The sequence below is a fragment of the Protopterus annectens genome, chromosome 11.part0, assembly GCF_019279795.1.
Source record: "Protopterus annectens isolate FY-2018-M chromosome 11.part0, PAN1.0, whole genome shotgun sequence".
NCBI lineage: Eukaryota > Metazoa > Chordata > Ceratodontiformes > Protopteridae > Protopterus > Protopterus annectens.
In genome coordinates this window covers 1413798794-1413942972 of record NC_056745.1, presented here as the reverse complement: position 1 = coordinate 1413942972, position 144179 = coordinate 1413798794, and positions in this window count along the sequence as shown.

Genomic DNA, 144179 nt, shown 5'->3' with positions numbered 1-144179 from the left:
GGCTCAAACTGTGTGCAACTAGGTGTACTTAGCTGAACATGTGTGTTACTAGCCAATTAAGGTTTAACCCAAGCACACCGTTTGTGCGGAGGTGTGCGTCGCTCCACAAGTTAACCGCCCGGTCTTTGTCGTTAGCTCAGCGCAACCGAGCAGAACCTGTTTTAAGAAGTGCTTTTGGCATGTTTGATTGACAGGTCCTCAACTCATTTCTAGACAGTCATGAAAATTAAAATCAGTGGTCAGATTCGAGACCCAGGATACCATGCACTAGAGTCAAGGTACTAAACCACTAAGCCATGACAGCAGTACTTAGAAATGCAGAAATAGCATATATATAGGATATAATCCAAAATGGAGCATGAGAAAGCAGTTTCTGTGAAGTAGATACAATTCCAAAACGGCCAATCAGAGCAATGTCTTGGGAAAATCAGCATATATAAGCTCCATAGGCGGAATACACAGCATAAGCGATTGTAGAATACACCTGCAGGCAGAATGAGTGGAGTAGGTGAGGGATGTTGCTTCGAGGCACAGCGGTGGGGCGTTGAGGAGTCCAGATACATGGTCTGGCTCCCAGTTCACCATCATGAGGCCCAACTCATGCAGGGCCAGGTCTCATGGGGAGCATACAGGGCGGAGGCATGGGACCAGTTGGCTCATGATCTCACTAGTGCTACTGGGATTCCACGTACTGGTGAGCAGGTCCGTCACTACCATGCGGACCTGGGCGGCGTAAAGAAGACCAGTTGACCCAATGGATCAGGAGGCCCGGGATATGCCCAACGCCCCACTACTGAGTAAGTTACATTTTACTTATGTATGTAAGGAATTCAACTAGCTGATACCATGGAGATGTGTAGTCCAATATTACTCGTTTTGTATTACAGCTGCAGGTGTCCGCTCTATGAATCGAATGGCATATGACCACAGGCTGCGGCGCTATACCATGCAGGTTAGTAACCCCACCTAGTACTTGTAAATAAATATTATAGTGTAGCATGTAGCAGAACACTCCAGTGTATTGATTAAAAGTAATATAATGTGCAAGCAACAAGTGAAAGTCTGCAGGTATGGCTGCAACAGGTTCATCAGTATGCAAGTGTAACTGGAAATATAATTGATAGAAATACATAGTGCTGTAATACAGATGTCCCGCCATTAATTAAATGTAGTATAACCTGCAGTAGTCTCAAGAGTACAGCTTCAGAATCTGAGGTAATCACATGTGAGATATATCCCCTGTTGAAATGCTGAATCATGACAGAAGTGAGGCTGCTGGAAAGTGTTGGAATCACCACAGGTCTAATATGTGAACAAAGCCTAGAAGTATCAACCTGAACTGTGAAATTGCAGGATGTGTGAGAGTGACAGAAAGGGTCATGTATCAATGAATAAAGTAGTAATAACTCCTGAATATATAGGCTTCAGTGTGGTTCTACAGAACTAAATGCATGTAGAATTAAAACTTAACATCCCAAACTGATTTCAGTGTGTCTGAATCTTGAATGTTCAGGCCAAAATCTGTATATGGTGATGACAGTCAACAATTTGCAGATAGAATGAATGATTGTCTGACATACTAAACATCCATAGTTGTCCCCTGCTCTGTCATCAAAGTATAGCAGGATGATGTATCTGATCAAATTCAAAATAACTAGGATAGTGATGTATCTGTAACAGGTCTAGCATGACAGTCAATTAAAAATCATTTTGAAACTATCACCCACAAGTTAATTGTGTTTCTATTACAAATGTATATCAATGCATAATTTGTGAATGTGTCATCATTTTCTTTCTCCACCCCACCCTATAATTGCAAATTAAAACACTCACTAAATATTGGTATGTGAACATTTCATTAACCATGGACATTTGTCCTGTTTCAAAAATATATGCATGTCTGTTGTTGCATGTGTCCTGTTCATACCTGCAAACCTCATGGCCTGTTGCCATTAATCAACCCTGCATGTTGTTTGATTGTATATTTCTGTTCAAATAATGCATGTGATATTGCTATGCCCACTGTTCAATGGTGTTAATATCTGGGTGTTTGTTTAATGGGAATACCAATGCATGCTGTTACAACTAATTTGAATGGAATAATATGCCACTAACCCAAACTAACATAACATACTCACAAACCTAGAAGGGGGGCCCTTTGGGGAAGGGCCCAGGCCCCCCCCCCAGGGGCGGAACCCCCCCAACCCTCCCCCCCCCAACCCCCGGGGGGGCCCTTGGCCCCCCGACGGGGCCCCCCTTTGGGCACCCTTTAAGGGTTGGGCCCAAAAGGGGGGCTTTGGACCCTTCCTTTTCCCCCGGTTTTGGGCCCCCTTTTGGCCCAACCTTTGGTTTGGAAAAAAAAAAGGGCCCGCCCTTTCCCCAAAGGGGAAAATGGGGCCCGGTTCCCCCCCTTTTGGGGGCCAAAGAAAAATTGGCCGGGGGGCTCGTTCCCCCCTCACCCCTCCCAAGGGTTTTTTTGTCCCCGGTTTTCCCCTTTTTTTTGGGGTTTGCGGGAAGGGGGAGAAATCCAAGGGAAATTTTTCCTTTGTTCTTGGGCCCCCCTTTAATGCCCAAACCCCCTTTTAAAAAAAGGCCTTTTGTGGCAAAAAAAAGGGCCCCCGGGGGCCAGGGCCCCGTTTTTTTCCCCCCCCTTTTTTGCAAAAAAAAAAGGGCCCCAAAAAAAAAAAAAAAAAAAAAAAAGGGGGCAAAAAAAAGGGTCCCTTGGGTTTGTAAAAAAGGGGAACATTTTTTGGGAAAAAAAACTTGGGCCCCCCTTTAAATGGGTTGGGGGAAAAAAATTCAGTTTTCCAAAAAAAAACTGTTGGGCCCAATTCGGGTTTGGGCCCCTCAATTTTTGGCCCTTGGGGAAAAAAATCCCCAAACCCCTCCCCCCGTCCCGTTCCAAAATTGGGGTGTAACCCCCCCCCAAATGGGGTAAATAACACCCACCCTTTTTGGTAAATTGGCCGGTCCTTGTTTTGGTTTTTTGGTCCGGGGGGGGGGTTAACCCCTACCCAAAAAACCTTTTTAAACCCCTTTTTTCCCCCAAAAAAAAGGTTTTTTAATACCCAAAAACCCAAAACCCCTTTAAAAACCTGACATAATTCCTCCCTTGGTTAAAAAAAGGGCACTTTAAAAAAAATTTATTCCCCCCATTTAAATAGCTGTAATGTTCCCAAATGTCCCGGGGGACTTTAAACTTTAATTTCCCAATTTTGAAACAACGGTTTTAATGTTGGGGGGCCCTCCTCAGGGTGGAAAGGTTTTCCAAAAATTGTAAACCAAATTGCTTTTAAAAGGGGGGCCCAAAACTTTTCTGAAAAGGCCAATTGGGCATTTGGGGTAATTAACACCCTTCCCTGCAAACCCAACCCTTGTTTCCCCATGTTTTCCCTTTTGGACCCCTTTTTTCCCCAATTTCCTTCTCCCCCCTTTTTTTTCTTTAAAGGAAAATGCACATTTTGGGGTTGTGGAGTTTTAAACCCCCAGTTTGGTGGTTTCCAGAAAACGGGGGCTCAACCTTTGGTTTTTAATCTTAAAAGTGCCTTTTGGGTTTTTGGGGATTGAACAGGCCTGATAATTGGAAAAATAAACCCACGTAGTTGAACCCCGGGATTTTTTCACTAGCCGGGCAAAAATTACCAAAACCTACCAACAAGAACATAGGGGCAAAATAAAATAACATGGTTATAGGTTCAATATAAAGGGGCAAAAATGGGAAAATGTGTTTTTTTACCCAAAACATTTATTTTTTAAATCCCCCAAATTACTGGTTCCCATACTGGGTTTGGGGGAAACAAAAACCCCCCCCTTTTGTTTTTGGGAAAATAATGAAGGGAATTCCTAATGGGTAGTTATTACAATAAACCTTTTAAATATTTAATTTATTTATTAGTTAATTAATCTTAAAATATGTGGTTAGGGAGTTTTTTTCCATCACATTATTTGGGGGAAACATGGGTAAATGCGGGAAACCAAAATTCCTGAACACAGTTGCCCGGGAGCCACTAAATTTTTCTTTAAAAGGGTCCCTTAAGCACTTTTGATTTGATCCCTTTTGTATATTTGGGGAAAAATTGCTTACTTTTAGGCCCACCCAAACCATTGTAAAAATTAAGGCCTGATGATAAGAAAGGGGCCATGACCCCCCTCTTACAGGAATTTTTTAGGGGGCTAAAAAATTTTTAAACCATTTAATGTGGTTGAAAATAAAGGCAATAAGGGTGTGCCCCACCCCAAACCTGTAAAAGGCAAACCCCTTTTACTTTCCCCAATTAAACTGGTTTCCCCCCTCCTTTTTTTTCCAAGTGTTAAAAAGAAAACGGGTTAATTGGGTTAGTTGCTTGTGTTTGGGAAAATTAAAAAGGTTTTGTTATGACACATTATAATTAATAATTTTATCTTACTTAAAATTAGTTTGGTTTTAGTAGCTTTACCCTTTCCTACCGGAAAAAGGTGGGGGAAATGAGCCCCTGTTTAAACACAGCATAACAGGGAAAACATCCTCCTTTCCTTTTTCCAAACCCCACGGGTTTTGCGAAATCCCAGCAGGCCCCCCAAAATTTGAAAGGGCAATGTATTACTCCCCTTTTTCCTTTCCAAAAATCACAGGGCAGGCAATAAATTTTTTAAAAGGGTGCATCAAAAAATGGGGGAAATTTGGGCCAGAGGCCTTTACAGGGACCAGAGAACCACAAAAGGGCTTTCCGGGTTTAAAACCTACACTTTGAAAGTTTTCATTGCAAAACCCGAAAAAAAAAGGAGCAGGGAAAAAAAAAGAAATTTGGCGGGGGAACAAAACCACCCCCAAAAACAGAAATTAGCCCCACTGACACAGCAAATTAAAAAACGGTTTTAATGCAAATGAAAATTAAATGTGTTTTTTTAAATTTCAAATGTTCTTGGGGTTCACTATCTTTTAGGGATGTCCATGGTGGTTTCCCCCCCAGGGGGTTTCCTAATTATAACAATGAATATTCCCCTTACATTTTTCCAATTTAAAATTTATATTTAAAACACAAGGCCATTAGCATATAAAATTCAGAAAAATTCCCCGGGGTTATTTTAAATTTCCTCCTCTTTGGTGGGGCCACTGTGAAATTAGGGCACGAAAAATTTTTACAAACCCCTGTTTTTGGGGGGTTTAATTTTACCCAATCTGTAATTGGTTATGTTTTTTGAACAATAAATCCGGGTACCTTTTTGAAACTATGTTTTTTTGAATGTTGGGGTTTGGTTACCTGGAATTGAATTATAGGGATTTAACAGTCATTGGGGTTAATAATTTCCACTTTTTTGTAGGAAATGGGGGAAAAAAACCTAAATTTCTCCTTTTGAAATAACTGTGATTTGGTAAATGTAAGATTTTCCCTGTGCCACAGGGGCCTTGTTTTCATTTTTAACCCCCTGGCTGATACCTCCGTATTGTTATACAATTTTTGTTTTATGTGGCCACTACAAAAAAGGGGGTGTCCCCTCCCCCTTCTGGGGGGGTAGTGTGTGAATTTTACATCCCCTTTTGTGGGAATTTTTTCTTTTGGTTAAGTTTTAAGGGGGGCCAGATGTTTTTTTGGTTATTTTTGGGTGGGTGCGGGTTCCCTTTCACGTCCTTCTGGTAAAAACGGGTGAGTACATACTTAAAAGCGGGTTTTAGTGTATGTGCTTGTTTTGTTTTTGGGTAGGTTTGGGCTATTTTTAATGTTTTTCCCCTTTTTTCCCCCGGGTTGGATGGAAACCCAAAACGGGTTGGGGGTTTAAACCCCAAAAAAGGTTTCAGGCTGTTGGGGCCTTTTAAAATAGGGGCCCATTACCTGCTTTCCCCACCCCAAGGGGAACTTGGCGAAACTTAGATTCCAAAAGGGGTTCATTTCCCAAAACTTTTATTTTCCCAAAAGGGCCTTTTTTAAACCTGAGTTTTTTGGCTTTTGGGGCCCCCCCAAAAAAAAAATTTATTTTGTTTAATGCCCTTTTTAACTTGTTTTTCTGTGTCTGTTAAAAAACCCCAAAAGTTTTTTTACCGGGACAATTAAATGATTTTCCATCCACTCTTGGGATTTATGGAAAGAGTAATGGGGGATCTGCCAAAAACCAAAAAAAAAAACTTGAGATTAAAAAGGGGAAAAGGGGCCCTTTCCTAAATTTAAAACTTTTAGGCCTTTTTATTTGGCTAAGGGGGGTCTCGGGTGTTGGTTTAAAATGGGAGTTTGGGAGAGGGGGACTGCCTTAAAACCGGGGTTTTTTAAGGGCCTGAATCGGGAAGGGGATTGCCTTGAACCCAGGAAAATGCCATGATAAAAAGCGGGCCTTTTCTTTCTGGGAACCAATTGGCATTTTTGGCCCTTTTAAATCCCCCCTTTAAAAAAAATACTTTGTTTTTCCAGTTCCTGAAAAAGGTTTCCTTGGAAAAGGAAACATCCTTTAAGGGGCATTGTCCTAATTATTGGCCCTTTGAGGGGTTTTGGTATAAAGACCCAAAAGGAACCTTTTTTGGAAAGTGAACCCCTTCTTTATTACTGGGGGATTTCATGCCCTTTCCCCCCATTTTGGGAATGGGTTTGAAAAATGCAGTTCTAACAATTGTTCCCCAGGGCCCCCAAATTTAAAATTTTCCTGACTTTAAATGGTTTAAACCAGTAAAAAATTTCCACCAAATTGGGGGTTAATTTAATTTAAATATTGAAACCCCCCCCCTTGGGGTTTGGGTTCCAAAAAAGGGGGGCCCCCAAAAGGAACCCCCAAAAACAATGGGGGCCAAACCTGAAACACTGCCCTCACAGTAGGTGCCCAAAAGTAAGAAAGGGGGTTTGAGGGTATCTTAAAGGCTAAAACCGGGTTTTAGAAAGATTTTTTGGGGGTTCCTAATCCTTTTGGGGGAAAAATCCGAATGGAGTGGGTTTCCCAGGACCTTGTAGTATTGTTTAAAAACCCCTGAACAACAGGGTTAACCATGAAGGCTTAACCTGCCTTTCCATTATTTTCCCCTTCCCCAGGATGTGAAAACAGGGAAGTAAAATTTTTGGGAAAAGGTTGTGGTTTCCATTTTCCCTTTCTTAGGGATACATGCGGAAAACCCCAAGAAAAGTGTAATGGGTTTCATATTGGACCCTTTGCCACCCCAAACCGGGGTTTTCCATGGGGGGAAATGCCCAAAACCAGAAAACCCAAAAATCCACCCTTGGGACATTAGGTTTCAAAACCTTTTTGGGTTAATATTCCTTACATGGTGAAAATTAAAAGGGGGGGGGTACCTTTTCTAAGGACGGCAGGGGTCCTGTTGCATGGGTTTGGTAAAAAAGGGTCTGCAAACATGTTTTTAAGGAAAAATGGCCCCCTCACATGGCCCCATTTGGCAAAACCACCCCCCAAAACCCCGGGGCTTGGGGCCCCACCCCCAAACACTAAAAACCTTCACAAACTTTCCTTTTGGAAAATTCAAACCCCCCAAATTTTTGGGGTTATACCCCAGGAGACAGAACACATTACAGGTGGTTTTTGCAAAAAGGGGAAAACCCTTTTCCCCCAATTGCCCAAGGGGTTTTCTACTCATTCTTGTTTTTAAAAAAGGGGGAAATGTGCCCCTTTTGGGTTGGGGGGTTCCCCCGTTGGAAAAGGCACTTTTCTCCAAAAGGGCTTAAAAGAAACAAAAAAAAACAACCTTTACATTCCCTTTTCAGGTTTCAAACCCCCTCCTAATTTATTTAAAAACCCCTGGAAAAGAAACATTGCAGAGGGCTTTTTAACATACTGGGGAACTTTAATTTAAAAGGGGTTATAAGTCCCCCAAACACCCCCCCCAGTTTTTTCCCAAAAGGGAACCCGGGACCTGAGTCCCCCTTTTTCCCATTGCTAATGGGTTTTTCCCCACACAAAGTGTTTAATTTTTCATTGGGGGACCCAGTACTAAATGGGGATTAGTAAATGGTTCCGGCCCCCAAAAATTTTTGAGGGAAATTCTTCCAAAATTAGAAATTTTTACCCAGTTTGTTTGTACAGATATTTTTTTTTGGGGAAAAATTTTACACCTTTTCCAAAACCCAAAAGATTTCTGAATATAACCCCGGGGTATTGTAAAATAAATTTCAAAAGATTTTTTGGGTTTTACGAACCCAGTAGAGGTTTTTTGCAGGGGTCAAACCTCCGTGTGCAGGGCTGTTGGGATTCCTGATTTTTAAAAAAAGAGGGTTTTTAAAAGTTTCGTGCTCCTTTCCATGTTGGCCGGGGATTTTCCTTGTTCCCCCAGTGGAAAGGGTGCCCATCCTTGTACTTGCTGGGGAAAACGGTTTTTGTGAAATGTGGAAACCCCCCTACACCACAGGGAAAAGGGCCCTTTAAATGTACCCTCCCCCTTGTTAGTTGGAAAGGTTCTCATTGTTTTCTGAAGGGTTTCCCATTATAAGGGTGTACCTTTTTTTGGCCTTTTTGGACGGGCCCCTTGTTTTTGGAACACGGGACCAATTTAAGGTCTGTTTCCCCCCGGGAAAAATATTTTCATTTTTGGGTGATTTTTGTCTGGCCATGTCATTTCTGTCCGTGGTCTGGTAAGTATCACCTTTGGTGACATAGGTAGTCATATGTCAGCTGGTGAGCATTTGCAGTGTTACCTAGTGATAGTGGTACAGCTTGTTTGTTGTACAATGGACTACATGCAGCCCTGCTTACAGTAGCTATGTTTGCATACATGTTTCCTTGCAGTTACCCTGGAATACTGATCGACCTGCCATGCAGAGTTACACAGCTTCTGTGGACTCCTAGTGACATCTGCATAGCTTACTATATGTATGTTCATGTCTCACTTGACAGAATGTCAGTGTTTCTCTTGTGCACATGTACATTGCCTGTGACACTTTGCATATGACTTACCTGGCATCTGTCCACATGAGCAGTCATTTATGCCACTGCAGGACTCTAAACCTGATGATGCACACACTCAAAACATTCCTCAGCATGGGGAACATCACTATCTGTGCAGTAACAGATGCAGTTCAGGGCTACCAACAGCACTCCAGCACTACCAAGTTATACCTCATACTATGCTTTTCAGGCCCAAAACTTGCACAAAACCACAAAAGGAGGGGGTGTATTGATATTCATCCAAGATACCCACACCTCCAGGTTGGTGGCAAAGCACCAAACATCAGAGACTATCCATATGCAGGTAACAATGGGTAAAACTGCCTTCCAGGTTATAGCCTGCTACAGACCACCCTCACAAACACAAGAACCGCACTTGGCCTTCCTGAAAACAGTTGGAAATATGTAGGTCTGTCCATACACCATTATATTGGGTGGGTTAAACTACCCAAACATAGACTGGGAGCATGACTGTAGCTCCAACACCCTAGCCCACAGATTACTGGAATTTATATACCAATATGCTATGGAACAACTTGTTACCACTCACACAAGAGGGGAAAACATACTGAACCTGATCATCACCAACATGGGGACTCTATGCTCCAGACCAGAAGTGTATCCCTCACTGGTAAGATCAGTCCATAAACTAATCTCACTGGATATTCACATCCCAAGGCCACCCCCTGCACAGAAGAATACAGTCAACAACTCATGCCAAGCATGTTCACACTCCTCATAAATGATGTGGAAACCTTAAAAGCCCCCAGGCCTGTTGAAAATATGGACCAGACTGCAGATACCTGTATAAAGGCATTCTAGGGACACATTCAGGAATGCATGGATCATGCAATCCTAAATGAAAGCAAGACCCAATCCTCCAAAGGCAGACGTCCTGTGTGCTGGACACCAGCCATAAACAAACTATACAATAGAAGGATGAAGCTACTACATGATACAACAAACTCCCAAAATGTGAAGGCATCACTGATGAGTATTAGAAGACAACTACAGGCACCCATAAGATTGTCTAAGGCCATCTTTGAGAGAAGATTCCACAAGACACTGAGGATAATCACAAGGCTTTCTGTAGTTATGTTAGGAACCTGGGTGGTAATACCCAGATATACTCAGAGGTAGTCCAAGATGTCACACGAAATACCAAACACACAGACATTGCCAACATCCTAGTGGACAGGTTCACTGCTACCTTCTCCCCCCCTCCACACCCAAAGGGCAAATATTTCTCCCAGCAGAGTGCTGCCCCCCCCCTGACATCTCAGATGCTCAGGTAAGATATGCATTCTCCAAAGCAATAAACACTGCAGCAATGGGACCAGACAGTGTCCCAGGCTGTGTCCTACATGAACCCCAAGAAGAGCTACACCCAGACGTAACACTACTGTTCAATCCCAGCCTTACTACACGATATGTGGCCAAAGAGTGGCGTACAGCAACAGTGGTCCCTCTACATTCAGGTGGTGCCTTAACGGATCCTGGACACTATTCGCCCCATACATCTGAATAGCTTGGTCTGCAAAGCTATGGCAAGGATCATCATGAACCTCATAAATATAGATATTGGGGACCTACAGACACGTCATCATACACAGTTTGGCTTTGTTAATGGCAGATCCTGCCTCTCAAACCTGTTTGATTTCTTTGAAACAGTCACCAAAGCCACTGTCAAGGGGAAGGTGGTCTACACAGCCTACCTGGACCTTGCATAAGCCTTTGATACAATACCCCACTTGTGCATTCTAGGGAGGATCACCAGTGTACATATTAACCCCTATGTCACTACAGATATTGCACAGTGGCTCAAGGGCAGAACACACATGGTTAGAATTGCTGGAGCCATGTCAGCCTCAAAACCAGTTACAAGTGGTGTCCCACAAAGCTCAGCCCTGGGATCTGTCTTGTTCAGTATATATTTATCAGAGGTACAGGCCAACATGGAAGTACTGTGGCTGAGCAAGTCGCATATGACTGCAAACTGGACGCCATAATCAACTCTCCAGCTAACACACGCATCCTCCAAAAGAGCCTCTTGGAAACACACGACTTGTGCCACAGCCATGGCCTCAAGCTGAATGCCAAAAAGTGTATAGTCATCCCCTTTGTCAAAAACAAAGTGACCACAAAGTACCACATATGTGTTAATCCATTAAGTGCAGACGAAGGAATTATGGACCTTGGGGTATACAAGTTGATAGCATTCTCTCATTTGACAACAACATGGCCAAAGTGGTTAGGAAAACATTCTATATAGGCCACATCATCATGAAGGGATTCACATGTAGATCAGAGGAGGACATTGTGCCTCTTTACTCATCCCTCATCATGCCCATAATTGACTACAATGCCCCTGTCAGCATGCACCTTACCAGACACCTGCAGCAACTGGAAAGACCACAAAAGTACCTCAACAAGAGGATCAAAGGGCTCAAACAGATGCCACATACTGACTGGTTAAAGAAACAGCAGCTCTACTCAGTGGCATACTGCCTCTTCATAGGCAATCTGTGCCTGACATATAAAGCCATGTCAGACCCTGACTTAATGGCCATGCTGCACCTCAGAATATCCAGATCCCATCAGGCTACGCTGGAAAGACTTGAACCTCAGGAGTGATATACATAGGACATGCTGGAGGGACACATTCATAACTCAGAGGCTCCCTTCACTCTGGCATAATATCCCAATAGAGGTTAGGCAGAGTCACTCAGTGACTATCTTCAAGAGGGATATTAATGACTGGATGTGACATTGTAGGTTTACCCTGGGCATCACTTATGTGTCACTGTTAGACAGAGGCACAGTATACTAACCTTGGAAAAGGGCATAGCAAGATAGATTTACAATGCATGGTGAAAGCCACACACATTCTGGCTAGGTGTATAAATGCCCTAGGGCATATAGCCTAGTATGAACCTATGGACCTATGTATCTTGTTCACCATTGGCCCTATGTGCTGTTAATCACCAATGCAATCTCAATACTATGGTAGCATGTGCAAAGGTCAGTTGTCAGTCACCTCTATGGTACAGTTGTGGAATATGTGAGTCATGTAGTAATGTCACAGCTGCCACATGTACACAGTCAACCCTATCCCCTACCCATGGATGCACAACACATGTATGGGATGGAAACACATGGCCAAACTGTGGACTAAGCACTCTGAACCTAGTACTGGCATAACCTGTCAGATGGCATGAAATACTACAGTGACTGCAATACCAGTCTGATGTGGACCTACACTGACAGCAATACAAGCACGGAAACACACCGAGCCATTCGTGGAGCCTAAGGATAGGATCCTGCCTGAGTGTCAGACCCCTCTGCAGCTGGCACACAGGCATACGTTAGGCCTGAACACAGCACGCATAACACATAGCACACAAATCCTGTGTGCCAAACAAGCACAGTCTGTACAGCTATACAACACTACTGCTGCAGCTGTGTTAGGTACTTTTATTGCCCAGTACAGTGAGGTCATGCTCACCAGGCTGGACAAGGTGAAGGTCACAGTGATATGCTCATGGGGCACTATGGTCCACCACATAACACAAGCATACAGGTCAGTCAGATGCATGGACACATATGACTCAGTCATTGTCCATGCCACTACAGCTGATGTGTGATGTCCCTCACTGGGATACATGATAGGGAACATGGAAGGGCTCACTGAGCAAGTGACACAGGCTGGTAGAACCCTGACCTTGGTTGGCATCAGACCCTCACCAGGAATGCTGACATATTACTGAATGGTAATCAATTACTGTAGCTACAACACCCTAGCTGAACGATTCTTAGCATGTGGTCACTGCATTGCTATGAACAACTTCTTACCACTCCCACAACAGGTGAAAACATGCAGCACCTGTTCATCAACAACATGTTGACTATATGCCCCAGACCAGGTGTGTATCCCTCACTACTAGGTTGATAGAATCTACATCTCACACTGTATATACACATCCCACATGCAGCACCTGCACAGAGGACCACAGTCATAATGTTACCCTGTGCAAATACCATGTATTCACATGTGGCAGGCATCATACATGGTAACTATTGAAGGTCACAGGTACATATGTGTATTTGGCACACACATACATCATGTGTGCATTGCCATAACTGGTTTAATCGATGTCATGCATTATTGTGAGAAACAACCCGCACACATGGGCATTCTGTGTGAGCAAAACACACATGACATGTCTGGAATCAAAAGCCATAACTAATTGCGATATCGTTTAGAAAGGGGTATGTGCATCCTGTAGTGTGTTTTCCCAGTTGCCAAAAGGGATGTTTCTTTCATACACACTTAACCCCCTTCACACACACTTGGCGGATTCAAACCCCTAGCTAACTATGTCATGACACTAGAGACGGACGCATTAGCAGAGTGCACTATTCGCATTGCTGGGGGATTTCTTTTCTCCTGATATACTTATAGGGTGCTGACATCATCAGTGTTTAGAAAGGGGAATGAGCATCCTGTGGTGTTTCCACAGTTGCCAAAAGGGATGTCTTTTTCATACACGCTTACACGATTCAAACCCCTCCCTAACTATGCTATGACACTAGAGGCAGATGCATTAGCAGAGCGCGTTATTCAGATTGCTGGGGGATTTTTTTTTTCTCCTGATATACTTATAGGGTGCTGACATCATCAGTGTTTAGAAAGGTGAATGAGCATCCTGTGGTGTGTTTCCACAGTTGCCAAAAGGGATGTCTTTTTTATATACACTTACACCCCTTTACACTTGCTGGATTCAAACCCCTACCTAACTATGTTATGACACTTGAGACAGATGCATTAGCAGAGTGCACTATTCAGACTGCTGGGGGATTTTTTTTCTCCTGATATACTTATAGGGTGCTGACATCATCAGTGTTTAGAAAGGGAAATGAACATCCTGTGGTGTGTTTCCACAGTTGCCAAAAAGGCTGCTCCTTTCATATACACTTAACTTCCTTCACACACACTTGCTGGATTCGAACCCCTACCTAACTATGTTATGACACTAGAGACAGACACATTAGCAGAGTGTGCTATTCAGATTAGTGAGATATTTTTTTCTCCTGATATACTTATAGGGTGCTGACATCATCAGTGTTTAGAAAGGGGAATGAGCATCCTGTGGTGTGTTTTCCCAGTTGCTAAGAGGAACATTTGGACTAAGTGTGTGAGCATGCCCAGTTCAGCCTTCCCATGGCATGTTGTGTGAAAGATGTCTCATTTATCAAAGTGTGTGAGCATGCCCAGTGTGAGCTTTCCATATATTGAACTCTGCAGCCCATCACATTTGTGGATGAGTGTGACCTTCAACAAATATCTCCAGTTTTTGGTTGTGTGTTCTGTGCCATGTTGTGTAGTTACTGTCCAACTGCTTTTTGTGTGAACACAACAGGGATTATACTGTGCCTGCAGGTTTTGCATGGAATACTTTGCATACAAATGTCAACATCTGTTCATACTGACCTAACACTGTAGTACTGTATAGTGTAGTGGTTCAGTACTTTCACTGTGGTGGACAGTATCCTGGGCTTTAGTCCTATCACTGCTTTACATTTCCATAGTGTGCACAACAGCCTGGTTAGGGTCCAGTTGTGCACATCTGCACAAAGGTGCCTCTATGGACCCTGGTAATTACCGCCCATAAGCTTAACAAGTCTAGTCTGCAAAGCCATGGAGAGGATCATAATGGAGCTCATAAACAAAGATATAGGGGACATGCAGACATTGGACCCGTCCCAGTTTGGCTTGGTCAAGGGCAGATCATGCCTTTTGAACTTGGTTCTTCTTCAAAACAGTCACTAAGGCCATTGATGAGGGAAAGGCAGTCCATACAGCCTACCTTGACCTTGCAAAGGCTTTCGACACAATACCCCACTGGTATTGTAGAAAAACCTACCAACTTAAATGTGAACCCATATGTCACAAGATGGGTTGCAAACTGGCTTAAGGACAGGACCCACAGGGTTAGAGTTGCTGGCGCTATGTCAGACTCCAAGCCGTCACAAGTGGTGTCCCACAGGGCTTGGTCCTTGGCCCCTATTGTTCGTCATCTACTTCTCAGAAGTACAGGCCAACATGGGAGGACTTTGGCTAACAAAGTTTGCAGATGACTGCAAACTGGGTGCCATAGTGGACAGTGCATCAGACACGGATATCCTTCAGAAGGGACTCACGACTGATAGCTGGTGCCGGAGCCATGGCCTGAGGTTAGATGCCAAAACATGTATAGTCATACCGGGAAGAGCAAGGAAACCCCAAGCTACCATATAGGTGGCAATCCTCTAAGCACAGAGGAGGTTATCATGGACCTGGGGACCCAGGTGTACAGTGGCCTTTCTTCTGACACTCACATTGCTAAAGTGGTTATAAAGACCTTCTACATTGCCCACCTGATCATGAAGGGATTCACATCCAGATCTAGTGAGGTCATTGTTCCCTGTACTCTTCACTTATCAGACCAATGATCGAGTACAATGCCCCATTGGGATGTATCTCACCCGACATCTGCAGCAATTGGAGAGACCCCAAAAGTCCCCACCAAAAGGATAAAGGGACTCCAACATCTGTCATATGCTGCCAGATTGAAGACACTCCAGCTCTATTCAGTCACATACCGTCTGCTCAGAGGTGACATGTGCCTGACATGCAAGGCCATGTCCAACCAGGAAGTAATGGACATGCTCCACCTCAAAATCTCCAAATCCACCAGAACCACTAGGGCAAGTGACTTAAACCTTAGCAGGGATATAGGTAGGACATGTTGGAGGGATAGATTTATCACTCAGAGACTCCCTATGCTGTGGAATACAATCCCGGTCCATGTGAGGCAGAGCACCTCGCTGGCTCTGTTCAAGAGGAATCTTGACCTGTGGATGGGAGATCATAGGTTTACCCCGGGGATCATCTCTGTGTCACTGCTGGACAGAGGCACAACAAACTAATGGGCACAGTATTGTTTGCATATAAGGGGTGGCGTAAGCCACAGAACTCTGGGCTAGGCTTATAACTGCCTTAGGGCAGATAGCCTAGTATAAACCTATGTACCTATGAACCTATCTGACCATGTTGCATTATGTTCAGATATGAACTACTTACAATAGCCTCATCCAACATCAGTAGAGTATTCCACAACATAGGTGTACATTGGCAAACACTACCAATGTGCCCTAGGCCATGTCTAATGCTAGTCAGAGAGTGTGTTTGTCCTTCGACACATTGTAAGTGTAGTTTGCCATGACATATGTCTTGTTTAGTATACTGTGCCTCTGTCTACCTGTGACATAACATTGATACCCAGGGTAAACCTACCATCTCCCATCCACTCATTAAGATTCCTGTTGAGGAGAATCAATGAGTGACTCTATGGATAACCTGTACTTGTAGCTTACTCATGTGTGGGGGTGGCTTCTGTGTTATGGATAATGCAGTACAGCTTGTCCTATGTATGTCAGTGCTGGGGTTCAGGTCCCTCATGTGCATAGCTCCCTGCCATTCAGATTGTACAAGGTGCAGCATGTTCAGTGATTCCAGCTTGGACATGGCTTTCTACATCAGGCACAGCTTGCGTCTGGGTGGCCAGCATGGCAGTGTGTGGAGTTGCACTCTGTTTAATCAGGCAACACATTACATGTGTTCAAGCTCTTGATACTCCTGGTGAGGTACTGTTGTGGACTTTACAGTTGATGGAGGTGTCTGCTGAGGTACACCCACAGGGGCTGTTGTGGTCATTTGTAACGCTGATGAAGGATAACTGCAGAACCACAATGACCTCCCTTATCTAGATGTCATAACCTTCATGATTAGGTTGGTATATGGATTGTTTCTGTTAACACTACAGCCACATGTTTGTCCAATGCAGGATATCTATCACCTTGTGTACCCAGGTCTGTCATTACATGTTAAGTATGTAATGGGTTAACACCTATGTGGTAATTGTTGATCACTTACTGTATATCCACAGAGGTTGACTATACAGTTTTCTCCATTTAACATGCTGACATGGCTATGGCACCAGTTGTCTGTTTCTATGTGGCCCTTTTGTGGGATGCTTGTGTCAGCTGGAGTGTCAGATATGTTAGGCGGTTTGTAGTCCTCTGCAACCATGTTCAGGCACAGTCCTTACATGTTGGCCTGTACCTATGGGGCATATATACCAGACGGGGAAGGTCCCAGGACCAAGCTTTGTGGGATACCTGTTATATGTGGTTTGTAGTCTGACATGGCTGCAGCATGTCTGACCATGTCAGTTCTGTCATTGGTCTGGTTTGCAACCCCTCTAGTGACATTGGGGTGTATACATAAGCTGGTGAGCATATCTATATTGAACACATAGGGTATTGTATGGAAGGCTTTGCAAGGTCCAGCTACACTGTGTGGACCACATTGCCCTCATCAGTGACCTCAATTACTGTTTCAACTGAGTCACACATGTTTAGGGGCGGGGTCTGCACTTCATAAACCCACACTGGGTAGGGTTGGGTGTCAATAGATCCCCAATATCGTTATGTCTGCGGTACATGCTGATCCTTTCCATAGCTGTGCAGACCAAGCTTCTCAGGATTCTGTGGTGCTTGTTTTTAGTATCCATTCAGGCGACACCTTTCTTGAGAACAACCACTGTTGTTGTACACTGCTCTTTGGGTATATATCCTGTGGTAAGGCTGACATAATGTCAGGGAGGCAGGAGTCTGCTGTTAAAGATATTTAGCATTATGGGGGGGGGGGGGTTTGCACTGCACCTGTCAGGATGTATGTTGGCAATACGTGTGTGTGTTTGGTATGTTGTTTGTAATATTTGTGTGATCCACAGCATATCCAGGAATTCACAACACGCTTACTACCATCAGTTGCAGCAGCCTTGGGGTTATCCTTAGTGTCCTGTACAATTTGTATCATAATAGGTTCATAGGTTCATACTAGGCTATCCACCCTAGGGCATTTGTAAGCCTAGCCATAGTGTGTGTGGCTTTTGCCACCCTTGCTATGTGAATATTATGGCCATTTATGATTTACTTAGCTGTGCCTCTGTCTGGACATGACACAGTAAAGACCCTCAGTGTACATCTACAATTATCCATCCATTTTGCTAACTTCCTGTTGAAGAGTATCAGTGAGGGGCTCTGCCTAACATGTAGTGGTATTCTGTTCCAGGGTGTGGAGAGACTCAGGGTTAGGTATCTGTCCCTCCAGCACATCCTATTTGATTATGTGTTAAGGGTGACATCTCTGACTCACACAGCTCTGATGGCTTTGAGTTTTCTGGGGTGGAGCATTTCCATTACTTCTGTGTTGGACATGGACTTGTACAACAGACATACAATGCCTCTGTGTAGGCAGTATGTGACTGCATTCAGCTGTGGTGTCTACAGCCAGGCAGCATATGAGATATATTTGAGACCCTTTCTGACTCTTGCTGAGGTACCTTTGAGGTATTTCTAACTGCTGCAGATGCCAGGTAATGTACATCCCAAATGAGGCATTGTATTACAATATGGTCTGATAGGGGAACAGTATAGGGGCACAATGACCTTTGTTGACGTAGATGTGAATCCTTTCATGATACAGTGTCCAATATAGACAGTCTTCCTAGACAAATTGGCGATGTGACTGTCACATAACAGGTGACTGTCCACTTGTGTCACTAGGTCCCTGATTACTCCTTCCACACATAATGGTTTACCACCTATGTGGTAATTTGTGTGTACCTTGTTTTGTATTTGGTGGTACATTCATACTGTCCACTGTCTTCAGGACAGTGGGGTGGGGTTCCTGTGTGAGAGTGTGGTCTGTAGCATGCCACAGACTGTACAGCAGTCTTGCCTACGGTTAGTTGCACATGGGTGGACTGCAATGACATAAGCATTGTCAGTTAACTGGACGTATGGGTGTCTGTGCTGAATATGGATACTCACCCTCCTTTTATGTTTTGTTACAGGTTTTGTGGCCATAACACATGATATGTGGTATTACCTGGTAGTGCTGGTGTGCTGTCATGAGGCTTGCAGCAGGTTTCTATCACTGGACAGACATCGATGTTCTCCATACTGGGGAGGGCCTCAGGAGCATGCATATTGAGGTTTACACATCTGGCATTGATCAGCATTACCCTTCTGTTTCTTTCCAGTTTTGTTTTCTATGGTGGTGGGTTGGTCTTTTCGGCCTTGCCTATGAAAGCATCTCTGTAGGTTGCAAAAGCCTTAGGCAATATCCAGACGCTCATGGGTAACAGGTGCAAGCCATTCCTGGAACAGCAGCATGTCTCACTATGGAGTCACCTATTACAACTGTATCAGGCATGTTATTTCTCCTTCTGTCCTGTGACTGTTTGGCACACCAGCTTTGTGTACTATGTGTTACATGTGTTATGTCTGGAGGTTGTTTTATTGGGTGTCTGCTTTGGAGGCTTGTGTTGGTGTTGTGTGTTTGTAATTAGGGCCTCTGGGAATGTTTTTGTGTTTATGTGTTTGGTTTACAGTCGTTGTAGGTCAATGTGGGACTGAGCTTGTGGTGTATGTGGTTACCTTGTCCTCCTGACTAGTTTTGACAGTACTGATTTGGGGGTGCTCAGGCTCCGGTTTGGCTACCTGGTTGCGTCTATCACATACATTTGTATTTATTGGGGTGAGTTGTTGTTGTGTGTATACTTGGGACAGGTGTCACATTGCCACTGGATTCACAGATTCTACTTGTTTTGCCTGGCCTTAGTGGATTGTATGTGTGGACACATTTTATTGCCATACTAGTGATCACTGATTACTTCACCTTTTATGTTTGATCTATCATGTGGTAGCTTCCTCATTCTCTTCAATGGTTTAGTAATTGCTGGAGTCCAGCATGCCAGATGCCTGGGTGTATGGCATTGTGTCTTGTTGTTTGTGATTGCAGACTCCAAGCACTCTTGGCTGTGTTCATGGTATGCCTGTATAACATGTTCTGCAGTGTGTCCCATATTCTGGACCTGCACAAGGCTTTTCATGGATTCCACATTGGTTTGTAGGGTGCAAGCTATGCTTTATACATGTGTTTCACTGTGGTAATTTGGCCAGGGACTGGGGTCGGATGTGTAACTACAGTGTGATTACTCTATGGTCTGGTCTTACCAGTGAGGGATACACTTCTCATCTTGACATCCACTACACATATTTCTGATTATCACATCCAGTATGCTTACCCTCTTGTGGAAGTGTTACATTTGCATGTCCATTTTGTTTGATGGATTCTGGGAAATTGTCTACACTTGTGTCAGTGCTAGTATAATACAAAGAGTATAGTGACAAACATCTCAAAAGCTGACTTCACACTTCTTCGGACTGAGATGGTATCCGTTAAGCCCACTGGGCCAGTGGAAACCACAACACACAATGGTGACTCCTTCACAGACGCTTTCACGGACATCTCCGAAAGCATGGACCATGCAATCACAAATAAAAACAAGACCCTCTCCACCAAGGGAAAGTGGCCTGTCTGGTGGACCCCAGCCATAAACAAACTGTATAACAGATGAAGGATACTAATGCAAGACAGAGCTACATCTCCTAAAGGGAAGGCAGCTGTGATCAGCACTAGTAAAAAGCTACATTCTCTCATAAAGACATCCAAGGTCAACTTGGAGACATAAATCACCAAAGACAATGAAGATAACCACACTGCCTTCTTCAGTTATGTCAGAAACCTGGGTGGGAACCCTCAGATATGCTCAGAGTTGGTACACAACAACATATATTTCAGTGACCGGACAGATATTGGCAACATTCTGGCAGACAGGTTCAGTGCAATTTCCCCCTCCCTCACCCCCAAAAGAAGATAGTTATCACAGCTGAATGTAACCTCACTGTCATCTCAGATGTCCATGTGAGAGCCGCACTCAGTAAAGACAAGTACACAGCATCAATGGGACCTGATGGTATCCCCAGTTGCATGCTATGTGAACTCCAGAAGGAGCTAAACCCGTATATACAAATGCTATTTAACCTTAGCCTTGCTACAGGATATGTACCTGAACACTGGCGTACAGCAACAGTGGTCCCACTCCACAAAGGAGATGCCTCCACAGACCCTGGCAACTACCACCACACAAGCTTAACCAGCCTTGTCTGCAAAGCTATGGGAAGAGTCATTATGGAGCTCTTAAACAGAGACATTGGTGACCTACAGACCCTTGATCCCACCCAGTTCAGCTTTGTACAGGGCAGATCCAGTTGACTATTTTGAAACTGTCAGTAGGGCCATTGATGAGGGCTACGCGGTCCACACAGCCTACCTGCGCTTGGCTAAGGCCTTTGACACAATACCCCACTCAGGCATCATAGACAAGCTCAACAGCTGAAATATAACACCATATGTCACAGGATAGGTTGCAAAATGGCTATGAAACAGGACCCATAAAGTCGACATTGCAGGTGCCTTGTCAGATTCAAAGCCAGTCACAAGTGGTGTCCCACAAGGATCTGTCCTGGGACCCCTCTTATTTGGCATTTACTTTTCAGATGTGAAAGCAAACATAGGAGGGTTGTGGCTGACAAAGTTTGCAGATGACTGCAACCTAGGCACCATAGTGAATACATCAGCCGGCACACACATCCTACAGAATGCCGTCACAAAGACAGATATCTGGTGCTGGAATCATGGCCTGAAACTGAATGCAACTGATGTGTAGTCATCCCGTTTGGGAGGAACGAAGTACCCACAAATCAATACATAGACAGCAACCCACTGAGCACAGAAAAAAAATCAGACACCTGGGGACACATGTAGATAGTGACGTCTCGTTTGACACCCATGTTGCCAAAGTGGTTAGAAAGACTTTCTATCTTGCCCACCTTATCATGAAGGGTTTTCCATCCAGATCAAAGGAGGTCATTGTACCACTATACTTCTCCCTTATCAGGCCCATGATTGAATACAAAGCCCCATTTGGTATGTACCTCACCCAGCACTTGCAACAGCTGGAGAGAAGCCAAAAGTACCTTACCAAGAAGATCAGGGGTCTACAACACATGTCATATTCTTCCAGACTAAAGGAAATCCAGCTTTATTCAGTAGCATACCGCATACTTACAGGTGACCTATGCCTGACATACAAGACCATGTCCAATCAGGATTTGGTGGACATGCTCCACTGCAAGCAATCCAAATCCACCAGAACCATGAGAGCTAAAGATTTGAACCTCAGCACATACATGTATAGGACATGCTGGAGGGACAGAGTCATAACTCAGAGGCTTCTCACACTCTAGCAGAGTATCCCAGTTCATGTTAGACAGAGTCCCTCACTGACTCTCTTCAAGAGAAATCTGGACAACTGGATGTGAGATTGTAGGTTTACCCCAGGGGTCCTCCCTGTGTCACTACTAGACAGAGGCACAGTCAAGTTATTCGATTATGTAAGGGAGTCATAATGTGTCACTACTAAATCAGAGGCACAATATTCGGAATCTATTCTGTACACTTATTACCACTATAAGGGATGGCAATAGCCACATCACTATGGCTAGGCTTATAAATGCACTAGGGCAGATAGCCTAGTAGTAAACTATGAAACTATGAAACTATGGTGTATGTGCAGGTATTGTCAGTCAAGCAATATAATGTGGTTTGGGGGGCTTGATATCTTCCTGTATTCCAACATTTCTTGTCTATTCCTTCTAGCATGTCAAGGGATCAGTTGCTAGTGTCCTCTCCTGCTCAGCTGGTGAACCTGGGAATATTGAAGCAATGTTACAATTGCCTCATGTACACAGACAACCCTCTCCTTCTCCCACAAAACACAAATACATGTGAGAGATGCAACTATATAACCAAACTGGAGGCTGAGCTCTCTCAACATAGGACTGGCAAGACCAGAGAGGAGGAGAAGGTAACCACACACACCACAAACCCAGTCTCACATAGCACTATCACAACTTCAAATCATACACATAATCACACAAAGACATACTCGGAGGCTATGATCAGAAATCTACCAAAACAGCAGAGGCCAACAAAGCAGACACCCAAACAGCTGCCTCCACAGGGCACAGCACATGCAACACATAGACCACAGAGTCAGTGTGCCAAACAGTCACAGCCCTTAAGGCCAAACACAATGCCAGACACACTCGTAATAGGTGACTCCATAGTCAGACACACTGACGTCCCGCTCACCAGATTGATTACGGGGAAGGTCACAGTAAGCTGCCTATCGGGCACTAGAATCCACCACATAATGCAAGCACTCAGGTCACTCAACTGCAAGTACAAGTATGACTCAGTCATTGTCCATGCTGGTGTGAACGACCTGAGACGTACCTCCCTGGACTACATGAAAAGAGACATAGAGGAGCTCTCTGATTATGTATCCCAGGCAGGTATGACCCTGACCTTGAGCAGTATCCTACCTTCACCAAGAATGATGCCACAATACAGAGACAAGATGATCAGCTGTAATAATTGGCTTAAACTATGGTTTCAGTCAAAGGGGATCCAATGTCTGTCTGCCTGGGATGACATGCTGGACAAGCCATGCTGATTCGCAAGGGACAGCTTGCACCTGTCACCCCTGGGCTTTCGGATTTTGGCTAAGGCTCTTGCCACCCCCATTGTGCCTTTTTAGGCAAGGCTCAGATTCTAAACCTACCACCCTAGAACACAAAAAGGAAAAACTAAGGGTAATGCTGCTCAATGCCAGAAGTCTCAACCTCAAGATGCACGCACTCGAAGCCCTTCTCAGTATGGAGAACATCGATGTCTGTGCTGTGACTGAAACCTGGTTCAAGGCTCCTGACAGCACACCGGCACTATCAGGTGTTACCTCATATCATGCGTTCCGGTCCCAAAATCCGGACAACACCAAGAAAGGAGGGTGGGTGTCCATATTCATCAAGGACACTCTCACCTCAAGGTTGGTGGCAATGCACGATGCATCGGAGACCATCCAGGTGCAATTAACCATAGGCAAGACTGCTCTGCAGTTTGTAGCATGTTACAGGCCATCCTCTCAAACTCAGGAACCTCACACAGCTTTCCTGAAAACACTGGAGGGGATAAATGTATCTCCGAATACCATCATACTGGGTGATTTCAACTATCCAAATATAGACTGGGATCACTACTCAAGCCCCAACACTCTAGCCCAAAGGTTCCTAGAGTTCATAAACTCAAATGCCATGGAACAACTAGTCACCATCCCCACAAGAGGAGACAACATACTAGATCTCATCATCACGAACATGGGGTCACAATGTTCAACACCAGAAGTATACCCATCATTGGTGAGATCAGATCATAAACTAACCTCACTGGAAGTCCACATCCCACCCCCACCCCAGATAAAACAGACCACAGTGAAGAACTTCTCAAAAGCCGACTTCACACTTCTAAAGACAGGTGTGGTCTCTTTCAAGGCCCCCAAGCCAGTGGAAACCATTACCCAAGCCGCTGAATCACTTACAAATGCCTTCTACCAGCACCTCCAGGACTGCATGGATCAGGCAATCCCAAACAAAACAAAGACTCTTTGTACCAAAGGCAAGCGTCCAGTCTGGTGGACCCCAGCCATAACCAATCTCTACAACAAAATGAAGGAGCTACTACAAGATAGAGCAAAATCCATAGAAGGGAAGACACCCCTGCTCATTATAAGTACAAAACTGAGATCTCTCATAAAATCATCCAAGGCAAATTTAGAGAGAGAAATCGCTAAGGACTCAAAAGACAATCATAAGGCCTTTTTTAGCTATGTTAGAAACCTGGGAGGAAACTCCCAGATATGCTCAGAATTAGTTCAAAATGATGTAAAAATCACTGAACCTACAGACATTGCCAACATACTGGCTGACAGGTTCAGTGCAGATTTCTCCCCCCCCCAAAAGGAGAGATATCTATACCAGAGAATTGTAGCCCCCCAAACATCTCAAATGCTCAGGTGAGAACTGCTCTATCCAAGGCGAAAAACACAGCATTCATGGGAACAGATGGTGTCCCCGGTTGTGTGCTCCACGAACTCAATGAGGAATTAAACCCGCAGTTAGAGCAGCTGTTTAATCTTAGCCTCACCTCAGGATATGTACCCAAGGAGTGGCGTATGGCAACGGTGGTCCCACTTCACAAAGGAGGTGCCTCCACTGACCCCAGAAACTACCGTCCCATCAGCTTGACAAGCCTGGTCTGCAAAGCTATGGAGAGGATCATAATGGAACTCATAAATGAGGACATAGGGGACTTGCAGACTTTGGATCCAACCCAGTTTGGCTTTGTCAAGGGCAGATCATGCCTTTTAAACTTGGTTGACTTTTTCAAAACAGTCACCAAGGCCATTGACGAGGGCAAGGCAGTCCACACAGCCTACCTTGACCTGGCAAAGGCTTTCGACACAATACCCCACTCGGGTATCATTGTAAAACTCACCAGCTTAAATGTAAACCCATATGTCACAAGATGGGTTGCAAACTGGCTAAGTGACAGAACCCACAGGGTCAGAGTTGCTGGCGCCATGTCACACTCCAAGCCTGTCACAAGTGGTGTCCCACAGGGCTCAGTCCTGGGCCCACTTTTGTTCGGCATCTACCTTTCAGAAGTACAAGCAGACACAGGAGGATTATGGCTGACAAAGTTTGCAGATGACTGCAAACTGGGAACCATAGTTGAAAACCCATCTGACACAGACATCCTTCAGAAGGGTCTCATAGAAATGGATAACTGGTGCCAGAGCCATGGCCTAAAGTTAAACGCTAAACAATGCATAGTCATACCCTTCGGAAAAACAAGGTTACCCCTAGTTACCATATAGGTGGCAATCCTCTAAGCACAGAAGAGGTTATCAGGGATCTGGGCACCCAGGTTGACAGTAACCTTTCGTTTGACACTCACATTGCCAAAGTAGTTAGGAAGACCTTCTACATTGCCCACCTGATCATGCAGGGATTCACATCTAGATCAAGGGGGGTCATTGTTCCCCTGTACTCATCACTCATCAGACCAATGATTGAGTACAATGCCCCATTCAGAATGTATCTGACCCGACACCTGCAGCAATTGGAAAGGCCCCAAAACTTCCTCACCAGAAGGATAAAGGGTCTCAAAAATATGTCTTATGCTGCCCGACTGATGGAACTCCAGCTCTATTCAGTCGCTTACCATCTGCTCAGAGGTGACCTGTGTCTGACATACAAGGCCATGTCCAACCCGGAATTAATGAACATGCTTCACCTCAAAACCTCTAAATCCATCAGAAGTACAGGGGCAAGAGACTTAAACCTCAACATGGCTATTAATAGGACGTGCTGGAGGGACAGATTCATCACCCAGAGACTCCCTATGCTGTGGAACAACATCCCGGTACATGTGGGGCAGAGCACCTTGCTAGCTTTGTTCAAGGGAAATCCTGACCAATGGATGGGAGATCGCAGGTATACCCCAGGGATAACCTCGGTGTCACTGCTTGACAGAGGCACAGCAAAATAATGGGCATATTATCCTTCAAACTAAAGGGGTGGTGGAAGCCACAAAACTCTGGGCTAGGCTTATAAATGCCCTAGGGCAGATAGCCTAGTATGAACCTATGAACCTATGAACATAGGCCTGGTGCGGTTCCTGCTATTAGGACAGTGGTCTGCAGCAAGCTATATAGTAGTAGACAGTTTTAGCCATTGGTATTTGACCATGGCTAATCCATGTTGCTTCTTGTTGTGGTACCAACATGGGGGTGTGGTTATCCATGACATTTATTGCTAGTCACCCTCATTTTGTAGCTTGTTCCATGTTTTTGCACATGTACATCACTGTATGAGGTATGACCTGGTAGTGTTAGGGTGCTGATGTGGGCTTTGACCCAGTTTTCTATTACAGCACTGATATCTACATTCTCTATACTGTGTGTGTTTACACTGCATGCATCTTGCTGTTTATACTTCTGGCATTGGGTAACATTACATCTAGGTTCCTATCCCTTGTGGTACCTATGAAGGTGGGTTTGTGTTTTGTGGTTTATGATTGGTGAGGGTGGATGTTAGTCAGGGTCCTCAGGTGTGCATATGGTACATGGTGTTACATTACTTAACACATGGCATTGATGCCTCAGGTGGTGCTGCAGGGCTGCATCTGTCGGATGCACATACTACACTCCCTGTACATGTTTGGAAGCAGGTTGTGTCATGTTAGGCATCCCTGTTACTATATGAGTGAGTCGGAGGGGGTATCAGTCCCAGTGTTCCTACTGAGCCAGTGTATGTGCTATGCGTTGCCTCTTTGCCAAGGCCAGGGCATACTGGGCATGCCTCCTTCTGCCTACTGGGGCAAGGTCAGGTTGTTCCTCCTCCGAGTCACCCTCTGCCTGTGGTGGCCTTGGCAATGGTGGGGGTATGTTTGGCCCAACGCTATGCTGGTCCTCCTGCAGCTGTTTCCGCAGGATCATATTATGTAGCATAGCACATATCATGATCATTTGGGTACATGTGGTTGGTGTGTACTGCAAGGCTCCACCAGATGTGTCCAGACACCAGAACCGTGACTTGAGCAGCCCAAACACACGCTCTATGACATTACGTGTTTGTGCGTGTGCCTCATTATGGCGTTCCTGTTCGGGTGTGTGTGCATTTCTGATGGGTGTCATCATCCATGGCTCAAGTGCATAACCTGCATCCCCCACTAGGTGTCCGTGTGGGAAGTCCCCACTGGCAAATGATTGGTACAGCTGTGCCAGATGCCAGATGTGGGAATCGTGGTAGCTCCCAGGGCAGCCAGCACACACATTCATTATTAAGCCCTGGGCATCACACACGACCTGGCAGTTGATGGAGGGGAATCCCTTGAGGTTAATATAGGCTCTACCCCGCTCACCGGCTGGTGCTTTGATGCGTATGTGCGTGCAGTCTATTGCACCAAGTACCTCAGGGTATCCCGCTATTTGCTGGAAGAGACGCATATTGCTGGCCAATACCTCACGGGCATTGGGGAAATATACATGATCACCTACATGTGCTGACATGGCATCCAGGAACTGGTGCAGTACCCTGGAGGCTGATGCCTGTGATATCCCCATCATGTCACCAGTTGGTCTCTGGAAGGTACCTGTTGCTAGTATTCTTAGGCCAACACATACCTTGGTTTCCACTGGGATGGGTTCCCCTCTGTTGATTCTGTGTGTGAGACGTGGCCTGCACAGCTCAACAATTTGCTGCAGAAGGTCTCTGTCCACTCTGTAGCACTCTACTATCTCCAGCTCATGTAACCCATGGTAGGTGACCCTGGGCCTGTATACTCTCCTCCTTCTCCTCACTCTGGGTTGTCTGTCAGCATCTGCATTGTCACCACCCTCAGCAATTCCCCTATGTCTGATTATGACAGCTATGGCTGCCCCTAGCATTTCTGCTCTGAGTTCAGCTTTTTTCAGTTTTCAATTCTGATAGCTTACTCCTTTCTTGCAGTATCTCTTGTGAAACACCCTGCACTGCTGTTTGCAGTGTTTTAAGTGCTGGGTTGGGCTTCTAGTCTGCCTGTGTAATTGCCTGCTTCCAATTGTTTCCACCAATTAACTCCAGCAGTATCCTCTGGCAGTTTCCCTGTAATCTGGTTGTTTCCTTTTTCCTCTCTGTTTCCTCAGGGGGAGCAATGTGCACACCAGCTTAAGCACGCTCACAGTTACTTAAACGCACGCACACATCCCTACACGGTGTTACATGTGCACACACATCCTTACACGGTGTGAACTTGGCTGATTCATGTTAAAACACGCGCACACAGCCTTACACATGTGCACGCCCACGCAAACCGTTGTAAACGGTTTGCAACATGCTCCCACATGTTGAACCTGCCTTACACGTGCGCACACGCGCGCATGCATGTATATCAAGAAAGTTTGAGTGTAGGGATAGTATGCACCCTCTCTTTCTTGACTTTCCTAGTGTTCTGTTGGGACACACCTCTCTCCCTGCTGTCTGTCTGTCATCTGTCACGTTACATTGCCATCCAATCTGATACATTTATTTCTATCATTCCCCCCCGTGATGTCACCTACCTCTTACTCTGTTCCTCCCCCTTCCATAACTCTTACACTACTCAGAAAGTGCTCATTACCTATGTGGCAGTGTGATTCAGTATTGTAACTCTCATTTACATAGGATTGCCTAGTAATGCTTAGTTACATTTCTTACACGGAGCTTCCCCCCCTTGGCAACCACTACACGGAGGCCATATTGTTTTTGGTCTGCTAGTCCCTGCATTGTCATTCCATGTAATACATTGAACCCACAATTGTGGGCTTATAAGCTTCGGTTTTCAGTTTTAGGCAGCGCACCCCGTTTGCACGGGTGTGCGCTGCAGTTACACATGGAAATCCCACGAAAAAAAAAAGTTATTTAAAATACTTTTGCAACACTTTTTAATGCCAATGGCCACATATTTGGCCATTGGCATGCTAAATGAAACATATGCACCCTTTATTTGGAGCTGACATAGCTCCGTTGTCAATTTTGCAGAAATGTACTCAGTTGTCAGCTGAGTACATTTCTGCAGCTAACACGTCCATTACACGGACTGGTTTAGGCTTCTTGGATCGCTCAAATACCTCATTTGCATATCTTTGAGCTGCAAATGAGGTATTGAGCATTTCCACACCCAGTCCATGTAAGAGACATGTTAGCTGTCTTTTACACGGAGGTTTGGGCTGTTCCTGGATCGGGAGGCTTACTCGGAGGCTTACACTACTCTTGAACTCCGTGTAAGCCTTCGTGAATCCTGCTGATGGATCGAGTTTGGGCCTTAGTAATGGAGGCATTGATTTAATATGCAAATCTGTAGGCCTGCATACACCCTCAGAAGCCGGTGCCTGCACAACGGCTCTGGACCCATCCAAGGTAGAGGCATCCACGGGTTCCATAGTTGAAGCATCTCTCGGCATACTGGACTCCGAATTATCTTTTTCTGATCACACTGAGAATGGCCAGTCCTAAAGAGCACCATTTATGCCCAGGTGTAACTACTGAATATTGGAAATACTCATTGCATGGCAAAAAGCAAGGCCACCACGTTTCATGCCTCCAGCTATTGTCTACAAGCACTGTCATGCACTATTTATATATAGACTTGCTCAGCATGGGCTGTTCATATGACATGAGCATAGTTGCACAGCAATCAGCACAAACAAAATAGGATATGACCTCCAGGCTTTGAACACTTCTCTTCGGTAATTATTACACAGCTAATTATGCACTTGCATATTGAGTATAAATGCTAAAGGTTGTGTCTCAAGGTGTCATTGCGGGATCTCTTAGTATTTCATTTTCCAAGTGTAGGACATGCAGCAACATGTTTCTCTGAAGGCTTTTAACTGTTTGCTGTAGTAGCTCGGTTTGTAAATGGAGTTGCTTGTCTAATACAAGTAATTAATGTTGTAGGTTTGAGTCCCCTTAGTGCTGTATGCTTGCTGTCACTTTCCTTCTACAGTGGTGGTTCCCATAAAGCTTTTTGTCTAACTGCTATTGTACCTCAACTATATAAATGAAATATATTGAGCAGTAAAATTAATGGCTTCATGTCTCATAGAAGTTTCATATAAGCCCGCAATTGTAAAAGCTGGATATTTGTTTCCTATCCTTTGCATGCAGTGTAGTATAGGCAAAGTAGTTATACTCTGATGACTTTGTCTCTGTATTTGTACTTTTGTCAACCCCTCACCCCCATATAAGCATTGATTTACATTTTTTTTCTCTTTAGTTATTTGACATTTAAATGTATGGTGTCCTGATAAGAACCACTGCCACCATCGAAGCCTGTTGCACCACCACAACTAGTGGCTATTAAAGAATGCCAGTAACATTATAGCCAGTGGTATCCATACTCATCACAGTTACCTCCACCCACCCACCCCCTTTTTCCATTGTCTTCCATATTCCTGATTATGTCACCTCCTTCCTTTACAGTCTTGTCAGTGTTATATGTATATGTGGTTCTACAACCTACTCTAACCAACCTACTCAAATCCTCTGAGCTTCATATTTTGTTGTCTTACTACCTTACACACACACACACACACACATATGTATATATATATATATATATATATATATATATATATATATATATATATATATATATATACATATGTATATATATATATATATATATATATATATGTATATACGGGTCCCCTTCAGAATGCTGAAATTCAAAACTTTGAAACCCATATGATCACAGACCATATGTTCGAAGTTTTGAAATACCAACATTCTGAACGGGAAATTGCATACAGCACGGACCACGAGATTTCCCTTGTTCTCGCTGTAGTGCAATCTTGGAGTTGGTATATTTAATTTGGGGGGGGTGTGGGGGGTGCAGGTGGCAGAAACGTTTTGTGGATATAAAATAAGACAGAATGCACAAGAGAGTGAATGCTCATTTAAGTGAATCACATATGGTTGAAATTAGTATTGCATAGTGTAGGTAAGCAAGAGTATGCAGGAAATTAATGCTTGAATGAAAAAGCAGTGGTTGTGAAGACAGGGAAGACTGTTATGGCAGCTGATGCAAATGTGTAGACTTAGCACCTTTTAGGGTTAGGGTTAAGATAGTGCAGGTGGGGGCAAACTATGATATAATCAGTGAGTTGGAGCCTAAAATGTACAAAGTCTAAGTTTACAGTAGCGACTGATAATCATTAGCTTTATTTTCTTCTTGTCAGTACGCATCATCGCTATCCTCATCATGATGTCATAAACAGCTTGTCTTGGTGAGGGTCCTGCTTCTAACAGATTGAGCAGAATAGACAAAAAATATCTATTAATAGGAATAATATGCTGTGTGCTCTGTGGGATTCCTGGCCTACCCAAATATATAAAATATATAAGCCTTCTAGAATGCCTCAAGGTTTCCTCCCAGTGGGTTGTGCCCAATACACATCTTGGGGAAAAAATAAAAGGCATCTTCCCAAAATACCGAAAATAACCTCAACTAACATCCAGTATGGACAAGCTATAGGTGTACTCTAAGGTCCTCCCAGACTGCTGACTTTCTTTACTTTGAGGTCCTCCCAGACTGCTGACTTTCTTTACTCTGAGGTCCTCCCAGACTGCTGACTTTCTTTACTCTGAGGTCTTCCCAGACTGCTGACTTTCTTTACTCTGAGGTCCTCCCAGACTGCTGACTTTCTTTACTCTGAGGTCCTCCCAGACTGCTGACTTTCTTTACTCTGAGGTCCTCCCAGACTGCTGACTTTCTTTACTCTGAGGTCCTCCCAGACTGCTGACTTTCTTTACTCTGAGGTCCTCCCAGACTGCTGACTTTCTTTACTCTGAGGTCCTCCCAGACTGCTGACTTTCTTTAATCTGAGGTCCTCCCAGACTGCTGACTTTCTTTACTCTGAGGTCTTCCCAGACTGCTGACGTTCTTACTTCATAACCAAACATGATACCAGTTATCCTGTGAAACAGCCACATTTCTGCCATTGTAAATACAATCCTATCCTTTCAGTTTGTATCCAAAGCTTGTAACCTGGTGAGGACAAAGACACAGAGTATACAATAACTCAGAAACTTTATCCCATACTTTAGCTGTCATTTTATCACCATAGTCATATACAATGCCTGTAGTATTGCCATCTTTGCACTATTCAGTTAATAAACGTCCAGACCTCTTTAGAGTAAAAGTTCTAGACACTTAAACTGCTTCTGCTAAGGTAGTTTACTTGCAAACAGCAATCCACTGTTTTTTTTTTTTTTTTTTTTGTGAAGCGAGCCATGGTATTTAAAGGTGCTGCTATTCATCCTACTTGTTTTCCAAACAGTGATTTACCACTTCTGTGTATTTTGAAACTTCAAGCCTCCCGAGCTTAGGAGGGTAACCCTATCTGCAAACAACAAAGAGAATGGCTACATTCAAAAGACATTTATGGTATAATATTGAAAGGAGTTAAGCAAAACTCTGATGTTTCCTCTCAAAATAAAAAAAAGCATAGTAATAAAGAAAAAAATGTCATCCTTGCATTATAGTGCATGTTTAAGTTGCTTATTATTCACTAATAAAACAAGCATGATACATTATGTGTAATCATGTTAATGTATTGTATAGTTCATAACAAAAAAAGGTTAACAGGATGTAGACAGTACTCAGAGATACTAAATGGCATTCATGCCCATCTATGATAAGATTTAAGCCTCTGATTATAATAAAATGTTGCATCTTGTAAACTATTGACCTGCATTATATAAATAACACATGTGATTTATAGATACTACATCCATGATTTCAGTACTGAAGAATAGTTACTCTTCTGAGAAAAGCTGTTGTGCTGTTAAATAAAAACTGTGCCACAGTTTTTCTGTTAACATGTTTATTTTATATTTGCATGCAGAGAAGATTATTGCCTTTTGCCATGTTTTCTTCTTTTCAAACTGTGAAGCAGAAAAAAACAACCTGCACGGCACACTTACTCTTTATTATATTGATGCAAAGACATAATAAAAGCAATTGTCAAAGTGCACAGAGTTGAACTTGCATAAAGCTGCACAGTGGAGGTCGTGCCTGGCAAAGGCATTCAGAGGATGAACAGTCTATCTGTTAGTGACAGTAACTGTTGGCCTCCAAGTGTGAGAAAGAATATCATTATGTCATTGTGAAGCTTTACCCAGCTAGACCTTTAAATCCCCATTCCTCTTGTTACAGCAGAACTTAAAAAAAAACATCAGAACAAAGATTAGAAATTTCAGAAAGGCTGCAGAAAAATGCCAAGAATGGGATTAATTGCCATGAAACAAAGCAAGTGGGCACAGTTGGGGTAAGTGTCAATGTTGGGTGAATCCCCACTAAGTAAGACAGTCTGAGCAATTAGCTCTCTGAACTTTAACCCCTTCTAGAATAATTAATGAATTACAGAAGGGATCAAGACAAAGACACAAAGTGATTTGGTGAGTGCCAGCCAGTAATGCATCAAAGAATGCTGGTAATTGGCCCTGTGGTTTTCATTCTTTGCCGTATTTCTTTCAATTCATTGACTCAAAATAATGGGTTCAGGTTCATTATCAACAGGTTTAACTGTCTATACTATGGCATATTAACAAAGCAGTTACTGTAGTACTGCTACACTATGACGGAAAAATATGCACTTTAGCCTGAAAATTTGGGAAGGTAACTGTTTAACAATAATCTGCAGTTGCTCTACAGGTTCAACACACAAATAAGAATTACAGTTTATCTTTCTTTTTGTGAACTTTACCACTCTAATTTATTGTTCTGGAAACAGAGAATTCTATTGTTAACACAAGCCTCGATATTACAATGCTGGAATACACTTGGTATGGACAGGTATGTACTATCTTGCAGCATTTTCTTAAAGTAAAGGTATTCTGTTTTGCTTATGCAGTATTACATGTTTATTCATTTGTTTGATTTCATTTAGATAATATACTGTAAAAGGAGAAGATTAACATTAACATAAACAGTCCAGAAATGATAAATATTTAAATGTCATAATGCATTAGCGAAAACAATGAAGTGAAACTATGAAGCTGCAATTTATCAATAACTGTTTTCTATGTATTCTAAAGTGTGTGATAAGCTACAGAATGAAACATATACATGCGTGTGCAAACACACTTTCTATTCTTTGACATCTGCCGCAACTCTGAAGCTTATGTTATGGCTGCAGTCTCATTTATGTTCAGAAAAATAGCTAGATGTTTTTAAAGCAAACATTACTGTAGAAAAAGATCTCATTTAAGGACTATTCACATGTATTGTTTATGACACATGATGCAGAAAATTATGTTTTGATCATTAGAGTGTTTATATCTTGTATCTTATATTACGAAAAGGTTAAAGTTTTTGTTATGCAAATCTGAACATAACTACAGGTAATTGATAAAACAACTTTCTACATACTCTCTCTGTCTGAGTATATCGGTTCAGTTTGAGTGTCAGTAGCTTAACAAATGCCTTGGATAATGGAAGAACAGAAAATTGTGAGTGCTAGTCCTGCATCAGGTGCTTGTATTAATTTTCCAGTACTGATACTGTAGTGAAACATAAGGGGATTTCTACATTTCTGTTGAAGGGATTTCTACATTTCTGAGTGTGCTGGCAGGTGTGATGTTAAACCAGGTTCCCATGTAGCTGAGTTGGTGGTTGCACAGGTTGATATAAAGGATCCCATGGCACTTAATAAAAAACGAGTATTAATTAGACTGGTAGTTAGGGCAGAGGATTAAGTCTACAAGCTGCTAACTACCTGCTTCCTGTAGTCTACGGTTTCAGTCCATTTGACTACAGTGTGACTTTAATCAAGTCACCTAACCAGACAGTTTTCTGATGCAATATGGGCATTGGACCATGCACCTCAGTGGTCCCCTAGACAACATATTTATTAACTACCTATGAACCAATCTGTGTGCTACATTCTTGTTTTCCCCTTTGTTCAGTATTGTGGATGACAGCTATGTTACAGTCTCCATCACAAGTAAAGCAAAAACAAAAAGGAATAGCAAACTCATAACAGAATCACAGTGGTCATATACTTCTCTCTGTTAAATAACACATATAAACCTGGGACACCAGATAATTCTTAATGAACATGTATGCACAGGCACACACACACACACACACACACACACACACACACACACACACACACACACACACACACACACACACACACACATGTATGCACATACAGATGTACACACACACAAGGACAGAGAGGCACACACACACACACACACATATGTACATACATGTGTACGCACACACACACACACACACACACACACACACACACACAGACACACACAGACACACACACACACACACACACACACACACACACACACACACACACACACACACACAGACACACATGCACATACACGTGTGCACACACACAAGGACACACACACACACACACACACACACACACACACACACACACACACACACACACACACACACACGTATGGGCATACACGTGTACACACACAAGGACAGACAGACACACACATGCACACACACACACACACACACACACACACACACACACACACACACACACACACACACACACACACGTATGGGCATACACGTGTACACACACAAGGACAGACAGACACGCATGCACACACACACACACACACACACACACACACACACACCCACACACACACGTGACTGTACATATAATACAATAGTCAAGATATTACTTTATTCACTAATCACAACAAATAGGCATTATGTGGGTACAATACAAAGATGCTAACACAGAAATCTGAAACTATATGGCTATAAATATCACATTTTACCAATTAATATTCCAGATTTCTCTGGACCTAACAAACAAAGTTTATTACATGCAGCCTCTGGGCTGAATAATAGCTTTAAAATATATTAATGGCCAAGTGAAAGTATCAGAAAGTTATAGACATAATAATTTAACCATATAGCTTTTTTGTCTAAACATAGCTGTTGCTCATATTTGTTAAATGTGACTCATCTTACCCAGTCATTATGATATGTCTGAGATGCACTGAATCTGTGTTACAGTATCGCCAAGACTTTTATACTTCCGTAGAACATAGCGGGTACAGGTCACTTGACACTTTTCATTTTTTTTATTGCAAAATAAAGCAGCTAGTACATCTTTGGGCATACTAAGTCTTCTTCTTCTTCTGGCTTTTCCCGGTTAGGGGTCGCTACAGTGGATCACCTGTCCGCTTATGATTGGCAGTGGAGGTTTATGGTGTCGAGTTGCCAGCTCGGTGCCCAACCTTCCACTGAAGGCACACACATGCACGCACTCATGCCTAGGGCCAATTTAGAGTGTCCAATTCACCTACAGCATGTCTTTGGGATGTGGGAGGAAACTAGAGCACCTGGAGGAAACCCACGTGACCACAGGGAGGACATGCAGACTCTGCACAGAAAGCACCCCAGCCGAGGATCGAACCAGAGAACCTCTTGCTGTGAGGCAGCATACTAAGTACTCGTATGAATTTAGAGCTTTTGATCTACTTCATAATTGCTGAATTTGTCTGTTTTGAAAGTAGCCCAAGGCTTATACTATTCTTGCTTTTCCTGCTAAGTTCAGAGTGTGTATCATTACAGAAAGGATGTGTTTTATGAACCATAAAATGCAAACTCATACATCTGCACCTGTTAAATCGGGTCTATATCAATTTGTCAAAGGTTCACTTCCACACACCTTTGTTTAACGATCTGAAACCATCGAACGTTCAGTTCCATGAACGTTCACACTGAAAAAATATTTCACCAGGGAAAGGAAGCACTTAGCTAACACTACACAAGACCATGCAGTGCAGTATGTCAAACCCATCCAAGTGGGTGATGCACCCCCACCCCCCTCTGTAGGGAGCTGCCCCCAACCCCCACAACTATATACACCAACTCTGAGATCGAACTACAGTGAGGAAAAGGGCAACTTTATACCATTGGCCAACCGCTTCCTTTCCCTACTTAAATCTTTTGCAGATGTGAATTTTGCCGAACTGAATGTTCTGTGGTTTCAGGTTGATGAAGAAAGGTTTGTGGAAGTGAATCTTCGACAAATTGATATAGAGCCCATTGAATTACCCACATGCATTATGTATATATGTTTTGAATTAATGTTTGTGAGTATAGTTAAATCAGTCTTGAGGAATTGATTTTGTTCTTGTCTTACTTATAAGGTAGTGTTACGAAAAAGTAGTAAAAACGATGCCTTTGCTTTTAAATTTGTTAGTAAAAGTTACAGAAATGATCATCAGAATTCATCAGTGAAATTCATTAAGCATTTTGTCTAGAACATTAATGAAACAGATACAAGTGAATATAATACATTTAAGTGTGCTTCTCGAGGTTTTATATATTAGAAAACATAATTTATGTGGCTACATGTGAAAACAACTCAGAATATTTAAGAAAAATTTAACATTATGCTTAAATGATTGCTAAAGCAAACCTGCAATTATAAAGTCTGTAAACTAAGCTGACAACACCGAGCTTATGCCACTATAAAACAGTAATGTAAAATTATGTTTGGAATTTCAAATACATGAAGCATATTTGTATATATTTTCTTTAAATTGTCTAGTGCTTTTTATTTCTAAGAATAATATATTTGTTTATTCTAGGCAGTGAAACACCAGCATGCTAATCTTGTTTTTACTAAAAAATTGCCAATTAAGTGATGTTTAGTTGTCTTAATTAACCAAGTGCAGGTGTTTTGACCCATTCCAGACATTTTGATACTGTAATTATTGATGGTAGCTGACGAGGTTAGCCAGTTTTCTTGTTTATAATTTTAATCATGTGAACTGTTAACTTTCCAGACATCTGCTAACAATTTGCCTAGAGCTTTTTTGTAAATATAGATATGTTGAGCTACTTTATAAGGAGTTAATATACTGCAGACAGGAATAAATGTAAAACTTCTCAGTTTGTATCATTAAGCATTTTTCACTACTGTCCTAAAGTTAATCCTGGTTGTAATTAAATGGTATTTCAACAAAAACATATTGCTATTTAGTGCTCCTTTCATGACTCAGTGTGGAATATGTCACTGAATGTTGTGAGAAACATCTGGTTACTGTTTTTTGCAGTGCAGATTAGTATACATGTTGATAATGTTTGTTTAAAAAATACAGTTGATGTAATCATCATGTTATCAACTTGCTGTGAACATCAGTTGTTTTGATAGGTCAGATGGAGTTTACCTCATTTTTATAATAAAACAAGAAAATATACTATTTCTTTTTAACCTTTTTAAGTGATGAGATATCTATCATTTTAACTATGTCATTCATTCAGATGATGTGTAATTAATTTGAGGGTGAAAGAGCAAAAGTTCATTTTCTTTTTATTTTTTTAATAAATGTATTAGTATCTGACTTGTTGTTTTCCTTTCGTTTTTATAATTTAAGTTTCTTGCCCCAAGTCAGTGGTTTCCATTTTTGATTAGATTTTCTTTTTTAAGAATATGTTGTACTAAAACATGTATCTTTATTGATAGCAAAATAGACTAGCATATTTCATCTTCTAATTTATGTATGCATGTGTGATGTCTATCTGGCAAAATAACAAATTTTACTGGCATCTGTCAATAGACTTTTGTGTTGCCTCAAGTTGTAGAATGTGTTAAGACAGGGTAAGCTGAATAACAGTACATTTTCACCAAAACAACAAGGCAATACAAAGAGAATTGTGCATCTTGTGCCAAACCTATGACAAACTAGGACTACAGACTTAGAATATTAGTGACTAAAATAGTGTCTTTTAATAGAAAAAATATGTACTATTCTTAACAAGCAAAACTAATGTAATGTTAAAGCACTTGTTGGAGTTTCACTTAATACAATGACTGTATCGAAGGCAGCTCGGTCAAATGCAAAGAAACTAAAATGTTTAGCCAAAAGCATTTTCAGTTATAGTGGAAAATTCCCTTTTCTCCACTGCTGTGAGATCTCAGAGTAGGTATATTTAAGCATGTGGGATGTCTCCCCCCCCCCACATGGGGGTAAGGGGGCTTGAACTCCCACCCCCAAAAATATTTTTTTTCTTAACTTTCTTGAAAGTGCTTTATACTAAATGTTTTTGGTGGATTTTCATTCATAGGAAGTGCCATCAATCTATCAACATGAATCCTAGTATTAATACATATTGTATCTATAAGCTATAGCAGAATTTCTCTTCTGACACTTTGGTGGATGATGTTAAATAGTCAAGTACTAGATCCTACCATATTTTGGCATATTAACTTACATACCTTCACTGCCACTTTTTCCATAAAGTTGCAAGCCAGCATGGCAGAAGGAGGTATATTATGACGTTAAAAATATCATGATTCCGACTTAGTGAATAGATTTCTTTTCTCAGACAGTGCTATGTTGAAGCAGAAAACAAACCTTTCTGTATATCTAGTGGAATCAACACTGGGTGGGACTAAAACAGTCTTACAGAAGAGGCACAAAGTAGGTTTGACAAGGTGGTGTAGTAGATGGAGTATTCCTTAATAATAAGGAACCAGGCCTTATTATAGAAGGAAAATAAGTGGGAGACTATATGGACCAATCAGTGATTAAACAGCAGAGTGTTAGATCACAGGACCACAAAGATCAATCCATATGATTTATAACACCTATGATATGATCATATGGAACCCCTCATTCAGTGCCTGAAATGTAATGCACTGCAGGAAAAATATAACTTCATCTAGAAATAGCATACTGATTCAATCAATTTGGTCGTATAAGGAAGACCTTACCCCATTCCATATTTTAGGGGGGGGTCCTTGCATTATCCTCTGTTATAACTAATTCAGAAGCTACTAAGCCACGCAATTGGTTATAGTTCACAATAAACTAATTTGCTTTATAATATCAGCCATTAGAAGAACTTGTCACCCTGTAACTTCACTGCACTTAGTTTCTCACCTTACGCATCTCGCAGTAGACATGTTTTCCAGTCAATATCCTCTCCTGTTGTTTGATACCATATATTCAAGTCTCTTATCACTGATACATGAGGACAGATGCCCCAGCTGACATGTAGGAGTAGGATGTGGACATCAAGATTTTCTTGGGTAACTAGTGGGCTTATCTTGTATCTCTTTCATGGTTTATACATACTATACAATCAAGCATGTTATCAATTAGTGGATTTTTGAATATACAGGCATAAGACTCTACCACAACACAGTAAGAATAAATTGTGGATTGCAAAGACACTGCCTGCTATTTTATGTCAGGTATCAGTTTGGCTTTATCTTACCCTATTCTCTACCTCTGGGGCACTAAGCTGATCATCATTTCCCCGTCTTCCAGTCCTTCAGCCTATGGGGTGGAATTTGGTAGTGTAGTCAGGAACACAATTCCAGTTCCAAGGGACTAACCAACCTTGTTTTTTATGTTTATACATCCATCAGAATGTTATTTTCTCATGCATAATAAACCCCAGATTTATTATGGAAATACTGAGCAATATAAAACTTCCTTTAAGTTGTCATATCTTTCTTTCAACCTGTCATATGCTTGTTATACATTCTTTAGACAATGTTGCATATAAAGTATTTGCTCCTTTGATTCCCAAACTACTGTCATTGTATTATAATTTGCAACTATGAAAATATATTCAGACTTATAGAAGCATTTTGGTTTGAGTGCCAAATTGCAGAAAGACGGCTTAAAGAAATACTGAAATTGGAAGAATATTTATTTACAGTGGTCATGATCGTCATATCCCTAAGACTTTTAGAATCAACTCCAGAATCACAGATTAATATGTGGTAAAGCAAAAAGATTGTTAAATGGTCTTCAGTAAGCCATAATGTGAAAGAACCATGAATGGTCTTTCAAAAAATAACCCCATTTCCAGCTCATAGAGACCTGTATTTTCCCTATAGCTTTTCTTTACATTGATGTGTTCTAAATATTAAGGAATTTACTCAGTTATGCAATAAGATATCTCACCCTCTAACCTGCTTACTTTGCTGTTGTTTAATTGTCCAGATGACTCTGAATTAGGTCCTAAGGAGGTTGTGTTACTGTTGACTTGCAGTGACATGACCAGATATTGTTAGTTATTTCTAGAAAATGACACTCCAGATATTACAATACATTTTAATTAACATTGATGCAGAGAACATTGTGCAATGCTACGAAACTATACATTCAGATATTACTTTATTCCAGGTAAATAATAATTCAGAATAGGAGACTTGAGAAAGAAAATGTATGAGAAATTTCAGTTCTGTCTCCCACAATGAATACTGAACTTGGCCTAACTCAAAGTCATAGATTACACATAGAATATTGGGAGTAACTAGGCAAAGGTTAAATTATAGTTCCATGCAACATATTTTAAAGCTGACATTTTTAAATTATGCTACTGATGCAATCCCTGAAAGTAATAATTTTCCTACACCCTACCCACACCTCTTCTATTGTCAAAAATGACTAATTTAAACTAACTATAATAACTCATTTTGACTAAAATCACTTCTAATGCCGAAGTGCTTTAAATAATTTAGAAGACCCAATTTACAAGATTGCTACATCTGCCAGTATGAACTGTGTGAGCGTGTGTGTGTGTGTGTGTGTGTGTGTGTGTGTGTATGTGAGTGTCTGCGTTTGAGTCTATGTGTTAGTGTATGTGAGTGCCTGTGTTTGAGTCTATGTGTTAGTGTATGTGAGTGTATAAGTGTAAGGGGTTATCTTATACAGATGAACAGATACTGGGAGTAAATGAAGGTTCAGATGTAGTAATGTAAAAGAATTTCACTGGAGAAACATGTATTGCTTTTTGAAAAGGCAGAAGTACTTTCCAGATTCCAGCTACCTTCAGGTTTACTGCAAAATAGCCCAGCAGCTTGGTACCGACTGTTACAAAGTGCTACAAGTGCCGTCATCTCATAAACATTATGTATTGCTTTGTCTTTCTGTAGTGGAATTAAAATGGGAGCAGGCAACTCCTTAGTGTAGTACTGAGCTAAACAGAAGATGGCTGCAGACATGAAATGGTATAGGGAACTGACTCCACAGTCCAGATTGTAATTGATAGGATGAGGACTTGTTACGGATGGAGGTGACTAAGAGATGATGCTGCAAGTCATTCCCCAGCTACAGGAACGGGTTCACAGGCAAGTGCGTGGCTTGTTGTAACAGCTGTTAGTCGCACATGTGGGGTGCATGACTAATGGTTATGGGAGGCACTTCAGATGGTTGATTTGGTTTATGGGGTCAGGAGGGTTTCTGACAGTACAGTTTCACTGTATGGATTTTCATGACTGTCTGGATTTTGCTTCATATTTTTGGCCCATTCTCATAAAATTGTGGTTAACTATTCAGATTTTGCTTTGTAGTTTTGTCCGTTATCTTAAAATAGCTGTTGACTGTCTAGATTGTGGTTGACTGTCCCGATTTTGCTTCACAGTTTTGGTCCGTTCTCATCAAATTGCATCTTCTGTTAGATATGTGCATCTGTATGTGCACAGGACCAGCTTATGCACACACATACTGAATTAGTGCGCTGCTAAGTCTGTGATTTGGTAATTGGAACAGTCAAGAAGGAATAAGATTAATTCTGTGGATTTATTTACGTTCAAGAACATGTATAATAGGGTGAATGCAGGAAGGAAATGGTGTGCAATGCACAGCATGCTCCCGTTATTTGTGGCTGGGTCCGGATTTTTTGTTGTAGGAGGCCGGGAGGTATGCAGCTGACTAAATTGGGCTTGTCCATAACTCATAGTTTTGGATTGTTGATTGCTGACTTGGGTAGTAAGTCAGAATTTTACTTTATATTATAGCTTGATGTTATAATTTTAGGGGGTTCCTTTGTCTTCCACTTATCTATGGCTTTCAGATTACAGTGCAGGGAGGTTGTGTGGTCTGCCTCCCTTTTCTCTATGCTATGCTAGCTGGAGGTATTAAAGTAATTCAGTGTGTGATGGGGTAGTGTTGGACAGAATACGCAGCATTGAATTGTGATGAACATGGCACAATATGGAGCAATAGTTGGCTTTAGAAGTTTTTTTTTCCTTTTCTCTCTCTACTTGGAGTCTTAATGTGTCTCTCTCTTGTTGCAGGTGATGAATTTGCAAAACATAAGGCAGATGTGGGAGTCCATCATGGCACAGCCAGCATAGCTGTTTCAGGAGGTGCCTAATAATGAGTCCAGAATGACAGATGATAAGGGTGAGCTCAGCTGGAAGAGATGTCTACCTCGGAATACCAGATTGGAAGGCCGTTGTAAGCAGGTACAGCAGTCGAGAGATCTTGTTGTTGTGGATTCACCAGCACTTGGAGTGTTTCAGGATGGAGGGTTAGGTAATGATATTCTGTTGGGAGTCCCATTAGGTAGGGTAGGTCTTGAATGTGTGGGGAATGATTGTAGGATAGCAGGGGATGAAGTTTATCAGGGGTCAGGAAAGCTGGGGGGTCTGTAGAGGATATGCAGCAAGGTTACAAGAGGGGACAGGGTGAAGCAGTCAATGGGAAGGGTAGCACAGGGGTGTTGGTGGAGAGCCTGGGATCATCCATATGTGGGGTAGGATCATATTCTAAATTTGGTCAGATTTTGGCATACTACAGGGTGATTGGTTAGCTATGCAGGCTTTGGGGCAAGGGGCAGGGACAGTTTTTCTGACCCCTCACATTCCATCCTTAGTTAAGGAAAAGATTTGGAAAGGAGTATGTTGATGTATTTGAATTAATTGATGCAGAAGACATGCAGTGATTAGTGGAATTAGAAGCAGCAAATGACAAGGACCTTTGAGCAGCTTTAGTAGCATTGGGGAGGAGGAGAGGAAGTAGGCTGCGACCCACGATGTGGGATAATTGGGTGGTACATTTCATCTACTATTCACAGTTTGACTGGAGAAGGATACTTTTTTGCTTTACTTATGATTCAGGAGGCTCAGTTTTTGTGGCCAGGAACTGCTTGGTTATGGTATGACCAGAGGTTTCGGAAGTGGAAAGCAGTTGACCACTCTCTCCTTTGGGAAGTTATGTATCCAGACATATGGCTAGCTACTATGATGGATACTTTTGGGGTAGGTAGCAGAGGGAGAAGGGCTGGAGGAGAAGGGAGGAGTGTGTTGGTCCTTAATGTAGAGTGTTGCTCATGGGTAGGGTGTAGGTTCTTGCATGCTCGTTCAAAATGTGCAGGGAGCCATCTGGTGATGCAGTGTGGTCATCAGGAGGAAAATTTGGTGATTCAGGGTTTGTTTTCAACTGATGTGAGTGTTTGCCCTTCTTTCCCGGGGTTTCAGAATCTATGAGCTAGGGCTAATTTTCTTGGGTTATGGGGAGGGGTGTTTTTTCGGGGTCAAGTTGACATCTGGGTGTTTCATTCTCCTGTTAAGGTGGAGGTATTGCAGTGTATGCTCCAGCAATTACCCGATTCTGCTCTTAAGGAAGAAATAATTGCGGGCTTTTCTAATAGGTTTTCTGTTATATCAAGGGTAGTTGGAGATGTGGTAGTTTGCAGGAATTTGCTTTCTGTACAAGAGAAGGAAGATGTCTTAGATGGTTTGGTAGTGAAGGAATGACAGGTGGGAAGGTTGTTGGGACCTTTTCATAACCCCCTTGAGCCTTTTTAGGTTTCACTGCTGGGTTTAGTTCTTAAGAAGGTGGCTAGTGAGTTTAGGCTTATTCACCATTTGTCGTACCTGGAAGGTATCTCTGTTAATGATTTCATATCAGTTGAGGATGCCAAGGTCAGTTATGCATCTCTGGATGGTGCTGTGAAGGTTATTCAAGAGTTTAAAGATCCGTGGTTAGTGAAGGTGGACACTGAATCTACCTTTCGGCTTTTAGTGGCACTTAAGGAGGACTGACAATTATTAGGCATGGTAGTAGGGAACAGGTTTTACTTTGATAAGACTATGAAAAAGAGATGCTTGGTTAGTAGGGACAGGTTTTATTTTGATAAGGCTATGACAATGGGATGCTTGGTAGCTTGCACTACTTTTGAGAAATTTAGCACAGTTCTACATTGGGTTTGGCAGCAGCGGGTTTATACATAGAGGGTGATGCATTATTTGGATGATGTCTTGGCAGTAGGTGAGGGGTTTGAAGGATAGTTTGAAGGTTCATGAGAGTTTTTAGGGATGTGTACATAGTTGGCATCTCTCTGGCTAGGCAGGAGTTGGAGGGTCCACCTAAGGCATTGGATTCCTTAGGACTGCTGGTGGATGTTGAACTGGGGCTGTTTTGCTTGACAGGTGATAAAATAGCCCAACTGAAGGAAAATATTGGATGGGTGGTGTTCAAGGATAAGGTGCAGATCCAGAAAGTTATGGAGCTTTTTTGGGGCTTCTGCATTTTGCATTTTGGCAAGTTCATCCAGGATGTAGCTTTTGTAGATCAGTGGCCTTTTTGTTAAAAGGAGGGAAGACCAAAAACATCATTGGGTCAGGATTAACAAGTTGGTATGGGCTGATTTGGCACTTTGATCTTCCTTTATGGAGCAGTTTAATGGCATATTTTTTGGCAGATGGATTAGGTTGGGTAAGAGGAGCTGAAATTGTTTATGGATGCAGCTGGGAGTATTGGAATGGGTGCATTTTTTGAAGGGGAATGGTTTGCAGCTTGAGGGTCAGTGGAGTGGGAGGATGAGTGGAAAAGAGATGTTGCCTTTTTGGAGTTAATGCCTATTTGGGTTGCACTGGTAGTTTGGCAGGAGTGATTGAGGGGAAAATGGATAATTTTTACTCAGATAATATGGTGGTGGTGTGAGTTTTGCCAACAAAGACTGTCAGATCTGAACTGTTGTTGTGTGTCTTACGTGAGTTGGTTTTGCAGAGTTTATTAATACATTTTTTGCATGGAGGAATTGTTTGTATTTTGAGGAATGGTGAGGATGCAGGGAGTAGAGGTGGAGATGGTGAATGAGTTTAAGTACTTGGGATCAACAGTTCGGAGTAATGGTGAGTTTGGAAGAGAGGTGAAGTAGAGAGTACAGGCAGGATGGAGTGGGTGGAGAAGAGTGTCAGGAGTGATTTGTGACAGACGAGTACCAGTAAGAGTGAAAGGGAAGGTCTACAAGAGGGTAGTGAGACCAGCTATGTTATACGGGTTGGAGACAGTGGCATTGACAAAAAGGCAGGAGTCAGAGCTTGACGTGGCAGAGTTGAAGATGTTAAGATTTGCACTGGGTGTAATGAGGATGAACAGGATTAGGAATAAGTATATTAGAGGGTCAGCCCAGGTTGGAAGGTTTGGAGACAAAGCCAGAGAGGAATATTACATTAGTTTGGACATGTGCTGAGGAGGGATGCAGAGTATGTTGGGAGAAAGATGCTAAGGATGAAGCTGCCAGGTAACAGGAAAAGAGGAAGGCCTAAGATAAGGTTTATGGATGTGGTGAAAGAGGACATGCAGGCAGTTGGTGTGACAGAGCAAGATACAGAGGACAGGAAGAAATGGAAGCAGTTGATCTGCTATGGTGACCCTTAACGGGAGAAGCCGAAAGACGATGAAGATTAATACATTTTTTGTTCACAGGTATGCATGTGGCAGGGGTTAGGAATGATATTGCTGACAGTTTGTCTCAATTTCAGTTTTCCAGGTTCCAACAGTTGGCCCCAGGGGTAGTGAAAGAGCTTATGGTGTTGCCAGACAAGGTGTGACATCTTGGGTTGACGTAACCAGGAGGTTGGTGCAGCAATCCTGGGGGACATCTACTAGGACATTATTTGATTTTATTAATTTATTTTGCAGTTGCCTGAGGATGAAGGAGTGTGGTTGGAGGAACTTTTATTGTGATACTTGGCTCAGGCTTGGGAGCAGGGTAAAGGTGCTACAATCAGTTAAGGTGGATTTGGCAGTGATTTCTATATTTGCACAGATGACTCTGTTGCATGATTTTACAAAGTACTGGATGGTGGAGTATATGTTGACAGGATGGAGCAGAGTGGCTGGAGTGTGTATGGATATGCGTTAGCCATTGATGAGACAGGTTTTGACAGTATTATTGAGGGAATTGGCTTTAGAGGTGGGTTAGTCAGTGGACTATGTTTTGCGGTTTACTTTGTGTTTATGGATGTATTTTTGGGCATTTCATGTGTCGGAGTTGTAAGGTTGATTAGTTTGGACAGATGTTATGTTTTTTTCCAGGGTCAGTGCATATTTGCTTACATAGGTCTAAAATGGATCAGTTAGGTAAAGGCATGCAGTTAGTTCCTGGGAAAGATAGGAGTGCAGGGCTGTGTCCAGTGGGTTGGACTGTGGGATTGATGTGGACACATGTTGTGGGCCCTCAGGAAATGATTTTTCAGTTGAGTGAGGGTAAGATGGTAATGTGTAATCAGTTTATGCATGTAATGAGAAGAGTGTTGTGCTGTATGGGTTTTCCAGGTGAGAGTTTTTAACTCATTCTTTTCATATTGTTAAGGTTTTATTTTTGGAAAGGGAAGGCAGATCTACTGAGGTCATACAGAGAGTGGAGAGGTGGTCTTCAAATGCCTTTTTATCTTATATTAGGTAATGGATTCAATTGATAATTAATGATTTTTTTTTGTCTTTCAGGAAAGCAGGGTGTCATCTTGGGCCATTTGTACATCCACTGGGTGGCAAAGAGGGCAGCAGTTAGGATGGATGGAAAGGATTTGGGTTTGCATCAATTGGGGTGGACAGTTAGCTTGCACAGGATTTGAGGTCTTAGGTGGATTTGGTTTATGAGTTAATTGAAGTGACACGGTTACAGATGGGATTGCCATGAATATTGGTGATACATTCAGCTGGTAATGATTTGGGGTTAATTCCTAAGACCCGGTTTGTGGATAGGATAAAGGAGGATTTAGTTATGTTGTAAATGTAATATTCAGGCATGTGCATTGTATGGTTGGAGATAATACTGCATTTGTGTTCATGGAATGCTGTTCATTTTAAGACTTTGGAGCATGCGTAGAGGTTTATTAACTCTAGGCTAGCGTGGAAGTTGTGGGCATTGGGTGGCCATACATTAGAACATAAGGATTTTGATGACAGGGACCCAGTTTGGTTTAGATCTGATGGTGTGCACTTATGAGTTTGGTTTGGACTTGTTTAATGTACATTTACATTTACTTTTAAAAGGTCTAGTGAAGGTTCTTATGTGGGAGAGAGAGAACAGAGTATGGTCAGGCTGGTAGGTGGAGAAGAGGGGCAGGCTTGTCCCTCTTCTGTTCCCCCTCTTGGTGTTGGGGTTGATGCAATGATTTTGGGGGATGCAAGTGAGCAGTAGGATACTGCTTGATTGATATATAAGTTAGCAGAGGTATGGACGTTGCTTATTTGGGCAGGATGAGTGGGGTACGAAGCCCTTATGTACATTGTAAGTATTTTATGTGTTGTGGTTACAAGGTTATTATATTATAATTAATATTTGAAATGATGTAATAAAGTTATGTTTGAAATGAATAAAGGTTGTCAAATGTCTGTTGGTGTCATGTGTGTCACTGAACGGGACCGGGACAAATGAGGTTTGGGAACAATCCAATTTGTCCAGGGACATCTTTGGCAAGGGCATAGAGAGTTAAATGGGGTGGAGGTTGGGTGTTTTTAAGGAAGGGATTTAAGGTTATGGAACAGAGATAAGCTTGCTTAGTTAGGAAGGGAAGGGTTAATTTGTAAGGGCACTTTAGAGGAAGTGAGTTCGATGTAGGGTGGGACTTAGGGTTTTATAGGAGTGTAACTGTTTTAGGAGGAATTGCATTTCAGCATGAACTTGTTACCCTCACTCCCTCCCAATTTTTCTTTTCTTTTATTTGGTATGGTTATGCAGGCAGGTATTGAGCAGAGAAGAGGGGCAGGCTTGTCCCTCTTCTGTTCCCCCTCTTGATGTTGGGGTTGATGCAATGATTTTGGGGGGTGAAGGTGAGCAGCAGGGCACTGCTTGACTGATAAATAAGTGAGCGGAGGTATGGATGCTGCTTATTTGGGCAGGACGAGTTGGGTACGCTGCCCTGATGTACACTGTAAGGGTATTACATGTTGTGGTTACAATGTTATTGTTTTATAATTAATATTTGAAGTGATTTAATAAAGTTATGTTTGAAATGAAAAAAAAAAGGTTGGCAAATGTCTATCGCTGTCATGTGTGTCATTGAAGGGGACAAGGACAAATGATCAGTAGCCACATGCACCACACAAACACTTTTTAATTTATAGCAGTAAAACAGCAATGCTTTGCGTTAATGCTCTTCAGTTTGTATGCAGCTGCTACTAAGGGGTCAACAGACATGGGTCACTGGGTTACACGAAGGGAAGTGCTCTCTGTTCAAAATCCTCATCTCAGTTGTAGCAATGGATTTCTTAACTGAAGAAACTCTAGGTTCAGTTTAATACAAGATCCTATTTTTGCTTGAGTGACATAAAGCAACCTTACAATTTTGGTGCAAAATCTTATGGGGAGAGTGGATGTATTATCTCACTCTATAACCAGTCAACAACCAGTGAATCCACCTTCTTCCCAGTGTTTGGGAGCACCACAACAACCGGCCATGGGACTTCAGGCAGAAAATAGTTTACCTCCCATTTCTGGTTCAGGTCCTGCTCCTTCTAACCATTTACCACCTTTGGAGGGTCATGGACCCATGGTTTTGCAACCAGTACCTATCTTAAATCAATGGTTGGACAATGATATCACATTTGGTACTTTGGAACAGAATCATTCAGGTGATCTTTGCAAAATGTTGGATGATTTTGATCACAGTCTCATGAAGTACAAAAAATTACAGTTAGAGAATTCTTATCTAACTGAATGTATCTGGTGAAAACAGATACCTAAGGGTCTAAGGCTGTGGTGATATCCAACTGGCTTGGAGAATAATTCTGACTTTCATTTGGACTTGATACATTTCTTTGACAGAATAGGTTGCGAGCTTCTTGAAATGTCGGTTCGGCATAACACCAAGCTTACGACCCACTTGAATAAGGATTTGTCCGAATTGGATGAATCCATTAAGAAGCATAATGATTTTGACTGTCTAAAATATGAATATGCTCACATTTTTTCTAGTGTGGAACAGCAATTACAACAATTAAAGACGAGTAAAATCAAAAAAATTGCAGAGGCACAGCAATGATTATGTGAAAGTACAAGCTTATCCTGCCCCCCCCCTCCACACACACACACACACACAATTCACAGACATGGTGTAAAGGAAAGAACGTACATAATAAAGATGGTAATTATTTTTCCATTAATAGGCATATTAATGTCATTACTGGGAACACTCAAGTTGATCATAATCAACAGACAAACCTTAACAAAAATAATAATTTTGAATTAAGGTGATCTGAAAGGATAAAAGGGAAAAGAGTGAATCATCAACAGGCTAGTCAATCAAATCCTCAGGTTTTTTTATCCACTTCCAGGCAGGAACCAATGGGGTTCAGGGGACTTGGGCGAGCCCTCCCGCAATTACATCTTGTTACAATCAAAATGATTAGATTCAATGGCTGACTCTAAGACGAACATGGCAGCACTAGTTATGACAACTGATTCCTTTTTGGACACTATTTCTGGTTTTACTACACCTGAAGGTGACTCAAGGCAAGTCTACGGAAGGGTCCGAATTGAAGATTGTTTCTAACACATCAGGAGACTTTCATATTTGCAATGTTTCCAATATCACTTTGGATACTAGAATTGCTGACTTATTATCAAAAGGTATGACTTTTGTGCCCAGTAAAAGGGCAAATTTAGCGAACACATTAATAGGTCTGAAAGTGTTTATGCATAAACTTAATTTTTCATTAATGTTTGAAAATAGTTTCAGCACAAGTGATTATTTGTAGGGTTTCCAGTACATATAATCCACCTTTGCACCCTGTATTAGTATTCTTTGAAAAAATGTATGAGGTGGATTTGAGGAATATGGCTTCTATGAATGTAATTGGTAAAGGGTGCAGTTTAAACAAAAATAAAAATGTACTTTTGGATTTTTTGAGTGAGCAAAGAAAATTATTTATGAAGCCTGATAAAAGGGGGTAGGCTTGTCGTCATGGACTTGTTAGACTGCAGCAATAGGATGCTACAACTATTGGATAACATGGCCTATGAAAAAGTATCGAGGAACAAGTTAAATGGTGCATACAAAAAGATGTATGGACAGATTAGGGGCATGCTTATTGATCAACATATTTCTATACAGACATTTAATTATTTGAATATGACTTCCCCAGTTATACCTTGCATGTTTGGAGTTCCAAAACTTCACAAGGATATTCAGAACTCTGCAATGTGGCCAATTATATATGGAAGAAATTCCATTACAACAGCGTCTGATAAATTTCTTGACACTAACTTAAAGAAATTTGTCGAATTAGAACAACAAATATGCAAGGATTCTTGGAGCTTTTTTGCGACTGTTAATGATTTAGTTTTTGACCCTTTCTATACTTTTGCTACCATAAATATAAAAGACCTTTACACTGTTATACCACAAAATGTAGGCTTGCAGTGGATTTTGGAATTCTTTTTTTTTTTTTTTGAAAAAGTTTTATTAAAGTCATTACTGAAACATACAATTACATAGAATTGAACATATTTTATAATGAATTAAAATAAAAATCCAACTTCTGATATAACAAATAAAAAAAGACAATGAACTATGTACAAAGATGTTCACTATACTATATATAAATAAAACTATTTAGATCAAATGTATATGAGCTGACTAATAAATTCAAATTATTAATTTTCTAATAAATCAATTATATTCAACCATTGGTTGTATATTGCTGTATTCCTTTAAGATCTAGACTTGATTGTCACTGATTCTAACCTGTATACTTTCAAGAGAAAATCTTTAAAGTTTTGAAAAGAAGGAGAGTGTGATGATTTCCAATTTCTAGTAATTTCTTTCCTGGCTATGGACAATACAGACCAAAAAGTAAATATTTGCTTGATTTTACACAGGATGGAATTGGTGAATTAAATAAAACTAATGACTTTGTAAGTAGGAAATTGTCAGTGAATTTTGCTTGTAAATAATTACTGATATCTTCCCAATATTTTTTCATATGTGAACATTCATAGAAAATATGTTCCCAATCAGCATTCTGAACCTCCAAACATCTCCAACACAATATATCTTCTTTACACATCTTATTTATTTTATGTGGAGCGATGAATGATCTATTTAAAAATCTCTATGTAAACATTCTCCATTTAAGTGAATTAGTAGTTTTACCTGCAGACCGAAGAAAGTTCAATTTATCCTTATCTGAGGAGTTATAGTTATTAATTTCAGAAAACAAATATTTCAAATAATTATCAGAGAATATATCTAAGTCTGATTTGATGGTTTATATATATATATATATATATATATATATATATATATATATATATAAAACAGGTTAATTTTAATTAAATTGTTCTGTTGAGAACAAACAATTAAGTATTTAATGAATTTGGGAATTAAATTTTTAACTGAAGAAGGTATTGAATCAAGTTTACTTTTGATATAATTTCTAGCTTCATGTAGGTCAAGCCATAGAGAAGAATCAAGGTCATTTTCTTCCAATAAAGTACTGATAAATTGTAATTTATTATTCTTTATCAATTGATGCCAATAAATCAATTGTTTCTGCTCAAATATTGACATTTTATGAAAATTTGAAGAGAACCCCTTGTGTATATGCTACAGGGAAAATAAGGAATATCCAATTTTGAGAGGGTTGGAATCTATGAATAAATTTAAAGGATTTTAAAATCATATTAATATAATTTAATGTAAAAAATTGGGTAGGACATAAAGAAAAATGTTCCTTTAATTTCCATGTGAATGTATTTTTTATTAATTTTAACTTAAAATGGTCATTATTATTATTTAGATTTAGCGATGAAGATAGGATAACGTCTTTCCTTTTTGCTGAATATTTACTATCTATAAGATAGAAAATTGTCTTGATAACTGTGGAAATTGAGTAGATTTCTAAGTCTGGTAATGCAATGCCTCCATTACCCAACTATACATATGGTATGCTAAATACAATCTGGGTTTAATTGGATACCATATAATTTTTTTAATGATAGTATTAAACTTTTTAATTATTACATAAGATGGAGGTATAGATATAGACTAAATTATGCATAGAATCTTTGGTAGAAGAGTCATTGTTATAATTGACAACTTTTCCTCTATTGAAAATTTTATTTTAGACCATTTATGTATTAAGTTATCTATTTCTGTTAAACTTTTATCAAAGTTCAAATTTTGAATTTCTTTTAAACTATTGGCAATAATTATTCCTAGATATTTTATTTGCTGGGATTGTGGTATATAGTTTTCAAATTCATTTTGAATATTATATTTTTGAACCAGATAATACAATTTGTGTTTTATTATGGTTAAGTGTAAGACTTGATTTTTTTTTGGAAATAATCTATATCATTAAATAATTCTTGAATTGTTGAATTTTTACCACCCGAGGTAATCAAAATGTCATCTGCAAACATTTGAATCTTTGAGGTTTTAAGACTTATATCAAAACCTTTAATATTACTATTATCTCTAATCAAGTTCGCCCAGGGCTCCATAACTAAGGTAAATAATACAGGGGATAAAGGACAACTTTGTTTAGTTCCTTTAGTAATAGGTATGAACTGAGGTATATTAGAACCAATTTTAAAATATGCTTGTGAGCCTATATATTACTGGGTAAGAGGATTTATAAAATTGCTTGAAAAACTGAGTTCCTGTAAAAGAATAAATACATACGCAATCCCAATTAACTGTCTCAAAAGCACAATTTATATCTAAACTAACTATACTTAAATTATTTTTTAGGTTTTTAGTTGTCTCAATTAAAGTTATTACTATTTTAATATTATCATAAGTTGTTCATTTTATTATGAAACCTGTTTGGTCTTCATCTACTAAGTTGGAAAGAAATACCTTGAGTCTCTTTGCATATACAGACATAAATATTTTATAGTCCATATTTAGTAATGAGATAGGTCTGTATGAATTACATTTTGTAGGGTCTTTTTCAAGCTTTAAGATAGGAAATATGATTGTATATTTCCATGAGGGGGGATAATATTTTTATTTTGTATAGTGTTAAAAACTGAAAGCAATAAAGTTAATTCTTTATCTGGTAGCAATTTATAAATTTCTGGAATAATGCTGTCATTACCAGGTGCTTTATTTTGTTTGAGAGTATTAATGTTTTCTTGAATATCTTTTAAAGTAATTTGCCTATCAAGTAAATTAATTTGCTTATTTGTTAATCTATTTTTAAAGTTTTTTAATAAAGGCTTGAATTTCTTTCTTTGAGTTTATTAATGTAGAGGATTAGTTTAAATTAATAAAAACATTCTCTGAATTCAATTAATATATTATGCAATCAAGTACTCATTTTTTCTTCTGAGGTGAATATATTTCATTAATGTGATTGAATGTATTCAATCTTTTTATTTTATTGGATAAAATATTCAAAGATCTTGGATTCACTGAAAAATCAATGCATTTATATTTCTCTAAGCTAATCTTAGTTATATGATTAAAAATCTCAAGGTATTTCTTATTTAAGGTTTTTAGTTCATCCAATTTAGATTTTCCTTGTGGGTTTTTGATAACTCAAGATTTAAGGTATCTAGTTTTGTCTGTATCTCTTTTAAGTCTTTATCCCATGAAAGTCTTTTTTTCTTATATCAATAAATTATTCTGCCATATAGATATGCTTTCATTGCATCCCGAACGAAAATTTCAGATGTATTATTATTGGTATTAAATTCTGAGAAACTATGAACTTCTTGTAATATGAAGGTGTTGAAATCTTTTAATTTAGTGATATATGCTGGAATTGGTTTTATCTGAACATTGTCATTAGTATGAATATATATATATATATATATATATATATATATATATATATATATATATATATATATATAAATCAAAGGTTATTGAATTGTGATCCAAGAAGGGGCATGTAATAACTTTTACATTACTTAAAGAATCTATTAAGCTATTTGTAATAAAAACTCTGTCCACTGATCCTGGGAACTATTGACCTATTAGCCTGACTAGCTTGGTCTGCAAGGCCATGGAATGTATCATCATGGAACTCATAAACAAAGACATTGGTAACCTCCAAACTCTGGATCCCACGCAGTTCAGATTTGTAAAAGGCAGATCATGCTTCCTGAACCTGATCGACTTCTTTGAGGCAGTCACCAAAGGCGTGGATGAGGGTAAGGTGGTTCACACAGCCTATCTTGACCTCGCCAAGGCTTTCAACACCATCCGCCATTCTGGAATTATAGCTAAACTCACTAAACTAGGTATAAATCCCTATGTCACAAGATGGGTTGCCAACTGGCTCACTGACAGAACCCACACTGTAAAAGTTGCAGACTCCAAATCTGACCTCAAAGCAGTGACAAGTGGAGTACCACAGGTTTCCATCCTGGGACCTCTGCTGTTTGCCATCTACTTCTCTGAAGTACAGGCTAACACAGAAGGCCTCTGGCTAATGAAGTTCACAGATGACTGCAAACTAGGAGCCATAGTCAAGTCTCCAAATGATGTGGACATCCTACAGAAGGGTCTCACTGAGACAGATGCCTGGTGTCAGAGCCATGGCCTCAAGGTCAATGCCAAAAAGTGCCCTTTGGTAAAAACTCTGTACCCATGAAAAACCACATAGGCAGCAATCTACTTAACACCGAATGCATGATAAGAGACCTTGGGACCCAGGTGAACAGTAGTCTCTCCTTTGATAGTTACATTGCCACAGTAGTGAGGAAGTCCTTCAATGTTGCACACCTCATCATAAAAGGGTTCTCATACAGGAAAAAAGAGGTCATTGTTCCCCTCTACTCATCAGTCATTAGACCCATTATAGAGTACAACGCCCCTTTTGGAATGTACCTCACAAGACATCTTCAGCAGCTGGAAAGGCCACAGAAGTACCTCACAAAGAGGATTACTGGCCTCAAACAAATGCCCTACACTGACCGCCTCAAAAAACTCCAGCTTTACTCTGTAGCATATCGCCTACTCTGAGGTGATCTCTCCCTAACATATAAAGCTATGTCAAACCCAGAGCTGTTGGATATGCTACACCTAAAGAAATGCCAATCCCTCCAAGCTACACGCTTTAGGGACCTAAACCTTGTCACCACAATAAACAGGACAAGCTGGAGGGATAGATTCCTGTCCCAGAGACTTCCTATACTCTGGAACAAGCTACTCATCTATGTCAAGCAAAGTTCTTCATTAGCACTCTTCAAGAAAAATCTTGATGAGTGGATGGGAAATAGGAAATACACCCCGGGGGTCACTTCTGTGTCTCTGCTGGACAGTGGCCCAGGAAAATAACTTTCTTGAGTGGTGTAAGCTATGGAACCTTGCCTTGCTGGCTAGGCTTATGTAGGCCCTTGGGCCGATAGCCTAGTACCTACCTATGAACCTATAAACCTATTCTTGAATATGTGTTGTGTTTGTGTGAAAAAAATGTATAGAATACTGACTTTGGGTCAGCATAATTATCAATGTCCTTTAATAAAAAAGAATTAGAAAACTCGTTTAATAACTTGGCTGAACTTGAAACTTTTCTTTTACCCTTAAAGGAAGAATCAGAATTACTAAAAATACAATTTACAAAGAATAGACCATTATGTAGATAGTGTATATCTTAGCTTTTTAGTATTTTTATAGGCTTATTAAATGTTTTATTGTTTATATATATTATGATATGCATTAGAATTTGGTATCCTTGTAGAAATTAGTTGAAGTATTTTTATATATTTTTATATGTATTCATGTAATATATTAGAAGGGAATGAATGTAAAGTAATATGGCTTGAAGAACCAATTAAGCTGAACATTTTTGGATATAAAATGGGTGTGTTTACTAGGATAATTTATGCACCTGAAGAAGCCTAATGGTGAAAGCGCTTGTGTGAGTTCCTTACTATTAAAGCAGTCTGTTTTTAAAGAAGCTGGAGCCTGGTCTTTGCCTAGTGATTTTCTATATATTTGTTCTTTGGATATTTGGAGAAGACACCTGGTTGCTGTTGGATTGTTTGTTCGTATTTATATAAAGTTTATGCTAAATTATAACCCAAAAATATCTAAGATATAAAAAGTAATATTACTAAAGGGGAAATAATATATATAGACTACTAATAGCTATTAAATGTAACTAATTTACCAGTTAATAGGTAAACCCAAATTAGAAGCACTATATATTAAAGAATAGAAGAGCACTAACCTGTTGAACCATTTTCAAATCCTATGACTTCTGGGTCATAAATAAAAAGTTATGTAAAAAGAATATAAAAAGTCCATAATGCAAAAAATATATATTTTTTTAAGTTTCTTCTTGTGTTCAACTGTTTTCCAATTAACATTTTCACCAATCATTTTTAAGACTTGAACTAGCCTAGTCCATTTCATCTATTTTTTCCAATATTTTATTAGATTTAATGTAGTTAATGGCAGCATTAAGTTCTTCAAATATCTTCAGACCATCTTGAAGGAAGATTTTTCAGCCTTGCAGGGAAAAGCAGATGAGACTTTATTTGTGCTTTTTTTAATTCCTTCAGCAATGGAAGAAACTGTTTCCTTTTTGAAATAACAAATGAATAGTCATTATCAAAACAAATGATATTGTCCTTGTATTTAATTGGTGACCTAGACCAAGCTGTCTTCAAAACTATTTCTTTATCATGGGTGGATAAAAATTTAACTATAACTGACTTGGTAGAAGTGCTTTTGGTATTTTTAAAGGAAGACAGGGACCTGTGAGCTCTTTCTATACCAAAAGAAAGTGCTTCAGGGAGCTGTAATATTTTTGGTAGCCATGAAGATAAAAACTTTTCCAAGTTGTTTTCTTCAAAGTTGTTTGGGAGCCCAAACATCCTGATGTTATTCCTTTGAGATCTATTTTCTAGATCATCTATTTTTGTTAAAAGCAAGGTTTTATGTTTTAGAAGAAATAACAGGTTATGTTCATTTTTTGTATTCTACTATCCATGTCATTTAAGGAAGTTTCAATACCTGTAATTTGTTTCTTCTGTTGTTTAAGGTCCAGATGGATTGTCTCCATTTGTTGTGAAGTATTTTCCTTAAAATTATTTATTTTCATGTCCATTCTGTCTAATTTTGTTGATAATTCCTCTATAGTTCTTAAAGGAGTTTGAAACTCTTTTTTTTAATGCAGAGTCCTAATGAGAGGTTAAAGTAAAGCTCATGTTATAGTCAGATGCCAAAGACTTGTCTCTTGCATTTTGACAGGAAAAGTTGTAAATAATTAAAATATATTTTAATATTAACTAAATAAACTATGAAGAGAAACTAAGTATAACAAACATTACTTTTTAGTTAGTTATACTTAAAAATTCCTGTCATAAAAGATATGATAAGGCAGAGCAGAGAGAAAGTGCTGCTACTCAAGGCTGATGCTAAGCCATGCCCCCAATTTTGGAATTCTTGTTTGAGAAGAGTATACCACAGAAATAAATTAATTTACATGAGGAATTGTTTGACATAGTGCTAGGTAACAACTTTTTTTGTTTTGAGGGGGAATCGTATCTGCAGAAATGCGGGGTAGCAATGGGGTTCCCTTGTGGAGCAGTTTTTGCAAATTTATTTATGGCAGCTTGAGAACATAAGTTTGTACTCAATAGGACTTTCTCAGCTTATATAATTTTATATTTACATTATTTGGATGATTTGTTCATTCCATGAAATGGTGACAAAGCGAGTTTTAATAACTTTATTGAATATATTAATGGAACCAGCGAATTTCTGAAATTCACTAGTGAGTTCAGTGTGAAGGGAATTTCATTCTTGGATGTTAATTTGGAGAAGGATGTTATTAATGGGAGTTATACATCTAAAATCCATAGGAAGAAAACTTACTCTAACAGTTTCTTACATTTTTCCAGTGCCCATTCTAACCATCAAAAAAGGTGGTTAAGGGCAACTCATCAGAGCTGCTTGAATGACCACTCTGGATGACCACTTTGAGGATGAATGTAATTTATTATATTCATTGTTTAGAAGGAGGGGGTACTCCATTGATTTGTTGGAAAATTTAAAAAATGAGGTTGCAGTAAAAAGAACGAGGGGTTATTTTCGTCCCATTTTGGGAAGTGTGGAGTCCAACCACCAGTTGGGCTTTGATGCAACTGGAGTAATGAGTCATAATCAAACTACTAATTTATCTAACTCAATGCAATTTATTACTCAGTTCAGTACAGACCATAGGAGCATCCATAACATTCTGTTTAAGAATTGTACTATTTTGACCGAGGAAAGATACATTAGGGAATGAATTGGTACATCACTTACTATGGTATTTAGGAAGGGTAGTAATTTTAAAACTCTGTTGGAAAACATGAATAGGGTTCCATCTGAGAGAAATCCATGTATGAAGAGATGTGGTAGATGTCCATATTGCCCTAAAATGTTAATAGGTAAAGGTTTTTGTATAGGTGGTCATGAGTATAAGATCAAATACAAGTTTGACTGTAACAGTAAGGGAGTTGTTTATGTGGCAATTAGTTCCCTGTGTAAGGCATTTTATATAGGAAAGACCAATCATAGATTAAAAGAAAGACTCTACGAACATACACTATTAGAAAAGGTAAAAATATAATGCCTTAGCAAAGCATGTCCGAGAAAATGATGACCATAGCTTTGGGTATATGGCCATTGATAGAGTGGTTTTAGGACCTAGAAGTGCAGCATTAAAATATTTTTTGGAGAAAAAAGAACTATTAAAGGCAATTAAGGCTTAATGCCTTTAAATGGCCAGGACTGAAGGATTTCTTGTATACTTAAGATAAAAGCTTTGGATAGGTAGCTTTTTGTCATTTTATTTTATTTTAAAATAAATGTAATTGTTTTTCAATATAATAATTTTGAAAAAATAAATTCTAACATTTAGAATGTATTTTAGGTTAGAAGGAAATGTTTTATAAACAATTTTAATGACATTAGCCATTCATTTTTTTTTTTTTGGTAGGGGGACTGAGTAATTGTTTTATTAAAATGTTGTTGATTGATGTATTTAAACTGAACTAGTGTTGGCATGGTGTATCTGAAGAAATTCACTTATTTTTTTTAACAAAAGCGCTAATAAAGAGAATTTTGCTGCACAGTTGCTTGGTTTTCCACAGCTTCACTGCATTCTTGTTTGGCGTATTTGGTTTGTTCGTCTGATTTGGAGTTTTAGTGTACCTGCAGATTCCCAATCATTTTTTATTTTGGAAATCAGTGACTGAATTGTTTGGTCCAAACCTGCTTCTCTTATTAAGATAACATAGTGAAGCTTCTACGCGGCCATTCATTTTGCGCACAGTATTGCATACATGAAATAACGCTGCTTGTAAGCATTTTTGAAAATTGTAGGTTGCATATTTTAGTGGAACAATTACAACAGTGTTCAAATGCAGAAATTAAATGTTATTTTCTTCTACTTAGGAACTTCTACTTCTACTTGTTTAGGAAGTCTATGAAAACATGCCTCCAAACTAACTGGATCTGTAACTATGACTCCCCAGGCTAGTATAACTCCATCTTCTGTTAACATCTGTTCCCTCTGGCAGTGAAAAGATGATGGTATCCTAGCTTCATTTGATTGGATTGTTTTTATTATTCTGTCAACACCCTAATTTTACTTAATGTAATCTGTGTAATGCATCTTAGCACTATTTGATGTAAAGATTTTTTCTGTTGCCATTCTAGTTTGAGGTAATCTGTATAAGTTATACCTCTGTAACTGTGTACATGGACACAATTATACATGTTAAATGTGTCAAGTAAAACAACACGAAGATGACCAAAAGCCCTTCTTTAGACAGAGTAACCCAAAATGAAAAGAACAACAGTAGGGCTGCCATGGCTCGTAGCATAAAATTTAATGAAGTGCACACAGGATAAGCGCTTTCGGGAACAATTACTTCATCAGATCCAATACAATGAAATACAAACTCTGAAGGCACATATTTAAAGCTCAAAAGCACCAATAATCTCATGAGAATAATTAAAACCAATAAAATCATTAGCTTGATTGCATTAAACAATTATTAAAAGGGAATCTACAATTAAATACATTTTGAAATCTGCCCCATACTAGCAAACTAAAAATGCAAGCACAGATCTGTAGCATAGCAAAGAACAGTACTAACATATCAAAAAGAGTCTTGCATCATCTAAAAAACAGTACATTAAACATCCTACCAACAAATAGCTAATAAAACCATTCATTAAACCTGAAACATACCTGCAAAATAAAAACACAGGTTTAAGAGGTAGCTGTTAACATGAGAGACACACTGGAATATACCATTGTGTCATAGTCTGCAAGCCTTCAGAATAGGGTTCAAAGGGATGTAACCATTCAGACCAGGTGGATATCAGCTTGCAGATCAGCTATCCAATTTGTCTCTTTCACCTCTGTGTTATTCCTGATGTCACCTTCCCCAATAGTGGTCTTAATACTATCTATCACCATAAAAAAGAACTTAAGATCCACAAATTGCTTAACATGCTGGAATAATGCATTGCTCTCCAGTCCATTCCTAATAGCACCAACATATTGTAAAATGCACTGTAGAATGTGCTGTTTCAACATCTGATTAGTCTTGCCAACATAAAATGAGGTGCAGTGATCATAGCTGACTGTATAGACCACGTTATTACTGTTGCAAGAAGCATTTCCCTTATAACAATACCGTTTATTAGTAACAGGATGTATAAAGATATTAGTGCTTTTAATAAATGCACAAGCTTTGCACCTCTTGCAAGAATATGTGCCTTTCTTGGTACTCTGAAACATGGCACTAACCATATCAAATATTTTATAACAGATTTTATGCGTTATAAGAAAGGCAAACCATGGTTTTCTTTTAAACAAGGAGATAATTTGCCTGTTATGAGCAGTAATTCTAAAACAGTCAGAATACCACATGCCTATAGTAGTGACACTAGACTCTGTGATATTATATGTAGCAATTATTTATTTATTATTTATTTATTTTACATTTGTTTACCGGGATAGTCCGACTGGACATATCTCCATTTTCAGCGGAGACCCTGGGAGAAAAGCTCCAAATAGACAAAATTACATAGATAACATTTGAAAGTATAAAACAAAGTATACAACAAAGTATAAAAACAAAGTGACTATGTACAATAGTTTGTGGTGTTCCATAATAGGGATACACAATTCACATGGTCAGACACAATTAAAGGCAGGAGACATTAGATAGTATACAGAGCTTGGTGACGTAGTTACATGTTACAATATTTATAGATTATCCCTTCAGTGTTTAACTTAATCAGGGTTGGTACATGGGCAAAGCCAGTTCATTTTGAGATACTGTTTGAGGTTATTTTTGAAGAGACCTATGGAGGATTGTAGGGTTATATAGTTTGGCAACAAGTTCCAGGTTTTGCCAACAAAGTTGGCAAACAGGGATTCACTATCAGCATTATTAGCTTTGTGGGTTTGGACCAGTAGTTTGTTGGCTGATCGTAGGGATCTCAAGTTGCTATATGTCTTAATGATATTTATAAGTGAGAGGGTATCTTCAGGCTGGTACAAAATTTTGTGCGCTATTAAGAGTTGATTGAATTGAATTAAGCTGGGCAGTTCTAGCCACTCTAGTTGTTTCAGATTCTGGCAGTGGTGGGTTCTGCAAGTGGAGCCAGTGGCAAATCTAGCAATATGGTTGTAGCTATAGGAGAGCTTACCCAGTTCAGAATTATTGAGGTTTGAGAGTACCGGCGAGGCATATAAAAGAGTAGAAAGTTGGTGTGACCGGGCAATTGCAGTCCTAGCTAGTGGGGTTAAAAATGTTTTTTTCTATACAGTGATCCAAGCTTCTTATTGATGGTCTGTATGATTTTGTTAACCTGTAGGTCAAATTTAAGATTATTGTCTATGATAACCCCTAGGAGCTTAGTGTGTTGATCTGGGGAGATAGTGGTACCATTGTTAGATGTGACAGAGAATGAAAGTGTGGCAGAGAGAGAAGAGTAGAAGTTTAGTTTTATTGGGGTTCAGCAGTAGGCATTGGTTGGTGAGCCAGTTCTCAAGAGTGTTGAATGTATTTTGGGTTAGGGTTTGCAGTACAGATGGGGAGGTGGCTGAGCAGATTAGAGTGGAATCATCTGCATATTGAATGCAGGTGGCTTTAGGGATAGCAGTATGAAGGCTGTTGATAAAAATAGAGAAGAGTAGTGGACCTAGTATGGATCCTTGAGGGACACCAAGTGTGAGAGGTAGCTGGCTGGAGAGTTTGCCCTGCCATAATACTGCCTGTTGTCTACCAGTCAGGTAGGACTGGAACCACTAGGATTGTGTGCTTATTGAGGAAAATAGACTTGAGACAGATAATGAGAAGTTCATGGTTGACCATGTCAAAAGCTTTTGATAGGTCAAGAAAGAGGGCGGAGGACAGCCTATTGTTATTCCTATTTTGGTTTATGGCATTAGTAAAGGAAACGAGGGCCGAGGTGGTGCTATGGTTTGGCCTGAAGCCATGCTGGGAGTTAGATAGTAAGTTATTCTGTGTAAGGTACTGCATTAGTTGCTTGTGTACACATTTCTCCATTATTTTGGCTAGTGGGGAAAGAATGGCAATGGGTCTATAGTTGGGTATGTCTGTAGAACTTCCACCTTTATGGAGTGGGATGACGTGGGATATTTTCCAGAGGGAGGGGATAGCACTTTCGGATAAGGTTCTGTTGATTAGGATAGATATGGGATATGCAATGGCATCTGCCGCTATTTGTAGGTACTCTGCAGGGAGGAGGTCAGCAGCGAGGGTGGCAGGTTTTAATTTTTTTATAAGTGTTTTGATAAAACTAGTGGATACTGGTTGGAAGCTAAATTGGGGGTGATTGGTGGGTAGATTAAGGATGTGGTTTAGGTTTGTGGGGGTTAGTTGATTTGCTAGGGATTTGTTTCAGTGAAAAGTTATTATAAGCGGCAGCTATGGGTTTGGTTAGCTGGGGTTGGGGTGGTAGAATTACCAGGATGTAGAAGTTGATTTAGGCCTGCCCAGAACTTTTGAGGGTGGTTTTGGTGTTTTTGTAAGAGATATTGGTAAAAGCTTTTTTTGTCTAGTAAAATAGATTTTTTTGTATCATTCCTGAGATGACAATATTTTAAATGGTCAAGTGGGGCTTTAGTTGATCTCCAGCTGGTCCAGGCCTTGTTTCTAGTTTTGATTTTAGATTTGGTATCCTTTGTGAGCCATGGTGCTGTATTTGATCTAGATTTTATTGTACGTGCTGGAGCATGGGAGTCAAGGATGCATTTAGTGTTAAAGAAAGCTATAGCCTCTTCTAGTGGTAGATTTTTTTAGTTTTGACCAGTCAACTGCTTTTAGTTAATTTAGAAAAATAGCAGCTTCAAAGTTTTTCCTGTTTATAAGTGTTTTATATTCAGTCTGGTGGGGGTTTCCTGCCTTATGTTTTATGATATAGGTTAGTAGCTGGTCACTAAGGTCGTCAGGGAGAGTGCCAGCTGTGTATAGTTGGGCTTGGTTATTAACTAGGATCCAGTGTAGGATGCTTGCCCTGTTGGTTGGTTTGTTTATCTTGGTGGGAGAGGTTATGGTCTTTTTAAACCCAGATACGTTTATTGGGGTGAGGGGGGGGGGGTTCAAAGGAGCAGGGGTGCCAGTCAGTGTTGAAGTCACCAAGAACTATGGTTTCTTGGGGATAGGTAGTGGATAAGCAGTGAAGGATATCCTCCTGAGTATTTAAATTGTCGCCTGGCAGAATATATGCACAGACGATATTCAAGCATTTGTTATGATTGATCTGTAATTTGGTTATGAGGAGTTCTGATTATTGAACTGGGGTGGTTGAATGGCTTCTCTGTTAACAGTTAGAGTATTTTTGTATAGGACTGCTATCCCACCTCCTTTCTTTGTAATGCAGTCTAACTGGTGAATATTGTATCCTGGAGGTAATATCTCATTGTTGGTAGTATTAGGTTTTAGACAGGTTTCTGTAAGACACATAATGTCTGGGGAGTGGGTTTGCTAGGAGGGCGTGTAAGTTATGAATCTTATTGTTAATACTTGTAATATTCAGGTGAAATGCTAGGAGGGAACTAGGAGTAGAAAGGGATAGCTTGACTGTGGGGGTTGTGGCAGGGGAGTGAGGGTTATTGGGTGTGGGTGGGCCAGGGTAGGCCAGGGTGGATGGGCTGGGGTTGGGATGAATGTCCCCATGTATTATAAGGTCATAGTGAGAGGATACTCTTAGCTTTAGGAGTTTGTTTATGTTTTATATAGTCTTTGCCTTTAGGATTATGTTTTGTGGCTCTACAGGTTTGATATTTTGATGGTAGATTCGGTGTGCTAGGGATGGTAAAGTGTTTGCTCTTATTGGAAATTGTTAACGGTGGACAGCAAGATTAGGGGTATAGTAGCAGATGCTCCACGTTTTATGTATAAAAGGAATCGCAATTTGAAGGATATGCCTGTCACTTTATTTTATGGTACACACCCTATTGGATACAATGCTTTCTCTTTACTATTTAAACAGTGGTGTCAGTTGTTTTGTTATATCTGATGAGGCAGTACTTACACTGCGAAAGCACTCACACTTTTTACCATTGAAAGGACTGTATATTTTATTCAACACATTGACTCAATCCTTTTATGAGTTCTCTGTTCATTTTTTTATGATTTTCAAATAAATTCTAATAAGCATTTGAAATTCAGACTGCCTAAGTGCTGTGTGTCTTCTAATGCTTAGACTTATATTTATATTATTGACAGTTTGCTTTATTTGCTTCCATTATAAGTCCTCACATTACAAATCATAAGAAACCAACTTGCTGAGCAAAACTGCTCAATGAACCAACCACATGAAAAAAATTAAATGTAAGTGTTTTTGCAGAGGGGGCAAGCACCCCTTTCCTCATAAGTCCTGAATGTACATTTACACATCTCAACAATCACACAAACATGACGAAGAGAGAAATATTCCAAAAGAAAGGAATCAGTTTGTGTGCATGCTTAAATACTGCACCAGCAGTGATCTCTTACAGAGAACAATGATATAGTGAAAACTGGGCAACCACTGTAATATTCTTACTACTCCTGACCCCATTACCCCAGGAGTAGTCTAGGATATGCATAAAATCCATGTTGCCCCAAGCTGCAGTGTGCACTGCTCAGTGTGCAGTCAGTACTGACTGTATTGGAAACATGAAAACAGCAATCTCTCCCTACTCCTTACACATACAGATTTATTGATTTGCTTGTTTATTTTATTTTACTTTGCTTATTTGCTTGCATTTCTGTACAAGGGACATCAGGCTGTGTATTAAATAATCCCTTTTTCATGGATGCCCATGCAGATAAACTTAAGATCTCTTAGAAATAAAATAAAATCTATAACATGGGTAGCAAAGAAAAAAAATTACATAAAACTTCAAAGTGCTGACTATGCCTGAGGCTGGCTGTGCCCCAGGCTTCCACTGAAAATGTATTTTTGCCCAGTCAGATAATTATGGCCAACAAATGATAATAATAAATAAAAAAGTAAACACAATTGAGTGCCTTATAGACTTAAGAGGTGAAATCTCAGTCTTGCTTGTCATGCCTTTAGAGACCAAGCGGTCCTGAACCTCCTGCATCTCTGCAAGTTCAATAGTTCTACGATAAACTTATGTTTTTATTTTTGGACTAGAAGACCATCTCCATGTGGAGTTTTTCAGAGGCAAGAAGCAATAAAGTAGGTAAAGTGATAGTTTCTCTCTACAGTATCTAGATTTTTCTCTTTAATTACAACAAAACTGGAAACAGAGACCTAAATCTTCACCAACAAATACATAAAACATGGTGGAAGAAGAGGTTTATAACCATGCACCTCCCAAACCTCTGGAATAAACTTCCTGCACATGTTAAGCAATGCAATTTCTAGAAATATGAAAAAGTGTAGTGGATTAAAAAGAAAACAAATACAAGAATCAAAATCCACGTCCAAACGGCTGAAGATAAAACACGTTTAATAAGTGTAGAGCAGAGTGTGTGATGTGTCATTAAGAAGCATAACAAGTGATGAACGTGCATATATAAATACCGGGCATGTGTTGTCCTAGTGGCATTTTGAGAGTGCAGCCAGAAAGTGAGCATGTGAGAATGAATGTAGTTAGGTATATATATTTTACCTAAGTTAAAGTTAATAAGCTACAATAGTGATGTCTTTGTTCATAAGCTTGAACAGAACCCACAAAGATTTGTCTACTACATCCTGACCAGGCGAGCGGCATGGTGTCAGAACTGGGATTCCTGAAATTGATATTTGGAGCCACAAGGTGCAGAGATAACAGTGAAGGTAAACTAAGAGAAATGAGCATGAAAAAGAGCCAGAAAAGAGCCAAAGGGAATAAAAACCTGCATGAACAGTTTACTTTATATAAAAGACAAAAGGGAGCATTACAAGGGCACAAACCACATTATTAAACAAGCGAGAGGCACAAAAGGTTTATTAATTAAACAAAATGTTTAAGATTAAGATATTTGATAAAACAATTATCAGAGAAGCAAAGTGATTATGTTTTAAGCAAAACAAGTATGTTTAAAGCAAAATGCACATGTTTAGAGTAAAACGAGCACAAGAAAAGTACAATGGGCATGAAAAGAGATTAAACTAGCAAAATGAATATAATAAGGGTAAAAAAGGGCACATTAAGCATAAATAAAGCAAGGCGACTGCATGTTTTTCGACAAAGTGCTTTGTTTTGGCATAACTACAACCTTGTATTGTATCAAGGGCATAACTAGAGTTATTCAAAGTATCTCAAAGTGTGTAAAAGTGGTTACGGTGTGTGCTTGTCACTGTGCATGTATTCTGAAGAGTTTATTTGTGTGCAAAGTGCAAATATTTCGTAAAGTAAAGTCAAAGTACAGCCATTTTGAAACGTTTCTTGTTGGTGCATCTATTCACAAAGTGGCAGCATTGCAAAATATTTCTTGCACTGTAAAGAGTTATCTAACAAAGCACCACCATTTGGGGGAAATTTCAGTGTGCTGTGTGCTATTTATTTGCAAAGTGCAATTACTTTGAAATATTTCTTACTCTGTACTTCTTCTGCCCAGTTCATTCACACAGTTCAGTTATTTGAAATGTTTCTTAAAATGATGCTAAATATTCTGTATGGCAATTTCAACAGAGTTACACCACCCAAGAGACTTATTTCACCAAGTTCAGTTATTCAGAGGCTTGTTGTGCCATTGGGCAAAGTTACAGATACTGGCATAAATTTTTGGCATATGGGTATGTGTGTGTATTCAAGCATATTTGCAAAACCCTTCACTGGTATGTGTTAATATGGCAGATGGATTTCAAAAGCCCTCACCACTTGTATTTGATCAGAATACTGCAGAAATAGCGAATATTTGAGCAAGATTACAATATTTTATACAAGCAGCTTATTCTGACAAATTTGCACACACTAGGGCATTCATTTTGCTAAACCTAGCTGGGTCAGAGGCCATTGAAAGAGAGATTTCATTTGTGTATGCACCAGCAGTATATGAGGTAGAAGCATACCTCTCAACTTGGAAACATCAAAAATCTGGACAAGGCCCGTGAAAAATAGGTACAAATCTGCATGCTGATTAACGTCTAATTTGCATACATAATTATGAAACCCCACCCACTACAATGGAATTGTGGGATACCAACTTTCGAACGCAAATTGAAGAACAGACAACCAAAACATGGCACCAGAGTCCCCCTGCAGCCATTCCAGTGTCCTGTTACCTGGCTATTTTTCCCCATTTACCATAAACACTAATGTATGCATACTGCTTTACTTCTACAATGATTTGAATTTTATTTTTACATTTTACAGCACAACAATGCAGAAACACTAAAAGACATCATCTGGTAAACAAAGCAATACTGTCTCACAATGAAAATAGGCTTGACATTAAACATTGCCCTTGAAACTCACATTCATTGAAACAGCATTGAAACCCACACCACATCCAAAGAAAATGCATCTGGCCAGTGGTGGATAAAGACTACCTTTGGGCTGTTTTCAAATCATTGGCCCCTTGCACACAAAACAAGAAACATACATGTGTTCTTTTCTTTATGCACCTTCTTGACTTTATTAAATTATATTCCTTGTATAATACAACACATATGTTAGAGCGCATTTTAAAATTATTGTTTGAACATTTTACCAGTAATCTGTACTGTAGGCAATGAAACAAAACACATGAACCAATAATGACAAAACTGCCCAATTCAGAACTTTTCCATTATAAAAGTCTGCTTCCACACCCACACTCTAAATAGAATGACAGTAGGGTTAAGCCATAGGCATCTTGCACAGCGTCTCGCACTTATTTTCAATTTCATTTTTTTTTTGGGGGGGGGACAAAAGGTCAAACACCAAGGACACATTTTAAACATTGCTTGTATAATTTTGTAAAGTTGCTAGAATAAAATGTGCTACCATCATGCATTTCACTGGCAGGTTTTGAACCCAGGCATACCTCTCAACTGTACAGATTTCTGCAGAATGTCCAGATTTTTGGCCTGCCCATCTATTTCCCTTGCAAATCGCTGGGATGATCTCAGGATTGTAGTCACTAAATAATGACATACATTTGAGTTTCAGAATTCAAATCCATCAGAAAATGTATATTAAAACAAATCCTGTTATTCTAGCAACTTTATAAGTTTATAAGAGCAATATTTAAAATATGTCCCTATTTGTACCCCCATTTTGCCAAGCTTTGTACAGATTTTTTGCATTAAGAGGTTGAGAGGTATGAACCCAGGACTCTATGCACTACATTCAGAACAACATACTGCTATCCCACATCAATAGCTGCCTGAAAATAGGAAGACTGAAACTTAATAGCCATCATTTAGTGAATTTATTTCTCACTTCTCAACATAGCTCTTAACCTCAACACAAAAAACATGGACAAACAACAAAGCCAATAATGGGGGGAATACAAATTCAGTTTTCACTTCTCACTCACCAACTTTTAACACAAAAAACAATAATAGGGGAATACAAATTGTGTGCTCACTTCTTATCATAGCTCTAAACTTAGCACAAAAAAAACATGTTCTTGCTTCTCATCATAGCTCTCTCAACTCTTAGTACAAAAAAAAATCTAGACAAAGCTCAGAACATAACTTCCAACTGTTAGAGAAAAAAAAATGTTCTCACTTCTCATCATAGCTCTCAATGCACTCAGAAATGGTGGCGGCTAGGGATAGTAGGTACCTTTTACCCTGTACTAAAGGTACAGGGTTTGAGCCTGAATACCTCTAGCCACCAAGTGTATTATATGGGGGCATTTACACACACACACACACACACACACACACACACAATGTCTGTATTAGATGATACCATGCTGGTGAAACTTACTATCTAGCTATATTCAGTAAGTTGCCAGAGTACATTTTAGGGTCTTAACAGTAGCCAACTCCCCAAGCCTCTATCATGTCAAAGATTATGTGGGAAGTACCAAAAGAAAATAAGAAATTTCAAAAGTCAAGACTGGTATTTTGTGAAACAGTTTATAGGGAAAAAAATCTGTGAAAGTGCTATTTAAACTACATTTCCTTCATATGTTGTACATTTAGGGCTTGTTTAAAGGGAAGAAAAAAATGCACCTAGAAAAAAAATAACAGTATGGAACTATTCCCTTTTAGTTTGGTTTCATATTTATACAACTCATTTATTTCTTCGCAGCTGCTTTCTAGTAGGGAAATAATTTTACAGAAGGTAGTTCTGCAAAACACATTAAAAAGATGAACAGAGCTTGATTTGCACAAGTACAGGTTGTCACAGCTGCAGAAGACAGTGGAGTAGGTCAGCACACATCCTCCAAATAACTTTTGTGGGACAAATACATGGTGCTGAGATTTCGGAATACCATGAAGCTTAGGGAAATAAGAACAAGTCATTTAAGTTCGTTAACTTCAACTTAAGTGTTTGAAACCAAGGCAACCAAAACTAGAAATTCCAAAAAGATAACCAATAAACCAGAAAATGTGGGCAAATGAAAGTCCAAATGACTACACAGAAATCCAAACTACAGAAACTGTTTAAAGATCAGATAAGATGAATTCAAGATGTCTTCACAAGATTAAAGGCTGTGTTTTTGTTACTCAATCAGAATAAATGAAGAACTGTTTCAAAAGCAAGATGTTAGTCTTAACCTGAAAACAAATAACAGTTCAGAAAGCAAATTTTTCCTGAAGAACAGTACTGCTATAGCACACACACACACACACACACACACACACACACACACACACACACACACACACACACACACACACACACACACACACACACACACACTAATAGTGTAGTTATTCCTTACCCTGAGTCCTCTGTTGCTGCCCGGCTCGGCCCTCTTCTGTTCCCCATGTTGCTGCCATCAATCCCGGCTCTGTTTCATTCATTCATGGCTGCCATCAATCCCAATCCCGGCTCCATTTTAGCGCTCGGCCTGCCAGCTTGCAATTCCCGCCGTTAACTTAACCGCCAGCTTTCCAGATGGAAATGATGATGCGAGCTCCTTGAGCTCAATTCCGACTGGCTGGCAGCCTGATGGCACTGACGTCATTGCGCACGTGATGATGTCAGCTGCGACAGCGCGAAAATTTTAAAAAAGTTAAAGAAAAATCAGAAATGAAGGGGTGCCACTTGGGAATCGTGGCATCCCTTCATTTGGACCCCAAAACACGGTAAAAACCGAGTAATTCGGAACGGTTGGGAGGTCTGGGTAGAAGGTAATAATCATCATAGTTGTACAGGCTGAATCAAGGGGAGACCGCAAGTGTTTGAAGTGCAAATTCAGGGAAATGTGCAACCCCAGACAAATATTACATTAGATAAGCATTTGTTTTACACAAGAGATCAGAAACTAGGGGAAACTTTTGCAGCTTATATTACTGACCTTACAAACAAAGCTAAACTGTGTCAGTTTGGTGACTTAAAAGATGAGTTAGTAAAGGATAGGCTTGTGTGTGGTATTAATAGTGCTACTGTGAGAAATGTTTTGCTTTGTGACAGTGATTTACCATTGAGTAAATCCACTGAGATTTGTCAAATCCATGAAGTTACAGAAAGACACACAAGTATGCTTGCAAGTGACAAGAGCGTGGTTTCATCACGCTCCAGAGCAAATGCAAATAGCATGCAACACGTGGCAAACAGAAGCAGGCCTAAGCACATGGCAGCCATAGCTCCTACTGGTTCACCAGGGAAACCATGTAGTTTTCCAGCAAGTTCTAAGAAAGGAGCATGCTCAGTGCAATACAATCGCGAGTCAGCAAAATTCAAATCCAGCCTTATTGTTAACTGTCGCAACTGTGGCGCCAGTCATGAGCCTAAAAGAGAAAAATCCTTAGCATTTGATCAGCAAAGCCACAAGTGTAAAAAATGGAACCATTTTCAAAAGTTTTGCAAATCAGGTAAGCCTCACACAGTTATAAAGAAGAGTCACTCAAAAAAGCAAATTGATCAAGTAGAATTGCAGCAGTCTACTTTGTATGTAGATGGTGTTATCAGTAATTGGTGAAAAGGTTGATGCATTGAATTTGTTGGCAAAGAACTAATGGTAAATTCACTGAGCTCAGAGTAGACACTGGTTCAAAGACCAATGTTATATCAGCAGACCCATTTGCTAAGGTGAGAACTAACGAACAACTCAGTGTGGCTAGTAATATGAATCTTGTTACTTACAGAGGTGAAGAAATTCAAACCGAAGGCTCAGTAGTACTTTCATGTTATTTGGCTAAGCACTGTTACAGCCTGTTATTTTATGTAGTTCAAAGACCTGTGCAGTCATTACTGGGTCTCAGAGACAGTTTGAGAATGAATCTGCTTTTACCAAAGAAGTTCATCATATAAGCGCATATTGCAGTTCCAATTTTTCTGAAGCCATTTTCTCAGAGTATGCTGTTTTCGATGACTAGTTGGGTAAACTTCCAGTTGTGTATTCTATGAAGTTATACCTAGGGGTCAGTCCAGTAGTCAGAGCAGTAAGAAAAGTTCCAATAACTATGCAGGATAAAGTCAAAACTCAGTTGGATAAAATGTTGCAGCAAGGTGCAATTTTTCCAGTTACAGAGCCAACTGAATGGGTGTCGTCCATGGTAGCAGCCCACAAGAAAGGCTCAGATGAAATCAGAATGTATTGATCCAAGAGATTTGAACAAAGCATTAAAGAGACTGCATCGTCCAATGCATACAGTCAAAGATGTCTCAGCCCTAATATCGAATGCCACTGTTTTTCTATCTTGGATGCAAAAAGTTAATTTTAGCAAGTGATGCTTGATCGCAAATCCTCATTACTGACCACTTTAGTGCCTTGTTTGGCAGATATAGATTCCTGAGGATACCATTTGGCATAAATTCTGCAAGTGAAGTCTTTCAGCGTGCAATGGAGCAATTTTTTTCAGGTTATCCTTGTCTCATAATAGTAGATGATTTATTGGTCAGAGGCAATGGTGAAGCAGAGTGACAGAAACCTTAAGAGAGTTCTAGGCAGAGTACATGAAGTGAACTTTATGCTCAATCCTCTAAAGTGCAAATTCAGACTATCAGAAATTACACATGTAGGTCATTTATTTACCAGCACTGTTTTAAGACCAGGCCCATCTAAGCAAGCAGCTATTATGTCAGCACCAGATAATATTCAAGCTCTACAGTGTTTCCTTGCATGGTCAACTATTTAGGCAAGGTTATACCAGACTTCACTGAGTTGACAGTAGCTTTAAGAGAGCTAATGCACAAAAATGTTACATTTATTTATTTATTATTTTTTATTGATGTTAACCGGGCTGGCCCAGCTGGGCTTGTGGCCCATTTTCAGTGGAGACCTGAGGAGAAAAGCTCCATACATAAACAAATAACAGAAGTTCAAACTTTAGAATCAAAAAGTAAAACAGAAACTTGTTATACAATAAAGGTAAAAAATGGAATAGAAATACATGCACATGTTTTGTACAGAGAAACAATATATTTACATCTATACAAGAAGAGGTTTGTCCAATGGTATTGATTTAGTAACTTTAGCATGAATCCAAAATAATGGAGTACTAAGAAGAAAGGGGAGGGAGTAAGTGAAGTATAATCTCATGGTCTTGGTTGGAACAGCACCAGAAGGCATTTGAAAACCTTAAGAGGAAAATTGCCACCCCACCTAAATTAAGATACTATGATGTCAATAGACCAGTTACTCTTTCCTGTGATGCTTCAAAATTTGATCCTGGTGCAGTTATTCTTCAGGAAGGTAGACCAGTAGCCTATGCATCTAGAACACTTACCCAAACTGAGATGCAATATGCTCAAATTGAGAAAGAACTTTTGGCAATCGTATTTGCATGTTCAAAGTTTCATGATTATATCTATGGTCAAGTTATTCAGATTGAAACTGATCACTAACCTCTAGTTACTATTCTAAAGAAGACTATGCATTCTGCTCCAGCGAGATTGCAAAGAATTGTGCTCAATTTGCAAAAGTAAAACTTCAAAATGGTCTGTGCAAAGGGCAAACTTCTTTATCTGACTGATACCTTATCCAGATTGTCCAGAAATACAATGGAACAGCTTGACACAGAGAATATTGACTTTGACATAATGGCAGTGCATAATTTTTCTACCATGAGACTTGATGAGCTGAGAGCATACAAAAACTGATCCAATTTTGCAAAAGCTCAACCACTACATAAATGTTAGATGGCCGTCAAGGCAATCTAGTGTACCAACTGAAGTGCAAACCTATTTTCCTTACAGAGATGAGATATTGATGGAAGATGGCATTATTTTCAAAGGTCCTACAATTGTTGTTCCTGCTTCCTTACAACATGAATATATCCAGATTTTGTATTGTGGTCACCCAGGATCCGAATCTACCAAAGTAAGGGTGTGATAACTAGTATTTCGGCCTTCACTACTGAAAGACATTGGCTAGGATTCAATAAAGCTTACACAGAGCTAATCTCCATGTAAGAATAGTGGTATGGTGCAAACATGGAGTTTGAAGCCTGTGCAATCCAGTAAACAAGGCTGGGGGTGTGCATGAACCTCCCAGTACTATTCAAACATGGACAGCATGGAATAATGCTAATCACTTCATTTGCTGGTGAAAACCATGCAAATGAGGTGAATTAGTGATTCAGCAAGCAGACAGGCATCCGTGCTGGAGCTGTGTCCACAGCAGAAATGTATTCGGTTACTAACCATGTACATTTCTGCAAAAATCAAAACAGGGGCATGACAGCTCAAAATAAATCATATATTATGATTATTAGGCATGCCAATGGCCAAAACTATGACCATTGACATTCAAGTGTTTTAAAATTATAAAAATCAAACATTTTTTGACCTATTTCAGTCTGTTTAAGCGGAGCACAGAGGTGCACAAACACGATTGTACAGAAAATAAAAATAAATTCTAAAAAGACAATTTTATGTGAAAGTTGAATTTTGCCATTATAAAGGGAAGCAGGCAGACTCATAACAATAACAAGTAACAGTGGTAGCAAAGGACATAGGCTTCAGTGTAGCAGCGTAACTAGGGACTAAAGCAGTGGGGTATATAAATGAGCTAAATTTATTGAATAGCAAAATGGGAGACTGTGTCTGTGGGTACCTAACCGTGTAGCAGCTGTAAGCAGAAGAAGCCGCTGACATGAGAAGGGGTGTGTCATGCTTTGTGTACTCACATTGGAGCTCTGTGGCTCATATTTGTGCTCAGCTAAGCACAGCTAAGCAAGGAGGTGTGTTTGAGGCTGCTTAGCTGTGCTAAGCTGCTTCAAGAAGTGATGAGCGTGTTCATGTCCAGGGGAGGGCCTTTTCTGCTCAGCAATGTTTACACTAGCTCTGCGGGTTTGCACGGCACACCATGAGGCTTAAATACAGTGAAAATAGAGGAAAAAAAGACAAAATAGCAGAATAAAGGAAATGAACTACAAATCACTAATACAGACTCTGCCACTCACAGTGTCCCATTCAAACCCCTCAATAATATATCTGGCACATGGAGTTTATCATAGTCAGCCAATCACACAGGCAGCATCTGCAGCACACCAGTATAAAGTATGTAAACACCTTTCAGCCTGGCCAAAATGTTAGGGGCTGCTGCTGCTTCACTACATCTGTATGTGCTACAGACTCAGGGTGGTGATGAGGATAATGCTGACAACAGGCCCAGACCAAGGAGGAGAAAAGTGTTCAGACCCAAGGTAACCTTCCAGGGGCTACATAATCTGGAGATATTAGAGCACTACAGGGTGGACAGAGACATACTTCAGCAACTCACCAAGCTCTGCTGGCCTCACCTCAGACCCAGATCCAACAGAAGGGAGCCCATCCCAGTTGAAACTAAGGTATGTGTAGCCTTAAGAATACTAGCTACAGGTACTTTCCAAAGACCTACTGGGGACATCATGTGGGTCTCACAGGCATCTGCATCCAGGGTACTCCACCAGTTTGTGGATGTCATGTGAACACATGCCAGTGGGCATATGTATTTCCCCAGCACCCCTGAGGAGAGACCAGCAATATGCATCTCTTCCACCATGTAGCGGACTACCCAGAGGTACTGGGTGCCATAGACTGCATAGGTCGTGTGCAATTCAAGGGCATTATCATGAATGTGTGCTGACAGCCCTGGCAGCTATCATGACCCCCACATCTGGCATACCTCACAGCTGAATCAGGCACTTGCCAAGGGGGATATCCTGTATGGCCATCTCGTGGGGGATGCTGGCTATGCACTGAAACCAAGGATGATGACACCCATCAGAAATGCACACACACCCACTGAAGAATGTCATAATGAGTCACACACACAAACTAGGAACATTATAGAGCATGTGTTTGGAATGCTCAAGTCATGGTTCCACTTCCTTTACATATCTGGTGGAGCCTTGCAATACTCTCCAGCCACATGTGCGCATATGTTCATAGTAGGTGCCATGCTGCACAATATGATCCTATGGAAACAGCCTGCAGCAGGAACATCACAGGGAAGGGGCACACTGCCCCCCACCATTGCCAAGGCCTCTGCAGGCACAGGGGAACTTGGAGGAGGAACCCCCTGGGCCTGTCCCTGTAGGCAGATGTAGGCATGCCCAGTATGCCATGGCCTTGGCAAAAAGGCAATGCATAGCACTTACACTGATAACCTAGGGGCCCAGGGACTGACACCTCCCTTCAACTCGCAGACACACACAGTAAAATGGATGCCACACACTACCTGTAACTTACCATGTATAGGCCGTGTACTACGTGCATCCGACAGAGTCAGCTCTCAAGCACCATCCTCACAACTGCTGCAGCTACAAGGTAAGTCACACTTCTTAACAATAAATGAATGTAGCAGTAAGTTTTGATAGTATATCTCAGATATTGAAGCATGTATGCAAGGGAATGGGGTGGCCTATCGGGATGGCAGTAGACAACTGACAGCTATGTGGGACTAACAGGAAATATCTGCCCAATACTGGCTTCAGCAGAGTAATAAGTAGTCCCCTAGCTGACAACACTCACTGCAGTGTATGTAGGGGACAAATAAACTGGGGGGGGGGGTCATAGGTCACATGCATGGATGTCAATGTTGGGTCCCATACTTACCACTCAGCCTCCCCCAGCAAGTCAGCTGTAGAAATCCATGAATAACTGTCTAGCAAAGGCCCACAAATAGGGACAATGATGAAACAGTCCTCTGACAGACTTACACAGTGATATCACAGCTGGTCTTGCAGTTGCATGAAGTCTCTGAGGGGTAGGAAGTCTGAAACCTAAATGTCTGCCATTGCATCCTAACCTTTGGTCTTTAGTGATATGCCATTATTCTCCAAGACAGGAACAACACTATGCTAAATGGAGTCAAAAAGTAAAGCCAACATCTGCACAGTCTGTGCAAATGCATACAGTTGACAAGTATGCCCCCCCCCCACAACACACCCGTGTCCCCATAGAAATGCAAAAACATGTATGTTTGTAGGGTAATAGCAGCAGAGCACACATTCCCAGGGCTGTCCTAGTCAACTTGATAACCTGTTGCATGTCCACAATATGCAGGGGTCAATGAGCCATGTATATGTGTGGATAATACTGTCAGGAAATGGGCAGCACCTACATTTGGATGTAGTTGCTTAGTGGCCTAGGTAGAGTACTGTGGTTGACAGGATCCATGTTCCAAGACTTTCTGTGCCAACTATTTTGCATGTCAGCTATACCTACAGTAGGACCTGTACACACTGTCCAGAAGTCAATATCCTTTAGTGCAGGAAAGCTGGACAAATCAGGGACAGGGGGCCACCCATATGGACAGTGCACATCTCAGAGTAACCTACACAGTGCCTAGCATACGTGTCAACTGTACAAAATTTTGCAGAATTTCCAGAATTGTGAATCATAAGTTTGCTGTTTGTCATGAAATTGTGGTTTTCTGGCAAATCATTTGCAAATCATGAAGACTAAAGTCAGAAATTAATGAACAGATGTTAGTTGCAGACTTTACACCCTTTAGAAAAATGCATGTGAATCCAAAACCTGTCATTGTAGCAGCAATCTACATTTGTAAGGGCAATATTTAACACCTGTCCCTATTTTTGGCCTTTGTCACCAAATTATTTATGGCTTTACCCAGATTTCTGGCTCTAACAGGCTGAGAGGTATGGTGCCTAGTAGGACAGCAGGTGCATGAAAGTTACTGTACTGCCTGGTTATGAATGGCTGCCACCTTAATGTGTCAGCACTGAAATGAAGTCACTGGCCACCATCCATACCCATAGAATGACAGATTGTCACAGAAGGACCACAGGTATGCCACATATATCTGTTCTGCTTGTACTAACATTGCATTTGCCTGCCAAACTACTTGCAAAATAAGAAAGGTTCATGTCAAAACACCAATGGCAAACATTGGAGAAGCAGATGTCATACCCATAAGAAAAAGCAAGCAAATACCAAACCGGTCTCCCAACTGTTTATGGTTGGCATGGCATTATTAACACCCTGTCTCCATGTGTGATACTGTGTTTGACTGTCATATATGGGCCTGTACAGATGTCAGTCTGTGATGTTGATAGCTAGGGCCAACATGTAGCCTCATAATAACATAACAACACAAACCATCTGAGGACCACAACAGATGTAGTTGTGCAATGATGGACAACCTGCTAAACAGGTACACTCAGAGGTGTGAAGCCGATAACCCTGTATGTGATGTTACAGCATCTAGCCCACTCACACCACAAATACAAATACATAACAGCAGCCACCATGGCCAAAGCCTGTGACTGGACTACAGAAAGACAAAAAGACACACACATAAGGGGAAGGGAAACCACTGCCCAGACAAATGGAAAATATGCACACCATAGGTTCATAGGTTCATAGGTTGGTACTAGACTATCGGCCCAAGGGCCTAAGTAAGCCTAGCCAACAAGGTTCCCTGGTTTATACCACCCAAGAAAGTTAATTTCCTGTGCCCCTGTCGAGCAGAGCCACAGAAGTGATCCCTGGGGTGTATTTCCTATTTCCCATCCATTCATCAAGATTTTACTTGAAGAGTACTAATGAAGAACTTTGCTTGACATAGATGGGTAGCTTATTCCAGAGTGTAGGAAGTCTCTGAGACAGGAATCTATCCCTCCAGCATGTCCTGTTAATTGTGGTGACAAGGTATAGGTCTCTAGAGCATGTAGCTCAGAGAGATTGGGATTTCTTAAGGTGTAGCATGTCCAACAGCTCTGGGTATAACATAGCTTTATATGTTAGGCAGAGATCTCCTCGAAGTAGGTGATATGCTACACAGTAAAGCTGGAGTTTTTTGAGGTGGTCAGTGTAGGGCATCTGTTTGTGGCCAGTAATCCTTTTTGTGAGGTACTTCTGTGGCATTTCCAGCTGCTGCAGATGTCTTGTGAGGTACATTCCAAAAGGGGCCTTGTACTCTATAATGGGTTTAATGAGTGCCGAGTAGAGGGGAACAATGACCTCTTTTTTCTTGGATAAAAAACCTTTTGTGATGAGGTGTGCCACACAGAAGGATTTCCTGACTACCGTGGCAATGTGATTATCAAAGGAGAGACTACTGTCCACCTGGGTCCCAATGTCTTATCACACATTCGGCGTTAAGTAGACTGCCATTTATGTGGTATGTAATGGGTACAGAGTTTTTACCAAAGGGGATGACAATGCACTTTTTGGCATTGAGCTTGAGGCCATGCCTCTGACACTAGGCATCTGTCTCAGTGAGACCCTTCTGTAGCATGTCCACATCATTTGGGGACTTGACTATGGCTCCTTGTTTGCAGTCATCTGCAAACTTCATTAGCCAGATGTCTTCTGTGTCAGCCTGTACTTCAGAGAAGTAGATACCAAACAGGAGAGGTCCTGGGACTGAACCCTGTTGTACTCCACTTGTCACTGGTTTGAAGTCAGATTTGGAGTCTGCAACTTTTACAGTGTGGGTTCTGTCAGTGAGTCACTTGGCAACCCATCTTGTGATGTAGGGATTTATATCTAGTTTAGTGAGTTTAGCTATAATTCTAGAATGGGGAATGTTGAAAGCCTTGGCAAGGTCAAGATAGGCTGTGTGAACTACCTTAACCTCGTTTACGGCTTTGGTGACTGCCTCAAAGAAGTCAATGAGGTTCAGAAGGCATGATCTGCCTTTCACAAACCTGAACTGGATGGGATCCAGAGTTTGGAGGTTACTAATGTCTTTGTTTATGAGTTCCATGATGATATGTTCCATGCCCTTGCAGACCAGGCTTGTCAGGCTAATAGTGTGATAATTACCAGGATCAGTGGTGGCTCCCCTTTTGTGAAGTGGGATAACTGTTGCTGTGTGACATTTAGTGGGCACAAAGCCTGATGTGAGACTATGATTGAACATGGTGCTTAGGTGGGGAGCCAGTTCACTCTGAAGTGCATGTAAAATGCAGCCTGGAATGTTGTCCGGTCCCATGGATACTGTGCTTTTGGTTTTAGAGAGTGCAGCTTTTACCTGCATAGATGTGATTACAGGGACTCTGCATTCTTCCTGTATAGATATGGGCCCTTTAGGAGTGAGAGAGGGGTAAAGTTAGCACTGAACCTATCTGCCAGGATGTTGACAATATCAGTTGGCTCTGTAATTTTCATGCCGTTGTGCTGTAACTCAGAGCAGATCTGGGTGTTGCCATTGAGATTCTCGACATAGCTATAAAATGCTTTGTGGTTGCCCTTAGAATCAGTGGTGATTTTCTTTTCATAGCTAGCTTTGGAGGATCTTATAAGGGAGCTCAGCTTCTTACTGAGGCTGACCAGGCAGCTCTTCCACTCATGGGATTTTACTCTCTTTTGCAACAGTTTCTTCCTTCTGTTGTAGAGTTTGTTTATGGCAGGGGACCACCAGATTGGCTTCCTTTTTTTGGAGGATAGCGTCTTGGTTCTATTTGGGATAGCACGATCCATGCACTCATGTAAGTGCTTATAGAGTGCATTTGTGCAGGATCCAGCAGTCATAACTGTATTGTCCATCTGCATGGGTGTCATAAAGTTCGCCACTTCTGTCTGAAGAAGCATGTATTTGGCTTGGAGAAATTTTTTACCGTGGTTTCCTTAATGGTGGGTGGGGGTGGGATTCGGATATCTAGGGTGATTAGCTTATGGTTGGATCTGACCAATGAGGAGTTGATTTTAGGTGTGGAACACCGGTCACTCATGTTGGTAATGACTAGGCCTAGGATATTGTTGCACCTGGTGGGGGTGTGGATAAGTTAAACCAGGGCATTGGAATTTATGAATTCCAGAAAGTGTTGAGCAAAGGAGTTGGTACATGAGTAGTTTTCCCAATTAATGGTAGGGTAGTTGAAATCGGCCATTATTAGGGTGTTTGGTTGAACCCTAATATTTTCCAGTATATCAAGAAAAGAGGAGTGGGAATCCTGGGGGATGGTGGGGGATCTGTAGAAAGCTGCAATTTGGATCTCAGTTTTGCCCAGAAATAGTTGCACTTGGATAGCCTTGGATGCATTATGCTGCACAACTAGCCTGGAGGTGTGGATATCCTTAATGAATATGGAAACACCTCAGCCTTTAGTGTTCTGGTCCAGGTTAGATGGCCAAAAAGTGTGGTATGAGTTATAGCCTGGTAATGCAGGGGTGCTCTCTAAAGCTTTGAACCAGGTCTCAGTCGTTGCACAGATATCGATGTTCTCCATTTTAAGGAGTGCCTCGAGTGAGTGCATTTTGAGATTTAGACTTCTAGCATTGAGTAGCATTACCCTCAGTTTTTGCTTGCCTGTTCCTGTTATGGTGGTGAATTTGTCATTTGAACCTTGCCTAAAAAAGGCATTATAGGGAAGAGCCATAGCCAATATCTGGAATCTCAAGGCGACAGGTGCAGGCAATCTCTGGCAAAGCATTGTGGTCTGTCGACCATGTTGTCCCAGGCAGAGAGATACTGGATCCACTTAAAATGACACCAGAAGCTTAGCCAATTATTGAAGTCAATCATTTTGTCTTTGTACTGCGGTATCATTCTGGGTGATGGCAGGATGCTACTCAGGGTTAGCGTCATACCTGCCTGGGCTACAAGATCGAAGAGCTCTTCCATGTCTCTTTTCATGTAGTCCAGGGAGGTAATCTCACACCAACATGGACAATGACTGAGTCATATTTGTACTTGTTATGGAGTGGCCTGAGTGCATGGGTTATGTGACGGCTCCTGGCACCCGACAGGCAGCTGACAGTAACCTTATCCTTGTTTAGCCTGGTGAGTGGGACATCAGTGTGCCTGACTACAGAGTCACCTATGACTAGTGTGTTGGGTACATTGGTTTGCCTTATGGGCCGTGGTTAATTGGCACACTGAGTCTGTGGGCTATGTGTAATTTGGGTTGTGTTGGGGAGTGGGGGTTGCCTGCATTTCTGCTTTGGAGGTCTCTGTTGCATGAGCAGATTATTACTGAGAGCCTCTGTGAATTTGTTTGTGTTTTTATATGTGGATTTTGGTGGTGTAGGTTTAGTGGGACTATGTGATGAGTGTGGTGGTTTTGCAAGTTTTTACCTTCTCCTCTTGACTGTCAAGTGCAGTCTTGGTTGGAGAGAGCTTTACCTCCAGTTTGGCTAGATAAGTGCATCTCTCACAGATTGTGGTGTTCGGTGTTAGGAGGAGAGGGTTGACTGTGTGCATGAGGCAATTTCTACATTGCTTCCAAATCCCCAGATTCATCAGAGAGACAGCAGAGAACACTGGGAGCTGACCTTTGGACATGCCTGAATAAAAAACTACTTTCCTCTCGACAAGTGAGGAAAGTGAGTATAAGAGCTGATTTTCTCTAAGCAAGTAAGGAAAGTAAGTACAAAAACTGTTTTCCTCTAGGTAAAGAGGAAGGCTGGGTGCTGTAGTAATTTGTAGATTATTTAGTGCAAACAAGTTCTGAACAAGTGCTGAGCATGAATTAGCAAATTCAAGTGTTAAAACTAAGAATCTGTACCTGGATCTTGTGATAGATAGGCTACCTAGTGCTTACAACTCCCACTGATAAGCTAGAATGCTTCCCTGCAACACAGAAAGGGGGACTCAGAAGCTTATAAACAGTCCTGGATACAGCAAATCTGTATCTGGACTAGACTAGTTACAGGAAAGGTGGGAAACAAGTGCAAGCGTGGGCTTTTAAACCAGAAAGTGGAAAGATATGGAAAAACTGCCCAAACAGCCAATAAACTACAATTTCTGGCCAAAAACCACTCTTGTGGCAGATAGGCTACATAGTGCTTACCACTCCCACTGATAAGCTAGAAGGTTTCCCTCCAACATAGAAAGGCATGGGGGGCTCAAAAGCTTACAAGCAATGCAGGATACAGCAGATCTGCATCTGGACTAGACTAGTTACAGGAAACAAATGCAAATGCGGGCTTTTAAACCAGAAGGTTGAAAGAGAACAAATCAACCAATAACATAGGTACCCTGCAGGGTATGGAGTCAGTAAACATAACCCACAACTACACAACACACACCCACGTAAGTGGAGGTCATCAACAAAACAAAAATGCAAACAAAGGACACCTCAGAGGAAAAAACACATGGGAACTCCACAAACCTACACACCACACAGACATGCATAGTCCACACACTAGTGTCTTGCAACCACTAAGGCCTTACCATAAACCCAACATTTTACTCATAGGAGACTCCATTGTGGCACACACAGATGTGCCTCTCACCAGGCTAGATAAGGAAAAGTCATGCTTACTTGCCTGTCAGGTGCCAGAATCCACCATATTACACATGCACTCAGGTCACTCCACAACAGGTACTGTTATCACTCTGGCCTAGCCCATGGCCATGTGAATGACGTCAGATGTACCTCCCTGGAGTATAGGAAGACAGACATGATTCAGCTTGCTGAATATGTATCTCACACAGGTGTGTCCCTAGGCTTAAGGAGCATTCTACCATCACTTGGAATAATGGCCCAGTACAAACAGAAAATGATTGTCAGTAACAACTGGCTTACTTATTTGTGTCATCCCAGGGGGATCCACTGTCTAGCAGCCTAATAACATATGACTGACAGACCATGCCTCTTGCTAGGGAGTGTCTGCATCTGTCTCACTTGGCCTTCAGGTCTCTGGCAAATGTCCTTGCCTCACCCATAGTGCCTTTTAAGGGAAAATCATGGGGTCAATACTACCAACATATAATACTCAAAAAAATACAAAGTAAAGGCCATGCTGCTAAATGCTAGGAGTCTAAACAGGAACATAGTTTCATAAGTTCATAGGTTCATACCAGGCTATCTGCCCTAGGGCATTTATAAGCCTAGCCAGAATGTGTTTGGCTTTCGCCACCCATTTTAAATTTATTTTGCTATGCCCTTTTTCGAGGTTAGTATACTGTGCCTCTGTCTAACAGTGACACAGAAGTGATACCCGGGGTAAACCTACGATCTCCCATCCACTCATCAAGATTCCTCTTGAAGAGAGTCACTGAGAGCCTAACCTGGACTGGGATTTTATTCCAGAGTGAAGGGAGCCTCTGGGTTATGAATCTGTCCCTCCAGCATGTCCTATTTATTTCAGTGCTGAGGTTCAAGTCTCTCCAGCGCTCGATGGGATTTGGATTTTCTGAGGTGCAGCATGTCCATTAATTCGGGTTGGACATGGCTTTATCGTCAGGCACAGATCGCCTCTGAACAGGCGGTATGCCACTGAGTAGAGCTGGGGTTTCTTTAACCGTGCAGCATATGGCATCTGTTTGAGCCCTTTGATCCTCTTGGTGAGGTACTTTTGGGGTCTTTCCAGTTGCTGCAGGTGTCTGGTAAGGTACATCCCAAAAGGGGCATTGTACTCAATTATGGGCCTGATGAGGGATGAGTAAAGAGGCACGATGACCTCCCTTGATCTAGATGTGAATCCCTTCATGATTAGGTGGGCTATATAAAATGTTTTTCTAACCACTTTGGCCACGTGGTTGTCAAATGAGAGATTGCTATCAATTTGGGTCCCCAGGTCCCTAATTACTTCTTCTGTACTTAATGGATTACCACCTATGTGGTAATTTGTGGGCACTTTGTTTTTGCCAAAGGGATGACTATACACTTTTGGCATTTAGCTTGAGGCCATGGCTCTGGCACCAGTTGTCTGTTTCTATGAGGCCCTTTTGGAGGATGCTTGTGTTGGCTGGAGAGTCGATTATGGCGCCCAGTTTGCAGTCATCTGCGAACTTGGTCAGCCACAGTCCTTCCGTGTTGGTCTGTACCTCCGAGAAATATATACCGAACAAGAGAGGTCCCAGGACTGAGCCTTGTGGGATACCACTTGTAACTGGTTTGGAGTCTGACATGGCTCCAGCAATTCTAACCATGTGGGTTCTGTCCTTGAGACAGTTTGCAATCCATCTAGTGACATAGGGGTTTATATTTAAGCTGGTGAGCTTATCTATAATGCCTGAGTGGGGTATTGTATCGAAGGCTTTTGCGAGGTTCAGGTAGGCTGTGTGGACCACCTTCCCCTCGTCAATGGCCTTGGTGACTGTTTCAAAGAAATCAACCAGGTTTAAGAGGCAGGATCTGCCCTTAACAAAGCCGAACTGGGTAGGATCCAGTGTTTGTAGGTCCCCAGTATCTTTATTTATGAGGTCCATGATGATCCTTTCCATAGCTTTGCAGACCAAGCTTGTCAGGCTTATGGGGCGATAGTTTCCAGGATCCGTTGAGGCACCACATTTATGGAGAGGGACCACTGTTGCTGTACGCCACTCTTTGGGCACATATCCTGTAGTAAGGCTGAGATTGAACAGTAGTTTTATGTTTGAGTTTAGCTCTTCTTGGAGTTCATGTAGGGCAGCCGGGACACCATCTGGTCCCATTGATGCTGTGTTTTTGCTTTGGAGAGGCGGCTTTAACCTGAGCATCTGAGATGTCAGGGGGGCAGCACTCTGCTGGGATAGATATTTGCCCTTTTGGTGGGGGGGGGGGTTTGCACTGAACCTGTCAGCTAGGATGTTGGCAATGTTTGTGGGTTCGGTGTATTTTTTTGTCATTTTGGACTAATTTTGAGCATATCTGGGAATTACCACCCAGGTTCCTAACATAACTAAAGAAAGCCTTGTGATTATCCTTAATGTCCTGTGCAATTTTTCTCTAGAAGCTGGCCTTACACAATTTTATGTGTGCCCGTAGTTTTTTGCTAATACTGATCAGTGATGCCTTCCCTTTTTGGGATTTTGCTCTATCATTTAGTAGCTTCCTCCTTCTATTGTATAGTTTGTTTACGGCTGGGGTCCACCAGACAGGACGTCTGCCTTTGGAGGATTGGGTCTTGGTTTTATTTGGGATCGCATGATCCATGCATTCCTGAAGGTGTTCATAGAATGCGTTTATAAAGGACTCTGCGGTCTGGGCTGTATTTTCCACAGGCCCGGGAGCTTTGAAGGATTCCACCTCAGATTTGAGGAGTGTGAAATTTGCTTTAGAGAAGTTTTTCACTGTGGTTTTCTGGGCAGGGGGTGGGGTCAGGATGTGAATATCCAGTGAGATTAGTTTATGGTCTGATCTTACCAGTGAGGGATACACTTCTGGTCTGGAGCATAGAGTCCCCATGTTGGTGACGATCAGGTCCAGTATGTTTTCGCTCTTGTGGGAGTGGTAACAAGTTGTTCCATAGCATTTGAGTTTATAAATTCTAGGAACCTTTGGGCTAGGGTGTTGGAGCTAGAGTAATGCTCCCAGTCTATGTTTGGGTAGTTGAAGTCGCCCAATATAATGGTGTTTGGAGAGACCTTCATATTTTCCAGTGTTCTCAGGAAGGCCAAGTGGGGTTCCTGGGTTTGGGAGGGTGGTCTGTAGCAGACTATAAACTGGAAGGCAGTTTTACCCACTGTTAGTTGCACATGGATAGTCTCTGATGCTTCGTGCTTTGCCACCAACCTGGAGGTGTGGGTATCTTTGATGAATATCAATACTCCCCCTCCTTTTGTGGTTCGGTCCAAGTTTTGGGGCCGAAAAGCATGGTATGAGGTATAACCTGGTAGTGCTGGGGTGCTCTTAGGAGCCTTGAACCAGGTTTCTGTTACTGCACAGATATCGATGTTCTCCATGCTAAGGAGAGTTTCTGCATCTTGAGGTTTAGACTTCTGGTGTTGAGTAGCATTACTCTTAGTTTCTTATCCCTTGTGATACCTATGGAGGTGGGTTTGTCTTTTGGGCCTTGCCTAAAAAAGGCACTATGGGGGTAGCAAGAGCCTTTGCCAATATCCAAAAGCCCAGGGGTGACAGGTGCAAGCCGTCCCTAGCGAAGCATCGTGGCTTGTCGAGCATATCATCCCAAGCTGACAGGCATTGGATCCCCTTTGAATGACACCAGTACTTAAGCCAATTGTTGAAATTGATCATCTTGTCTTCTTACTGTGGCATCATTTTTGGTGAGGGTAAGATGCTACTCAAGGTCAGGGTCATACCGGCATGGGCTACATGCTCAGAGAGCTCCTTTATGTCTCTTTTCATGTAGTCCAGGGAGGTACGTCTCAGGTCATTCACACCAGCATGGACAATGACTGAGTCATATTTGTACTTGCCTTGGAGTGACCTGAGTGCTTGTTTTATGTGGCGGATCCTAGCACCCGACAGACTGCTCACCGTGACCCTCTCCTTGTTCAGCCTGGTGAGCGGGACGTCAGTGTGCCTGACGATAGAGTCACCTATTACAAGTGTATCAGGTGTGTTGTTTAGTCTTAAGGGCTGTGACTGTTTGGCACACTGGCTTTGTGAGATATGTGTTGCACATGTTTTGTTTTGGGGTAGCGGCTGCTTGGGTGTCTGCTTTGGTGGTCTCTGCTGCTTCGGCAGATCTTTATTTAGAGCCTCCGAGTATGTTTTTGTGTGATTATGTGCTTGGTTTGCTGTCGTGGTAGGTCTATGTGAGACTGGAATTGTAGTGAGTGTGGTTTCCTTCTCCTCCTGACTGGTTATGCCAGTACTGAGTTGAGAGAGCTTAGCCTCCAGTTTGTAACCTTGGCACATAGTGACATTTGTGCAATCACAGAAAGCTGTACCACAGCTGCGGGGAGCAACACATCCTTACCTGATCACTTATCCTATCACACAGCCAGACTCCAAAATGTGGGCAAAAAAGCCAAAGGAGGTGGAGTATAAAGATATATTAGAAAGACACACACCTCCATGCTGGTCAAACAGTCTGACACACACAAGACACTCAAGTGCAGTCAACCAATGACAAGACCCCTATACAAATTATAGGTAGCTACAGGTCAACATATCTGACTCAGGATACCCACTCCACATTTCTGTCCCTCTATAACTCTAGCAAGTTTCAACCTGTTACCCTGATCCTGGCAGACTTATATTACCCAATCACTGATTGGAAGACCAACCAAGCCAGAACAGAAATGCACAGAAATTCAGAGATTCTCCCATCTTATCAATGCTAAATCTTTAGGACAGCTACTCGATACCCCCACAATATGTTATACATACGTCGAACTTGGCAGTAACCAACACTGTTGCACCCCTATGGTATCATTCTCCCTGGCACGATCCGGCAAAAAAGTCACGTTCGATATCACCAGCTCTCCTGCCCCCCACCCCCAGCCATGGTAAAATGAAAATGTCTCCTAAGCTAAGCACAATCACCAGAGGGATGGTATAAACAGCAGAATAGCCCCCTACTCCACTGGAAGAACAAGCAGCAATATCCACATGTAAACAAAAATACTATACCAGCATATATATATATATATATATATATATATATATATATATATATATATATATATATATATATATATATATATATATGGATCTACCTGACAACACTGACGCACTACAACACCGAAAACAAAATCACCCTGATCACATAACCGAAAGTTCACAAACACGAAACCTCACATGCCTGACACACCACAATCCCGACAATCAACAAACAAAACAAATCCCCTGTCCAAAAAGCACACACACAACACAAGCACACCAAAATCCTTACAAACCCACACTAAACCTTACATACACAACTATCTACAACCTTAACCCAAACCCTAACCCTAAGATCCGTCACTATCACACACTCACCTAACCCGCGCCCTAACCCTAACTCACTTAACCCACACCAACCCTAAAGACGTCACTATCACACACTCACCTAACCCGCGCCCTAACCCTAACTCACTTAACCTGCCCCTAACCCTAAAGACTGTCACTATCGCACACTCACCTAACCCGCGCCCTAACCCTAACTCACTTAACCCACCCCTATCCCTAGAGTCCATCAATATCGCACACTTACCTTACTCACACCCTAACCTTAACGTCCGTCACTACCGCATACTTACACAGTCTTTTCACATGCCGGTGTTCTCAGCGTCGGGGTTTTCATCCGTCGGTCATCTCACATTTCGATCTTCTGGTGTCAGTGTTTTCATCGTCGGCATTGTCAGCTTTCGGCGTTGTCAGGTAGACCCATATATATATATATATATATATATATATATATATATATATATATATATATATATATATATATGTATGTATATATATATGTATATATATATATATATATATATATATATATATATATATATATATATATATATATATATATATATATATACAGATGCATGGAATCAGGAATACCTGATGGGACAACATCATCATCCACAAGGGAGTGTAAACCAGTCTGCAAACATCTACAATAAAGCAACTATGTAACAAAAGGATGACATTGCTGTCCAGGACCAAGAAGGAGCAGGTGCACAATTGTAACTAATCACCCCTAGCCTGGACAAACAAATAAGAGCACCACTGAAATCCTCTAAAGTCATCCCAAGTCAAATTGCCCACATCTAAGACAGACAGTACTAAGGCCTTCCTCACAATGGTCTGCATTCCCAAAGGAAGCTCCCAGATCTGTGAAGAACTGAAGGTCAAGGACACCACATACACAAATGCTGTACATATAGCCAATCTACTGGCTGACAGATTCAGCAGAAGTGTCTCCCCTCTGCCTCCCATCAGGAAAGCAGGACATCCCCAGTACCAACCCTTATCACTAGGGAACATGCCATCACTGCCCTCTCAAAGCCAACAAGACAGCTTCCATGGGACCTGAATACATCCCAGCCTGCAACCTACATGAACCCAGGCATGAACTGGCAGCATCATTATGCACCCTACACAACCGAAGACTGAGAACCACCTTTGTCACAGCCAAGTTGTGGACAGCCACTGTCATCCCTGTACACCAAAGTGAAGTGTTCACTGATCTGGGAAATGAAAGACCCATCAGCCTAACTAGCCTGATCTGCAAGGCCATGCAATAGATCATCATGGACCTCAGTAACAGGGACATTGGCAAAAACCAAATACTTGACCCGACACAGTCTGCCTTTCTCAAGGGGAGGCATGTAAGTGAACTCTAGATGACTTCCCTGATACAGCTAACAAAGGCATGGATGAGGAAAAGATGTTGCACTCCGACCAACTTGACTTGGCCAAAGCCTTACACACTATTCTCCACTCGGCCATAGCACATGAACTCTGTTAACTAGGGAGCAATCCATATGTTACCAGATGGGTAGCAAACTGGTTCATTGATAGAAGCCATATAATCATACTAGGGGTAGCCAACCCAAGCAGTACACCTCTAATGACTGGCATACCACAGGGACTGGTCTGAGGGCCCCTGGTATATGTGATATACTTCCCTGAGGTGCAGGCCAAAAACACTGGCCTATGGCTGACCAAGTTGGCAGATGACTGCAAGCTGGGAACAGACATCCATACAAGTGATGTGGACATCCTACAACAAGGTCTCAACAAAACAAATGACTGCTGCCAGAAACATGGCCTCAAGATGAATGCCTGCAGATGCATCATCATCCCCATTGAGGAGACTGACATCTCCACATATTATGACATTAATAACAATGTCTTACATACACAATTAGTACTGAGGCATTTGGCCACCCAGGTTGATAGCAACCTGCCATCTGTGCACCATGTTGCTTCCATTATACAGAAAGCTTAATAGATGAGCCAACTCAAAAGTAAGGGTATCTCATCCAGGGACAAAGAGGTCATTAGATCCATGTATGCTAAGCTTATAAGGCCAATTATTTTGTACAATGCCCCCTTCATCATGTACCTCACAAAGCACATGCAGTAGCTGGAGAGACCACAGATGCTCCTCACCGGGAGATTCCAGGGCCCCAAACACCTACTCTACACAGATAGGCTAACAGCACTGTCCCTCTTCCCAATCCCATATAGACTCCTCAGAAGTGACCTCTGTCTGGCATACAAAGCAAGCCAGACCCTGCCGTGATGGGACTGTTGCACATCTGGAAGGCAAGGTCCACTTGAACAACCTGTAGACACACCATCAACCTGGTCTGTGATATCAATAGGGCTTGTTGGTGTGACAGATATGTGTCCCACACACTCCCCCATCTGTGGACAACACTCCCTGTCCATATCAAGCTGAGTACCGCAATACCTCTTGTGTAGTGCTCCCTGTATAAGTGCATGGAAACAGAAAATACAGTCCTGTGATTCCACCTGTGTCCCTGCTGGACAGGGGCTTTGGCTGCTGACATGTATTAACATGGGCTACACTCTCATCTGCAAGGGTTATAAGGGTTTCAGGCACAATAGCCTAGTAACCTCATATCAACCTATCAGCCTATAAACAAATGTCTGTTAGTGGTTCACCACATTACTCTGTACTGCTCTGCCACTCACATAACTGGAAATTACAGTGCTATGTGAAATATACCACACATATAATGGTCATCTCTGCTCAGTAGAATGCACTCTGTACTCACACCAGGATATGGCTTTTCAGTTAAGAAGAATACCACAGAAGCAGGAGATCCCCAGCCAGTATATCACCGAGGTGCTGGACTGTTTACATAGCTTTATCAGCCAGGATTGGGCAAGAATGCTCATAGTTTGGCTCAATATTTCAGTCAGTGCATCATACATCTTGTATATGCCAGGTAACTCACTGTGATGATCTGAGGATATTTGTCAGTAAGTAATGGCAATACATTTCAGTGTCAGATGACATATATGTCAGAAGATGTATGCTAAAACAAACCCTGTTACTCTAGCAATTTTCTACATTAATAAGAACAATATTTACAGTATCTCCCTATGTTCAGGCCATTGTCCCCCCATTTTGTCAGGCTATCTCCAGATTTTTTGCACTAACAGGTTGACAGGTATGGCTGTAGCACACAAAACACCAGACTGAATTACAGATTTCTCTGGAATGGAGTCCCACTCTTACTATAGAATGTGATACTGGGCATGCTCATACACTTAGAGAATTACAGCCCATGTCTAAACCCACATCGGAGTATATAACTGCATAGTGCATAGATGTCTGTGCATACATACAGCTATGTACACCTTAACTGTCTCTACCCACACCCGTCAGATAGGATTACCCTCAGCTAGCTGCAGGTGTCCCATATGTGATATATCTGCATCTGTTGCATGTGATACACAGACATATATATGGGCAACATATAGCAATACTTCAAGCATACACACACATAGACATGGGAAAGAGAGAGACAGACAGTGATAGAGAAACACACACAGAGTGAGTCATACACAAGGATACTTGAAAGACATAGAGCGATGTCCTGTTGCAGACAGTTGATACCAGTTGTAACCAGTCCCATGTGCTATCATGAAGGTGAGCCACATTGTGTAATACTACTGATGTAGGGGGTTGTAATATTACATCACCACCTTTGTGTGCATGTGTGTTTGTAGGTTAAAGTATTATGAGGCCTGTACCCTCAATACACATTCAAAGGCCCTACTATACAACAGCTGCTGATGTCATTCACCTTAGAAGTACCTTTGACACTTGTCAGCCGTATAAGCTCTGTGGTGCATGCAATAACTGTGTAACACTATCGTACATATGACTAGATAGGTAGGGGTTCTAATCTCAATCTTGGCAAATGTAAGTGTGTGTGTGTGTGTGTGTGTGTGTGTGTGTGTGTGTGTGTGTGTGTGTGTGTGTGTGTGTGTGTGTGTGTGTGTGTGTGTGTGTGTGTGTGTGTGTGTGTGTGTGTGTGTGTGTGTGTGTGTGTGTGTGTGTGTGTGTGTGTGTGTACTTAGGCCATTCCCACCCAGTACCCAGCCCATTGCCCTACTTTGCAATGGCTTTTGATGTCATTCATCTTAGAAGTGAATCTGGACAGCCATTAGCCCAACAAGTTATGTGGCACGTGCAATAACTGTGCAGCACTGTAGTACAAATAACTAGATTGGTAGGGGTTCTAATCTGAGTTTGGGCTAATTTGTGTGTGTGAATAAGTGTTTGCAAGTCTACATGTTTGTAGATTAAAGTACTTTGGGACCTTTCCCACTCAGTACACTCCCCATTACCCTACTTTACAAGGATTGTTGATGTCATTCACTTTAGAGGTACATTTGGACAGTCTTCAGCCCTTTGAGCTCCATGGTGCATGCAATAACTTTGTAACACAGAAGTGTAAATAACTAGATAGGTAGGGGTTCTAATCTCAGTTCTGGAAAATGAGTGTGTGCATAAAAGTGTTTGTCAGTGTGCATGTTTGGAGGTTAAAGTATTTTGAGTCCTTTCCCACCCAGTACACTTCCCATTGCTGTACTTTACAAGGGCTGCTGATGTCATTCACTTTAGGAGTACATTTGGACAGTCCTCATTCTTATAAGGTCCATGGTGCATGCAATAACTGCATAACACTGTCATGTAAATAACTAAATAGGTAGGGGTTCTAATCTCAGTTCTGGCAAATATGTGTGTGTGCATAAAAGTGTTTCTAAGTGTGCATGTTTGGAGCTTAAAATATTCTGAGGCCTTTCACACCCAGTGTACTTACCATTGCCCTACTTTACAACTGCAGTTGATGTCATACACTTTAGAAGTACCTCTGAACAGTCCTCAGCCCTATAAGCTCCATGGTGCATGCAATAACTACATAATACTGTAGTACAAATAACTAGATAGGTAGGGGTTCTAAACTCAATACTGGCAACTGTAATACTGTGTGTGTGAGTGTGTGCGTGTGTGTGTGTGTGTGTGTGTGTGTGTGTGTGTGTGTGTGTGTGTGTGTGTGAACCATATCCTGTGCTTCGGTGAAAACCATATCCTCTGGGAGGGGTAGGTTATACCATTTTGAGGTGTGTTCCACCCAGTACACTTCCCATTGTCCTACTTTACAAGGGCAGCTAATGTCATTCACCTTAGAAGTACCTTTGGACAGCTGTCTCCCCTATAAGCTCCATGGCATGTGCTATAATTATGTAACTGTATAGTACAAATAACTAAATAGGCAGGAGTTATAATCTCAGTTCTGGCAAATGTGTGTGTGTGTGTGTGTGTGTGTGTGTGTGTGTGTGTGTGTGTGTGTGTGTGTGTGTATAAGTGTGTGCCCATGTGTTTGTAAATTTGTATGTGTGTGTAGTTTAAAGCATTTTGAGGCTTTTATCACCCAGTACACTTCCCATTACCCTACTTTACAATGCCCATTGATGCCATTCTCCTTAGAAGTACCTGTATACACTCTTCAGCCCTTTAAGCTCTGTGGTGCATGCAATAACTGCGTAATTCTGTAATACAACCAATTATGTAGGGGTTCTAATCCCAAAACTTGTAACTGTGGTATTGTTTGTGTGTGAAGCATATCCCCTGTGGGTGTTGGTTATACTATTTTAAGGTCTATTGACCCCCTCCCCATGGCATTACTTTAAAGAGCCAGTGATGGCATCTGCCGTACATGCACCATGTTAAACTATATAGCCCATGCCAGTCATCTGTATAGATGTTTATGGAATATCCAGATGTTTGCAACCTATATGTTGTCTGTGTTCCCTAACAATGGTCATTTATGAGAAATCATTGCCAAATATGTCACAGTTATGATAGTGACAGACATGTCAGCATCAGATTTCATACCTGTCTGAAACATCATGCTGATACAAAGTCTGTTACTCTATCACTTGTCCAGGTTTGTAAGAGCAATATATGAGACGAGTCACTAATTTGGGTGGTTTATCACACCATCCATGAAGGCATTTCCAAGATTACTTGTTTTAAGAGGTAGTATGTTATGTCCCAGGCATATAATCTCTGTGGTGCATGTAATGTGTCTGTAGCACTATAGTACATACAAGTGGATATGTAGGGTTACTAATCTGTTTATTGGCAACTGTGTATGTATTTCTGTATGCATATCTCCTGTGGCTGTCTTTACTGTGTGTATGCAATGGTTATACCATTTTGTGTGCCACTTCCACCCTAAGTCACCCATTGCCAACCTAGTTTCAGCCTCTACAGATGTCGTCTACCTTACAAGGACATTTGCACAATTTCTAACACAAAGGCACTATGGTGCATACAATAGTCATATCACTGTATATGGTACAGAAATATATAATATGAGATGTATCAACTCTGTGTGCATGTGTGTCTCAATGCATTCCCCCATGCAGCAATGTGTGAGTGTTTCAGATGGCTCTACCATGTTAAGGGCCCCTGAACCCACCACTGGCAATTCTAACAGCCCCTGCAATTGTCACCCACTTGAATAGTAGTGGCAGACACTGCAGCACTACATTAACACTGTGGTGTTTGCGTTAGTTATCTAGTACTATCGTTTGCACAGCTGGGCAGGTAGAGGTTGTGCTCATCCCTTCAACACCCACCCCATCTACAAGACTATGATTCTGTGTGCAGTACCAGCACAAGAGGCCAGACTCGCATATTAGATAGCAGACACACATGCTGCTGATTGTCAGGTTAGGGTAACACTGGCTGACCCGTGTCAGGAATACACTCCCTAAACCTGTCAAACACAGTACCATGCAAACCGTCATCAACTGCATCAAGATCAAGTGGATGGGAAAAAACTGGCATGGGGGAACAGGTGCTGATAGGTGAATATGTGGGGTTAAAGTAATGGCTAGGCTTGTGAGGGATCTAGTGCCAGTACTCAAGTAACTTCTTCTGTATGTATGAGCCTATGGTACTAAAGAACAACCAGGTGACATGTATGAAGGCTAGCTGGCAATGTCAAGGGGTATGTATGCAAGGTCACACTTCTTCCCCCATTGCCCTCACACACTGTTGCATGCATACACACCTGTTAAACATGTACATATACAGCTGTACCTTGGCTATTAAAAGGTAACTGTGTTTCCACTCTGACAAACTCATTGTTGGTAATGTCAGCAGACCCACAGCCTGCAGACACAGAGACACCTGGAACACAAACACAATACAGTATGTGAGACTACATGTAGTCAGCAGTACTAACAGCAATAATGCATCAGGGCTAGAAAGGTACATACACTTCGATGTGTACCCATAGCAATTGCCAGCAGACAGCACCTTACACAGCATTACATTACTACACTGTACTATATTCACCCTGTGCATCAGACCCATATTAGCATGTCTCTGCATCGATGGTATGGATAATAGGGATGTGGGACAGGTATCATCATATACACAGGGTGTGGTGTGGATTTGTCAGAGGCCTAGGCTGGGCCATATGGTTAACATCATGTGTGTATGTGTGTGTGTGTGTGTGTGTGTGTGTGTGTGTGTGTGTGTGTGTTTGGGGGATATTATCTAACTGGGCCATGCAGTGGTGCTGCGTATGTCTGGTGGTGACCTGCCTGTGATAGAGATGTGTGAGTGTTTGTATGCACACAGTCACACCATGTGGTTGCCCTACACAGGGGTATGTTGGACAGCCATTGACCATACATGGCAGGATGTACAGTTCACCATCTCCGGCCACAGACATGGGAACTGGTTCTGCCAGGAGTCTCACTGGCACCACCAGGCCCAAGGCCAGATGCAGTACTACTACCCATTGGTGATTGCTGTCTGCTGGATCTGTGTCCCTGATGGGACTGGCCAGGACCATGTGACCATAGCCTGCTCCGTTGTGGTGTGGACAGCACACTTCCTTTATCAGTGCTGGTGGTACTGCCACTATGGGAGTGTGAATGTGCATGGCCCTGTTGGCTCTCAGCTGATCTTGTTGCTGACCTATTGCCACCACATGCTCCAGCACAGACATTGAACAGTCAATGATTGACAATGTCTCACCCCACTGTCTATCCACAACATCAGCATAATAATGAGTGGCATCACCAAGGCCATGGATGTCGTCATGCATGGTAAGAAAGTGTTGCATTCATGACCCTGAACATCTGTCTGGTGTTGCATTCAGAACATGCCTGTGTCTCCATGATGGCCTGAAATATGCGTCTGGTGACACCTGCTGTGACACTTGCAACAGGGGCTTGATGGGCTGCAGTCCTCCTTCGAGCACGCCTCTCCATCTGTCTGTGTAGGACCCCATCTACTCTCTGGCTATGGCTGGTGTCTAAACTCACACTTGCCATAGTCACCACACTAGCCTGTTCCATGCCACCACCCTCCAACTGTCCATTATCTGTGGCTGCTGGGGATTGGGTATGTGTGGGCATACTGACTGTGTGCGGTGACATTGTGGGTGAAAGTGGGATACCAACCAATGGCACAGATTCAGCCTTCAACAACCCCATCTGTGCCTCACTATGACCACCATCATCATCATAGTCTGCAGAGACACTGACATCAGGTTGTGAGTGGGAGGCACACTGACACCCATGTTCACCTGTGAGGGGAAGACAATATATGTCAATTAATACCTGCACTATAAGGTTTGCTGATACACACACACACACACACACACACACACGCACACACACACACACACACACACACACACACACACACACACACACACACACACACACACACACACGCACACACGCACACACGCACACACACACACACACAAAAGCACACACACGTATATACACAGACACATACAGGTGAGGTGGCACAAAGGCATTATACAGACCACACAATATCTGAATAATGACTTGCATGACACACAGTTAGGCCACAGCATACACACTCTGGACAGGTCCTCAACAACATTCAGTGCAGCTATGTCCACTAACTGTTTCTACTAATATACCCCTCTGAGATATGTGAGGAATGGTAGCAGGTGACGGACCTTCACCTAACTCACACTGCACCTGTGTACACATTACTGATGTACATCTGTATAGCACAGTGGCAACAGCTACATAAACATTACAGCTTCTGCAAATAGGCTCATTTGATGACTACTGTGATGCACTGCAGTTAACCTCGCCACAAGTGAACATGCACATATTGCAATATGGCTAAGAGTAACAGTTGTGTGCATGGAAAAATGCATGCCCATAACATACCTAGGGTATTGGTGAGCCACAACAAGACATTTTCATACTTACCGGCTTCAAGTTGCTGTTCCCCAGCTAGACCAGTGTAGTTGTGGGGGAGAGGTATTGTAAGCAGACTCACATGTGGCATTGGTACAGGATAAATGATGTATTTCTGAACATGTACACGCAAGCTTTGATACTACACAATTTTCTGTTATTCACTATAGATGTGCACTTGTGTGCATTACAAAACCCCACCCACAAATGCAGTTTTACCTGACATATGCATCTAGATACACTACAGATGCCAGTATGAATGATACAGTATTGAATTGATGTCCACTGGGGCCTTACCTGGACGCTCCTCGCCTGGTGTCTGAGTACCACCCACCTCCATGACATGGGTGTGTACGGATTCCTGGGAGTGCAGTGTCTGCCCAAGGTTGGCGAGGAACTCCTCTGTTGGTGTCAGTGGGGCCTGCATAGCAGTACCCCCACCTGTGGCTGTATGGTCCCTGGCCACAGCAGCAGCCCTTTGCTGGGCATGGTGTATTAGGTCAGTTGCCCTGTGCCTGACCTGTTCGTAAGTCCGGCTATGCTGACCCACATTGTTTACATTGGTGACTATGTCAGTCCACAGTACGGTCCACTCTTGCAGCTGCTGTCTGATATGACTGAAGAGGACTGTGTGATGCAGTCGTAACACATCAATTATTGCTGCCATCTCAGCATCTGAGTAGGATGGTTGCCAATTACATGACATTCCACCTGAAAAACATGAACAGGGAAACACCTCACAGGACTTCATACATTGGGCAATGTTATTTACAGATCCTGCACATCCATGTTTGCTTGCACTATCCCCTACTAACAACCACATCATACTCCTGCCATCTGTCAGCACAGTATGTGTGTAGTAGTTTCACCAAATGGGATTACAGCATGCTTTGCACTCCTGGTCCTGATGTGTCATGTTCCCCCCAATGAGGACCATTAATGTGCATAATCCTCCATTCATCATTCACATCAGACAGCACATGCAGCAGTTGGGGACATCACAGATTTTCCCTACCAGGGCATACCGGTGTCATACATACCCCTCAAGAGTTACCTCACTCTGACATGCCAGGCAATCACACATGCCACATTGCTGGGACTGCTGCACAAGTGCAGGTCATGCTCCACTCTGTTAACACACACACACACACACACACACACACACACACACACACACACACACACACACACACACACACACACACACACACACACACACACACACACACACACACACACACACACACACACACACACACACACACACACACACACAATCTCCACCTGGTGAGTGACCTGGACTGGCCTTGTTGACATCTTCAGTGTGTTACACACAATCACCCTGCAGGGGAATGGGCACCCTATCCACATAAGGCAGAGTAGGTACCTACACCTTTGCAGGCGTAACATGGTCAACTGGATGGTTAGTGGCACATACGCCCTTGGGATGCCACCTATATCCCTGTTGGATGGGGACATCAGCTGCTGCCATGCATACAAATGGGCTAACATTTGGTCTAGGGATATGGCTCTTCAGGGCCCACAGCCTAGTAACCTAGTATGGTACATGGAATACCATGAATGGCGTGTCTGCTGTGACAGACTGTGTTGTGATGTGTCCACACACATATGTGCCATTGACTGCTGGGTATCCCCTATGGACAGCATCACAGTACCATGTATTGAAGCCTACATCCCACAAATAGGTGAGTGCTCTTACAGGTGCATGTGGACATTCCAGGAACATCTGAGCTATACAATATATAAGATCAGTGCATATGTGTTGTAGGGTGACCACCTTATAGGTGTCTGACATCCTCAGCACCCAGATGTTTGTGGAATGTGTACATGTGCCTGAAAGATGTAGATTCTCCCTGCTATACAAATGTGTATTTCTGCACACCAGTTGAACAATACATATTGTTCATCCACATAGTTTGGGGGATGTGTCTGTGGCATGCCAGACCCATGGGGGCACAGTGATGGTACCTGGGTATCTGGTACTGTTTCCATTTCCTTACATTGTATGCTCAGTACGCACACAGTGCTGTTGATCCGCTGCCAGCATCCACCCACTATTACTACCAATAACTTGCTGTCCTGCTGCAGGGGTCACCAGGAATGGTATCCATATGTATGAGGCAATCATGTACAGGTGTAGAGTACGCACTCATCTAGGCAGAGTATGTCAGGAATGGTCAAGGAGGCCTGGATAATCTGTGAAATAACCCTGTATGACATTGTCAGACTGAGAAGGGCTCAATGACGGTGCATGATGTGATATGCCATCTCTATCCACCAGTACGTACTGTCAGTATGTCACCCCTGCACAGGCCCAATCATCAGGAAGCCTATATACTCACCACTACCTCCAGTGACAGATGTACACAATGGCAGGATGACAAGTACATGCACATTAAAGTACAATTACCCTTTAGAGCACACAGAGCTCACAGTCAGTGTGGATCATTTCTCCCTCTCTCTTTCCACATCCCCAATAACACTGCACACTGGCACACTTATGAGGTTAACATGTCAGCAGAGCAGTCAATCCAAAACATCTGTCAGACTCTCTGTCCAACCAGTACTTTGGGTCCCTGGCCAAGTAGATGACACACACACTTTGCTATTTGAGTTTTGAATCACACGCATATGCACACATACACACACACATACAAACACACAAATGCCTGTTAAACTCTGGCACAACATTGATACCTATAGGCCCTGCAGCCCAGATCTTAAGGTAGTTTGGAGTGCCACAATCCATCTAACAGCTACTGTAAGGCCCTCAACAAAGGGTGACACATCCTACTGTGTGATGAGCCTATTAGCAAAATGGTAAGTGTGACCAAGACCAGCGGTATTGGAGTGAGCTATACAGTGTCACCACATGCATATGCAAGTACTGTAAGAGCTGACTTAGTGCTATACAGACCAGACACAATGACAAGATGTAATGGTATGTGATAATAACTCATAAAGGAACAAGTGAATACTCTATCACTGCAATAGCTACACAGTTCAAACTCACGGGGTACATGCATGACAACATTGCTGGACAGCCTGCAATACATACAGGGAATGTGTAAAGTACTAGGTACATGGGTTCATTGGAAGATACTAGGCTACTGTCCCAGATGTCCTCATAAGCCTAGCACAGATCTTTGCCCATGTCCCCTCAAAGTCTGCACCTGTTTCCCCTGTCCAGATGGCACCCTGTTTGGGAAAACAGGAGTGTATTTTGTGTTTCACAAGCAGTCCTCCAGCTTTTACTTAAAGAAGGCTAGGAGATACTCTGCTAGACATGGGAAGGGAGTGTATTTTACAGGCAGTGTATTGTGTGAGACACACATGTATCCTGACAACAAGTGCTATTCATGTAACAAACCAGGTGAGGGCCATGCATGCAGGTTACACGAGTGGGGTTTGTCTTATGGATATGCAGAAGCTCCATCAAGGCTGGATTGGGAATGGCCTTGTATGTCAGACACACATCACCTATGATCAGTCTGTATGAGACTGAGTAGAATGACAGGGCTTTCAGCCAATCTGTATAGGACCGGTTTTGCAGATCCTGGATTTTCCTGGTCAGGAACCTTTGTGGTCTCTGCAACTGCTGCATGTGGTTGGTAAGGTACATGCCAAATGGGCCATTGTACTCAGTAGTGGGTCTGATAAGGGTGGAGTACAGGTATGCTCTGGCCTCCTGGTTTCTGGATGACTTACCCTTATTTGTGATGTGGGCCATGTAGACAGCTTTCCTTACAATGGTGCCAACATGTTTGGAAACTGTCAGGTTGCTATCAGCCTTGGTGCACAAGTTGCCTCACACCTGATTGCATGCTGAGTACATTGTTAGCACTGTCATAACTAATGTGGATGACATCTACCACAACAGGGATAATGATGTATTCCCTGGCATTCAGATTGAGGCAATGTGTCTGGCACTCGTCATTGATTTGGGTAAGGGCCTCTTGGAGAATGCTCTCATCACAAGGAGGTTGTAGGACAGTGGGCAGCTTGCACTCATCTGTAAACTTGGTCAGCCACAGGCCACTAGTTTTATCTTGCACCTCAAAACAGTATATCCCAAACAGTAGAGTCCCCCAGACAGATCCTTGGGGTACACCGCCCTTTAAGGGTCTACTACTAGAGGTGGCTTCCACTACTTTGACTGAGTGGGTACTATCATTGAGCCAATTAGATACCTATCTGGTAACCTACAAGTCGATGCCTAGCTGTGTAGGCTTATGTATTTTGGCCAACTGAGGATTATTGTCAGAGGCTTTGGCTAGGTGAAGATAGGCAGTGTGCACCATCTTTGCCTCATCCATGTATTTGTTGACCACTTCAAATAAGTCGACCAGGTTTAACAGGCATGATCCCCCTTTGACAATACCAAACTGTGTGGGTTCCAGCAATTTCAGGTTGCTGATTTCCCTGTTTATAAGGTCCTTGAAAATGCCTTCACCGGTGTTGCAGATCAGGGTAACTGGGCTGATGTGCATATGATTGGCTGGGTCAGTGAATGCTACATCTTTGTGTAGAGGGATGACAGTGGCTGTCCTCCATACAGATGGGATGACACTGGTACTCAGGCTTTGGTTGACTACAGTGTGTAATGGAGCAGAGAGCTCGTGACTGAGTTCATGTGGGATGCAGCCAGGGATGTTATCAGCTCCCATGGAGACTTCAGTTTGTTGCCTTTGAGAAGACATTATGGACCTGTTCCCTGATGATGAGGGGATGGGGGTGGGTGCTGTGCATGTCCTTCTATACTGATGGGGGGACAGAGAGGTGACATTTTCACTTAACCTGTCTGCAGCAGGTTGGCTATAGCTATGGTGTGTGTGCTTGTGGTGTTATTGACCACCAGTACATAGTGGATTTGGTTGTTGCCTCTAAGATTGCAGACATATGTGAAGAAGGCCTTGTGATTTGCCTTGGTGGATGTGTCTGATTTGTACTCATAGTTAGTCTTAGAGTAATTCACCTGTGACCTTATTTGCTTGTTCAGACAGAGGTGAGATTGCTTCCAATTTGACACCTGCTCCTTCTTTGCTTCCAATTTGACACCTGCTCCTTCTTGGCCCTGTACAGCCAATATTTCCACCTATTATGGGGTTTGTCCACCACAGAGGTTTAACCTACCTTGATGGTAGTGAGTTTTACAAGTGAGGTATTGCTGCGTCCATACAGCTATGTGGGTGCTCATATAGATGCTTGTTGTAGTCTTGGACACAATATCATACACATTTGAACACTTTTCCAATTTCAACCTGGTAATTATAATCAATCTAGTAATCATTTCTATTTCAAGGCAATACAACAACCTGTAGCTGTTGACACTTATGTCTGTTTGATGCACTGAAACTAAGACTAAACATTTGTAAAACAAGTACAACTTATTTTCCTGACATTTTCCAACACATCGGTATCTTTGAGACTTCCAGCTACACCTATTAACACATACATGTGCACAGGTTATACTTGATATACACTTCTGTTCTTTGTCAGCATGGTACACTGTGTTTACACTCTTGCAGCTCAGTCATACATCTCAACCTGTTAGAGCAAGACATCTGGACAAAGGCACATATAAATGGGGGGGGGGGGGCAATGGCCCAAAATAGTGACACTTTATAAATATTGCTGTAACACACTTAAGACAATTGATAGCACAGCAGGTTTTGCATTCACAGGAATACTCTGAAGGATATGACATCTGACTTTCAAATGTATTCTATTATGTTATGACATCAGTCTTTACTGATTTGTCATTGATTTGCCAGACATAACACAAGTCTATGAGAAAATGACTACAAATATGAGGCAAAGATGTGGTCAGTGTACATAACTCTAGACAGATGAAAGGCAGGCTACAACTCATACCATACATTTCGGCCACAGAACCCAAACCGATATACAAAAGGCAGGGGCGGATCCATATTCATCAAGGCTACCCACACCTCCAGGTTAGTGGCACAACACGATGCTTCAGAGATCATCCATGTGCCACTAACAATGGGCAAAACTGCAATTCAAATTGTAGCTTGCTACAGATCTCCCACCATGTCCCAGGACCCCCATTCTGTGTTTCTGGAAACACTGGGAAACATAAAGGTCCTACCAAACACACTAATAGTGGGTGATTTCAATTACCCAAACATTAACTGGGAGAACTACTCAAGTACTAACTCCCTTGCCCAACTTTTCCTAGAATTTATAAACTCAAATGCCCTGGTTCAACTGGTCAACATTCCCACCAGAGGTGACAACATATTGGACCTGGTCATCACCATCATGGGCATCCAGTGTTCCACATCAGAGGTCAATCCCTCACTGGTTAGATCTGACCATAAACAAATCACTTTGGATATCCATATTCTGCCCCCACCCCTGAACAAGAAAGCCACCGTGAAAAACTTTTCAAAAGCAAACTTCACGTTACTTAAGACCGAGGTGGAAAGTTTCAAAGCCCCCTTGCTGAAGGATAACACTGTCCAAGCTGCAAAATGCTTTACTAATCTATTCTACAGGCAGCTACAAGAATGCATGGAATGTGCCATCCCGAGCAAAACCAAGACTCACTCCTTCAAGAAAAGGAAACCAGTCTGGTGGACTCCTGCCATAAACAAGCTATACAATTGAAGGAGAAAACTAGTACAGAAAAGAGTAAAATCCCAAGAAGGGAAGACATCCCTGATCAGTATCAGCAAGAAACTATGATCCTTCATAAAATCATCCAAGGCGAGCTTTGAAAGAAAAATTGCCAAGGACTCCAAAGATAACAACAAGGCATTCTTTAGCTATGTCAAGAATCTAAGTGGCAATGCTCAGTGCAGAATGGCACAAAATACACTGAACCGACTGATATTGCCAACATCTTGGCAAACATGTTCAGCACAGACTTCACCCCCCCTCACCCCCAAAAAGGCCCATAACCATACCAGAAGAATGTAGTGTCCCTGAAATCACAGACACTCAGGTTAAAACAGCCCTCTCCAAAGCCAAAAACACAGCATCAATGGGACCAGACGGTGTCCCAGGCTGCATCCTACATGAGCTCAAAGATGAACTAACTCCTCACCTAAACACACTGTTCAAACTCAGCCTCTCCACAGGCTATATACCCATAGAGTGGCACACAGCAATGGTTATTCTGCTCCACAAAGGTGGAGCCACAACAGACCCCAGGAACTATTGTCCTATAAGCCTGACTAGCTTGGTCTGCAAGGCTATGGAGCACATCATCACGGAACTCATCAACAGAGACATTGGGAACCTCAAAACACTGGACCGTACCCAGTTTGGCTTTGTTAAGGGTAGGTCATGCCTCCTAAACCTGGTGGACTTCTTTGAGACAGTTACCAAGGCTATAGATGAGGGAAAGGTGGTACACACAGCCTACCTAGACCTCGCTAAGGCCATTCTGGTATTATAGACAAGCTCACCAGCCTGAACATAAACCCCTACATCACAAGATGGGTTGCCAACTGGCTCACAGACAGAACCCACATGGTGAGAGTTGTGGGAGCTAGGTCTGACTGTAAACCGGTTACAAGTGGTGTTCCCCAGGGCTCAGTCCTAGGACCCCTCCTGTTCAGCGTATACTTCTCAAAGGTACAGGCAAGCACAGGAGGACTATGGCTGACCAAGTTCGCAGACAACTGCAAACTAGGGGCTATAATTGACTCTCCAGCTGACACAGAAATCCTCCAAAAGGGTCTCACTGAGACGGATACCTGGTGTCAAAATCATGGCCTCAAGCTAAATGCCAAAAAGTGCATAGTCATCCCCTTTGGAAAAAAACAAAGTACCCACAAACTACCACATAGGTGGTAGTCCCCTAAATATGGAAGATGTAATAAGGGATCTGGGGACCCAAGTTGATAGTAATCTCACCTTTGATAATCACATTGCCAAAGTGGTTAAAAAATCCTTCTACATGACCCACCTAATCACAAAAGGGTTCACATCCAGATCAAAAGAGGTCATTGTGCCCCCCTACTCATCACTCATCAGACCCATCTTGGAGTACAATGCCCTATTTGAGATGTACCTTACAAGACACCTGCAACAGCTGGAAAGACCACAGAAGTACCTCACCAAGAGGATCAATGGCCTCAAACAGATGCCCTATGCAGCTAGACTGAAGAAACTACAGTTGTACTCGGTTGCATACCACCTACTCTGAGGTGATCTCTGCCTGACATACAAGGCCATGTCCAACCCAGGATTGATGGACATGGTCCACCTCAAGAAAATCTTATCCCCTTGAGCCACACGCTCCAGGGATCTAAACCTCACCACAACAATAAATAGGACATGCTGGAGGGATAGATTCCTGTCCCACAGACTTCCCATGCTTTGGAACAAGATCCCAATCTACATTAGGCAGAGCTCCTCGCTAACACTCTTCAAAAGAAACCTTGACGAGTGGATGAGAAACAGAAAGTTTACCTCGGGGATCACATCAGTGGCTCTGTAGTACAGAGGCACAGGGAACTAATCTAAGGGGGCGGTGAAAGCCAAGACATTCTGGCTAGGCTTATAAATGCTTTCGGGCAAATAGCCTAGTACCCACCTATGAACCTATGAGCTCAATATATCACATACAGTTCAACACACATTTCTGCACCAGTTGTTTACTATGCACATACCCTATAATAGGTCTCTTACACTTGTAAGATAAGTATATGTATCATAATAGTATTCACAAGTGACATATGCATATGTACAACATCCCAGGTAGCTGGCCCGGCAGTGTCACAGTCAGTATTGTACAACAGACACTCCAGTAATAGTCATATGTGTGCTGACCTTCACTGGGGTGACTCAGGGGCCAAAGCTGTGCTTTATGTCCCTGCAGGCAGAGCCAGAAGGAATGGCTATAGGTGCTGGACAGCAAAATGTTAGTCCAGCAAGTCTTGTTGAGACCTATTGTTTAACTTCCTATTTCCCATTATTGCAATACCCCTTCTGCATTCCATTACATGCTTGATTGTTTGACATACCTGTTATACTTCTGTAGTGTTTTCTCAGAGTAATTGAGAAGTGTGTCTTTCTCTATTTGTCCTTCTCTATTTGTAGTCTTTGCATATAAAGGCTCAGACCTGTTTTGCATAGGCAGCAGCTTCCCTTTTGTAGGTAATGCTCATGAGCAGGTGATAACCTGTGCACCAATTGTTGTCTCCCACTTGCTAACTGCATCCAGAATAGCTGTGTTGTCTTTCCATTAGCCAATGGCATGGCAACACAGTGCTATAATTAATTAAGGCCTTCATGTGGGCCTTGCCCCTTTTTCTTGCCTGTGAGAAGGACATTATGGAGATGTGGAAGTTACAGCATCACAGAGGGTAGGTGGAAATACCTCTTAGAACAAGAAATATGGAGAAAGCTCAACACAATAGGGGAGAACGTTCTAGAAATAGGGACAGATTGTAAGTATTGCTGTTATATAGTTTGGAGATTGCTAGATTAACAGGCGTTGTCTAGATATAGGTTTTCTGTGTGATTTGAAGTTTGTATATGACATACCTCTCAACTGTACAGATTTCCACAGAATGTCCAGAAATTTGCCTCTTATGTTTGGTCTGTTCTTCAAACTATTTTTGTTTTTGGCAAATTAGTAGGATAATCTGAGGATTGCAGTCACTAAATTATGACATTCATTTGTGTTTCAGATTTTATATCCTTCAGAAATGTTATGCTACAATGAACCCTGTAACACCTGCAACTTTTTCAGTTTATAACACCATTATTTAAGATATGTCCCTGTTTTTGGCCCTTTGTCCCCCAAGTATGTCAAGCTTTGTACAGATGTCTTGCACTAAGAGGTTTAGAGGTATGGTATATCATTATTTACAAGTAATCTCCGTGGTATCCCCAAAGTCTCAAAACAACCCACTAAAGTGTAGTGGGTCTAAAAACAAAACAGTGTAAGAAACTTCTCTGTGTGGAAGATTTTCAGTTCATATATTTCTAGTTAATCACTGTATATTGATCAGATCAGACAATAGTAGTAGAAGTAGCGAACGTAAACTCGTCAAGTCAAAAAGTAATAATAGAAAATATATAATTCTACAGTATTACTAAGTATTCGAAAGTAATCCAAGCAAGGCAGGCAGTCTGTTTCCAGTCGAAAATCCTTTATTAAGTTATTATTAAATTATCCTTTATTTTATTATTTACTTAATAAAGGATTTTCAACTGGAAACATACTGCCTGCCTTGCTTGGATTACTTTCGAATACTTAGTAATACTGTAGAATTATATATTTTCTATTATTACGTTTTGACTTGACGAGTTTACGTTCGCTACTTCTTCTACTATTGTCTGATCTGATTAATATACAGTGATTAACTAGAAATATATGGACTGAAAATCTTCCACACAGAGAAATTTCTTACACTGTTTTGTATATCATTATTTAGTGACTTTACACCTGACATCATCCCAATGATTTAGCAGAATCCCAGAAATTCTTTCAGGCAGTGGCCATAAATATGGTCCCACACCCTGGAGATTCTGTGGAAATCTGTACAGTTGAGAGTTATGTATGTCTAGCCATTGTTAGACTGTCAAGATTGTGTAGCAGTGTAGTGTGTAAATGTTTGTTGGGCTGAGTAGGGAGATGGGCAGATGTGAGGGTTATAGATCCTTTTCAATCTGACTGTGCATGCTGCTACAGATGCTGGTGGTCTATCAACTGTATATGTTTGTAGGGGCAGACTGAGACATATCCTGTAACACCTCAGGATTCCAACTACATTGTGACTTGGGGCAGTATATGTAGGCGTAGTGTGTGACTGGCAATAAGGATATGTTTGTTCAAACAGTTGTCATACTGTAGAGTTCAGATTGCATACTGGTATGTTGCTGTGACTGTGGGGCAAATGGTTGTGGGTAGACAATGTCTGTTTTTCACTATAGTTACATCCCTGCAGTGCATAAGATATTTGCAAATGTATGAGTGATTCTCCAAAGCTAATTTGGGGTAGTGTTATGTTGGTCTGACTGTAGCTCAGATGGTGCTGGGTGAAATGGTTAACAGCTCTCAGTGTTTTTTCCCTTCTGTTACATGACTCCAGTCATAACTCTCCACTGTCCAAATTTTCATGCACTGTCCACATGTGTGGCTCATATTTTTGGTCTGTTTTCCATAACTGTTGTGCATTTCTGACAAATCACTGGGATGATGTGAGCATTGAAGTCACTAAATGATGGCAATCATTTGTCTTTTAGACCTGACATCTATCAGAAAATATATTTTAAAACAAAACATGATACTCTAGCAACTTTCTAAGCTTATAAAATCCATATTTAAAATGTGTCCCTGTTTTTTGGCCTTTGTTCTCCCCACTTTGTCAGGCTTTGTGTAGATGTCTTGCACTAAGAGGTTGAGTGTATATATATATATATATATATATATATATATATATATATATATATATATATAATTATATGGGTCACTGTTGTATTATCGAAAACACAATCCATCTAATTGTGTTTCCGATAACACATTTTAGCGAAAACACAATCCATCTAATTGTGTTTCCGATAACACATTTTAGCGAAAGTGCATATTGTCGAAAGTGCATATTGTCGACTATGCACTTTCGCTAAAGAAATGAACATAAAAAAAAGAAAACATTACATCAAACAAGTGTTATGCAGGGGGGCAAGCCACCCTGCACCCCCCACACTCCCCTACTTTATTATTCTCACTCCGAGATTGCACTACAATGGGGAGAAGGGAATATTCCCTTATCCCCACTGTACCACAATGTCAGTGATAGCTTTGTTAGTTGTAAATCAACACTATACATTGATTTACAACTAACGGTGCATGCAAACTGCATGCTTTCTTTAATTTTCCACTCTCTATTTAGTGAAAGTGCATTTTCGATAAAATGTACTTTCGCTAAATGGTGTCCGCCGAAAAACGATTTTGATAAACCGTGTTTCGACATTGTGACAGTGACCCATACATATATATATATATATATATATATATATATATATATATATAAACATTACTAATTCTATAGGTTTTTCCATAATGTTGTATGACCTTACTGCATGATATATTTACTGAAGCATTGCTAATTCTCACAGCTCATATGGAGTAGTGGTAGCTGCTGTGACTGGAGTGCACAGGGTCCTGGGTATAAGACTTGCCAGGGATGTGTATTTTTCCCCTTATGTTAAATGACTGCAAGGGTCTATATCAGTTGAGCGAAAACCCCTTTACACGAATACATAAACATCGACCTGTATACCTCGAACTGCGAAAATCCTGAGCGCACTAAACTGAGAAAAATAAAATATCGAACTATCATAGTTGACTAACCCCACACCCGCTACTTAGTACCTACCCAAACAAAATAAATAAACCACATACATACACTAACCAAACCCTACAGACATACACCCAAACAAAATAAATAATCCACATACATACATTTAACAAAACCCTACTTCCAACAGTACACTAAACCCCACATGCACAACTATCTATGCACTATCCTTAACCCATCCCTAACCCTAACCCTAAGGTCCGTAACTACCGCACGCTTCCCCTACAGACATACACCCAAACAAAATAAATAACATACATACATACACTTAAAAAAAAAACTACATCTAACACTGCACTAAATCTTACATACATTACCTATCTATGCACTTACCTTAACCCAAATCCTAACCCTAAAGTCCTATCTATCGCACACTTACATAGGTTCATAGGTTGTACTAGGCTATCGGCCCTAGGGCCTATACAATCCTAGTGATAACAATTCCCTGGCTATTTCTTCCCACACTGTTTACTTCCTTGGACCCCTGTCTAGCAGGGTGATTGACGTGATCCCTGGGGTTGGGGTGAATTTCCTTTCTCCCATCCAGTCATCAAGGTTCCTTTTGAAGAGGCCAAAGAGGTGCTCTGCTTGACATGTATGAGCAGTCTATTCCAGAGTCTGGGGAGTCTCTGGGTCAGGAACCTATCCCTCCAGCATGTTTTGTTTATTGTGATGACAAGGTTTAGATCCCTGGAGCATGTGGCTCTGAGGGATTGGGATTTCTTTAAGTGTAGCATATCCAACAGCTCTGGGTTTGACATGGCCTTGTATGTTATGCAGAGATTGCCTCAGAGTAGACGATATACGACAGAGTATAGCTGGAGTTTTTTAAGGCGGTCAGCATAGGGCATCTGTTTTAGGCCTGTGATTATTTTAGTGATGTATTTCTGTGGCCTTTCCAGTTGTTGTAGATGTCTTGAGAGGTACATACTAAATGGGGTGTTATATTCTATAATGGGTCTAATGAGGGATGAGTACAGTGGGACAATGACCTCCTTTTTTCTGGATGAAAAGCCCTTAGTGATGAGGTGTGCCACATAGAAGGATTTCCTGACTGTTGTGGTGATAGGGTTATTGAAGTTGAGGCCACTGTACACCTATGTCCCTAAGTCTCTTATCGCACTTTCGGTGTTTAGTGTACTGCCACCGATGTGGTAATTCATGGGTACATGTTTTTCACAAAGGGGATAACTATACATTTCTTGGCATTGAGCTTGAGCCCATGGCTCCGGCACCAAGCATCTGTTTCTGTAAGGCCCTTTTGTAGAGTATCAACATCATTTGGCGATTCAGTAATGGCTCCCAGTTTGCAGTCATTTGCGAACTTTGTTAGCCAGAGTCCCTTTGTGTTGGCTTGTACTTCAGAGAAGTAGATGCCAAACAAGAGAGGTCCCAGGACTGAACCCTGAGGTACTCCACTTGTCACTTGTCTGGAGATGGATTTGGAGTCGGCTACTTTTACAGTGTGGGTTCTGTCAGTAAGATAGTTGGCAACCCATCAAGTGATGTAGGGATTAATGCCCAGCTTAGTAAGTTTATCTATGATTCCAGAATGGGGGATGGTGCCAAAGGCCTTGGCGAGGTCTGCCTTACCCTCATCCATGGCTCTGGAGACTGATTTGAAGAAGTCAGTCAGGTTCAGGAGACAAGATCGGCACTTCATGAACCCAAACTGGGTGGGGTCCAGTGTTTTAAGGTTGCCAATGTCTTTGTTTATAAGTTCCATGATAATATATTCCATGGCCTTGCAGATCAGGCTCATCAGACTGATGGGGCAGTAGTTCTGGGGATCCAAGGTGGATCCCTCCTTGTGGAGTGGGATAATTGTAGCTGTGCGCCACTCAGTGGGCATGAAGCCTGAGGTGAGGGCATGATTAAAAATGACACTTAGGTGAGGTGCCAGTTCATTTTGTAGTTTATGTAGTACACAGCCCGGGATGTCATCTGGTCCCATGGATGCTGTATTCTTAGCTTTGGAGAGTGTGTTTTTTACCTGTGTGGCTGTTATTACCAGAATTTGGCAATTTCCGGTATTGAGATGGGCCATTTAGGGGGTGAGAGGGGAGTGAAGTTGGCACTGAATCAATCTGCCAGGATATTGGCAATATCCTTGGGATCAGTATATTTAATGCCATTCTGTTGTAACTCAGAGCAGATCTGAGCATTGCCATTTAGATTCTTGACATAGTTATAGAATGCCTTGAGGTTGTCTTTGGAATCTTTGTCAATTTTATTTTTGTAACTAGCTTTGGAGGATTTTATGAGGGATCTCAGCTTCTTACTGAGGCTGGTAAGGGAGTTTTTTGCATCCTGGGATTTTCCTCTTTTCTGCAATAGTTTCTCCCTTTTGTTGTAAAGTTTGTTTATGGCAGGGGACCACTAGATCTGCTTCCTTTTTTTTGGAGGAGAGCATCTTGGTTCTATTTGGGATGGCACAATTCATTCATGAGTGGATGTGCTCTTACAGTGCCTTAGTGTAGGACTCAGCAGTTAAACTTTCAGTTCCCATCTGCATGGGTGCCATGAAGTTTGTAACTTATGACTTGAGTAGCATGAAGTTGGCTTTGGAGAAGTTTTTCATGGAGGTTTCCTTACTGGGGGGTGGGGGTGGGATGTGGATGTTAAGGGTGACTAGCTTATCGTCTGACCTGACAAACAAGGGGGTGACCATAGGTGTGGAGCATTGATTTCCCATGTTGGTAATGACCAGGTCTAGGATATTGGAGCCCCTGGTAGGACAATGGATTAGTTGATCCAAGGCATTGGAATTTATGAATTCCAAGAACTGTTGGACAAAGGTGTTGGTACACGAGTAGTTTTCCCAGTTAATGGCAGGGTATTTAAAATCACCCAGTATTAGGGTAATTGGTTTCATATTAATATTTTCCAGTATGTTTAGAAAGGTGTAGTGAGAATCCTGGGGCATGGCGGGGGATCTGTAGCAAGCTACTATTTGGATTGTAGTCATACCTAGTGTTAGCTGCACCTGGAGAATTTCAGATGCATTGTGTTGGGCAACTAACCTGGTGGTGTAAATATCCTTGGTGAATATGGACACTCCTCCACCTTTAGTGTTTTGATCCTGGTTTGGTTTTCGAAAAGTGTGGTAAGAGTTGTAGCCTGGTATTGCAGGGATGCTCTCTGGAGCCTTGAACCAGGTCTCAATTACTGCACAGATATCGATGTTCTCCATTTTTAGGAGTGCCTCGAGAGAGTGTATTTTGAGGTTTAGACTTCTAGCATTGAGTAGCATTACCTTCAGATTTTGCATGCTTGTACCTGTTACGGTGGTGGTTTTGTCCTTTGAACTTTGCCTAACAAAGGCACTATAAAGGTGGCAAGAGCCTTTGCCAGTAACCTGAATCCCAGGGGTGACAGGTGCAGACCATCTCTGGCAAAGCATTGTGGTCTGTCAACCATGTCATCCCAGGCAGACAGATACTGGATCCCCTTTGAATGACACCAGAAGCTTAGCCAATTGTTGAAGTCAATAATTTTTTCCTTATATTGTGGTATCATTCTGGGTGAAGGCAGGATGCTACTCAGGGTTAGGGTCATACCTTCCTGGACCACATGATCTGAGAGCTCTTCCATGTCTCTTTTCATGTAATCCAGGGAGGTACATATCAAGTTATTCACTCCAACATGGACAATGACAGAGTCATATTCATACTTGTTTTGGAGTGACTTGAGTGCATGACTTATGTGCCGGATCCTGGCACCCGACAGGCAGCTCATTGTAATTTTCTCCTTGTTCAGCCTGGTGAGTGGAACATCAGTGTGCCTGACTATAGAATCACCTATGACTAAAGTGTTAGGTGCGTTGTCTTGCCTTAGGGGCTGTTGTTGGGTGGCACACTGGTGTTGTGAGCTATGTGACACTTTGGTTGTGATTGGTGTTTGTTTGCATTTCAGCTTTGGAGGTCCTTGTTGCTTGGGCAGGTTACAATTAAGGGCCTCCACATATGTGGATTTAGTGTTTCTATGTGTGGGTGCTGGTGGTGTGAGTTTAGAAGGGCTATGTGTTGCTTGAGGTGTAGTGCGGGTGTTAACCTTCTCCTCTTGACTGTCTAGCACAATTTTGGGTGGAGAGAGCTTTGCTTCCAGTTTGGCTATATATGTGCATCTCTCACAGGTTGTAGTGTTGGGTGGTAGGAGGAGAGGGTTGTCTGTGTACATGGGGCAATTGTTGCATTGCCCCAGTATGCCCAGATTCACCAGGTGGACATGAGAAATCAACGGAAGCTGACCCTTGGACATGCCTGGTTTGGTGCTTTCTTTTGAAAAGTACAGGAGCTGTTTTCCTTTACCTTAGCAAAGTACTTTGCAATAATGGGCTGTTTAGTGCCTATGATTAATTTCTCCTTATTAATAAGGAGAGTTGAGTGCTTGTATCAGTTTAAGGCTTCCTAGTTCTTTCCAGCAGGTATTAGAGCAAGTGCTAGTCACAGGGATGCTTAAAGGTAAGATGAAAAAAATGGTTTATCCTAAACACTGCAGTGTGCACTAGAGAATTTAGATGTGAAAGTAGGTAACTTAAGTTTTACCTGTCTAAAAAGTTACGTTTTAGTGGAGAGTCACTATTTTTAAAACAGCAAGATAGATTGAAAGGGGGTGATCACTTTTGTATTCCAGTACTATGGAATACAGTAGAATGGCCAATAAATTTAAATAGTTGAAGGGGAGTGATTTCACAAAATGATAAATTTGTGCTTACTCACACAAGCCAGTGAAAACAGAGAGGAAATGAGATATATGATCAAATTAACTTAAGAGGCAGGGAATTAGAAAGACAGTGGTATTTAAGAACACAACAGTGACGGGAGGGGGGGGGGGGATTCTGCCTGACTCACAAGAGACAGAGCTGTGGGGTCTTTTGAAGTTTTAATATGAGTTAAAAGCAGAACACAAGCAAAAGACAAGTTAAAGAAAACAAATCACAGCACTCAAAATATAAAAAGGCAATAAACTAATACAAAATACAACAAATAAAAAGCAAACCAACCTTTCCCTCACAGCAAAGTGTAGCAGAGTCTGGGTGAGCCTTTCCAATAAAGCCTTACGGGCCAACCAAAACAAATCGACATTTCGGAATTTGCGGTTTTAGACGTTCGAGGTTTATGTACTTCGCACAATACATTAAGACATATTCGTATTTGCGTAATAGGGTTTTCGCTCAACTGATATAGACCCGACTGTAATGCATGATATGTTTGTAAAAGCAGTACAAACTCCTACAGTTCAGATGGTGTAGTGGTACGGTGCTGTGATTGTAGTGCACAGGGTCCTGGGTTGAAGACTTGGCAGGGCTGATTATTTTGTTGTTGGGGAGAACAAGGGCTGATTGAGACAGAGTGAATAAAGCACTTTTAAGCAGTTGTAAACAGGTTTGCACAGTTTTCCATGAAGCTAAGTGATGCTAAGAGACGCTTAAGTCCCCTTAGCTTCACTTAGTGGTGCTTATTCCTGCTTAAACCTACACTAATTTTAAATAAAGAAATGAAAAAAAGAGTGATAGGAAAGTGGTGAAATGGGGGCAAGTGGGGGGTAAAACATTAGAAAAAGCAGCTAGTGATGTGCAGGGTGGGTGTAGGAAAGTACCATAGCTCTACATTTCTTCTGCAGCAACAGCTGTGAATGATGTGGAAAATTTGGAATTTAAAGCCTCACATCCCACAGGGGGGTACTGGCAACATACATTTGTTGAGTAATTTGAGTGTAGATTGATTTGTCACTGTATATGAGATGAAATGTAGAGCTAGGTATGGGGCAATGATTTTTTGCAGGACAGATGCCCTTTTTTATTAAGGTGAGAGTGGGATGTTGGGAAAGGGCTGTAGGTATGTTTGCAGAGGTAGGTTGGATAGGATAGGTTGCATTCACAGACAGACAAGACACACAAGACAGCAGACAGGGGTGGTATATGGCACATGAGGGGGGTAAACACCTTGGACAGGGAGGGTGGTTGGGAATCAGAGGCCCATGAGCCCCCAAAATTAATACAGTGGGACTGGGTTCCCACCCATGAGCAGTCATCACTGCACCTTCATGGCCCCAAAGGTGGCTGTGCTGGAGGCTGGACAACAGGAGCAGCCTGCCTCTCAAGGTGTGCCAAGTGGCCCTCCATCTGGCTCAGCTGTCCATCCAACTTGGAGCAGATGACACTGCACACCATACCCCGAAACTTGCGGTGGATGATGGACTCCTCTCTACTCCCATGTTCAGGGGGGGATAGGCCCAATCCACTGAGGCGGTTCCACCCAAAGGTGGTGCAGGACCAGTGGAGGAAGAAGTTCCAGGTTGGGTCCCAAACATGCTGGGGCCCTGTGCCATGGCCAGATGAGGTGGGTAAGGTGGATCCACTGGGATCTGACTTCCCAAATGTGCTATGTTGTTGAGGTTTTCCAAAATATATTGGTTAGTTAAGGACAAAAAATTTCAAAATTAGTTATAACAGCATGCGTGGGTGTTCCAATTAATCCATAACAACAGATCTGAAACAGTTGTGTAGCAAACAGAGCACATGCATAAAATGGGACAACAGTAAGCATTGTAACAGCATGCCAGTTACATTGATGGCAATAGGCCACCAACAATGGTATTTTAACAAGGTATGTTAATATGCAAATAACTAAATATATGAACAATAATAGAACACAAGTCCCAATATTAGGTTTTGAGAAAAATATACTCATAGTATATGAATAATAATTAGTGATGCAGATAATGGGTGGGAGGAGATAAAAAAGTCCATTAACATCTGTATAGGCTTCTATTTTTCACAACAGTACTGCTCAATACTCTACAGGTCTACCCTCACTTTACATATATGTATGGCCCATAGCTTCTGTAGCACATATATACCTGTTAATCTGTTAACCTGGGATGGTATGGGGCAGACTTTGACAACTATGGGTACATTACTAGAGGGGACTCGTACATGTCAGGGTTACATATCTGACAAGGAAGGGGTACCCTGCATTGCTGGCATACTTCCTGGATTCCTATCTGTTTCCAAGGTTATTGGCAGCAGTGACCACTAGCCATGACAGCGTGACACTTGAAAGACATGTATCTGGAAGAGTGCATGGTGTATGCATGTATCCTGCTGTCAATTGCAGGCATGGGGTTGGACAGTGGAACAGTTGTACATGGTGTATTAGTATACCCTTCATACAGCTATTACAAACATTTCTTTACCTGTAGGACCTGTGGAGAAAATATCTGTTATCACTCTCTGACTGTTTCTACAAATATTCAAGATTTCTTGAGTTTATATATAAACACATCTCAGTACCATTCCCTGGATTCAAACCATGTCTGGGTGTGCAAAAATGAATAACAAAGCTATTTGTCATCACAATGAGCTACTGGGGAACCTGTCTTTTGCTTGACTGATTTCTGCCTAATACTCTGTGGGTTACACAGTCTGACCATGTAATCCTGAGATTCATGCATGACAGAGAGTTAGTGTACTGTGTATTAATCCTTTGAAAAAATACAATCTGGAAAGCAAAAGTTAACACAAGGCAGTGCTGCAGGGGGCACACTATAATACATTACACGTTACTATTCAGGGTTCAGATCTTAGTGCATAACATATTTCATATTTCATTCATATCTTGTTTTACAGCTCCACAATCTACTGTTTTGCATAATAGCTGATTCCCAGAACAACCTCAGTTAATGTATGCTGTCAAAGCCATATTTGCTGTGAAGAACCTGTACCCATTCTATTTCTACAACAACATAACAAAGTAAACACAACAGATTGTGGTATAAGTCTTTATTTTAGTAATATGACACATTGTTTTACTATTGCATATCCTGTAGATCAATATTAGTCTGGCAAACATTATTCAGTAGACACAGAACATAGTATACCTACTGGCAGTAAACAACATACTCCTTCTTATTTATTGTACTGTATACTGCAAGATAGATCTGTACTCACAAGCCTGTTGGTGCAGCCTTGATAGTCTGTTGGCATGGGCCTCCACTGTCACAGTCTACCTGTCTATCACATACTCGGGCTGTGGATGAGATAACTACAAATTACTAAAGCATTCCATGCCTGAGCATCTTGGATCCACTGGGCCAAGAGCACCCCTTTTCTATGCTTTAGGTCAACATAATGATGCCGTACCTGCTCACCAGTTCAGTAGATTCCAGTAGCACTGGTAAGATCATGTGCCAGATGGTCCCAGGCCTCCACTTTGTACTGTGAGGTCTGATACTGGCCGTGCAGCAGTCTGTCATCATGGTGTTCCACGACAAGTCCAGCCATGACCCTGGACTCCAGAATGCCCCAGTGCTGTGCCCGAAAGCATGCTCTCTCTCCAATGCCAGACATGGTTCCTGCACAGACAAATTACAACAGGTTCTGGCTGTATTCCAACCTGTGTGGTTTAAATAAGGCCATATTCCCACCCTTTGCCATCATTGCACCATTCTGAAACGGTTGAGCACAGCTTAGCAGGGGGCAAATCTGCTTAGCTGAGCTGACTGTTGCTTAGAATTAATGTCTCACCAATGCTCAAACTGGCTGAGCACAGCTAGGAACTGCTAATCATTGCTCAGTTTTCATTTAAGAAGAAATATCAGAATTGTAAATTAATTAATCATTACTGACAAATTATTCGGTATATATGATTTACATTACATGATGCCCCCCTATGTGGTTTCAATACATTACCTTGGGGTGTGACTATACTGTATGGGACATTTCTGTATACATGGCTGATTTCACATGTTATATGCACTGACACTTTCATTTTGAACCAGTGACACTATCCTGGTTAACAAATATCAATTACTACATAATTTAAAATAAAAAAAATAATTTTAACAATGCTTTCCCATGTAAAAATAAAGGGCCTACCGTAGTACTCAAACCATGAACTGCTGCATGCAAAGCCAGAACTCTAATCACTACACTATTTTGCCATTGAGGATTTTAGCTATACATTTGTATTTAGCTCCTACAAGATGTTTAAGCAATGCTGAGCAGAGGGCCACAATGGGCAAACCCGTGCAGCTATGCTTAAACTTAACTTAGAACAGAAAAAAAAAATAATACAAGCACTTCAATTACATGTATTAATACTAATTGTAATTCATATTTGTTAATGCACTACCTGTTATTCTATCAGCTCTCTAAGTCTGTATTTGCAATATCAGGATTGACGTCAATACATAATGGCATACATTTGAGTTTCAGACTTCTAATCCTTCTGAAAATGTTATGTTAATACAAACCCTGTTCCTCTATCAACGTTCTAAGTTTGTAAGGGCAATATTTAAAATCTGTTCCTATTTGCCCACCCATCATTTTAGGCTTTGTCCAGATTATTTTCTCTAAGAGGTTGGGATGTGTGACAGTACCTGTCACCCCCCCCCTGCATTGCTTCCCATTTAAAATCCTTCTTTCAGTGTCTGTGGACACTGAAAGCATTTAGAAAGTGCCGTCCAGCATTTTGACAATGCACAGGGTGTGTGACAGTAACTGTCACACACCCCCAGCATATTTTCCCATTTAAAATCCTGATTTCAGTGTCCGCAGACATTGACAGCATCTAGAAAGTGCCGTACGACACTTTCAGAGTGCAGGGGGCACGTTGGATCTGCGAACACTACTGAAACACGCCCCTTGCACTCATTCAGTGTTTGTGTTCGCAAAGCCATTCTCAGTAGTGCGCCTTCATTAATATGAAAGGTGGCTGCTGTTAAAGCTATGTGGACGTGGATACCATTCACTCTGTGTAGGAATAACACTATTCCCACATGGAGTTTATTGAATCCTGGGGATTGCTAAAGTACTTTCTTCTTGTTCACTATACAATAGTACTAAACCACATTTTCAAAGAGAACCACTTCAACTAAGTCAAGTTCCTGAACTACCTTGGTCAACAGTAGCCACTGACATATTTGAGTGGAACAATCAGCATTACTTAGTATTGGTAGACTCTTATTCAAACTGGTTTGAGATTGACTTACTACCTAATCTAATATCCAGTACTGTTATTAACAAATTGAAACATCATTTCTCAGTCCATGGGGGCCCACACAAAGTTATTTCTGACAATGATATTCAATTTACTAGTCAGTTATTTCAGATATTTACAAGAGAATGGGACTTTGTACATGTCACTAGTAGTCCAGAATATCCACAGTCAAATGGACTAGCTGAACCTGCAGTGCAGAGTGCAAAGCAATTACTTGAAAGGTCAAAGTGTGACAATACCAATGTCTTTTTGAATTTACTTGATTTCAGAAACATATTCCATGATGATATACTCTGCTAGCCTGCTCAGAGACTTCTGTCCAGGTAAACCAGAACAACATTGCCTATTCTTCTTCTTCCTCTTCTTCTTCTTTCAGCTTTTCCCAGTTGGGGGTCACCACAGTGGATCACCTGTCCGCTCATGATTGACAGTGGAGTTTTTATGGTGTCGAGTTGCCAGACCGGTGCCCAACCTTCCACAGAAGGCACAACAACATTGCCTATTAATTCCAGTTTATTGAGGCCTAAAGCTAAAGACAACAGAACCATCAGAGCCCAATTATTCAGGAAGCATTCATTGCAGAAGTCCAGTCATGATAAATAGAGCAGACTTCTTTGTCCATTGAAAGAAGGAGAAACAGTGAGGATGCAAATGGCAAAAGGTTTCAACTGGATTGGTCAAGTAGCAGGTATATGTACCGAGACAAGATTCTACTTCGTAGAATCTATGGGTTTAGAGTACAGGAGAAGTCGCAGACATCTCCTTCCTGTACCAGAATCGTTATCGCAGCATTGTTCCTCTGATACAAAGTCTAGATCTCAGAGCAATCCAGGCAATGTTCCTGCTCCAGAATGTGTCTTACCTTCTGATTCCATTCCTGATGATGTTCCTGATATTCTTAATGTTGAACATTCAGCAGAGACAGTTGAAGTTGCTAAGTCTAATTCTCAGTTTTATGTCACATAATTTGACATAACTGTATATATGTACATAGTTATGTATAATGCATGACAAAAAACAATTTGTATTATTGCATGTCAACTGATATCCTCAGTATTGTATGATCCATTTCTCAAAGAGAGAGGATGTAGAGCAAAATGCATGATGTGTCATTAAGATGCATAGCAAGTGATGAACGTGCATATATAAAAACCAGGCACATGTTGTACCTATTGCCATTTTGAAAGTGCAGCCAGAGACTGTGCATGTGAGAATGAATGTAGTTAGTTGTATATATGTTACCTGAATTAAGCTAATAAGCTACAATAGTGATGTGTTTGTACATAATAAAGCTGCTTGAACAGAACCCACAAAGACTTGTCTATTACATCCTGACTAGATGAGTGACAATAAGTAAGTGTTTTTGATTTGCAACATCTGAAACTCATTAAAATGCCTGATGTTCTGAGTTTGATTTATTGCAGAATAAAAGCAATGCATCTTGCTATCTTCCCTTTAATCATAACCAAGATGACTGGATCCGTATCCACAAATTTACTCTAGGCAACTATGACTTGTATGCCCTCTCCCCACTGAAATTAAGTACAACCTGAAAGAGGGCACTGGGCAAGGTTTAAATGGTCATAAGACTCGATAACCTTGTAACATCTATGAATCTATGAAACATCACTGTTTGATTGTCCTGCAGGGCATGCTATGTATTATCCATCTGTCATGGAAGTTGAAGGTACACTGCTTGGTACTCTATTTTCTATTCTTCCTGGAGCAGTGACCCTTTAGATGTGAATATACTCACCATAACAGTAGATGTTCAAACAGTACACTGCTGTAGGACAGCCTGCCTTCATCTATCCCCCTGGGGTTATGTTATACTTAATACTTGGTCTAATAGCTTAATGTCTACTTAGTTCAGTATCAGACACAGTGTATCTACAGCTAGAGGTCTGATATAAAGTGTAACAGTAGAAATTGTTATATTTATACTGTCCAACGGCACTTATTGGTATGAAAGTTCTACTTTCCAGCTCCTTGTTAACTGAAAAAGAGCTGAGAGATTTGTACAATGTATACTCATTTTATAGTTTAATTTCCCTCTTATGGTTATAACAAGAGAATGCAGACATGCACCCTTTCTGGATGTATAACTGCTTAAATAGATCAGGCCAAGTCACTGATGTCCACCTATGGGAATATCAGACTTATTTACATTTCTAATTTTACAGTGGGAACACTCACAAAATCACACTTTCTTTTTTAAGTGGAAGAACAGTGCTCTCAGACTGAGTCAGAGACCGTGTGACTCAATGATTTACACTGTTTAACAAATACAAATACATAAGAAATACAAATATATGGTGTAGGTTGTACCTTCCAAGTTTAGATTCCTTCAAGGTACTTAAAGATGACTAGATGGTCTAAATCTGCTTTCATGGCTAATGGAACCAGAACTGCTCTCCTGAGTGTAAACTGAACTGTACATATGCTGCTCTTATTTGGAATAAAGAACTTAAAGCACTTGTATTCATGATTGTGCTATCTTCAGTCATGGGGACTTATACAAGCTAAAGATATCATCATTCCTCTCAACTTAAATTACAAAGGAATGCTTATCATTTCTTCTAGCTCCTAAAACTATCTGCACTGTAAGAAGAATGTAAATTTACAGGACCCAAATATATTTTAAAGTATACAATCATTCATAATATGTGGTGCTCTGCAAGTCCACAGATACTGTAAACTGTGCAGCATCTGATTCTAACGTGCATTAAGCTTTTATTCTCAAGCTTGTTATGTGCTACTCACTCCACGTACTTATTAAACATTCTGTCACATATATGGGGGAGAAAAAAGATCAGGGGTATAGCTCTCAACCAGTCAGGGACTAATCTCTACAGAATCAGGGACACATCCAGGAATAATGAGGAACAACCAGAGACACTTAAAATATTAGTACTATTAACTTGAGAAATTGACAGAATAAGAGAATTCAAGTTAATATGCATTTTCTGAAATATGAGAAATCTATAACTCTGTTTGTTGTCATTATTTATTAAGTGCAATTTGCCTCCTTTTCTAGAAAAGTTACCAGTTTTAGGAAGGTTTAAGAGGGACAGAGCTAAAATTTGAGTCAAAATCAGGGTCAGAGGTAGATGGCGCAGAGGCGTTTCCAATAATCACTTATCCAAGAACAGACTCTGTAAGCCAAACAGAAACACTAAGCAAAATAAACAGCAATAAACATAAAAAATGGATATTACTAATGCACTTTGTTCCATCACCTAAATTTTGACAAAAGTCGTGGTCAGAAAGCATGGAAAAAAGATGCGGTGACCAAATCCCATAAGCAGATACAAACAAATTGGACTTTCACAAATTCTTGCATGCCTTTTCCACAACGTTATGGGCTGCCATGTTTTCTACATGTATTAGTACTCCATGCATTGCTCCTCACAGGTCAAACCTTACTCATTGTTCAGCAACAGCACTTTTCATTTCCAGCCTGGGACATGAAGAAAAAAGTCAAAGTAAAACAACACCTTATAACATATATTATAACTCCAGACTAAACCTATTAAGCCTGAATAAATTATCGTCTAAATCAAAAAGATCCTCATGCTGTTTGAACCTTTGCTGTACGTTTTCCATGACTAGGCAGAAAAGAGGAAATGATGTTCATAAACTGTTGGCATAAACCATGGTAACAGAGTTACTCGAAGGAGATGGAGATTGAACTCGGGTAATGAAACTTATGGTGTTGGCCGAAGGGAAGATGATCAAAATGCGATCACTTTTCAGTGATTTCCATTAGTTCAATGCACCAGTTCCGATTATTGCTTGATGATTGCTGAGCTGAGAGTCTGCCTGTAATGTTGAGGAAGAATAAAACATCCTCTGTAAAATGTGGGAGTATGGTAGCCAACTTCTTAATTTGTGCAGCGCTGAAGACTGACAGTGATAGAAATTCACTTGTTCCAAGTGTCAAAATAAATACCGCAGTGCTGAAATTATATTTTAAGTCATTGAAGTTTCTGGTTAGTATGGTGTTCAGGCTGCCAGTCATATATTTACAAAAGGCACAGAAAAAAAAAATTCAAACAGACTGCTTCAACTTCATTAAGGAAGAATGGCATGACAGGCAGATGTGAAAAGAATTTTATGTCACCCGGCAGCAGCTCAGACTGGAGGAGTCACTTGGAATGTCAGCAGAGCAAAAGCATCACTGATTGGGTGCTATAATAATGTTCAGCCACTGACTGATCACGTATTACTGTAGATTGGGGGGGGGTGGAAGAGGACAGCAGGGAATCAGGCCGTGGATTGTACGTATTCAAGGATAGACTACAGAATTGGGGGGAGAGCACAAAAGTCACAGTACAGTTAGGACAGACAGGGCACCAAGATGAACAGAAACTTTGCATAGCAGAAAGGGAAAAATAAATTAATGAAATAAGTAAATAAAAATTGCGCTCTTCATGAGGCTGACCAATACAGTGCTCTAGGTGGTCGTCTAGTTCGCCTATGCCTACGGCCAGCCGTGCTTGGCAGACATCCCTCAGACTTATTCCTGCATTGATAAGGTCATTCATGAACACAAAGGGAGTCCAGGGGGCTTGGCTATGTTCTTATAACATCAGTGGCCTGTCTGAGAGGTAACAAGGTTGACAATTACATTATTATATAATGATCTGTCTGAAATAAGACTATTCTTTGGTGGATGATAAGAGCATTTGCTTGCAGACATATCACCAGCTGTGAGTAGCAAGTATGAATTCTAATAAACAAAGCACAACTCATTTTCTGGAATGCTTGGACTCCTACATGTTAAGGATTGATGCGGCATTTTCTAGCATTATTTACTGTGAAAGTGCTATTCAGTTGACATAAATAAGAAGAGGGATGAGGGGACACTTTTACTGGCATACCACGCAGACAGTTTTCTCTCATGTCTATTGCAATGCAAACCTTGCAGGGCAAGAAATGTGATACTGTGGTTTACTGAAGTAGGGGAAAATGGGAGGAGGAGCTTCAGAAGGAACTGAAGAACACCAAAGCAGTAGCTCCCAAAAAAAGTCTGTTATCTCAGCAATGAGTGGATATTTCTGGATGCTTTTTTTCATATGGTATGTAACACATCAGTAGGAAAAATGTTTGTAAGAGGCACTGCAAACATATGTGATACTAGTACCGAGGCCTCTCAAAATTAGCACTGCTTCTCTGTTTTTCCATTCTAAGTGAGTGGAACTGAGATGTGACAGTCCAGCCATGGGCATTATAATCTCAACAACTGTGCCATCACAGTGCACTATGGAACTGAGATGTGACAGTCCAGCCATGAGCATTATAATCTCAACAACTATGCCTTCACAGTGCCCTGTGGAACTGAGATGTGACAGTCCAGCCATGAGCATTATAATCTCAACAACTGTGCCTTCACAGTGCACTATGGAACTGAGATGTGGACAGTCCAGCCACAGGCATTATAACCTCAACAACTGTGCCTTCACAGTGCGCTATGGGGAAGATTTAGCTTTAGAAGAAAGCAAGCTCTTATCAGGATGTCTGCCCCAGAAGGACACTGAAGGTTACGAACACAAGAAGATTAGTAGTGACTACGACATTCTGATGAATACAGGTTAGCAATGTGTATAAATTCAAGAAAAAATAAAAAGTGTTTTTTATGTTTAAAAAATAACAGCAAAAGAAACAGACTGGAACACTGCCTCACTGTGCAGGTTAAAATTATTTAATCCAAACTTAAATCACCATATAAAAAGAAAGAAAGATACATATAAAACAACATAAGCACTTTCACATCTACAAACAGATGCTTCATCAGACAATTAAGTCACTGCTACACAGAACTGATTTAAACATGCAGTTAAGCTGTATAATCTAAAAAGAATTACCTATGCAAATTCCTGGAACCCAATGAGCCTTTAAGGAGACATACCCATTAAGACCATGGCCTTTGTCAGACTGCAAGGTAATGATCCAGTGCACTTCTACCTGCTCTGTCGTATTCTTGACAGCACCCAAATGTCTATTAAAACTCTTTAAATGTATAACCTGAAAGGCAAAGACATGATCTGTATCTATACTGCTAATATGCTTAGCTAGTGCATTTGTAGTTCCTCTGTTATGGATCACACTAATATGTACACGTATTCTTTGTCTGACAGACCAGTTGGTATTCACAACATAAAATGCTGGACATTTCCTGCATCTAGTAAGATACACAAAATCCCTACTTGAACAGTCAGCATATAAAATAAAACTAAATAACCTACCAGAATCTGGATATAGAAAAGTATTCCCATTTTCAACATAAGTGCAAACTGTACAGTTCCTACAGCTAAAAGTGCCTATCCTCTGTAAGGTCACCATTTTGGTTGATGTCTGATCATAACATAACATATGTTTCAGATTATTTTATTTATTTATGTATGGATTTTTTTATTTGTTGATGTTTTGTGATTTGTTTTGAAGTAGAGTACTGGTTAACTCAAGACAGAACCTTTTTTTCTCTTTGGATTGCTACATTTTTGCTCTGATTTGAGCATGGCCAAGGGATTAGATATTTAGCTGGCTTTCAACCCAGCACCAGCTGGAGGTTCTAAAAGCAATGATGATTTTCATAGATTGATTTGTACTGAAGGTAATCCTACATTGAAACATGACTTTTCCTGTACTGATAAGTTGCTGAACTTTATAGTTTTGACTTATAGATTTCTAGAAAAACTGTTAGAGACTTGGAAAATGAAGAGGCTTCAGTTGCAAATAATGCATTTGCAAGCATTTTTGCAGTTCAAAATTAATCCATGTGGCCTCAGACTTCAGAAGGTGCCAACCTATTGATAGTTATATCCTGATTTATTAGTGAAATGGCAGAAGTTGAACCTTGAGTTGAGTTTTGGCTATATAAATTTACTTATAGAACACTTTATTCCAGTAAAAGAAGCTTTAGCTGTTGAGTTGGATACTAAACAACAGAAATTGTATAACATCTATCCTTTGGAAGTAGTGATTTCTGCGATAGAAGACATGACATGCAATGTTATTGCTAAGAGAACAGATTATGGCAGCAGAAAAAAACATAAGCTGAATAGAGATTTGGATTCGATTTATTAGCGAAACGGCAGAAGTTGAACCTTGAGTTGAGTTTTGGCTATATTAATTTACTTATAGAACACTTTATTCCAGTAGAAGAAGCTTTAGCTGTTGAGTTAGATACTAAACAACAGAAATTGTATAACATCTATCCTTTGGAAGTAGTGATTTCTGCGACAGAAGACATGACATGCAATGTTATTACTTAAGAGAACAGATTATGGCAGCAGAAGAAAACATAAGCTGAAAAAAGATTTGGCAGAGTTTAGAAATGGTACTGTGTTTTCATGGCCAAGACCTATTTCAGGTATCCAATTATGCTGAGTGACATTAATATGAATTCAAATGGTAATACTGACCAAATAGCAAGGTTTTCAGGAGTGGCCAGAGTTAACACCAAATACATATATACAAATATGTCAAATCTTAAATAATTTTCTAAAAGGACCAGCCACAATGAAAAGTTTACATATATTTAATCTTCTTCTTCTTAAATAATAAAAGAACAAGCAAATACTAAATATCTATTTGCAATAAACAACAACGTTTCAATCTCAGGAAATATTGAAAATAACACAGCTGGAAAGTGTCACACAGTTTCAGAAAAAACAATACTTAACTATTCTCACTATATTTTTCCTGACTGATCTAGAGAATTACTGTTCCTACTTACTAAATAGAGCAAGGCAAAATGATGTGGGTGAGTAGTCCTTGTTGTCAGATCCAAGACAGAATACAGAATACTGAGAGCAATCTCCTACTAATATTGAAATATTATTTCTGGCTTACAGAATGATATCACATACATCTAGTCATCTGATTCTGTTTCCCACACTATCCCGCATCACTAGAAGCTGCCAGAGCTTAGCACCTATGTGCTACAAAATACATCAGAGCTTTAGTTAAGGTTTATTAAAGGATCTAGAAGTCATAAAACAATAAAACCATTCCACTCTTCCTATAGGAGCTACAAACTATTCTCTAGCACAGACGCTGCACCCAAGGCTCATTTTGTGGGATAACACCTTTATGGCTTAACCCATAAAGTCATTTAATTTAAGATATATTTTAATGTTGGCTGGACTGAGATTAACCTCTTTTCTTCCGGTATCCTCTGTTACAACATATACATTTTAACAGTTACAAAAATGCATGTACATTTCTTTTCTTTCCAGCAGGGCACACTGCTGATACATTTTAACAAAATTGCTTTAGAAATAAATTTTTCAACACAAGCATCTGTACAAATCAGTTTGATATACAAATGACATATAATTCTTTACAAAATTCCAGCTAGCTGTGCTGGCATATGTTAGACATCCACTGCGCTACTTCTCCTGGCATGGCAGGCAGTACCTCCTATCATCACAGGCTGTGTGACTTTTTGGATTATTTACATTCCACTACTTCTTCTTCTTTTTCGTCTTTTCCCGGTTAGGGGTTGCCAACATTCCACCACTAGTTTTCTTAAATTCACTATGGAGTGCTCCAAGGATGAAATCACTTTTTAGATGTTAAATTGGTTAAAAGGACAGATGGTGTGGTTGTTAGTGACCCTTATAGAAAGGCATGTAGAAAAAAATATGCTACTGCAAAGAACCAGCATGCAACCGGGCTATACATTTAAGAATGTGGTTAAAGAAGAGGCCATACATTTTTTAGGCTGGTAAGTGATGAACAACTATTTTTCTCAAACTATGAGTTCTTTTAGAGATGAATTAATTGATAGAGGGTATAAGAAAAATTATATGACTGGTAAGCTAACAATGGAAGCAGTGGATAGGGGGAAAAAGATGCTCCTATTTTACAAAGCATCGTATGCAATGTAATACTGTTGCATCTAGGGTGGTTAGGCACATATAGAATAGTAGTTCTAGATTATGTGTCACTTTTACATCAGATGTTTTTCAGATTTGTAGCATTGTGAGCAAGAATTGGAATATCTTGACATTGGATGACAAGATAAGACAAGTTGTTGGGACAGTTCTGTCACTTAAGAATAAAAAGAATCTGAAACGTATGTTATGTTTGATAAGATATCAACCAAAAAGGTGACCTCACAGAGGATAGGGACTTTTAGCAACAGGAACTGTACAGTTTGCACTTCTGTTGAAAATGGGAATATTTTTCTACATCCAGACTTTGGTAGGTTGTTTATAGGTTCATAGGTTCATAGGTTCATACTAGGCTATCTGCCCTAGGGCATTTATAAGCCTAGCCAGAATGTGTTTGGCTTTCGCCACCCATTTTAAATTTATTTTGCTATGCCCTTTTTTGAGGTTAGTATACTGTGCCTCTGTCTAACAGTGACACAGAAGTGATACCTGGGGTAAACCTACGATCTCCCATCCACTCATCAAGATTCCTCTTGAAGAGAGTCAATGAGGGACTCTGCCTAACCTGGACTGGGATTTTATTCCAGAGTGAAGGGAGCCTCTGGGTTATGAATCTGTCCCTCCAGCATGTTCTATTTATTTCAGTGCTGAGATTCAAGTCTCTCCAGCGCATAGCTCAATGGGATTTGGATTTTCTGAGGTGCAGCATGTCCATTAATTCCGGGTTGGACATGGCTTTATACGTCAGGCACAGATCGCCTCTGAACAGGCGGTATGCCACTGAATAGAGCTGGAGTTTCTTTAACCGGGCAGCATATGGCATCTGTTTGAGCCCTTTGATCCTCTTGGTGAGGTACTTTTGGGGTCTTTCCAGTTGCTTCAGGTGTCTGGTAAGGTACATCCCAAAAGGGGCATTGTACTCAATTATGGGCCTGATGAGGGATGAGTAAAGAGGCACGATGACCCCCCCTGATCTAGATGTGAATCCCTTCATGATTAGGTGGGCTATATAAAATGTTTTTCTAACCACTTTGGCCACGTGGTTGTCAAATGAGAGATTGCTATCAACTTGGGTCCCCAGGTCCCTAATTACTTCTTCTGTACTTAATTGATTACCACCTATGTGGTAATTTGTGGGCACTTAGTTTTTGCCAAAGGGGATGACTATACACTTTTTGGCATTTAGCTTGAGGCCATGGCTCTGGCACCAGTTATCTGTTTCTATGAGGCCCTTTTGGAGGATGCTTGTGTCGGCTGGAGAGTTGATTATGGCGCCCAGTTTGCAGTCATCTGCGAACTTGGTCAGCCACAGTCCTTCTGTGTTGGCCTGTACCTCCGAGAAATATATACCGAACAAGAGAGGTCCCAGGACTGGGCCGAAAAGCATGGTAGGAGGTATAACCTGGTAGTGCTGGGGTGCTCTCGGGATCCCTGAACCAGGTTTCTGTTACTGCACAGATATCGATGTTCTCCATGCTAAGGAGAGTTTCGAGTGCATGCATCTTGAGGTTTAGACTTCTGGCGTTGAGTAGCATTACTCTTAGTTTCTTATCTCTTGTGATACCTATGGAGGTGGGTTTGTCTTTTGAGCCTTGCCTAAAAAAGGCACTATGGGGGTAGCAAGAGCCTTTGCCAATATCCGAAAGCCCAGGGGTGACAGGTGCAAGCCGTTTAGCTTTACTTTATGCATTGACTATTCAAGTAGGGATTTGGTGTATCTTGCTAGGTGCAGGAAATGTCCAGCATTTTATGTTGAGAAGACCAACCACTATCTCAGAGAAAGAATATGTGAACATGTCAGTGAGATCCATAGGGAAGTAACTACAAACATGCTAGCTAAGCATTTTAGCAGTAACGGTACATATGTCTTTACCTTCCAGTTTATACATTTAATGAGTTTTAATGGATGTTTGGGTGATGTCAGGAATAAGGTACATCAGGTAGAAGTGTGTTGGATCATTACCTTGCAGTCTGACAAAGGCCATGGTCTTAATGAGTATGTTTCTTTAAAGCCTCATTTGGGTTGCAGGAGATTGCATAGATAATTCCTGATAGGTTATAGAGCTTAACTGCTTGTTTTAATCAGTTCTATGTAGCAGTTACTTAATGGTCTGATGAAGCATCTAGTTGCAGATGTGAAAGTGCTTATGTTGTTTTATATGTATTTTTCTTTCTTTTTATATGGTGTTTTAAGTTTGGATTAAATAATTTTAACCTGAGCAGTCAGGCTATATCACAGTCTGCTTCTTTTGCTGTTTTTGTGATTTGTTTTGAAGTGGAGGACTGGTTAACTTGAGACAGAATTCTTTTTTCACTTTGTTTTTTTTTTCCATAGTTGTCCTTTAATTGAGAATTGCTTGTTGTAGTTATCTGTTTAATTTGATTCTGATACCTTTTCTCTTTTGGCTAACTAAAGTGTGTTTTACATTAAGGACGCTGGGATTATAATTCTAATTTCAGTAGAAAGCCTGGTCTGTCCGAATTTTGAAACACATAAAGAGGCTTAATTCCTTGTTGTAGCTAGTTGGTACCTTTTCACTTTTGGCTGAACAAAGTATATTTTTAAGTTAAGAAAATGGGGACTGCTATTCTAGTAGTGGTATTAGGGATACCTGGTCTGCCCGAGTTGAGAAACACAGAGGTAGGCTTAAAGTGAGATTGGTTAATTAACTGGAAGGCTTTTTAATGATTTTTATTTGGTGTTAATCTGTATCTGAGAGCTACGTTTGCTGTACTTTTAATTAAGAAGTTCCAGACTCATCCATCTTGCAGCAGAAAGTATTTACTTGGTTTAGCTGAGTTGGAAAGCACTCCAGGGAGCACAAAGTGTAACCGTCTTTTGGCCAGAGGGCACAGGAGTTGGTTTTCAACTTTTTTTTCTTTCTGCTATAAATTAGCTGCATTTATTTATTTATTTTATTTATTTATTTCACATTTGTTAACTGGGTTGGTCCAGCTGGATAACAATGACAATTAGCAGTATCTTGTATAGTAGCAAACTTAAAAAAACTTAGTACTTAGAACTTTAACACATAACATAGAAAGGATTTGTATGGAGCCAAGGTTATGGTAGCTAGTTAGTGTGTCCAACAGTACTAATATCAAATAATAGCACTATTTAACATCTAGCCTTAACCCTAGACACCACTCAACTGACCCTTGTGAAACCAAGTCCCTAAACCATCACTTCAACCCTAATACAGGTCATTACATGGATATGCAATTTGTTAATGTCTCTGTGGCTAGCTTGGTAGATATGGGCATCCTGAGACAACATAGCAATTGTCTCATATACTCAGACAACCATTTAATCCTTAAAGAAACTAACAATGTGATAAAGCTGTACATATATAATTTCCTTGGAGGCAACAATGTCACTTACAAACAAGGTTGTCAAGAGTACACGCACACTACATCCTTCACACACCACTCCAAACACACATAGACCTTCTTTTGCTGAGGCACTTAAATGAAATCTTTCCAAGCCTGAAAGTAATCCTGACTCATGAAACAACAGCACCTATCCTCAGCAATCACTAAAGCGCACACCAAAAGCAACACCTATCACCAGACATAGGCCTAGATCCAGTGACCCCGCAAGAATAAAGTCAATAAGGCAAGCAAGCACTTTATCTATTACTCTTGTCATACGGCATCCTATTGTGCAACACATAGATTTCCTTCTCACTGGGCTGGACATGGAGAAGATAACAGTCTGTTGCCTATTTGGAACTAGTATCTGCAATATCCTGCATGCACTCAGGTCACTGCACCACAGGTACCAATATGATTTTAACATAGTCCTTGTGGATGTAAATGACCTGAGACATATCTCGTTGAATATATGAAAACAGACATTTTGAATCTCTCTGAATATGTGTCATAGACCAGTATTTGCCTTGCAGTAAGCACCATTCTATCTTCACCAATAATGATGTCACGGTGTGAACATAAAATGGTGATTTTAATAATTGGCTGAGTTTCTGGTGTCACTACAGGGCAATACAATATTTAACAGCGTGGGAGACTACAGTTAACAGACCACATTGCTTTGCCAAGGAGTCTGCACCTGTTCCCCCAGGGCTTTCAGACATTAGATAAAACTTTATCCACCCCTTAGAGTCTTTTTTAGGCAATGTCTGCACTGTTACTGAGACTTGGTTTAAAGTTGCAGAAAATACTCTGGCAGTGCAAGGCTATTGTGCCTTCCACACATTTAGACCGACAGCAGTTCAGACAGGGTTAAAGGTGGAGGTGCTATTATCTACTTTGGCAACAAATACAACTCCAGTTTGGCTAAACAGGATGATATCCTGGACTTCATTCATGTCCAAGTTTCTATAGAAATGGTTCCTTACCATGTACTGGCCAGCAACAGATCACCCTCTATGACCCACATATATCACAACTCTTACCTAGACCTATTAGAGGTACTTACCATCCAGCCAAATACCTTATTTATGGCAGAGTTTAACTACCCTTCAATAAACTGTCAAATGTACACTCTCTGTAGCCTACAAATACAATGCTTTTGGACTTTATCAGCACAAACACCTTGGACCACATAATGCATAGTCCATCCAGCAGATCAGACATATTAAACCCTGTAATCTCCAACATGGGAGAGTGTTGGACCCCACCCCCATGTGATGTCCTCATTGGTGAGGTCAGAGGACAAATCTGTCTCCCTCAAAATAAAAATCAACCATGAAAAACCAACTAAAACCATGACAGTTAGGAACTATTCTAAAACAAAGTACATTCTCTTAAGTGACAGTTTGTAAAAATTCATGGCTCCCCCAAACCCTGGGAACACAGCTACCTATGCAGAATTATTTACAAAAACTCTGTACAAATATGTACATGGCTGCATTGAAGATGCTTTACCTACCAGAAGTAAGCCTTGATCTATCACCAAAAACAAACCCCATTTGTGGAATCCTTACCTTATTAGGGTATATAACAAAAGTAAAAAGTCATGGCCAAAATATGAAAGAGCACCTTTCATAGAGACAAGAGCCCACAGAATCAACCAAACAAGAAACTAAGAGTTCTAATAAAGTCCAACAAGGCCAATCATGAGGTTTTGATGGCCTCCCAGGCTAAGAAAAAATCACAAGGCCTTCTTCAGCTATGTCAGGAACCTTAAATGTAACACTCAGCAGTGTGCAGAACTCATGGTAAATTGCAAAACCTTCACTGACCAGGGTGAAATAGAAAATCTGTTGGCTGATAAATTTAGCTCTACCTTTACCTCCCACTCCCCTCACTAGCCCTTGAGAAATCCCTTCTAGCATATTCCTCCAACCATCACCAGGGAGAAGGTCCTGGTGGTGTTCACTAAGGCCAAAAACACTTCTTCAGTAGGCCCTGACAATATCCTGTTACCTCCTAAATAGCCTAAAATATTACCTATAGGCCCTATTAAAGCACTCTTCAACTGCAGCCTCAAACCAGGTTACATGGTAGATGAACAGAGGTCGGCAACAGTCATTTTTCCACATAAGGGTGGAGCACCAGCTGGAATCAAGAACTACAGATCCATCTGTCTGGCAAGTCTGATATGCAAAGCCATGGAAGGAATTATCATGGAAATAGAACACTGGCAACCTAAAGACACCAGACCCATTCCAGTTTGGCTTTGTGATGAGAAGGTCTTGTCTATTCAAACTAGTAGAATTCTTTGAGAGGGCCACCAAGGCTGTAGATGAGGGGAAAATGGTGCATATCACCTACCATGACCTGTCCAAGGTGTTTGATACAATACCCCACTCAAGTATTGTTGACAAACTCTCAGAACTAAGCATAAATCCCTACATAACTCACTGGATTACTGGCTGGCTCACAGGTAGGACCCAATAAGTCAGGATCAGTGAGATTACCCCCACCAAGAGACTGGTAACCAGTGGAATACTTCAGAACTCCAGGTTGGGACTTCTCCTGTTTGGCATATACTTCTTGGAAGTTAAGGCTAATGTGAAAGCCTGTGGCTCACCAAGTTAGCCAAGTAAGGTATAGTACCACTCTACTCACCCCTTATCAGATTCATCATTGGGTACAATGCCTCCTTTTGAGTGTACCTAACCAAGCACTTGCAACAGCTGGAAGGCCCTCTAAGGTTCCTGACCCGGACAATCTGGGTATGAATACCCTGTCCTACACAGATCGCCTTAAGACCCTATCTCTGTACTAAGTCTCCTACAGGTTACTAAGAAGCAATCTACACCTGGCATATGAGGCATACTGAGATCCAGCTCTGATGGGTCGCTTGCACATCTGTAAGACAAACATCACAAGAAACATTAGATAAAAGGACCTGAACTTTGCCTCGCAACATAAATAGAACATGCTGGAGAAACTGATGTGTCTGAAAGGATCCCTGCACTATAGAATAAGCTCCACATCTATGTGAAGCAGAGTTCATTCCTGACCCTACTCAAATGAAACCTTGATGTTTGGATGGGAAATCACAAATTCACCCCTGGTCTGGCCCCGTTTGTGTGATGGACAGAGCTTGACAGTAAGTAAATGAATCCCCTACTAATATATCCCCCACATATCCCTTAGCTACATTACTAACATATCATACCATATATGCATCTAAGGAACTTGGGTCCAAAACTGGGTTGGATTGCACTGCTAGGCTTGTACAGACCCTGGTGGTCATTAGCCTTCTATAAACCTATGATCGAAAATATATACTTATAAATGTTTCAGGTGTTGGCAATAATGCCCTTCTAGCTTGCCAATATACCAAAGCAGTCATTCCCACAATAAATGTTCAAGTTGTTCTTAAAAATATCTAACTAATGCTTGCTTTAATGTAAATTGGTTGTCTATTCCATGTAACAGCTACTCTGTCAAAAAAACAATTAGTACACTTCTCATTCCTATTTAATTTTTTTTTTTAATTTCTCCAAGTCTTTGGGTTTCTTTTACCATGGTGGGAATGGACCCCATTCCTAATTCAAAGTATGATTAAAGTTCATGAAATTTGTATTGTTTCAATCTTTGATGTCAGCCAGAAGTGCTCTTCACAGCACCCGCAATGTGCCCAGTAATGACTCCTTCTGCAATTCATATGGAGTTACATGTATTGGTAACAGATCTAAATACGATTGTAGATTCTTTTTTATAAGATCCATTGCTCCTACTAGTATTGGAACTGTCTGGGTATCTTTCTTCCACATCACTCGTGTTTCTTCCTGCAAATCCTGATATTTTATGACTTTCTGTCTCTCTGTACACAAGACACTGTAGTCACTGGGTGTAGCGATTTCAATGATCAATGCTACTTTGTCTTCTTTTCATGGACCACTATATCTGGTATTCTCCCATCTGTCTTTTGAACTATTGGTAATGGGTGATCCCATGTGATATAGATTTCATCATTTTCTATGATGCTTTGTGGCTCATGTTTCAAGTGTTTTTCAGCTACTTTAATACCATTATGTTTACACAATCCGAAGTGCAACAGTTTTGCCACATTATTATGCCTTTGAATATATAGTTCTTCTGCCATCAGTATGTCATAACCAGTAATGAGGTGTGCATCTGTTTCCAGTTCTGTTTTACAAAACCTACATTTGTCTGTTTCTCTCACATGTTCAAATGGACTTTGTAAACCAATGTGTGGGTAGCCCACTATCTTGGGCCACCCATATTATTAACCTTTCATCGTTTGGTTTGAATTTGCCTCTCCTGAACCATTCCTGCATTCAATTCTGATCAAAATGAGGTTCTTCCAGAAGTTTTCTCTACTTGCAACTATATTTATGCATTTTCCACATTTCTTGCCTTCTCATTTGATCCTTCAGCTTATATTCTTTCTTTTGTTTTATAGCACATTCAGTTATCGCCTGTTTTTTATCTACTTCTGGTTTGATTTCTATTCCTGCTTGACGTCGACATGCTTCTGCTAGACTAAGCAGGGAAGTCATCTTAGATTTATTCTCCTCATGTTTCAAAACTTTCACTATGTTTGGGTCCTGTGAGGTCAGCAGATATGTATGCAGTTCCACGATTGCGGATCTATACATGTAATCAATTTCAAGGAGGCCCATACCTCCTTCGAATGGAGAATATATAATTTTAGTATGTGCTGATTTTTATAAATCATTTGGTGAGCATGAAGCATGCTTCTTGTTTTCCTGTCTAATCTATCCAACGCATTTTTGGGTCAGTCAATCACTCCAAAATTGTAAGTTTGGGCAGGAAGAGCAAATTGGTTTATAGCTTGCATTTTGTTCCTAGATGTCAATACTGTTTTCAGGATTAATTTAAGTCTTCTGAAGTATTCCTTAGTAAGTTTTATGCGCAGTTGCTCATGCTTTATTTTTGATTCTTCATCATTTTCTAAATATTTATACACTCCCTCTTACTCAAGTTCTTTCTCGCATTCTTGTCCCAAACTGATGTTTTCTTGGTGCTGCAGTCTTCCTGCTTTAAAGGCTGCTTTTGCACACTTATCAAGACTAAATGACAGTCTTCTATCTTCTGAAAAAGTTTTCCCTTCTTGCAGTTGCACTTTCAGTTCCTCATCTGATGAGTTATACAGTTTTAAATCATTGACAAAGAAAAGATGAGATGTTTTTGCGCTTTGTTGTTTTCTAGGAGCCAAAGTATAGCAATGGCCTCATCTGTTAAGTAGAAAACTTAATAGGTTAAGGGCAGTGGTGACAGGGAGTCACCTTGGAATATACCCCTTTTGATTTTTTATCCCTGGAATACTAACTTGTCCTTTATCATGGCTTAATTGCAAAGTGGTCTGCCACTGTTGCATGGTCACTGTAATATAGCTGATCAGTGTGGGATGTAGCTTATACATTTTTAAACACTCTTTTATCCATGCATGTGGGATACTATCAAATGCTTTTTTGTTGTCAATCCATGCCATACTTAGATTATTCAACTTTTTACAGTTCTTCATTATGACTTTATTTAGCAACAGATGATCCTTTGTTCCATATGACTTTCTTTTATTTGCCTTTTCTTCTATTGCTATGATTGAGTTTTCTTTTAAATGACTATAAACTCTGTCTGCATGAATTCCAGTGTAAAGTTTATACGTAGTTGGAAGGCAACTTATTGGTCTATAATTGTTAGGGTAGCTTGCAGGTTCACTCTTAAGTAGGAACATTGTTTTTCCTGTTGTTAGCCAAGTTGGTGTCTGTTCGGGGTGTGCATATAAATAGTTCATACTCATGGCTAAATCTTCATGCAAAGATGTTAATACTTTTAAGCATGAAGTTAGGTACTGCATCTGGGCCTGGGGTTTTCCAATTAGAGGCTTTTCTTAACTTTGTTTCAATCTCTCTGGCTGTTACTTCATCCCATTTCATATCCTGTATTTTTAAACTTCTTATTCTTTCTTTTACTTCTTCTATCCATTTAGCATCTTTGTTATGTTCCACAGAGTTTTCATAAATACTTCTCCAAAATGTATCTATTTCTTCTTTTTTGGGTGGTCTTTCAATTCTTTTTACCTTGTTTCCCATTTTTCTATAACACTTTTTGGGTCATCAATAAATTGCTTATTCTGTACTTTTCCTTTATATTTATCTGTGTATCTTCTAAGTTTTTCTGCCTGTGCTGATATTTTTAATGTATTATTTTTGATAATGCATGACAATCCTGATCCATTATAACACTGCGCATTGCTTTGATCATGTCTATCTTTCTGAGTATTTTTGTTGATCTGTTCCCTCTTCTATACTCCTCTAATAGCGACACTTTGTGTCTTAACTGCTTTTATCGTTTTCTCTATCGATACTGCCATGATCGTATTCGATTTCTTCCCTTCCTTTCCCTCACTACCCTGTGTTCTTGTGGCAGTACTTTATCAGTTATCAATTTAGCTGCACAGTAATACATCCTGTTTACTATTGTTATACCACATGGATCTCTATGGACAGTCCTAATTACTGCATTCATTCTCACTTTTTGGCTTTTGTTGACCTTCTTCAGTCTATTTCTTTCATTGAACTTAATCTATCTGTATTAAATCAAGCAACTCTTTTCTTAGCTCATTTTCTTCTATACTGAGGACACATTTTTTTTTCCATTTTCTGTGTGTGTTCTGCAGAAAGTTCTATAGTATCTTCCTGTGACACATTCTGTTCAATTTCATCCTGTGTCCTCTGCTGCTCTATCATAAGGGGACCCATTGGCCACAGGTTCCTCTTCCTTCCCTCCCTGTTCAGCTTCACGTGAATGTTTATAATGGTTTCCTTTGTAAGGCTCCAAATTATCCATATGGCAACTGACCGGCCGCTTCCCGTTCCACTGGTTTCTCCTTAATTTGGATGTCTATTGTTCTATCCTGCTGTGGTTCTTTCTGAGTTAAAATTTCTACACTAAATAACTTCTCCATTACTAACCTCTTTTTTATGTTTCCTCTTTGTCCTCTTATTTTTTGTATTGTAAAGTTTTCCATGTTCGGATTCCTCTGCCTGTATTTCTCTTCAAATACCTTTGGTGCTGATCTTTTTGTATTGATTAGCTTTGCTTTCTCCTTTGAATAAATATTACACCATATTAATTTTTTTCTTTCTCATGTCCATATTTCTTCTTCACATGTCTCATGATCTTCCTGTTTCTCCTCACTTTGAGGACTCATTCCATCATGCTGTGATGTAATCTATTAGACATTCTATATCAAATCCTTCACTTCACAGGCACTCCATAACTTCAACTTCCATTTTTTCAACTTCTACTTTACTAATCTTCTTTTCTACATTCCCTGTTTGTGATATATTTTTTTTTATTGTGAAGTTTTCCATATCTGGATGATTTTGCCTATATTTCTCTTCAAATATCTTTGGGGCTGCCTTTTTTGTATTGATTAATTTTGCTTTCGATTTTGCATAAATATTGCACCATATCAAATCTCTCTTTCTTTCCCATCTCCATATTTCTTTTTTATACTTTTCAAAAATCTCTAGGTTGTGTTGTTTACATTTTTGTACTTCCTCAGATGCTGCTTTTTTCCCCCAAACAGATCAAAATTTCTTGGTCTATATAATGTTTTTCACAAATCTGTTTTATTAATAAACACACATTTTTATTTGCAGTTTTTGACAGTTTTTCTTGTGGAAGTATTTTTCTTTCCTCTAATTTCTCTCTTAATCATTTTGTATATCTTGTGTTTGGAAATTCTGGGCTTTTTTTATAATAGTAAAAATACATATTTTCTTTCCTATCCTCCATAGTCCACTCTATTGTCTTTATGGCTCTTCTTTGGCCTATCAATTTTTCTGATTTTTGTGGAGTGCTATTTCCTTCTGCAATAGGAGACCATCCTACCCCTGTGCAAGGCCTAGCCCCTTTGTAGGAATGTTTCTGTATTTTGAGGATTCTTCACTCATTTTTTTAAGTCCTGGCACCAGTGTGCTTACTAGGATTGGCCACTTTTTTAATCTGGGTCTTGTGCAACTAGCTGTCTTTTTTTCAATTTTGACCTACTTCTATCCATGATATATGGGGTCTATATTAGAATATCGAAGTTTCACAACTTCGAATGTTCTAATATCGAACCCTATTCAGCGAATGCTAAAAATAGCAAAGCTGCAGAACACCAAATTTCTTCCTAGAGAAGGAATTCGGTTGGCTGTTTCTGTGGCTTCGCTATGTTCAGCACTGTGGTGGAAAGTTACGGGTCGGGATTAGGTAAGTGTGCGATTGTGTGGACGTGAGGGTTAGGGTGCAGGGTAGGTGAGTTAGGGTTAGGGCATGGGTCAGGTAAGTGTGTGATTGTGTGGACGTGAGGGTTAGAGTGGGGTAGGTGAGTTAGGGTTAGGGCACGGGTGAGGTGAATGTGCGATAGTGACAGACCTTAGGGTTATGGTTTGGGTTAAGGTAAGTGGATAGCTAGTGGTGTGTGTACAGTTTAGTGTAGGGTTAAATGTAGGATTTTAGGTGTATGTGTGAGGATTGCTGTTTGATTGGTGTGTTTGTGTTGTGTGTATGCGTGTTGGAACAGCAAATGTTTTCCCTTGGAAAAAATTTGCTGTTCTGAATATTCAATGTTGTCAGCGTTCACTGAATAGGGGTCGATATTAGAACATTCGAAGTTTTATAAAGTCGATGTTCTAATATAGACCCTGATATATGCTATATAAAATATAGTCTATATATCAGTGTCATCTTGGTGAAATTGTGTAAAAAAACAGGATCCACCTTGTGAAGGTACTCACCAAGACTTGAGGATTAATTCAGTTTCAGGAATACTAACCTCCTTAGCTTGCTGACTTATCTCTCCATTCGGACCCCTTCATAGGTTGTCTGATGATTCTCTAGTACTTTTTTTGAAAACCGTAAACATTCTGGGAGGTAGCTGTCTGTAAATGCCTTATAAACCTGAATAAGATCTCCTCTTAAATATCTGTATGAGACACTAAACAAGTTCAGATATTTTAGTCGTTTGTAATAACTTACATTTTCAAATTCATGGATGCCTTTGGTGTATTTCCACTGTATTCTTTCCAGCTTACTATTTCTACAACTCTTTCTTTTAAGACTCTTCATTGTATGAATAGTGTTCCTCATTTGTCTGATTTACTATGGATAGTGTTGACTGACTGGATGTTATGTATTTACAAATACATTTATATTCTCGTTTGCATATCTTTCTACAGCAACTCCTGCAAAACTGATAAAGCACAGGAGACTTCTTTGTCTTTTAATTTTATATATATCTATATATATATATATATATATATATATATATATATATATATATATATATATATATATATATACACATATGCACACATACATATAGTGGATTAGCAAGGAGGAAGTAAGGATAGCTATGAAGAAGATGAAGAACGGAAAGGCTGTTGGTCCAGATGACATACCTGTGGAAGCATGGAGGGGTTTAGGTAAAATGGCAGTGGAGTTTTTAACTAGATTGTTTAATGAAATCTTGGAAAGTGAGAGGATGCCTGAGGAATGGAGAAAAAGTGTTTTGGTACTGATTTTTAAGAATATGGGTGATGTGCAGAGCTGTAGTAACTACAGAGGAATTAAACTGATCCGTCACAGCATGAAGTTATGGGAAAGAGTAGTGGAAGCTAGGTTAACAAGGGAGGTGATTATTAGTGATCAGCAGTATGGTTTCATGCCAGGAAAGAGCACTACAGATGCAATGTTTGCTCTGAGAGTGTTGATGGAGAAGTACAGAGAAGGTCAGAAGGAGTTGCATTGTGTCTTCGTGGATTTAGAGAAACATATGACAGGGTGTCTAGAGAGGAGTTGTGGTATTGTATGAGGAAGTCGGGAGTGTCAGAGAAGTATGTAAGAGTGGTACAGGATATGTACGAGGCTAGTGTGACAGTGGTGAGGTCTGCGGTGGGAGTGACGGATGCGTTTAAGGTGGAGGTGGGATTACATCAAGGATCAGCTCAAAGCCCTTTCTTATTTGCAATGGTGATGGACAGGTTGACAGACGAGATCAGACAGGAGTTCCCGTGGACTATGATGTTTGCATATGACATTGTGATCTGTAGTGAGAGTAGGGAACATGTGGAGGAGACCCTGGAGAGGTGGAGATATGCTCTAGAGAGAAGAGGAATGAAGGTCAGCAGGACTAAGACAGAATATATGTGTATGAATGAGAGGGAGGATAGAGGAATGGTGAGGATGCAGGGAGTAGAGGTGGCAAAGGTGGATGAGTTTAAGTACTTCGGATCAACAGTTCAGAGTAATGGTGAGTGTGGAAGAGAGGTGAAGAAGAGAGTACAGGCAGGATGG